The sequence below is a fragment of the Indicator indicator genome, chromosome 24 (assembly GCF_027791375.1).
Source record: "Indicator indicator isolate 239-I01 chromosome 24, UM_Iind_1.1, whole genome shotgun sequence".
NCBI classification, from domain to species: Eukaryota; Metazoa; Chordata; class Aves; order Piciformes; family Indicatoridae; genus Indicator; species Indicator indicator.
In genome coordinates this window covers 15269119-15403831 of record NC_072033.1, presented here as the reverse complement: position 1 = coordinate 15403831, position 134713 = coordinate 15269119, and the positions used below count along the sequence as shown (strand labels likewise).

Sequence of the window (134713 nt, the reverse complement as noted above, 5' to 3'; positions counted from 1 at the left end):
AGTGAAAGAGTTTGGTGGAGCTGGACCTTGAACAGTCACTGCTGTGGGACAGATTCTGGGTGGTGGTCAGCACAGGGCATCTGCTCCAGGCTTCTTCATAGCTGAATATGTGACAGCTCACAGAAGGGGTTGGGTTGGGAGGGACCTCAAAGATCATCCAGATCCAACCCCCCCTGCCATGAGCAGGGACACCTCCCACTAGAAGAAATAAAAGTTGTTCTTAGTAGTTTCCAACAAACACTGAGTAGACATCAGATCTCCTAGCTGCTGGGGGACATGGCTTGGTGGTGCCCTGGCAGTGCTGGGTTCATGGTTGGACTCCATGATCTTCATGGTCCCTTCCAGCCCAAACCCATCCTGTGATTCCATCATTCTTTTTGACATTTTTCAGATGGAGGTTCCCCAGAGCCTGCCCTGTGGAATTGGGTTGGGATTCTTCTCTCCCCACACACAAACCCAAGGAAACTGGGAATTGGTGACTGCAAGACCTCTGAAATGCTCAGCTGGAGGTATCAGAGCAGCTTAGCTGGGGAGGGAGCTGAGGAGGAAAGGCTGCAGTGGTGTCTGGAGAAGGTATATGGAGTGTGTGGGTAGAGGTCCCTGCTGAAGGTGCAAGGAAAATGGATGATCCACTCCTCCAGACTGATACAAGCAGAACATTTTGTCCATCTGATAGCCTGGGGGTGGAATTCATCCCCATCAGAGCCTTTGTGCCCACCAGGCACCTCTTTGGAGGAGAAACACCTGGGGAGGTGCAGATTTGGCAGAGAGAAGGGTGAAATGAGCACCTTAGGTATGATCCACCAACAAGACAGCTGAGATCCACCAAAAGAGAGCTGGGGTCCACCACGAGGAGAGCTGGGGTCCACCATCAGGAGAGCTGAGATCCACCAACAGGAGAGCTGGGGTCCACCAATAGGAGAGCTGAGATCCACCAACAGGAGAGCTGAGATCCACCAACAGGAGAGCTGAGGTCCATCATGGGACAGTTGAGATCCACCAAAGAGATGCACTCAAGAAAATAGGGAATGATCCCTGTTTGTCTCAAGGAGGGACAGAGAGGTGTAAGGGCTTGGTGAAGCTCCAGCTGCTGTCTGGTCCTGGTTGGCCATAGTGGGAGAATTTCACCTGAAGTTGCTGGGTTGTTGAGGAGAGAGGAGAATGTCTGCCAGGGGTGAGGCTGATACCAGCAAAGGCAGTGCTGAGAGAAGATGTGTTAGTGGGCAATCAAGAGAGAGACACCAGGGAGGACACAGACCAAACTCCAGCACCACCTTGGCACAGGAACCATGAGGAAACCCACACTTGGAATGAGTAGGACAAAAGGGACCATGTATAAATCCAGGCTTGGAATGAGGGGACACTGACCAAGCACTGGAGCCCCCAGCCTCTGCAGGAGGGATCTTGGAGAACCAAGGAGAGAACCCAGCTGCTGTGAAAGCAGAGCTTGGGCAGGTTCTGGCATGGCCACAACGTGGCTGCTCTCACAGTGGGGCACTGGGACCATCTAAGGTCCCTTTTGGGGTCTCTGTCGCACAGTCAGAAATTTGGTTTCACTCTCCTGCAGTTTTTGCTCACTCTTGAACCCAAACGATGAGCTTGTTCCAAGCAGAATGATTCCTGACTTTAATCACAACCTAATTTAGATCCAGGTCAGATTAGGAGTCAGAGCAGCCAAGGGTAGTGAGCAAGGAGCAGGGATTCCTCCCAGAGCCTGCTGGGTGTCTGTCCCTGTCACAGCACCAGGACATCACTCGGTGTGGCTCTTGCTTGGGAGAGTCCTGGGGACCAGCAGCAGCGCAGGAGCTGGAGGTACAAATTGAACAGGGATTTGGGGAAATCATGGATATTGCCCTCAGCACCTTCTTCTGCCTCCCGTGTGGCTGCAGAGGGCTGGGAATGGAACCACGTGGACATGGAATTGATGTTCTTGGGAGGGGGGGAAGAAGCACAGAAGGAGTGCAGGAGCCTGAGCGGTGTGAGGACTGAAATACCTACCAGCTGCCAGGGCTGAGTGGGAGCCTGGGCCAGGAACAGCCAGGGAGCTTCAGATCAGGGCTGAGCTCCATTTCCAGAGCTGCGTGGGGAAGGCTGATGGCACCTGCCCACATCCTCTGTGACTGCACATGATGCCACATCTCCCTCACTTTCAAGATCAGCAAATTCACCCTGCTCTGCTGGGTTGGGTGGGTTTTTGTTTGGTTGGGGTTTTTTTTGTTTGATGGGGTTTTGTTGGTTTGTTTTTTTTTTTTTTTTTTTTTTTCTGTAGAAGAAAGAAGGAAAAACCCAACTGGGAGAGCCCAGATGGGAGATCTGGGCTCTGCTGCCACAGTACGAGCTGTCACCAGGCAAGCTGGAGGAGCTGGGATGCCCTCTGCGAGCTGCAGCTCTCATTGTCTGCGTGGCAGAGGACGAGAAGGGAACTCATCTGAACCAAAAATAGCCCTCAGGCTTTGGGAAGTGAAACTGTGTTCCTGGCACCTCTCACACTGCTGCTGATGTGCAGGGCAGAGAGTCGTTTTGCTCCCAAGGGGGAGGTTCTCTCCTTCTTCCCTCCAGGTCCCTCCAGGCACATCTTCTGGGGCTGGCCTCCCACCCGGGTCCCACCACCCTGATGTGGAATCCTCCCCATGGGTGCATTCCAGGAGCACCTGCAGCTGCAAACATCTGCCTGGGGCTTTCCCATCAGCCTGTTTGTGCTGCTCTGAGGTCAGGGGATTGCTCAGGGCTCTGAGGAATCCCCACTGCCTCTGTGGGACCTCTGGGCACAGCTGGCATGGGAAGAGGGGTGGGCAGTTTGGACCTTCTCAGAAGGGAACTGCGAGGTGGGAGCCTGACATTTAGCTTAGAACCTTGAAATGCTGGTGGCTGAGGCATGGCTGGTGCTGGGGAAGGGAGGAGGCAGCAGAGGGGAGGGCTGCCTGCTCCTCAGGGCCTCTAGGAGAAGCTGGGTTTCCATTTTTGGTGTGCTGGTGGGCACGAGGGTCCTTGTGGTGATATTTCTGGGTGGGATTCAATGGCTTCAGGCTGAATCCTGGAAATGGGTGCAGCAGTGGGGTAACAAAATGCTGGCTACTCTTTGTTCTGGCTGCATCCCACCTCCAAATACTTTAAATGCCCTGACACTGCTGTTATCTTAGCTGTGGATGCTCATCCATGTGGATCATCCATCTTCTTCCCTGCCCAGATGGGTGCTCAGCATGGTCTCTGGATGCTCAGTGTGGTCTCTGGATACCCAGCATGGTCTCTGGATGCTCAGTGAGGTGTCTTGAGTACCCAGTGTAGTCTCAGGATGCTCAGCATGGTCTCTGGGTGCCCACTGTGGTCGCTGGGTGCCCACTAGGGTCTCTAGGTACTGCCCACAAGGAACATGCTGCTAGTGGCCATCCCTGAACAGGCTTCCCAGCGCCATAGGTCTCCAAAGGGTGGTTACCACCAGACTTGGGGAGCCTCATCTGCAGCATGGTCCCAGCAGAGGCTGAGGACAAGCAGAGCTCGTCGCCAAGGATGGGATGAGGAGCTCCAGGGGCCCTGGGGCGCTCAGCAGAGCCTGGCCACTATCCTGTGGGATGCTGTTGCTGCTTCCAGTCAACTTCTGTGCCAGGCAGTGGCTGCCTGAGGAGCAGGGCAGTCTCTGTTGGTGGCATTTGGGAGGTGAGTGGTTGAGGTTTTTTTCCCAGTTTCCTGGAATTCTCTCACGGGGTGCTGAAGCCTGCTCTGGTCCCAGAATAAAGCAGATTCTGCGTCATGCTGGGGCCGAAGGGGTTAATTTTTGTGCTTCTCTCCCCAGCTCTGCGGACTCTGGCTGGGACAGCACATCTGTCTGTTGCTATGGCTGCGGTACCCTGGCAGGGATGGCTGGAGAATCACCGCCAGCCTCCCCTCCTGCCCGACCTGCTCCCGGACCCCCTCCTGCCCGGGGCCGGCCCCTTCCCAGCCCAACTCCGGGCCCTGGGATCCTACCTCGGGATGCCGCCTTGGCAACACCTTTTCATTTGCATAATTAATGAGGCCGCGGCTGCGGGGCTCCTGGGAAATGCGACGCAGAGCAGCAGGAGATGGCACGGAGGGCTCCAACCTTCCCGGTGTCTGCTCCCAGCCGCTCCCAGCTCCAGGGGGTTGTTCTCCCCTCTCCGTTAATTCACCACCCACCTCTATCAGAGCAGATTGCTCTGGGCACAATCCTGCCACCTCCCTCCCCCTGCCAGGCCTGTCTGTGCCAAGCAGGATCTGGCTGGGGTGGTGCTGGTGGGGCAGAGACATGCAACGGTGCCAACCCCAGAGGCCACCTGCACCACTCAGAGCCTGGGAAGCTGGAAGGTGCTGGGTCATGGTGTGGACCACAGGCTTCTCCCTGCTGGGTGGGCTGCTGACAGCAGTGCTGCCAGGACCCCCTGCCCACGCTGCCATCGCCTGCAGCTCCATGACTTGCTGCATCAAGCTGTGTGTGCTGCCTGCCCCTGCAGTGCCCAGGCACCATCCTGTGCCTGCAGCCATGGTGCCAGGGCTGTGACTGTGCTACCAGTGCCATGACTGTGGTGACAGCACCATGACTGCAGCACCAGTGCTGTGACAAGCTGGTACATCCCCAGGGACAGACACTGCCAGGGAAGGGTGGGTGGTTGATCCACAGGATGAGCCTCCTGACTGGTCCTTGGTGCCAGCTGCTGCCTAGTGATCCAGCCAGGATCCCTGGCATGTGCTTTGCCAGCAGTGCCCTTCTCCTGGGGCATGGCACCTCCTAGCAGCTCCTTCCTCTGCTCTTAGAAGCCAGCCTGCTCCTTGGCCTGTCTGAGCCACCCATGTTTCCTTTGTTCCTGGTGTTGCTGCTGCCCTTTTGCCTACTGGCATCGAGCCCTGCCCTGAATCCAGGCCTGGGGGTGTTTGAAAATCCCAATCCAGACCAGTGTCTTGTGGGATATCCCTGTTCCAGCAGGTCCCACCTCTGAATTCAAAGATCAAAAACTAAGGCAGAATTTCTCCTTCCACCCAGACCCTGCTGGGCTCTGCTCAGTGATGACCTTCAGTGCAGCCATGGGACATTTTCTTCCGTTTGTCACAACGGTGGGGTGGGAATTCTGAGCGGACCATGATGAGCACAGACCATCAGTCAGGACCACAACCAGGACCCTCCACCAAGTGCTGCAGCTGTCAGGGCAGGCTGTGCAGGACAGGGCTGCCCCTGTTTTTTCCCTTTCTCTCTAATAAAGGCAATAAAAGAGATTTTCCTACAGCCCTCGGCTTCTGCAGAGCTCAGCTGGTGGGAGCAGCTCCAGAGTCATGATGCTCACGCTGGAGGCTGGTGGAAGGTAGAGCTGTGGGCTGGGCTGGTGGGACTCTCCTTCAGGCACTGCTGCCTCTTTAAAGAAGGAAGAAGGATTGCAGGGAGACAGAGAGAACTGTGGGCTGCTCCCAGGTCCTGTTTGATTCTTATCATCCCTGCATTTTTGTGTAGGATTCAATAAACTTTGCTTGCACAACCTGCTTGATTCTCATCGGCATGACTCAGGTGCAAACGGTCTGCTCACAGCACTGAGTGACAGGCTTGAGCCCCATGGCTACCAAACCTTCAGGACATCCTAGTTTGGGTTCCATCAGCCTGGAGGGCAGGGCCAAGAGCTTCTCTCTTCGAGACACTTGCAGGGGGAATGGGGCAAAATGGGACTGGCAAGGGGGGGGTAGGTGCCACAGTGGCTCTGCCAAGGGTCCTCTCAAGCACAGCTGAGGTTGGCATCTGTGTGAATCCTACAGCACGTCTGCTACAGTTTTGGTGGCTTTGGGACCTCCTCTTCCCCTAGGAGCTTATCACATCCAGCCCCAAGGAAACTCTGGGATCTGCTGTCCTGGGTGCCAGGTGGGATGCTCATTGCTGCCCAGAGCTGGCTGCTGGATGTTGCAGGGTGCTCAGCACCTCTGAGAGCCTGGTGTGAGGATGCCCAGCTCTGCTAGGAGGTTGCTTACTCTGGGTGCCAGTGTTTGGAGGGGGCTTGCCTGAACATGCAGGGGGCACTTGTGAGTTGCAGGGGTTTGGGAGAATCCAAGCAGAAGGTTTGCCATGGCAGGCAGGAACACGATGCCACTTTCCACTGCAGAGTCCTGTGTCCATGTGGAGAAGCTTCTTTGGCCCCAGGGTTGTGGGGCTTTAGGGGACAAGCAGCCTGCACCTTCCCCTCCTCTTCTTAATTCTGGGGAGGGGTAGCAGGACAGGCACTGCCCAGTGGAAGGGTGCAAGTTGTTATTTCCTGACAGTATCCCAGCACTGGACCAGTGGTGACTCCTGTGTCCCTAGCCCTCAGAAGAAGAAGGGTTCTTTGGGACAGCTTCGTTTTCCCTGCTCCCCAAGGCTGCAGGCAAGTGAGTCACAGCCACAGCTGAACCGTGGAGCTGTGCCCGGCAGCCTGGGCAGCAGGGCAGTAGCTGCAGGGGGGGGAAGGGGAGCGGGTGCCGTGCTCCCCCCCACAGCAGGCGTGGAGCTCGAGGTGGGGACTGGCGTGGGGATGGAGGTCTGCCATCTCCCCTACCTCCCGGGCTTGGCCCCGTTTCCAACGTGTCTTGGCACCATATGGCGCTTGCTTTATTTGTTCTGCTGCGACTTGGGAAGGAGGGCAGTGTTTCATTGTCTGGCAGAGGAGGTGGGACGCAGGCACAGGAACATGCCCGTGTCCCGCGGGATCCCCGCGGGAGCCAGGCGCTCCGCGGCTCGCCCCAGCTGCAGCAGGTCACCGTCCTCATCCCTGCAGCCCTTCCCTCCAGAAGGGCTGCGCTGGAGCGCAAGGAGCTTCACCCACCCACGATGCTCCGGAGCCCAACCGGCACCGCCTGTGCGGGAGCATCCCGGTGCCCAGCACGACCCACCCGCAACGGGACACGCTGCCGGGTAGGAGGGAAACGTGGCAGTGCTGCTCCTGACTCATCAGAGCACAGGCAGCGATTCTGCGACAGCGATGCCGGGCTTGCCCAGCACCAAAAAAGTGACAGCACGCTCCACCCACCCTGCTTGCGGGGCGCAGGAGCCTTCTCCGCATGCCCGCTGCCTGGAGCAGCCTCTGCCCCACGCACACCGCCCCGTCCTGCTCCCTGCCAGCCCAAAGCTCAGCCTGCAGCCTCCCCACGCTCCGCCCGGCCCTGCCTTCCCCTTCCCTCCACGCTCAGGGCTCAGCTCGCCCCATGGCAGCGCAGAGCTCGGGGCGGGGGGTAGGGGGGAACTGCGGTAGAGGCTCAGAGGCCCAGCCCTGCTACATTTGCATGCATTTTACTGGCCCCTACGCCAGCCATTTCCAGGGGGAGTGGATCCATCAGCTCCTGGCCCCCATGGGACTCTGCGTGCTGGGACAGCAGCCACTGCCCGTGGAGGGGTCCCGGAACCCACCCCGACCCGCTCTGCACGCTGCAGGAAAACCTTTTTCTTGGTGGTTTAAAAATTCATGAGCTTTGATGCTCTTAATCTGCGACCAGGTCCTGTCCCTCTTCTCTCGCAGGGGGTCCTGGAGGTGCTCGGGCTACTCAAACCCACAGGGTTTGATATTCTCGCTACAATTTCCCCTCGCCCTATGGTTTAAGTCGCACTGAGAAGAAGCCGTTGAGAGGAGGGGAGAGGATGGGGAAACTTGCAAAGTCAGCCATGGAGAGGGAATCTGTGTCAGAAAGCATTACAAAGGGAGCTGGGGGGATTGGCTCCAGTTGCTTCCAGTTGCTGTTTGTTTGTGCCAACCCCTCAGGAGCTTGCCCAGCGCAACGCGCGCCTCTTTCTTTCCCCGCTGCCTCTCTCCCTGCGCTGCAGGCTGGGCTGGGACAGCCTCCTCGCCGTTGCCATGGCTGCGGTGTGCGGAGAGCCTTCGGCCGGATAATCACCTCCGGGGAAGCGGCTCCCTCCTTCCTCTGCCCTGCGCTTCCCGGCCTCGCCGACCGGCCCCGGGAACGGCTGGGAGCCTTCCTCCGGCCAAAGCCGCAGAGTGGATTTTATACCCCGCGGGATTAGACAGGGCAGTGCCCGCGCTGCCAGAGCCCGGCTGCGGGAGGAGGAGGAGGAGGAGAGCAGGGCAGCTCCGGGCTGGGCGGCAGCCAGCGGCCCCGGGGAGGGCCGGGAGGGGCGGCGGGCAGGTAGGGCGGGCAGCGCCGGGGCCCGGCAGCCACGGGCGGGAGGTGCCCGGCGGGAGGGATGAATTGGGGGACGGGGGGTGGTGCCCGGCGCCACCGCCCCTCCCCGGGGAGCGACGGCGGGGTGGGGGGGACGGACCCGGAGCGGAGCGCAGCTGATCCCCGGTCTCAGCGAGCAGCTGATCCGCCCCCCGCCAGCTGCCGCAGCATGGGCAGCGCAGCCGCGGTCCCGCGTGTCCTCGCCGGCACCGGGCAACCCGGCCCAGCCGGGAGCAGAGGCACCGGGGCGGAGATAAGGATGGGGACGGGACAGACAGGGCCCCGCCGCGGAGAGGGGAGAAGGGGCAGCAGGGAAGGGGGAGGGAGGACGCGGTGGGCAGGACGGTGCCCGACGCGCCCCCGGGACGGGAGAAAGCTCTCGGTCCCTGCCCGCTGCGGGGGGCGGGAAGAGGGGAGAGAGAGCGGCGGTACCGGCTGCTGCCTCCTCCCCGCAGTCCGGGACCGGAGCACAGCGGGGAGCGGCGAGGCGGGGGCTGGCTCGGGGGATGCGGGGGAAGCTCTGCCAGCTGCCCGCTCCCTGCCAGGCTATGCCCGCCTGCACAGGGGCTGCCCTGCAGCAGGACCCAAAGGCAGCAGTCGGGCACCGCAGAAGTCCCGGGCTGCGGGGCTGGTGGTGCCGGAGGTGGGGGTGGCAGAGCACGCTAAGCCCTGTTCCACGAGGGTTCGGTCCAGTCCTTGCCCTGGGAGCCATCTCTGCCACACTCTCGTGGCTACCAAGGACTGCAGCTCGCCAGGCTGTGGCTGAGCCTCGGTGCCATGCCCTGACATGGGTGTCCTGTGCCCACCGGGTTCCTCCTCTGTGCCTGCACAGGGACATGACAGCAAGGGTCCTTCCAGGGCTGGCATCTGGGCCAGGGGCAAAGTCCAGGACAGCTCCTGCACACCCAAGGCTCAGTGAGCCCCTGTGCTATGTGGGGTTGGGATGACAGCATGACCATCACTCACGTTGGACCCCGATAGTCCTGGAGCAAGTGTCGTGGCCTCAGTAGTGCCACCAGGCCGGACCTCTGCCACCCTGCAGCACCCGCGGTGTGGGCACAGTGCCTTCCCATTACCACCGTGTTTGGAGCCAAGGCAGCTGTAATTTGATGCTATCGAAGTTGGTGTTTACAAGGGACAAGGCAGCCATCAGAGAGCTCTTCTTGTTCTCCCAGTGAAAGGATATTCCACTCTCCATGGTGTGCCTGCTCCGTGTGCCAAGCACTGCTCGGGTGACACCGAGCATCTTGCAGAAGCACCTTACGGGGTCTCCGTGTCCGGAGCCACTGTGCTGCCCGGGCTGTGGGGTCCTCAGCCCCGCAGCGGGGTGTGCGGTGGCACGGCGGGTGCGGCCTCTATGTCTGCGGGGCGCCAGCCTGCTGTCAGTGACCGTGGCTGGCAGGAGGCCGCCCAGCAGGCAGGAGATGCTGGGAGGAAGGAGGGCTGGCAGCCCCGTGGGACTCATCAGCTCCCTGTTGACAAATCCTTTCACTGGCGAGCGAGCGGAGCGAGACGGAGCCCGGCACGGCGCTTCCCAGCACCGCTCCAGCCCTGCCACTGGCGTGCCCTCGCTGGGGCACGCTGGTGTTCCCATCACCGCTGGCACCCCACCGGGCACGCACCGTCCTGACCCGCGGGTGGTGCCCCCAACCAAAGCCCCAGCGCCATCCCAGGCTGCCCCCACGGCCCCACCCCACAGGGCTCGGCTACAGAGCCGGGGAGGGCGCCCCTGGCATCTGTGCCCTCTTCTTTTCACCGGGGCAGAAAACTGCTTCGGTAACCACCCTCGAAACCCGGTTCCCGTGCGGATGCCCCAGCGGGGTCCGGGCACTTTGGCATCGCTCATGCCGCACAGCATGACACGGGGCTATGCCTGCTGAACAGATGGCACCAGCGCAGCCAGCGCTGCCGTAGCCGGTTTCGGTGACATAGGGGTGGGTACCTGCTGCCCTCCGGCCGCTCTGTCACCGCCGGGAGCGGGGAGATGCACCCCTCAGGAGGGTTGGCAGCAAGAATGGCAGCTCCAAGGGCAGACTTTGCTCCAGGCAGCTCAGTGCAGGGAGCGGCAGCAGTAGAAGCTCTGTGAGCCCTTTGTGCTGCACCGTGCTCAGGCAGCGCTGCCACAGGGCAGCAGATCCCTCATTCGGGTTGGTTTTTTTGTTTGTTTGTTTTTTTGTTTGTTTGTGCCCCCAGCTCAAGGGAAGTCCTGCTGGAAGGACAGCGAGAGAGAAAAGCCAAACCAGCTGCAGGAGGAAGAAGCCTTAATGGGGCAGCCCTTGGGTGGAGGGATTGGGGATTGCAGGCACCTGAGCCAGGGCGGGAGGCTATAAGGCAGGCTGGAAATCAGGGCACAGCATGGCAGGAAGCAGCTTTGGGAGGGGATGAAGCTGGAGGCAGAGCCAGAACATGCAGCCGGCTGGGAGGTTGCGGTGAGTGAGCCGCAGTTGGTCACGGCACCATTGCCACAGCCCCCGCCCCGTTCCTGACACCCTGGTGAGGTGGGAGCACAATGTGCTCCGGGAAAACGTGGCTGCTGGGTCCTGCCCCTTGGCCCGCTGCTCGCCCTGCGGTGCGGATGGAGCTGGCACAGCCTCTGCCTTGCTGCCTGGAGGGTGAGCGAGATGGCGGAGGGGAGGCAGGAGTCGTCCTCCTGCTGATGGGGAGAGGAGAGGCAGCTCCAGGGCTGGCTGCAGTGCCTGCCCTCCCTCTCTGCCTGTCCTGCTCCAGCCAGGATGAGCTTTTCCCCCTTTTCGGGGTGGAAGGGGTGCTGGGCTGTGCCACCTGCAAGGGATGGATGTGCCACTCTCCAGCCGCTCTGGTCAGCGGTGTTGTGCCTGGGTCCATGTTTCTCCCAACATTCCAAATCCACTGTGGGGTCTGGGGTTGGCCTTGCTCTTCCCTCCCATCTCTCTGCTCCTGGCTATAGGGTTGGTTTCTAGGCAGAGCCTTGAACCCCCCCACCCCTGTGCATGCAAATACTAAAAAAAGCATAATTGTATTGAATAACTCATTGTGTGCTCAGAATTCACTCAAATGGGAGAAGGAGCAGGGAGAAAAGCTAGAGAAAAGGCTTCTGCTCCCCCTCCCTGCACCCTGCTCCAGCTCTGCAGAGGGGCTCCAGCTCTGTGGGCTCAGCACCACGGACCCTGTGCCTCTCCTGATGCAGTGGGATCGTGAGTTGGTCTGGAAGTCAGACCCCGCTCCACTCTGAGGGTGGCTGTGAAGAGTCCAGCACCCTGCAAGCACCCAGCTGTCCCCTTGTGCCATTCTTCTGCTGCCTTTCCTGTAGCCTGGCCATGCAGCTGGGGAGCCACCAGTGCCCCCACGCCCCACAGAGGTGATGGGCTGGTGACTTCTGTAGAAGCACAGAACCACAGGCCACTTGGGGTAGGAAGGGACCTTTAAAGGTCACCTAGTCCAGCCTCCCTGCAGCCAGCAGGGACATCTGCAACCAGAGCAGGTTGCTCAGAGCCCTGAGCAACCTGACCTGGAATGATTCCAGGGATGGGGCAGCTCCTGCCTCTCTGGGCAACCCAGGCCAGGCTCTCACCACCCTCAAGGGTAAAAAAAATTCTTTCTTCTCTCCAGTCTGAATCTCTTTGAGCTCAGGCCCTGTGCATGCACACATCTGCATGTGGCAGCTAAAAATACCAGCCTGGCTGGTGACCAGGTGCTGTGGGGGTGGCCCCCAGCATGTTTCTCCCTATTTATTATTTCATTATCATAGTTTTCAGTCTGCTGTTAGCCAAATCTACCTGAGTGATTCACTGACCCACCCCAGCACCTCGTAGGGTGGGACAGGGACAGGTCAGGGTGATGGCAGGGGACAGGGACAGTTGGGCTTCAGTTTTATTGCATTTTGAATGTCTGGAGGGGGACTGGGGAGGAGATATAAGGGAGGGGCTGTGCTGCCAGGTCATGGTTCCTGGGAGTGGCAAGTGCTGGTGGGAGTCTGGGGTAGGATCATCCAGCCAGGTGGGGGCGTGGGGGTGATGCTTGGCTTTGGGAAGGGGAGGCCCGGGGTGGTTTTGGGGCTCCTGGCTGGGAGAGTGCTTGTGGGGACTGTGGGTGAAACGGTGCTGCTGGGGGCGGGATGGAGGGGTCCTGCCTGCTGGGAGGGATGGGGCAGGGGAGGGAGGGATGGGACAAGGTGGCCGATTGGGGCACGGGAGGGGTGAAGGGAGGGATGCTTGGAGAGAAGGGGGGTGGCCAATGGAAGGAGAGAGGAGGAGGAGAAGGGATAACCTAGAGATGGAGAGCTAGATCCCGAGGGATGGAGGGCGGGATGCCCCAGGAAGCGATGGAGGATGGGAAAGGTGGGTGCAGGGAGGGATGCCCGGGAGACTTGGGGACAGGGTGTCCCGGGGACTGATTGATGTGGAGAGCGATGCCCGGCGGGTGGAGGGCTTGGGATGCCTTGGGAAGGGAGAGGTGGATGCAGGGAGAGAAGGAGGGCAGGAGCGATGGATGGGCGGATGGAAGATGCCTGGGGGATAGAGGATGAAGGGCGGGAAGGCCCGGGGATGCAGGGTGCTGGAGCGGGGTGGATACAGTGGGGTGACTGGGAGGGTGTGGGGAGCTGGGGATGGGCGTGGCCGGGGCGTGGCCGCGGGGTGCGGGCTGCGCGGTGCTCTGGCGCCCCTTGCTGCTCGGATCTGCGCACTGCGCGGGGGCGGAGCCCGGGCCCGGCTCTCTGCAGTGCCCTGAGTTTGAGAGGGCTCAGCTGGGATGGGACAGGATTGGATGGATGGATCAATAGATAGAGAAAACTGGAGGGGTCCTGCCTGGGGACCTCCAGCCCATCCTTACTTGGGGATCCCCACCCCGACCCCTCCCTGGAGACCCATACTCCAAACTCTTGTCTGGGGACCCTAGCTCTTGTCTATGGACTCCTACCCCAACTCCTGCCTGGAGACTTGCACCCCAAACCTTCCCTGGGGAGCCTGACCCATGCCTGGGATTCTCAACCTTCTTCAGGGGGCTGCTGAGCTAAGAAAATGGAGCTGGTGCTCCCCAGGTAGTGCTGCCTGCACTCACCTCTCATCCCACCCAGGAACTACAGCCAACCCTGCCAGGAGCTGCAGAGTGATTCCTTGGGGACAGTCCCCATGCCAAGGACACAGTAGGTCTGGCCAGCCAGGTGGTGGAGTGAAGCAGAGTCCCAGCAAGGGAAGGGCCTTTGACCATTTTTGCATCCCCCAGATTTTGATGTAGAAGCAGAAGCAGTGCCATGGTTCCTGTGAGGAGTGATGCATCCCCCTGCTTTGGGCAGGCCATGGCTCCTGTCCCCTAGCTGGCTGTGTCCCACTCATCATTCCCCATCCCACCCACCACTGTGAAACAAAGCTGGGGGAAGAATTTGGACCCGGCTGCCGCGGGGGGGCACACAGAGTCCTTCCTGGGGCTGAATGCCCCCAAACCCTCCCTGAAGGCACCGTGCACAAGGGCTGGGGCTTTCTCGGGGCTCAGCGCTGGTGGAGGATGCTCTGAGACGGGGTGGGGGATGCTGCAGTTCCGGGGCCAGCACAGGGATGGCAGGAGGGCTCCTCGCCTGGTGTTTTGCAGCAGCAGAGCACCGCTGGGGCTTGTTAAGAGCCTGCTGTCAAACAAAGCTATTCCCCAGTGCCTGCAGCAGAAGGGTTAAGCGCTGTGTCCCTCTTCCCGTGGAGAACTGGGTGGCTGGTGGGGGATAACCTCGTTAGCAGCTACAGCAGCCATGCCCCTGGGACAGAGCAGCCCTTTAAAACGGAGCTGTGTGCTGTGGGAGTGCTGGGAAATGGGGGCTGAGCTGCTGGGTGGGCAGCTGGAGGCATGCTCCCCATACCACGCGTGAGCCTGGGGCTGCTGGGAGGCAGCACAGAGGGGAGCAGCTGGGCCTGGCTGTTGGGGACACGGTGGGTTTGCCACAGAGGGTCTGTGTGCTGGTCGTGAAGCTGTGCCTGCAAGGGAAGCTGCCCCAGGGGTGTGGGGTGCTGTGAGGAGCTAGCCCAGCCCTGACCCCACACTCAGGGGGATCCTCTCTAAACCCCAATGCTCGTGGTCTTCCTCGAGTGCTCAGGGCTGGCCAGGTGGATGCAGGCAGGGACCTGTACCACCCATGCAGACCCCAGCCCCAGCAATCCCCTCCCGTGTCCCGTCCTGGTGAGCTCCCCTCCAGCCTTCTCGGGGCTGGTCCTGGCGCTGGTGCCCGGGAATTGTTTTGCTGCCTGTGCTGTTGTGCCACAGGCCCTGTTTCTGGTGGCCACCTCCCGGTGCTGGGGGAGAAGATGTGTTCCTTATGCCTGAGCATTCATTGCCTCTGCTGATCGACAGCCTGCGGTCTGGCTGAGCAGCCCCAATTGTTCCCAGTGTGCCCGGACAAAGAAGTGCCTAGAGAGATGGCAAGGCTTAGGAGGGGAGGACATGCTAGGAATATTTCCACTGCCTTGGACACCACCGGCTTGGGGTTTTCTTGTTTGGCTTTTTTTTTGTTGTTGTTTTTTTTTTTTTTTTCCTCTCCTGCAGGAATGGGAGGCAGCAGCCCAGTCTGGCAGGCAGGGTGGATGTTCTGCTGGTTTCCCCTGTGTGGAGTTCAGCTGCTGGCTGGGGTAAACCCACCATGGATGCTTCCCTGCCTGTCCTGAGCAGGGAAGGGGTAGGAGAATCAGGTCCCAGGGCAGGCTGAGGAGTCCTTCCTGGGGAACATGTCCTCAGCAAGGGCACAGTGCTGCACCAGCACAGAGTTCACCCTTCTCCTCCCAGTAAGGGAGGCAGATGCTGAGGGCCTCTTCCCACAGGAGCCCCATGGACCCTACAGGTTCCTGTCCTCAGTGATGCATATGGGCACTGCAGAGTGGTGGCACTGCCCTGGGACCTCCTACGTGCTGGGAACTGCAGTTCCCAAGCAGACAAAGCCACTCTGGGAGCTGCAGCTCTTAGCTGCTGTTTTTGCTGGGTGACAGGCTGGGTGCTGCATCACTGGGGAGGGGAATGGCATGGGGTGAGGGAGGGGCAGGGCTGGTGCTGCAGGATTAGCTCCGTGATGGGGGCAAATCCTTTTCCTTGCCCCAGGGCTGGATATTAGCCAGGGCAGGCAGGACACTGCACCCTCACTGCAAGCTCTGGGCTTTGTCTGGCACTGGGCTGAGCTCTGGCAGCTGCTGGTTCTTCTCCCAGCTTGTCTCACCTGCCAGGGCTCTTTCCCAGCTCCTGGCCAGCACTGAGATTTTTGTTCCCCGTTTTGCAAATGGCAAAGCTTGCACAGAGACAAGGACGGAGCTTTTGAAGCCCTCAGCGTGGAGCAGCTCCTGGCAGGGTCTGTGAAAGGAAGGAGATCCCATGGGAGCTCTGTGCTGGTTCCTACACGACCTGCTCAAGGTCAGGCAGAGCCAGCACTGATCCCTGGTTCCTTCCTTCCCCCTGGCTGCAGGCGGGAGCGGAAGCAGAGCCCAGGTCTGCTCTGCTACCCCAGGGCAAGGGGAGCTGCTTTTGTTCTGGGGCTTGGAGAGTCCTGCACGTGGAAAGGGAACACCATCTCCAGAAGGGAGAAGCTGCTGCCTCCGAAACCATCCTGGGTCCCTTGGCTGTTGCTAATTAGCATGGCTGCCACTGCAGTAGCACTGAGCTGTTGTGGGAAGCACCAGACCCTGGGAGTGCAGCCCCTGACTCCCAGCTGCTCTGATGCAGCTTCGTGGGAGGCTGGCAGGGATGAGTGTGGGGTGCTGGGGAGCATGGGATCCGTGGCAGCCTGGCTCCTGGGGGCACTCTGCCATCTCCAGCTGGCAGTTGGTTGGTCCCCGAGCTGGCAAAGGGTCCCTGCCATGGTGAGCAGGGCTGCAGGAGCATCTCTGAATGCAGGGGGGCGACTGAGCTGTGGCCTTGGCTCGGCTGAGCTGCTGCTGCTTGCAGCCCCCCCGTGCTCTGGGCCAGGCTGCAGCTGCGAGGCTCCACGTGTCCCCTCACTCCCACCCCGATAGCAGGAACCGGGGGGCTGCAGCACAGCCACCCCCAGGGGAAAGGGGCCCAGGAAGGCCTGGGGGAGGCCAAACCACTGCCGAGAGCAGTTGGCTCCCCCCCCCCCCCCCCCCCGGGCCGGCGGGAGGCCTCTGTTTCCCCCGCGCTCGCAGATTAGCTCTCGGCTGGCTGCGCTGGGCGGGCAGGCGGAAGGGGCTGTGCACGCCCAGCGCCCCGGGGGAAACGGGCACCGGGGCAGCCCCTTCCCTGCCCCCATGCCCCCCGTGCTCAACCCTCCCCGTGGCTGTGCCAGGCTGCGCTCACCTCCTGCCAAGAATCCTGCCGGGGGGGGGGGGGGGGGGGCTGGGTGTTTGCCTTCTCCCGGGGGCTGGTGGCAATGTGGCAAAGCTGGGGCCGTGCCCTGCAGGCAGGATGTGCCCCTTGTGGGGCACTTCCCAGCGCTGTTGGTACCTGGTCAGCCCAGTCTGGAGGGTGACCTGGTTCCCCTGTGGTTGGCATCGCCCAGTGCCGGTGCTGCCAGAGCCAGCTCCTTCTCTGTGCCCCTTCCCTGCTGGGGCTGCCAGCTCTGCTCATGCTCAGCCAAGGGGATGAAAAGGCTCTTCCCGGGATCCTAGGGAGAGCGGGTGGCAGCATGAAGGTCATGCCACATCCTGGCTGCTCAGAAGTGCCCCTGGGGGGTGGGGAGCAGCATGGGGGTGACCCCTGCGCTTGGGGTCAGCGAGCCACAGCCTGCATCAGCCCTAAGCAGCTTCATCCAGGCAGGGGGAGGAAAGGAGGATGGATTCCTGACCCTGAGCTCAGCCTGGCATCTCTTCAGCATTGCCATGGTCCAGCTCCTGCTGTAGCCAGGTATGGCTGAGTGGTGCTGCCCTGGCAGTGAAGGGAGAGGAGGAATAACAGGAGCAAGCAGCAGAAAGCCAGGTGCTGGGTGATGAGAAGCTCAGCATGAGCTGGCAGCATGTCCTCACAGCACAGAGCCACTCATATCTGTGCCAATAGGGGCAGGGAGGGGATTCTGCCCCTCTGCTGACCTCCCCCCTGCAATGCTGGGGCCAGCTCTGGAGCTCTCAGCACAGACAGGAACTTGCTTAGGCTGGGGCCAGAGGAGCCCACAGCAATGATGGAAGGGCTGAAAGCCCTCTGCTGTGGGGCCAGGCTGAGAGAGTTGTGCTGTTCAGCCTGGAGAAGGCTCCAGGGAGACCTCAGAGCAGCCTTCCAGGATCTGAAGGAGGCTCCAGGAGAGCTGGAGAGGGACCTTGTCCAAAGGCATGGAGTGACAGGGTGAAGGGTGATGGCTATGAACTGGAAGGAGCTGGATTTAGATCAGACATTATGAGGAAACTTCCCCAGGAGGGTGGGGAGGCACTGGATCAGGTTGCCCAGAGAAGTTGTGGAGGCTCCAAGCCTGGAAGTGCTCAAAGCCAGGTTGGATGAGACCTCGAGCAAGCTGCTCTAGTGGGAGGTGTCCCTGCCCATGGCAGGAGGATGGGAACTAGGTGATTGTTGGGGTCCCTTCCAATCCAAAGCATTCTGTGATGATTCTGTGACAATGTAAAGCAAAAGAAAATTCCTTTTGTCTTGCAGAATCCCCTCAGGCTGCTCCTTCCTCCCTGAAATAGCTTCCCCTGCCACCCCAAAAGCAGATGGAACATTCTGCAGGGCATTATTTCAGGGGATTTTATTTTTACCAGTTTTATTTTTACCATAATCATCTGACAAGGCTCCAAATGCCTGTGAATGGCCTGAGAGGTAGGAAAACAAACAGGCAAATCCTGCTCCCAGGTTTGCCAGCAGGAATCCCAGAGCTGCTTCCCAAGCACAGTGCTCAGCCTCTGCTGGCTGCTGGCTCCAGCCACTGGCCCAGCACCAGGTGAAATGCAGCACAGAGCAGTGCTGGCCTTGCACCAGCTCAGGACCTGCAGGTCCAGCTGTGAGCTGAGCTGTGGGCAGCTCTGTGGGGCCCTTCTCACAGAATCCAGCTTTTATGTGCACAGCATTAACTGGGAGCAGACAAAGAAGGAGCTGCAGCACTGCTTGTCCCACAGCAGGATGCTCCAGGCTGTGAATTACTTTCAGCTCAGGTTGGAAAAGGAGAGGATCTCAGCTGGCGTCTGCCCCAGTCCTGCAGTTCCTTCCCTCCACTATGACCACTGAGTGTGTCAGGGAGGTGGAGGTGCCTCAGGAAGTCCTGGTGGTGGAAGAATCAAGCTGGAAGAGGGAGGTTTGCTCAGCTCTGTGCTGTGGGAGGAGGCCAGAGAGCTCAGGCTGCCAGGAGGCACCAGGCAATTAAACACTCCAGGCACAAGAGGAGCCTTGGTGAACAGAACCTTCCCCTGGCCCCATGCCAGGCCAGGGCACCCCATGAAGATCTCATTCTTACTGCTGGGCAGCTGAAGAGTGGAGCTGATGGTGCTCCATGAGGGTTGGATTAAAGCCCACCAAGAACCAGGCTGGATCTGACTGTGCAATGCCACAGGGAAGAGCTGCTCCCTGGAGCCCAGCACACCAACTGCATTTATCTGCTCACCCCCTGAGCTGTTCTTTGGAGTCGTTTGAGATTTAAAAACCATCCACCACGTGGATATTTCTCCACAACAAGGCCTCACTGGGAAGGCTGGAATCCATCCATTCCTCAGAGCAAGGGAAGGGGACAGGCTTGGAAGCCAGCAGTGACTCCCCAGGTCAGAGCTCTCTTTGCCTCTTTTGTCTTCTCTGTTGAATTTTGACAGGATTGAAAATGATTCTTTGCCTTCCCCCCTCTCCCCCCCCAAAAAAAATCAAATTCTGATAGAAATGGAGCAGGATGAGAATGGGTTTATTTCTTTGCTCTTTTCATACAAATATCCACACATTTCTGACCAGTTTCTCACAGCAGTATTAAAAACAAAACCCCCAAACAAACGAAAACCAAGAAAAAGAATGGACTTGGAGCTGCTTCCAACCCCTTGCTGAAGTTTCAGGTTCTGAAGGACTGCTGGGTCCTGCTGGGCCAGGGCACCACTGCTCATTGCTCAGCTTTGCCTGCTGCTCTTATCAGGAGCAGCTCTGCAGGGCCAGGGAGAAGCCAAACATCCTGGAGAGATGTGGGGTCAGGCCCAGGCAGTTTCAGCTGAAGCTTTCCAGGCTGGTTTTGACCCTTTCCATTTCATGCAGAAAACTGTAGAACTGGGGCAAAGTTAACTCTGCAGGGCAAAAGGGAGAAAGGAAAAAAAAAAAAAAAAGGGAGGCAGCAAGGTTGGAGGTTACACTTCCAGCACTGGAAAAGCTGCCACAGAGCAGCCTAAGCTGGGCAGGAGCAGGCAACTCTTGGCAACAGTTTTTCCACACTAGCTGTGCTGTGCTGTGCTGGGATTCTGCCTCCTGACAGCTCCCAGCACTTGGGAGTTGTTTCCTTTCCCTGTCCCCATGCTGCTCTGCTGCTTTTCACAGCTCCATGGCGTATCTGTGTTTACTTAGGCAAGGAGGTGAAGGCTGCCCAGCATTCCTACATCCTTCCAGAGTGACTGCAGCACAGAGAGCCCAGGGCAGGAGCAGCTCCAGCACCCACCAGCACTGCTCTGGCAGTGAGCCCCCTCCCTGGGTCTGCAGCCAGAGCTGCCCCACCTCTAGCAGAGCCTTGGTGCTGCTCCCTTGGAGGGGGCTGCAGTGCCTGCTCCTTTCCCAGCCCCAGTCACTCACCTATATAAACGTTTTCTGTTTGGTTCCCTTTCTTAATCACCAGCTTCAGCTTAGGGGAAGAAAAAGCAGAGGAGTTTTAGTTCAGAGGGACCTGAGCACCAGAAGAGAGAGGTGCAAGAGTCTGCTGGGAGTTTCAGCCAGCAGAGTGCTGCAAGCACACACAGTTCTGACAGGCTTTTGGGGAGGGTCACTGGAGGGACTGATTCCTTAGGCACTGGGAGGCTCTCTGGAAGTCCTCACAAATGATTCCCCTCCCTCCCCAGGACAGTGTGGCTTTTGCTAAGCTGAGCTTTGTGAACAGCTTTGCAGAGTGGGCTGTGGTCTGTGATGCATGATCAGAGGGGCTGGAGCACCTCTGCTGTGAGGCCAGGCTGAGAGGCTTGGGCTTGTTCAGCCTGGAGAAGAGAAGGCTCCAGGGAGACCTCAGAGCAGCCTTCCAGGATTTGAAAGAGGCTCCAGGAGAGCTGGAAAGGAACTTGATACAAAAGCATGGAGTGACAGGGTGAGGGGTGATGGCTTCAAACTGGAAGAAACTGGGTTTAGGTGAGACATGAGGAAGAAATTCATCCCCATGCAGGGCTGCAGAGCTTGCTCCTACAAGATCTCCCTTTCCTCCTGCTCCTCTCCCAGCCAGCAGCTTGTCCCTTAACTGTACTACAAGCTGAACTCTCTCCTGTAGATTTACCTGTAAGAAGATACTTCCCACTTTTTCCAGCTCACTGCTGCCAGCAGTCACTGTGAGGCAGAAAGAAGAGAAGGGAGAGAACCTCTTGGTCAAACCACCAAAGAAAGTGACTGAGCTGAGGGCTGCTGTTGGCTTTCCCAGCCTGCTGGGTTTGTGGTTTATCTCTGTTACCTCCAAACTTCCACTCCATGTCTATCAGCTGGTTAATCATCAGTGTCTGACCAACAGCCAGGCATGTCAGGGTGGGGGAATTCACCTTCCACTGCAAGAGACACAGCAGCAGTCAGTGCAGAGAGGCCTCTGTGTGTGTTACCTGCCATTTCAACACGAGTCAGCATGGAGGCAGAGTGATGATGGCAGGAGCCTGAAGCAGAGCAAACTGATGTGCTTGGGAGGGCTTTCAAAGGTAGTTGGAGCCCTGCTAAGGTTTCCATCTGCCTTGTCACTTCTGTAAATGAAACTCCTTGTTTTTGTTTCAGCACTGGCTGGGTGTAACAACATCTGCCCCAGAAGTCATGTGTCGGTGTAACTGCATGACCCCAGGGCTCCAAGCAGCCAACCAGGCAGAGGACAGCCAGCCAGAGGGGCAGGAATCACCAAACCCACGAGGCAGAGGCCATGGCAGGCCAGAGGTAGCATTCAGCTGCTCCTGGTGGGTTATCTGAGGATCTCCAGTTCAAAACCCCGAGCTGGTTTTGAAAGGAAGACCCAAAGTGCTGAGGCAGCTCAGCAGCACAGCAGGCTGTCAGCAGCTCCCACTCCTAAGTGTCCTTTTGTTAGCTTAGACACAAGGCAAAGGAAAAAAACCCAAACAAGCAATCAAAGATTGAGTACCTGTTCTGCAAAATAAGAGGCCTTCTCTTCACTGAGGCCTGTGGGAGACACCAGAGATTACTACATGTGCTAAATATTAATGAGCTTTTATTTAGTGCAAGTCAGGTGACCTACCTAGAGCAATAAAATCTGCTCTGACTTGTTCAGGAGACAAATTCCTCTTCAGGGCACCTGAATAAACAAGGAAGAGAAAAGGGGAGAAGGGGGAAAGGGAGAAGGGGAAGGAGGGAGGGAAGGGAAAGGAGAAGAGAACAGGGGGAAAAAAAAAATCCCTTTTTTTACTGTGTCAAACTGATCTTTTACAGGGTCAAATAAAAGCAGGGACAGAAAGCCTCTGTTCCTGGCCTGTGTTTTGAAACAAACCACAGCTCCTCGAGATGGGAAATGACAGTGGTGCCTGCTGCATGCTGCCCAGTGCTTTAAAAGTCAGGGCTGTGGGAGTGCTGGGAGAGAGGCAGCGATTTCCTCGCAGGTATCCATGGAAACGGCAGCCGCGGTTGTGTTTTGAAGTGGCTGCTGTCCCTCCTCTAGAAGCTTTGCTTGTTAAAGGGGAACTGTTAAGGCTGGCAGGCTCCTAATTTGCCCTACCTGCTGTGTTTTGGATTATGGGTGTGAACCTGTGCAGCTAACACTTGCCCCTGCTGGGCCTGCCTCCTTTGTTCTGGGGCACCGGCAGCTATGCAGGTTTACAAGGATTCTGTTCTCTGAAGCCAGCAGCTGGAATCTCAGAAATTCAAAGGCACTGCCAGTCCCACCACGTGGCTTCCAGTCCGGGTAGCACAGAGGCAAAAGGATCTGCTGGGATCTGCTCCATTCCCTCCCCTGGCATCCCAGGAGAAGTCACAAAGGAGTTGGAGCCAGGGAATGAGCAGGCATGAGGCAAAAGGATCTGCTGGGATCTGCTTCATTCCCTCCCTGGCATCCCAGGAGAAGTCACAAAGGGGTTGGAGCCAGGAAATGAACAGGCACAAGGCAAAGGGATCTGCTGGGATCTGCTCCATTCCCTCCCTGGCATCCCAGGAGAAGTCACACAGGGGTTGGAGCCAAGACATGAGCAGGCATAAGGGGACTAAGTGCACCCAGGGCAGAATCAGGAAGGGAGAAAATGCTGATTCCATGGCAAATACCCCCAAGACTGTTGCAGGAAATGAAATTATTGAATGCTGCTCCTGGAGAGAAGAAAAAACATTGAAGGAGAAGAATGAAAATGTGGACCAAGAGCAGCAAAGGGCCTCAGTGCTGTGAGGGCTACAGGGAGCCCAGGACTGAGGGATGATCACAAAGGATCAGTGCATGAGTGTGCACTGGAGGTGTCTGTGTATCCTCATGTCAGACAGCAGCTGAGTCATCTCATACACTGCTGGAGTCTGGGGGATTCAAGGGGAATTCCCCTGCCCCTCTTCACCAGCTATGAAGGAGGAGCTGCTGGACACTAAAGTGTTTTGCTAAACAAGACTGCAAGGACAGAGTTCTTCTGCTGTTCCTGGCCTAGAATCACAGCACTGCCAGCCCACTCCTGAGGGGTGAGGGTGTGCACAGCTTGTCCTTGCTGGAATTGCACTACCAGGTCACTGGGAGGGGAGTTCCTACACTCAGTGCCACCATAAGGCCATGCTGGTCTTGCAAAGTGGGGGTTGGACTTGATTATCTCTGGAGGTCCCTTCCAACCCCTAGCATTCTGAGTCTCACAAGTGACCCCCAGCCCTGCCACAGTGTCCTGCTTGTATTTAATGCAGAGAGACAGGGTGAGTGAAGTGAACTAAATGTGTGTGTGTGCAGGCAGGGTGTCAAGAACACCAAACCCCAGCCGCCACACAGGGGGATTTCAACTGGAGAAGTTTTGCTTCTGAAGTGCTGAAGCTATTTGTTAGCTCCCACCAGCACTCCGAGTGCCCACCGAGGGCACTGCAGCTCTGGAGAGAGGCTCCAGCAGCAGGCAGGAGGGGAGGGATGGTTTGGCCTCAGGGCAGCACATGCAAATGGATCACTCACCGCTGGGTACCAGCAGAATACTCTTGACAATGTTCTTCAGGGGGCCCAAGCTGATTTTATTCAGGGTGGCAAAGTCTGAGAGCTGAGTCAGGAACCTTTCTACCTGTGGAAGGGAAAGAGCAGTGTCAGGATCTTCCCTCTGCAGGCTTCTCTCCAGAGAAGCTGCACTCCCAGACTTCCTGCTGGTGCTCTGCACAGGTCTTACCTCCTTGGGCTCCCTGAGGAAGCGGAAGAGCACTTCAGTCAGAGCTGAGAATTGCTGTGGAGAGAGACAGGACAGCTGTGGGCTCCAGCAGCAGCAGCAGCACTCACTCTGCATTTCTCAGCACCTCACCACCACCACCCTGAGGCAGCTCCACCTGCCTGGTCCCACAGTCTGACCCCTTGTGCCCCTGTCCTCAGCACTACGAGATGCCCATGGATAGGATTTGTTCATGGATGCTTTTCAGAGACACTCAAAGGGTTTCTGCAACTGTTAGCTGGCACTGCAGAGGGCTTTTGGAGCTAATGGGAAGCTGCTGTTCTCTCCTACATGATCAAAAAACCGGGAGCGGGAAAAGATGGGAACATCCACTGCCATGTTTCACAACACCCAAGAGGTAACCAGACCCACTCAGAAAAGGCAAAGAACCAGTTAAAGGCCTACTTGCTGCCTTCAGTTTCCTGAGTGTGCAGCTGGCAGGGCTGGAGAGCCTGCAGGGCAGAGCATCACCACTCTCCCTCCTCTGCTGGTGCAGAGGAGGTACAGCTGGCAGCTCTGCTGCTGCAGTGGCTCATCCCTTCCTACCCTTGTCATCAGCTGTGTGACAGTGATGGCACTGGGCTGTCACCCACCATGGCACTGGGCTGTCACCCACGGTTCTGGCAAGCTGAGCTAAAAATGCCTCAGCTCTACCACTCCCTTCATCGTGAGGAGGACCAGGCTCTCATGTGCTGCCAAGCTGGAGGCTGGCACCTGCTGCCAAGCAGGGCAGGAGGGTGGTGGGGCGGCAGTCCCAACCCACACATCATGCAGACCCCCTGGGCAAGACCACAGCTCAGCAGAACCCTACAGCAGGCACAACATGAGCCCCTCCATCACCCCCAGTGCCTTGCAGCCTGAGAACCAGGGGTGTGGGGCTGTGCCCCTGAGCATGAGGCAACGCTCTGCCACCCTGCCCTGGGCACCACGCACCGCAGGTCCCTCCTGGGGCGGGTTGAGACCGGGCAAGGACCCTGGCACCAGGACCTGGGGGTCTGTTAGTGGAGCTGTGGGGCCTGGAGGCCAAATGGAGCCTGGTCCTAGAGCTGCTGCTGGGGTCTGGGGACTGGAAAGCCCGGTACCGGGGAGGCTCCGGGAGAGTGGGGCCCGGACACCCGAACGGATCCGGCACCGGTCATGATCCGGGAGAGTGGGGCCTGGAGGCCACACCGGACCCGGTACCAGGGCTGCTCCGAGGGCATGGGGCCTGGAGCTCCGACCGGGCGCTGTACCGGGGCTGATGCGGGGGCATGGGGCCTGGAGCTCTGACCGGGAGCAGTACCGGGGCTGCTCCGGAACTGCGATCCCAGCACGCCCCGGGTGGGCGCTGGCCGCGGCCGGCCGCGGCTGCCCTGGAGCCGTCGGTCCCGCAGGCTGCCGGTGCGGGGCTGCCCCCGCGGCCGTGCCCTGCCCTCCCCCGGGCCCACCTGGGCGCTGAGCTGGTTGAGGTTGTGCATGTCGCCGCTCACCGCCTCCGGAACCGGGTCGCGGGTGAAGTTGAGCAGCCCCATGGCGATGGCGGCGGCGGCGGCTCCGCCCGCCCGGGCCGGCCCCGGCGCCTCCGCCCTGCCTCAGCCTGAGCATTGGCCGCCGCACTTTCCGCACCGCACCGGGCTCCGGGCTCCGCACCGGCGGAGGGAACCCGGTGGGGCTCACTCCACCCTGCCTGCCCTGCTCGGTCCAGGTCCAGCCCGGCTCCCGAGGCAGCCCCTTCACCCCAGCCCTGCCGTGGTGATGCCCCAGCCCCTCCTTGGCACCGGGCGGGTGGTGGGCAGCAGGCTGGGTGGGCAGTGGGACCGGTGGCCAGCAGGGTGGCATGCCTGGTTGCCCACCCTGGGGTTCACTGTCGTGCCCCAAGCCCATGGGCTGCACCTCCACGGGCAGCAGGGGAGTGTGCCTGGTTCACCTCCCAGCAGGACTTTTTGCACCATCAGTTAATTGTATTCGAGAACAGTTGGGTTTGGTGGGAAGCTTTAGGGGCAGCCTTTTGCTTTCCTGCCCAAAGCTAGTTGGTAGACCCCCAAAATCCAAGCTACACTGCATGTGGATGTCTGTGTGTGCCAGTATGTTTGCTCTTCGTTCCACCCAGCTCTCCATCCGAGAGATTTTTAGCCATAATTAGTGTTTAATTTCAGGCACTTGATCACTTCCCTGGAAAGGCAAACATCAGATGGCTGATCCTGATCCACAGGCAAGAAGGGGCAGAGCTGTGCATCCCCTCTGTGTGGATCTCAAACATCCATCGTGGGGTGGAGGTCTGGCTAACAGCTGAATACTGTAAGTTGGGGAGTTTTGTACCAAAGCCTCAAGTAAATTGTTTAAAAAACGTGGTTATAGGGCAAATGTATGTCCCCCCTCCCTTCCCCCACTGAAAATTCCACTTGGGACCCAAAATTCGGTGCAGTTTTCTCTCTCCAGCTGCCACTCCCAGCACTGCCTCCTGAGGAGCCTGGCACAGGCTCATGGGGATGGGTGGCCTGGGGCAGAGCTTTCCACGGCAAAGCAGCCAATATCCCACGGCTGGGCTCCCAGGGGTGGAGGGATTCCCTGTAAGGAGGGTGAAGAGGCTGCTCAGCCTGGACAGAAAGTGTTTGGATGCTAGAATCAGGGTCTCTCGCAGGGACATCTCAAGCTGGTTCTTAAGCAGGAGGTCTGCTTGGTTCAGGGGTGTGTTAAGGAAGGCAGGTGAGTTGGAAAATCACTTTCTGACCCTCTGTTGTGTGTCTCGTTTCTGTTTGTGCTCGGGAGAAAAGCCTTGATGCAGGAAATATTCAAACTGGATGTATTCCCGAAGAGGACAATGGAGCTCACCCCATCCTCAGAGCCTCCCTTGCCTTAAGCTGCTATTTCACAGCTTTCAAAGAGCTTTTCAATAACTTCCCCAACAATTTGTTGCCATTTCCCACTCCCCCACCCCCCCCATCAGTGTCCTCGGGGCTGATCCATTTTATCTGGGAAGGTGCTCGCTGGCTGCCGGGGCAGCCAGGGGTATAAAAAAGCCTTTGTGGAAGGTAAAACTGCGACAGCCCACGAGGCTTGCGCTTTATTCCTGACACTTTGAGTTGCAAATGAGAGCGCAGGACATTTTCTAGCGCCTGCCATTGTGAGGGTATCCCCGCAGTGGTTTATAAACTGGGAGTTAAGCAGCAAAGTACCGCTAATGATGAGGAGTTAAGAGATATTTACTGGTGGTCTGGCTGGAAACTACATTCCAGATGCCTTCTCTGCCTCCTTCGCCTCTTAACCCTGCTGGAAGATTGTCGGTTTCACGGTCCCGGGGTGGAAGTTGTAGCTCGTCTGCACAGGATCGTCGAGGTGAAACACTGCCGACCCTAAAGATTTAGGAGACCTTAAAACAAAGGGCAGGTTTTGCACCTTGAAGGTTTCTGGGGTTCTGTGGTGGAGTGGCCACGTCGGGGTGTTTGAAACCACAAGGACATTGCTTGGCTCTACAGACCACTTAATCTTCTCTAAGACACCCTCAGGGAGATGGATAACTCCGGGGAGGGTGCCACGGTGGTGTGTGAGCACCGTGTTCCTCTCTGGCTTTCAAATGTTGTGTACAGCCTTATGTAAATGTTGCTAAGTGTAGATTGCTAATTGCAGTTAATTATTGCTCGTTTTCATACCCACCACAACTCATTCACCTGTTCTGCCGTGGCTGGAAAAGTCTGAACCGAGGCAAGAGGCAATTTTCTGCCTGGTTTGTGTGCTGGGATTAGCACTGCAGGAGCAGCCCCTGCCTGATCTTTGCTTCCCTGTGTCTTTTCTAGGGTGATGCTTTAGGAGCAGATGGAGGATGGGCTTGGGACACACACATCTGGCTTGTGTGAGCACGCAGGAGCTTCAGCAGGAGGGAGAAGCCAATGTGGTGAAACAATTTCCCAGGCAGCAAACCAAATTCTTGGAGCAAGTTGAGTGACAGGATCCAAGGAGGAGAGTTTTCAGCTGAGGTACTTGCTCCTAACATCCTGTGCAAACAACCTGCAGGGGATTCAGCAGTGCCATCGTCTCCTGGGATGCTGCTGGGGCTGCAGTGTGGCATGAAGTGCCACAAGCCCTGCTCTGGTTCTGCACTGGGCAGGCTTCTGCCAGGACCCAGCCTGGCAAAGGCTTTACTCAAATAAAGGAGCAGAGTTGCAGGGTGATGCTCTGGATTAGTTACAGGAATGCCAGGCACAAGATGGTCCCCAGCACCCTGGGCAGAGCCCCCAGGGCTGGTACGTTGTGTCCCTTCCAGCCATCATCCCCCATGGGTGCCTCTACCAAGGCCATTCTCATGCAGAACATGGCTGATGGACTCATCAGAGCTGAGGACAGCAGTTCCTGGTTGCAGCTGTGTGCACTTGCTCACCACCAATCCTGGAGGAGCAGCAGCAGCAGCAAGGCAGGGTGTGTGTGGGGTCACACAGAGGGAAAGAGGGTGTGCAAAATGGTGCACTCCAAACTGAGCCAGAGGATCCATCTGCCCTGCTTCAGGTGTGGTGGTCAGCTTCATTTCACCCATCAAACATGTAAAGCTCCCTCAGCACATGGGGAGTGTCATCTGGGGAAGGGTCCTTACTCTATCAGATCCTGGGGTGGGGTCACTGTTCTCTCTGATGCCATTTTCCACCCAGAGCTCCCAAAGCCCTTTGCATTGCTCTGAGGGCAGCCTTGCAGCACCTTCCTGAAGTGGGGGAGCTTTGCCTGCTCCTGCTGGCCTGAGAAAGGCCTGGGAAAGGTAAGAGTGGGTGAAGGAGCTGAGGACAAAGCCCAGAGGTCTCTCACCCTGGCTGGTGCTGAGCCTACTTGGGCTTGGTTGGACTCAGGAGAACATCTCTCTGCACTGAGGGATCTGCAGCTGCTCCTTGGCTTGCTGCTGGGATGAAGATTGCCCAGATGAAACTTGTGAAGGGTTCATTCTGTTCCCAAGGGTGGCTGCTAGAAATGAGACCTTTGAGACCAGGATTTCAGTGTCTCCTGCAGTTTAATGCCCCTTCCTTTCCCCCACCATGCTCTGCACCGTTTGCTCCTGGGCAAACCACCAGGGTTGTGTGCACAGGGGTGGTGGCAGAGGTGGAAGCACCACTGCTGGGCTCTGCTCCTGCTTTGTGACTGCAGACAGAGCCCTTCCTCTGCCCAGGAGCAGGGCTGATAATCCCTTCCCTGTAAGGGAAGGAGCAGCTCTGGCCCTTGGAGGGGCTCTGCTGGCAGCAGCCCCAGGGGAGCAGTGGTTCTCCTGATAAAAGTCCCTGTGCTGAGGGGGATGCTGAGGTTTGGGGGGGAGGGCTCATCACTTCAGCTTAGGCTGTAGCAGACATATCCTGTTTTCTAGGAAAAAGAGGATTTTGTGGGCAGCTTTGTTGCAGAGGCACTGAAGAGCTCTCTTTGTGTGCCTGGGTGTTTGAAGTTCACCCACGGGTGGCTGTGGAGTTTCTCCACGTTCTGGTGACACTTGTAAGGGTAACCTTGTTTTCATTAGAGGTTTGTAGCATCTGGGCCTGGCCAGCCCACAGGAAGGGCTCCAAACTCGGTGTGGGAGGGATAACACTTCCCATCACCCTGTAAAGAGCAATTCCTCCAGATGGGGAAAGCCAGCTCAGCTGCAGGGGAGGCTGGAGGCTGTGTTCCCACATGTGGCAGCAGGATGAGGCCTTCTGACGCTGGGGCCAGACCTTGCTGTCAGCAGGCAGAGGCTTGCTCCTGTGCTGCTGGGTGGCACAGCTCTGCCCTGTGCTCAGGGGAGATCCCAGGAACAGGAGAGCTTCTCCAGGGGAGCAGTGGTGAAGAGCTGCAATGGAGCTGGTGGAGAGGCAGGATCCAGGCCACAAAGCTGCTTGTGGAAGAGGAGGAGATGCCTCAATGGGATCCTGCAAGGAAGAATGCCAGGCAGTGGAAGTGGTTGTTACTGAGGGAAGGAGCTGCTGTGCTGTGTGTTCACCAACACAGGAAAACCAGAGCCTGAATGTAGCAGGAGCACTGTCACCAGCTTCAGCAAAAGGAAAAGTTCCTACTGCTTCCTGCTCCAGTGTGGCTGGAGGAGCTTGGCCAGGGTGATTTAATGGTTCTGGTGCTTCTTAACCTGCTGGGAGACTGAACAAGCACTCAGCTGCTACTGAGGTCTGGGAATCTGGGACCTGCAGATCCAGAGATGAGAAGGCTGCAGGTAATGAGACATCTTGGCTCAGTCGCTTTATCTGGCCAGGATCTCCTGCTGCTTATGGAACTCAGAGCAGGGCCTGACTCGAACACTTGGGTTGCAAAGCAAGAGGCAGGAGGTGATGGGAGCCAGGGCAGAGCTCAGGGGAGGGAACAATCCTGGTTTACCTGGCCAGGGTGGAAAAGGAGAGTTTGAGGAAGAAATCTGTAGTGGGAGAATAGGGTGGACAGGGAGCTGGACCTGGTGCCATGACCCTGGAGAGAAGGCAGCAGCTGAGCAGCTTTTGGTGAGGAGGAATCAGGGCTGGGAGTGATGGGTTGTGCATGGAAGGAGCACAGGGGAGCATTCACAGGGGAAGGTGAGGATGAGGAGTCACAGCTGATGGGAGTGGATGCCAGCAGTGCTGACTGTTGTGGTGGTGACAGAGAGTGGCTCTCTCAGCTGCTCAGTCACCATCTCCATGGGTTTGAAAGGCTGGCTGAAGGGGACCAGCCAGGGTGAAAATGGTGCTTGCTGAAAGGATTTTTGGGCAGTTCAGCTGTGCTGCTGCTGGGAGTCACCATCATGGGGAGGGACATGGCCATGGCACAGTGTGCAGAGAACATGCAGAGGTGGGGAGGGACCCCCAGCCTCTCCCCAGCCACTGCTGCCTGCTGTGGCCACACTCCTCAGCTTCTCACAGCATCTCCAGTCATGGTGCAGAGGAGCTTTGCCTCCAGGGCCACTTTCCACCACTTGTCCATGCTGGAGAAAGCCTTAGGTCTGGTGGGGAGAGGTGAGGGGTTGGCTCTGGTACCTGTCTAGAGGGAAGTGCTGAGAGCCTGGCACAGGGTGCCAGCAATGGCTAGCAGGAGCTTAAATCCCAAACCCTCTTCAGGGGCACCATTTGCCCCGAGAGATGCCACATGAACCCTGCTGCCCGTGAAGGGCCAGCCCTGCAGCATCTCTCTGGCTGTGTGCAGCAGGGATGGGTGGGGGCGGGGGGGGGGTCAGGGCTGGCTCAGGGTCTGCCCAGAGCCGCTTTGTTGGGTGCCAGGCCCCTTCCCAAGCGCGGCTAACAGGCAGGGGAGGGCCGGGCAGGGCAGGGGGCGTTGCGACGGGCGGGAGATTGATGGCAGGGTCAGCGGGGCCAGCAGAGGCAGGAAGGTTTCTGTAGAAAGAGAGAGGAGCCCACAGATGCTTGAAGCCAGGGCTTAATCCCACCCCACCAGTGCCCCGGGAACCCTCCTGAGCACAACCCGACAAAGCCTTTTTGCTTTCCCCAAACTTCAAAAGCCAAGAGGGGAGTAAAATGTGCTGGGCTGGGCTTTAATCCACAGGGGATTTGTGTGGTGTGTGTTTATCCGAGCACCAGTCTCCCTTGTTTTCCCCAAGGCTTATCCAGACCCAGCTTCTCAGCTCCTCTTGTTCACTCTCACACGTGCAGCTGCATTTTCCATGCCTGTGTTGTGCAGGGCTGGAGGGGTGGCCTTGGGGGACCTGCTGTGTACAAGCCTTAGGCTGCTCCAGGCCCTTCCCATGGTGTTGGGATGCCTTGGAGAACTCGTTAGTCCTCCTGGCCTTGAAAGTTTGTTTCTGTCAGCCCAGGATAATCCTGCTCCTTCTTCTCACTGTTACAGACTTTCCTGCTGGATCTAGAAGTCACAGCGAGGGAGCAGAGAAGATTTTACCCCCACGTGGGCCCTGGATGCTTTGTCTGGGGCAGGAGAGGTGCAGACTCTTTGCCTCCACCCTGGCGCTGTCCTCACAAGGGTCTGGCCTTTGTATGGGAATAGGTCGGGAAAAAACCCAACCAAAACTGACCATAAAACTTGGGAGGCTTTGTGTGCCCTCGCTGTTCTGGGCTGGAGGGGCACAGCACTGGTAGGGGGCAGAGGGACAGGGGATTTGCCTGGCCCCAGGGTGCCCCTTCTCCCCCAGGGGTGCCCTGTTTCCCCCATGAGGCTCTGATGCTGTGGGGGCTGAGCTGTGGAGGGGTCACTGAGGACCAAGCCCCAGAAGGAATCTGAGCCCTGGAAGGATGCTGGGCACTAGGGGTGGCACTTGGGCGCTGGCAGGTACCAGGGGCTGTGGAGCCCCAGGAGAGCCCCGGGGAAGGGATGTGGGGTACAGGGTGGGGGACGCAGGGTACCAGGGAGGGATGTGGGGTACTGGGGAAGGATGTGAGGTACCGGGGAAGGATGCGGGGTACTGGGGGTGATGCGGGACACTAGGCGATGTACAGTCCCGTGCCATGTGGAGCAGTGAAGGAATTCCGGGGATCCGGGCTCTGCGGGGAATCGGATCAGGGGGAGGATACCGGGAGTCCGGGGGAATGCAACGCCCCGTAGATGCGGGGGACCGAGCGAGTGCGGTGCAGCCTCTCGTCCCCCTCCCTCGGCGTGCGGCGAGGCGGGGGTGGCGGCGGAGGAGGAGGTGGAGGAGGAGGGGCTGCCCAGCACGGGCAGGGTTAAAGCGCCATGTAACCGGAGCGCGGGGCTGTAGGGGGCCGGCCAGGGCGCGGGAGGAGGCGGTGGAGAGCGGCGCGGCCCCGCTGGACGGCGCGTCCCGCCGCAGCGCAGGTGAGTGCGGAACGGGAGCACCGTGGGGGAGCGGCCCCGGGGGGACGGGGCAGAACCGCGGCACATCCTCGTGGGCCGCTTTGTTGTGAGCGGTGGCGGGGGGACAACGGGGCGCGCAGGGACGCGGGACCGGGCACACCGGAGCGCGGTGGGAGCGCCCCGATCGATCGGGCGGCTCCGAACTCGGTCGCCGAGAACTCGTGGTATTCGGCTGCGGAGGCTCGGGGCAGCCACTTGTTGCCGCCGGTTGGTCCCCCGGGGAAGGGTTTGAGGGCTCCGTGTGCCTGCAGCCCCGGGCCAGGCTCCCTCCGGTCCCGCCCCTCCCATTGCAACTTTCGGAGTTCCCGCGGAGGTGTCGCCTCCGCGGATCCCGGAGGGGCTGTCACGGTGGGGTCAGGCCGGCTGCTGGGGACCTCCTCGAGTGCCGGTGGTGCTGGGACGGTCAGGGGAAACGGCGTAGGGACAGAGTCCGGGGCCGCGGCGGGAGCACGGCAAACCCGCGGGTTCCCGTCGGTGAAACGGCGTGTGACGACCCTGGGACGGGGAGGGTCCGGGGAAAGTTCCGGGAGGGTTTGCGGAGGGTTTGGGGTTCCCCTGCCCCTGGCTCGGCGGGCCTCGCCAGCGCCGCCCCCAGTCAGGGGGGCCCGGGGGGGCTTCCGGGAGCCCGGGATGCAGCGGCAGCGCTGCCGGGACCGAGCACCTTTGTGTGTGGGGCTGGCGGCTCCCGGAGCTGTCAGCGCATCTTTGCTTTTTCTCCCTTCGCAGCAAACGGCTCCTGGCTGGCGCCTCGGGCGTACAGTGTCCCCGGGGCTGGGACGGCGGGGACGGGGCAGCGGTAGGTACCCACCCGGGGTGGCGGCTCCGCCGGCATCCCCCTCCTCATTCCGAGCCCAGAGAGAAGTTCCTGTGGAGCAGGGGAGGGAGAGCATCGGAGACAAGGAAATGAACTCCGGGGTGGCCCCGGTTTGGGGCACAAGTCCGCAGGGAGAGGAGCCACGGGTGGTCACCCGGGTCCACTGCTGCTGGCAGCTGCTCGGGAATGGGACAGAGGGAGCAAGGGGTGAAGCCTGCAGCCCATGCAGCAGGACTTGGATTTTCTGCCGCTGCCTCCAGTTGCCTAATTTATTAATGAAATGAGGGGGGAGCTGTGGAGTGGTTTGAGTTGGAAGGGACCGTAAAGACCTAGTTCAACCCCCCCTGTCGTGGCAGGGACACCTTCTACTGGATCAGGGTGCTCAAAGCCCTGTCCAAACCTGGCCTTGAACACCTCCAGGGATAAGGTGTCCCGGTCCCCGGCTCTGGGGAGACTTGAGCCCCACTGTATGGGGGTAGGTGGGGACAGGGAGGTGTCATTGTCATCACTTTGTGTCCTGTTGTGCAGGGGGAAGATGAAGCAGTAACGGCTCTGGACGCAGAACCTGCCACGGCTAAGCAAGACCCAGCGGTGTGACAGCGGAGCCCCTGCAGCCCCCAGTCCTGCCCGGGGTGCCCGTCCCTGGGTGGGGGGGCTCAGGAGAGCCAGGGTGGCTCATCCCAGCGGGACGTGATGGACATGAGCATGGTAAAGAGCCTAGAGCCGCTGGAGCAGCAGCTGGCTTTGATGGTGGCTGCCCAGGAGACTTCTCCGGCCCGGTCTTCCCTGGGAGAGGAGGGGCTGGGTTGTTTTTTGTTTCTTTCAAGCCAGCTTTGCTGAAAGGCAGAGGGGTGGCCACCGAGGGCTGCTGCGGGCTGGCGGGGAGCGGAGCTGGGGCAGGAGAGGAAACAGGGGGAAAATGGAGGGAAGTGCCGGAGCCCAGAGAGGGGCCAGGGACAGGAAACGGGCAGGGGAGGGGAGAGCAGAGCCTGCCCTTCTTAATGAGCATATCTGCCAAACCCGGCTCCCTTTCTTACCGAACTGCCAGCCCAGCAACTCTTTTCTTTCCGGGATTAGAGGGAAGTGTTCGGTTTGAGGAGAGTTAAAGGCCATTTGTGTGCTCATGATAGCCCAGGGCCAGCCTGGGGGGGAGGCAAGCCCCGACCATTGGGGTCCTTTATGTCTTTTTGTTATTCAAACAGGGCTTGGGTGATGGCTGCCATCCCAGCCATCCCGTAAAACTTCCCTGCAGCCTTTTGATATGCATGCCCCTGTCTGGAGGCAAAGTCCGGCTGTCTCCCCTGCGATCTCTCCACCTACTGGGGAACAGCACCTGATAAGGGCCAGCCTGTTTTCTCAAGAAGGAAAACTGAACCCAGCCTCAGCCAGGAGCTGCGGAGAGCAGCCCTGGTGCCGGGGAATGGGCAGCGGGGCTGGAGGGACCTGGCCCTGCCCGGACCCCTGGCAGGTGAGGCTCTGCCCGGCGAGCTTGGCCGCGCAGGGACTGGGAGGCTCTCTAAGCAGTTAACGTCGTGGTGTGGTCTTGGACCAGGCTGGCAAAGCTCACAGGGAGTGGTGTTGCAAACTCGGGCGGGGTCATTGTCTGTTCTCTTGGGGTGTCGCTGCCGGGCACGTCCTGGTCACCAGGCAGTGGCAGGGCTGCCACCGGTGCCAGCCTGCTGGGGAGCTTGGAGCACTGGGGCTGGAGTCGGCGCTGGTTTTGTTCTGGGAGGGGTCTGTCTGGTGGCGTGGGGCTGGGTGTTTGCAATCTGTTGGGCCAGGCAGGCAGAGCCCATGGTGATGCTTCTCCTCCTCCTCCCGTGGGACAGGATGGGTGAAGGCAGTGCTCTGCTGCTTATTCTTTTTGCAGTGCTCTGTGCAGGGGTGAGCTGCTGCCAGGGCAGGAGAAGACAGAGGGCTGAGCCTTCCTCCTGAGCAGGAGCTGGTGAAGGTGGTGAGGATGGTGACTCTTTGGGAGATCCTCAGAGGGGTCGTAGGACAGATGGATGTCCTCAGCAGGCAGGATGGACTCGGGCTTGTGGCTTCCAAAGGCAGGAGGAGGAATGGGAGTTGCCATCCTGCTGCCTCAAGGGAAGCTTTGGGGGGAGTGAGGCTTTAGCTCTGCAGTTTGGGTGCTGGGGGGATGGTCCCTGTCCCACTTGGATGTCAGAGGATGCTGATGGGATGTCCTTGAGTGATCTCAGGCTGTGTGTGCACTGCTTGCTCCTGCACGTACGTGGCAGGCCCTGCCTGCACCTGGTGGGATGGGAATGCCTATGAAATGCCCATGAAGTGGCCATGAAATGCCCATGCTCACACCAGCAGTGCCTGCTGCTGGGTCCCATGGACTGGCAGAGCTGTGGTGTGGGGGTCTCAGTTCAGCTTCTTCCCAGTGAGAACTCTTTTGTTTATGCTTTCACTGGAACGAAGATGCCCTTGGAGCTCCCTGAGTATGTGGCACAGCTGAGCTTGGCACATGGGGTGCTCAGTGCTGGCTGTGGGCACCAGGAAGACCTGGCTAATGTGTCACCCTCCCCTCCACTCCCCCCAGCATGGTCTGGCAGGGCCATGCTCACTCCTGACAGTCTCCCGCTGCCCCATCTCCCTGTCCTCAGCCTCTCCTCTGGGTCACCCTCATGCCAAGAGGGCAGTGTGTCCCCTCACACCTCGCTGGGTGGATTCCCAAGTAAGAGGCACAAGTTTTTTTTTTCTAGGGTGAGATTTGCTATTTTTTTGTGGCAGCATCTCTGCTGGTTCTGGTTGCTGCCCTTCTGCAGCATGACAGGCCAAGGATGCGGGACACACACACACACACACACAGAGCTGACCTGGCTGTGCTGCACCAGGAGCATGTTGCTGCTTCCAGGAGCACCCAGAGCTGGCCTGTGGGACCCTCCTTCTGGGCCAGGGGCAGCCAGGGGCAGCCAAGGGCAGCCTGGCGTGCCTGGGCAGCTCCCAGGAATTGTTTGCTGGGTCTGGGAGCAGATGTGCTGCAGTGGTGGGATTTCTGCACACAGCTGTAGGGCTTTATGCAGCTTCAGCCTCCCTCTAGTGCCATTCCTCCCCCATTCCTCCCATTTTCTTCCATTCCTCTCCTTTCCCCCCCATTCTTTCCCATTCTTTTCCTTTTTATTTCATATTCTTCCCCATTTTCTTCCATTTCCTCCCATCTCCTTCCATTTCCTCCCTCTTCCTCCCCATTCCCCCCTCCCATTTCTCTCCATTTTCTCACATTCCTCCCCAACCCTCCCATTCCACCCCTTTCCTGAGCAGAGGTGTCTGCATGGGAAGCCAGAACATGCACCCCGAGGGCTCTCCTTGTGGAGGTGAGCACCCAGCACCTGTTTTGCTCCATGTTTGGGTGTTACCAGGGTTTTAACACTGCCCTTGGCACCCAGAACATCAAACCCCAGCTGGCCTTTGTCTGTGGAGGTGCTGACAGATGATCCCAGAGCAGGAATCCCAATTGCTGGGGAAGCAGTTGGAGGTGATGCCGAGCGAGAGTGGCAGAGAGGAGGTGCAGGGGACGTGGGGCTGGAGCCTGGGGGCTCTTTGGGGCTGTGGGGGGTAGCATTGCTTTTGCTTCCCAGCAAGATCCTGGCTGGGGAAAGCCCTGCTGCTATTTCCTTCAGCTGAGTTAGGTGCTCCTGAAATGGCTGTGCTGGCAAGGGGCAAGTTCCAGCACAGATCCTGAGCCCAGCAGCGAGGCAGCTCCACGTCCTGGGTGCCTATGGGACAGCCCCGAGCTTCCACTTCCCAAAACAGGATCCAGGCAGGGCAGCAAACGAGGGCAGAGGCACCTGGGCACAGGCCAGGCTTGCTCCACCTCTGCTGTGGCAGGGGGGTGCTGGGTGCAGACCCCTGCCCTGCCCCTTTGCCCTAGAGCTGAGGCCGGGGAGAGGGCAGGAGGAGTTTTCCTCACTGCAGGCGCCAGGACTTTGCCCCCCCATGGTGAGCTGTCTGCTGTGTCCTGCTGCTGTCACAGCCCACCCACTGCTGGGCGTGCTGGCTTCACTGGGAGGCTGGAGCACACTGAGGCTGGTGCCTGGGGATGGGGGGGCTGGGAAGTGCAGCTCTGCTCTGGAACAGGCTCTCCAGCTGCGCCTGGCACTGCCCTGTCAGAGCCAGCCTGGGCTGGGCAGCACCCAGGATGGAGGGACCAGGCTGGCACAGCCCTGGGGAAAAGCCCCAGAGCGTCCCTCAGAACAAGCAGGTTGTGTCTGGGTCCTCTGTGTGCTGGGGCTGGTGGATCTTCAGGGCCATCAAGTTTGAGGGAGGGGGGTGGTTCAGGTGCCCATTGGTATGCCCAGCACCACATCTGACTTGGCCTCCAGTCAGACCCCTCTGGTCAGGGCATGAAAAGTTGTGGCTGGCATGCAGAGCTTGCCCTGTCCCCTCTGTCTTCCCAGGGCCTTTCTGCTGGGCTCAATCCCTTTTCCACTCTGGCTTCCACAGGCAGCTATGAAGAACAACAAGAACCGTGGTGGGGACGAGGCAGAGTGCAGGGCAGAGCTGATCCTTCTCAACGGGGACTGCACCAGTCCCACCACTGACTCACCTGCCCTGGGCTTGGAGGAGCAGAATGGGAAGCCCAGTGCTGCAGGTGGGTCTCCCCATTCTGTGCCCAGCATGTGCCATGCCTGGGATGCATGGAGCCGTGGATCTCCCTCAATGCCATCCTGTGGGCGTGCTGTGAGCTGCAGCATCGCTCACATCCCTCCATGACTCTCTGGGTTGCTGCTTTCTGATGGCATTTCCAGGCCAGGGTGACAGAGGGGGGTTGTTGAACCACACTGGGATGCTGGCTCTGCCCCTTGATGGTTTCACCCCTGAGGAGCTCAGGAGGCTGGGACTTTACACCCTCAGCTTGAGGTGCTGCATCCTAGTTCCTGGCATGCTCTGGTTGTGGTCCCCAAATCCCAGCTCTTGGCTTCTTGAGGTCCTGCTTTAACTGAGCTGGTGACAAGCCCTGACCAGCAGGTGTGTGGTTTCCTTATGCCTCTGAGCTTTCAGGAGCAGAAGGTGCTCACAGTTGCTGTTAGGTGCCAGTCTGGGGGGGCAGGTGGGTGATTGTGACTGCCAGGGTCAGCAGTGTGGCAATGGGAAGCCTTGGGGACACTGCTTGTGCCCCACTTTTGGCCACATTTCTCCCCAAGATGAGGAGGAATGGTGATTTGCTCTCACCAAATCACACTTTGCTGCTTGGAGAGCAGTTGCAGGCAGAGCTGTGTGGAGGCTTCTGGAGCCTGACTCTGCTCTGGCCTTGTCCCTGCCCAGACACTGGAGACCTGGGGCTGCCACCCCTGAAGAACAGCAAGAGGGTGAGCAAGGGAGACCTGCCCAAGGAGGACCTGTCCTGGCCACTCACTCTCACAGGGTCACAGGAGGTAAGTGCTCAGCTGGCTGCTCTCAGAGCTGACTGCTGGGGACTTGGGGCTGCCTGTGGGTGCCCCAGACCCTCACCCCTTCCCCTCCAGGGCAGCTCAGTGATGGGGGTGGGAGCAGCCTGGTGGCAGCTGCGACCTTCATCTGCTACAAGCAGCCTTTTCCATTCCTGCTTTCCATGATGCCAGGAGCAGCAGGAGGGAGGGATGCAGCCACACTGACAACATTTTGCAGCAGTCTAATCATTCTTGTGCTGGGATTTTCTTCCCAAGGGCCTGGCCATGCTGATGGACTGAAGCCTTTCATGTCTCCCACTCTCACAGGGTGGCTGCATCCCATTTTTCCCTCCCCATCCTCTTTTGTTAACTAAGTCTGACAAACCTCCAGGAGGATCTGCGAACAGATCTATTTTTTTTTTTTGCCTTCTGCCTTTTATTGTTTTGCCTTTGAAATAAACTCCCAAGGTTGGAGATCTGCCTGTGACCAGGCAGCTTCCAAAAGAAAGAGCCATAAATCCAGCTGGGCTGAACATTCAGCTTTCCCACGAGTTTGTGGGTCCAGGGAGATTTTTTTTTTTCACTTGCAAAATCTCATTTTGTTTGGAAACTGCTGGGCTGGATGCAGGGAGCAGGCCTGGTTTGGGCTGGTTGTAAACTGGGGCTGCTGAAACCACAGGGGGGGTGCTGCAGGGGCTGGGCTGGGGGAAGAGGAGCACCCATGGATGTGTTTGAACAGCCATGGGGGGTGTGTGAGCACCCAGGGCTGCAGGAGGGCACCCATGGGGGTGTTTGAACAGCCATGAGGGGTGTGTGAGCACCCAGGGCTGCAGGAGGGCACCCATGGGGGTGTTTGAACAGCCATGAGGGGTGTGTGAGCACCCAGGGCTGCAGGAGGGCACCCATGGGGGGGCGTGTGAGCACCCATGGGTGTATGTGAGCATCTACATGTATGTGAGCACCCATAGGAGGGTGTGTGAGCACCCAGGGCTGCAGGAGGGCACCCATGAGGGTGCCATGCTCATGGCTCTCCCAGTCCTCCCTGTTTCTGGCTCTTGCACTGGCTGTAGCTGTGAGGAGGAGGAGTGTTTTAGTTGGGCATAGCCCCAAGGGGTTTGTGGCAGCTGGCAGCCAAAGCTGAGGTGGGCAGCTGCTGGGGGGCTGCAGGGGGCTGCAGCGATGGTGCTGCTGAGCACGGAAGTGAAGCCTGCCAGAGAGACCTTTCCTGTGCCCCCCATGCCCAGGGCTCTGGTGCCCAGCTGAAGAAGCAGGAGCTGTCCCTGGCAGGGGCATGGTGCCCATGCCATGGTCCCACTCTTCTGGTTGCAGGGTCGGCCCCGGGGCAGTGCTGGTTGGGAGAGCAGCCTGCGGCAGAAGCCCCCTGCCCGCCACCTCTTCCAGGCAGGCCAGAGCCGGCCCGAGGTGAAGAGCAAGGACGACAGCAGCAGCCAGGAGCCTCTCAGGGACCTGCCAACTCCTCTGCGGGTGAGGGTCTGCCTGGGGCTTCCCCAGGGGCTCTGGAGACCTGCACTGCTGCTGTGCCCTGGCCGGGTTGGCTTCAGCCATGCTGCAGCTTCTCTGTGCCTCAGTTTCCCCCGTGCAGCGGAGGGGGTTTGTGTGTGCTCTTGCTTGCCCCTGCTGTGGCTGCTTTGAACGCCCTGAGGTGAACTGGGCAGAGGAGAAGGGAGGGGAGCAAGTGGGACACTGTTCTCCAGGTGTCTGAGAAGGCAAAGCAGAGCAGTTCTCCCTCCAGCACCCCAGGCCTGGGCTTTTCATGCCATTGCCAGCTGCAGCTGTGGCTTCCCCTCTCTGATCCCTGGCTGAGGGGCTGGGGGTGACGAGGGGCTGGGGGTGACGAGAGGCTGGGGGTGACGAGGGGCTGGGGGTGACGAGGGGCTGGGGGTGATGAGGGGCTGGGGGTGATCAGCCAGGGGTGATGAGCTGGGGGTGATGAGGAGCTGGAGGTGATGAGGGGCTGGGAGTGATGAGGGGCTGGGGGTGATGAGGGGCTGGGGATGATCAGCCGGGGGTGATGAGGAGCTGAAGGTGATGAGGGGCTGGGAGTGATGAGGGGCTGGGAGTGACAAGGAACTGGTGGTGATGAGCCAGGGATGATGAGGGGCTGGGGGGGGTGACGAGGGGCTGGGGGTGACGAGGGGCTGGGGGTGGCACAGGGCATGTCCCTGCTCCCCCCTGCCCCCTGCCCTGCCTTCCTGCCACGCTCAGGCTCTGCTCTCTCCACCGTGCAGGTCTCCAAGCGCCGCTCGGCCGCGCCCACGCTGGTGACCATCGACCTGACGGAGGAGGACTCTCGGGACTCCTCCCGCAGCAGCAGCACCCTGTCGGGCACCAGCTCCCAGGAGGGGCACAATGGCACCACCGAGCTGGGCACCGAGGAGCAGGAGAGCAGGGACGTGGGCACAGCACTGGAGTACCAGGTAGAGAGGGGCCAAACTCTCACCCCACAGCTGGGACCTTACCCCAAGCCCCTGGCGAGGGCACCCTCTGCAAACAGCTTCTCCTGCTGCCCCCTCTCCCCTGCCTGCCTTTCCCTGCCTGTCCAAGGTGCCAGGGTGCCCCCATCCATTGGGCAGCTGGGTTGGTGCTGCTCTGAGGTCGCCTTGCAGCGAGTGGGTGCTGTGCCAGGGACCAGCCCCACCAGCCGCAGGTGAGGCTGCAGGAGGCTCCGAGGGCTCCCCGGGAGCTGCGTGCATGGCACACGCCAGGCTAGCAGCCACCCGTGCCCTGCTGGGGCAGGCAGTGGCATGTGCAGGAAATGCTTCTGTCTGGGGCTGCTGGGGCTGCTGGAGCTGCTGGGGCTGCTGTGATTCAGTGCCTGCAGGCATCAAGGCAGGGCCTGAAACGTGCAGGAGTTGGGCAACTGGCATCTTGCTGCTTAATTGGTGCCTAGGCAGGAGGGCTGTGCAGGCAGCAGGGAGGGCTCCTGTCAGAGGGGCCTTGCTTGGCACACCTCTGTGCTGGCACAGCCCCCTCAGCCTGCCTGGTGGTCCTTGGCATGGTCATACTGACATCCCCAGCTCTTTCTGCTCTCTTGTTTTTGCTCTGCCCCCTTTCCTGCTCTCCCCTGTGGGAACAAGGCTTGGGGGTTGCCCTGGGCAAGTGCCCTCTCCCTGGGGTGCAGCCAGACAAGTTGTGAGCTCCATGAAGGTTGTGCCAAGGAGCAACCTCTGCCCAGGGACAACCTCAGTGTGAAGTTCTCCTGCAGCAGGCAGGATGTGCAGTGTCCCCTGCCCTGCTTCCTCAGCCTGGGCCATGTCTCCTGGTGGTGAGCCAAGTTTTGGGCTCCTTGCTCCAAGAAGGACATGGAGGGGTTGGAGCAGGTCCAGAGGAGGGCAACAAAGCTGGGGAAGGGTCTGGAGAACAGGGCTGGGGAGGAGCAGCTGAGGGAGCTGGAGGTGTTCAGCCTGGAGAGAAGGAGGCTGAGGGGAGACCTTCTGGCTCTGTACAGCTCCCTGAAAGGAGGCTGGAGCCAGGTGGGGGTTGGTCTTCCAAGTCTCAGGTGACAGAATGAGAGGAAGTGGCCTGGAATTGCCCCAGGGGAGGTTCAGGATGGAGATTAGGAAAAAAATCTTTCTTGCAAGAGTGGTCAGGGGTCGGAACAGGCTGCTCAGGGAGGTGGTGGAGTCCCCATCCCTGGAGGTGTTCAAGAAACCTGTGGCCATGGCACTTGGGGCCATGGTTTAGTGGCCCTGGTGGTGCTGGGCTGATGGTTGGACTGGATGCTCTCAGAGGCCTTTGCCAACCCAACAGCTCTCTGCATGAGTTCTTCCCTGGCAGATGTGGGTGAGGGCATCAGGAGTGTCCCTGAAACTGCTGCCCACCTGTGCCTTGCCCATTCCCATCACTGGGGCTGCTGCAGAGCTTCCTGGCTGTTTGTACGGGCAGGAAAAGGCTTCCCAAGTGCTTGCTGGGACCCTAGGAGGGCAGGCAGGAGTGGGCACGCACGGGGCACCGGTGCCAGGAGGGCTGTGCAGGACGGAGCACGTAGCAGGCTCAGCATGGGGCTGGCAGTGTGGAGCAGGGCTGGGAGCCAGCGCTGCTGGGGCTGTGCTCTGCTGGGTTCTGCTGGGGCTGTGCTCTGCTGGGTTCTGTGGAGGGCAGGGAGGTTGCAGCTTCTGTAGCTGACGGAGCAGAGGTCCCTGGAGGTGGCTTTGCTCCATGGCACACAGGTGGGGCAGGGTCCTGGGCGGCTGCTGGGCTGAAAGGAGAGCTTGGTGCTTCTGGCTGACCTGTGCTGTGCTCTTGCTTGCAGGATGGGAAGGAGTTTGGCATCGGGGAGCTGGTGTGGGGAAAGATCAAAGGCTTCTCCTGGTGGCCTGCGATCGTCGTGTCCCACAGAGCCACGGCCAAGCGCCAGGCGGGCACGGGCATGCGCTGGGTGCAGTGGTTTGGAGATGGCAAGTTCTCCGAGGTGAGCTGCTGCTGTGCCCCCTGCCCACCCCTGCCGCCTGCGTCCCCTGCCCACCTCTGCCGCCTGCGTCCCCTGCCCACCTCTGCCGCCTGTGCCCCCTGCCCACCTCTGCCGCCTGTGCCCCCTGCCCACCCCTGCCGCCTGCGTCCCCTGCCCACCCCTGCCGCCTGCGTCCCCTGCCCACCCCTGCCGCCTGTGCCCCCTGCCCACCTCTGCCGCCTGTGTCCCCTGCCCACCCCTGCCGCCTGTGCCCCCTGCCCACCCCTGCCGCCTGTGCCCCCTGCCCACCTCTGCCGCCTGTGCCCCCTGCCCACCCCTGCTGCCTGTGCCCCCTGCCCACCCCTGCTGCCTGTGCCCTCTGCATGTCTTGCATTTGAGGGCTGTCAAGGGCTGGCCCAGGCTGCCCAGGGCAGTGGTGGAGTCCCCACCCCTGGAGGGCTTTCAGAGCTGTGTAGCTGTGGTGCTGAGGGCCATGGGTTGGTGGTGCCCTGGCAGTGCTGGGGTAAGGGTTGGACTCCATGATCTTGAAGGTCCCTTCCAGCCTAAACCATTCTGGTTCCAGGAGTGCAGTGCTGTCACTTCTGCCCTTCTCCCTCTGCCTCTTGTCACTGCAAAGCTGTCTCTGGGCTTCCTCACCTGGCTGCATGCTCCAGACCAAGCCCTGGCAGTGTGGCACAGCCGCAGCCCAGCGCCCTGGGCAGGGATGGGGTCTGCAGCAGGGCCCGTGGTGCCATGGGGGCTGTGCCCTCTGCCCCCTGCCAAGCTTTTGCTGCTCTGCCAGGTTTCTGCAGACAAGCTGGTGGGACTGGTGGCCTTCAGGCAGCATTTCAACTCCTCCACCTTTAACAAGTTGGTCTCCTACCGCCGAGCCATCTACCATGCCCTTGAGGTACCAGGGGCAGTGCTGGGGGTGGAGGGAGGAGGTGTAGGTGCCAGGTGCCAGGCTCCAGGTGGGCAGTGGGGTGCAGAGGGGGACAGGCTGTGCTCAGAGGGGCTGACACAGCTTGAGAGAGGGAAGGAACTGTTTTGCTGGGGCAGGAAGAGATGCCCCAGCTGGGATACTGAGCCCAGGAGGCTGTGGAGCTGGGGCAGAGTGTGGGCAGGTGGTGAGGGCTCTGCCCCCCCAGCACTGAGCTGCTCTGCTCAGGGTGGTTCTGGCCAATGCCAGTGAATCACCTTCAGAGCCATCAGTGAGGGCCTCCTGCCATGGAATTAATCATTGCCCATCTGCTGGGGCAGTGTGAGCAGATGCCTGCAGGAACCCCCCCTTTGCTGGGACTGCTGCCAGCTGCAGCCATGGGGCCAGATTCTGCTGCTGCTGGACTCACTGCTGCTGCTTCAGAGCCTCCCTCCCTGCTCCAGAACCCCCTGGGCCACGCTCCCTCTGGGGACTCTGACGTGTAGCAGCACCACAGGGCAGTGCCACGCTGGCAGGAGGTGTCCTGGGAGGGGTGCTGGATGCTCTTTGCCATCTGGACTGGCACTGAGCACTCCTTGGGGCTGACCCCAGGCCGGGGATGCCTCACACTCTGGCTTAGGGAGCTGCAAACCCATGGGCACCTCCTCTGCCTTCCCTCTGCTCCCTGTTCCTTGCCTGGAAGCAGAATTTGGGGGCACACCCAGTGCAGGAATCCAGCAGCTGCTGCTGTGCTGGGGGTGTTTGGTGGGGAGGGGACATGGGGGCATGGCCCTGGCAGGCACGTGGCTCACCCAGGCTGCAGCCAGGCTGCCTCTCTGCCCAGGGACCAGCCCTGGCCACCCTGGCCCACGCTGCCCCTCCTCTCTCGGCAGGTTGCCCGCAGCCGCTCGGGGAAGACCTTTTCAGCCAGCCCTGGGGAGTCCCTGGAGGAGCAGCTCAGGCCCATGGTGGATTGGGCACTCACTGGCTTCAAACCCACAGGTGTCAAGGGGCTGAGGCCACCCAAAGCCTCAGGTGAGCTGGTGGCAAGCAGCTGGGCATGGGGTTGGCATGGGCAGTGCTGGTGCCCATCCTCTCCGGTCACTCCCAGCTGAGCCTGCTCGTCCTCTGCCATGGCTGTGCTGGCCTGGTCCTGAGGTGGCCTTGGGGGCTCCTCTGGTGTGCCCTGCCCCAGCAGAGCAAAGCACCCTCAGGGCCACTGCTCCTGTGACCTGGCTTAGCCTGCAGCCGTGTGTGGGGAGGGGGTGGTCAGGGAGGGCTCTGCTTTCGGCTGGGCTTGGCAGGAGATGTCCTCCAGTGCTTCAGGGCGCTGCTGGGGCTAGAAGCTTGCCCCCAGGGAGCCACCTGTCCCTTGCAGAGAATGGAGCCCTGAGGAATGGGACAGAGGAGGTGCAGTCCCTGGAACAGTACCCCCCCACCAAGAGGCTGAAGACCAACCTCTACAACAACAGCAAGGAGCAGCGTGTGGAGGAGGACCAGACCAGAGGTAAGTGGCAGCAGGAGCTGGGGAGCAGCATGGCCTGGGCTCTGCATCCTGAACAGCACCTGGAAATCTCCTAAGGAAGGGCTCAGCTCTTCCTGGAGGACACGAGCTTGGTTTCTGAAGGCAAACAAAAGCTTCTTGTGGCCTCGTGTTGCTCCCTTGTGCCTTACAAGGCTCCAGCAACCCCAGCTGCAAGCCCTGCCACCACAAGCTGGGCTCTGTGAATTGCTCAGCTTGGAAGTGGTCCTTGTGGTGCTGCTTTGAGCTGGAGCTCCCAACACCTCCAGCAGTGGAAGGGCAAAATGTCCAATGTGTGCCCATGGCTGCTGCTTTTGGGCAATGCCCAGCAGGGCTGCAGCAGCTTGGCTGCAGGAATTGAGATGTCTGGGAGGATCCAGCTGATGCTAAATCTCTTGTTCTTTTCTTTTCTAAAGAGCAAATGGTGTCTGAAGTTACCAACAGCAGTGGGAGTCTGGAAGGTAACCATGGTCCTGTCTTGTTTCTCTTGGGTAAAAGTGTGGGGCTGCTGCAGCTGCTTGAGCAAAAATCCTGGATCCTTCCTAACCTCATCCCCTGGGAATGGGGAAAGCAGAGGGTGCAGACCCCTGTGGCAGACTGCCCAGAGAGGTTGTGGAGTCTTCTTCTCTGGAGGGATTCCAACCCTACCTGGTCGTTGTGCTGCTGGGCAAACTGCTGTGGGTGGCCTGCTTGAGCAGGTGGTTGGACTGGATGAGCTCCAGAGGTCCCTTTCCCACTCCCACCAAGCTGGGATTTGGTGAAGGTGCTGTGGCAGCAGAGTGCTGAGCCTCCCTCTGGGCTGGGGGCTGCTGAGGGATCTGCTGGGCAGCTCCTCCCTGGGGGTCTGCAGCCACTCATGGACCTGCCCCAGTTCAGACTGGGCTCCAGGCTGTGTGGTTGGGGGAGGGGGGTGCAGGGGGTCTGCTGCCCTGGGTGGGGCTGAGCAGAGCCCTCTGTGTCACACAGACAGCTGCTTGTCCTGCGGGAGGAGGAACCCAGCCACCTTCCACCCCCTCTTCGAGGGGGGCCTCTGCCAGACCTGCAGGGTGAGTGCTGGGCTGGGCTGAGTGGGAGCTGGGGCTGGAGGACAGCAGGAGTAGGGTCCGTCCCTGCTGCAGCCACCACTGGTGGGACAGGAGGTGACCAATGCCAGTTCCTGGCTGTGCTCCATCCACATTGGTGTGTTCCCTGCACTTGGAGCACTGAGGGTGGGCACCTCTGAGCTCTCAGCCTGCATCAGACACAGCAAAGTTGTCTTTGTCCTCTCTTCACTGCATCCTGCTCTGGCAGGGGGCTTGGACTTGATGCTCTCTGGAGGTCCCTTCCGACCTCTAACATGATTCTGTGATTCACCTCTGGGCACCGACCCAGAGGCCTCTGACCCTCTGCCCCTCTCCCCACCAGGACAGATTCCTGGAGCTCTTCTTCATGTATGATGAAGATGGCTACCAGTCCTACTGCACTGTCTGCTGTGAGGGCAAGGAGCTGCTGCTCTGCAGCAATGCCAGCTGCTGCAGGTGGGTCCCAGCCTTGCTCCTCCAGCAACACTCCTGGGAAGTCAGAGGGGAGCCAGGGTCCTGTGTGAGCCCAGGCAGGCTGCTGTGCCGGCCCCCATTTGGCTGCCACAGCACTCCAGTACAGCCAATCCAAGCCCTGCTGCAGCTGGCTAAGCCCCAGGGAGGTTGGCAGGAGCTTTGCCTGCCACTGGGTCACCAGCTTGCCTTGGCAGCCTTCAAACCCAGGCACAGGAAAGTGCCCTACAGAAGGGGCTGGGAGCTGTGGTGCCTGGCAGGGGAGACTTGGTCATGAGGTCGTTGTGGTCTGGGCAGGTGCTTCTGTGTGGAGTGTTTGGAGGTGCTGGTGGGACGAGGGACATCTGCCAAGGCCAAGGAGCAGGAGCCCTGGAACTGCTACATGTGCCAGCCCCAGGGCAGCTACGGTGTGCTGCAGCGGCGGCAGGACTGGAACGAGCGCCTGCAGGACTTCTTCACCAGTGACAAGGGACAGGAATATGTAAGGGCTCTGCTGGGCAGGAGGGCCCAGGGCTCAGAAGTCCTCAGCCACCCACCCTCTGCAGGCTTTTTGGCCCCTGAAGGTGGAGGTGATGCCTCCAGAGCCAAGGGTTGGCCTCAGGCAGCATTGGCAGCGCTTGGCCAGAGCTGGAGCTTCACTGAAGTCCTCTCGTTGCAGGCTGCACCCAAAATCTACCCCATGGTTCCAGCAGCAAAGAGGAGACCTATTCGAGTGCTCTCCTTGTTTGATGGCATAGCCACAGGTGAGGCACTGGAAGGGCACTGGGAGGGCATCATGATGCTGGCTTGCAGCGCTGGGTGTTGGGGTTTCATAGTTTGATGGCTTCAAACCTGTCTCTGAAAGCTTGGTGGGGAGGAGGAGATGAGGGACAGGGGCATCACCCTTGGAAGGGGATGAGAAGCAGAGGGATGCCCATCAGAAGGGCATGAGGTCAGGATTCCCTTTCCTGCTGGTCAGGGCTGTGGAGGAGGGAGGGCTGGAGAGGAGTGGTGAGCTGAAGAGGGATGGTGAGCTGGAGAGGAGTGGTGAGCTGGAGAGGGCTGGTGAGCTGGAGAGGGACGGTGAGCTGGAGAGGGCTGGTGAGCTGGAGAGGGACGGTGAGCTGGAGAGGGACGGTGAGCTGGAGAGGGACGGTGAGCTGGAGAGGGCTGGTGAGCTGGAGAGGAGTGGTGAGCTGGAGAGGAGTGGTGAGCTGGAGAGGGCTGGTGAGCTGGAGAGGAGTGGTGAGCTGGAGAGGAGTGGTGAGCTGAAGAGGGATGGTGAGCTGGAGAGGAGTGGTGAGCTGGAGAGGGCTGGTGAGCTGGAGAGGGACGGTGAGCTGGAGAGGAGTGGTGAGCTGGAGAGGGCTGGTGAGCTGGAGAGGGCTGGTGAGCTGGAGAGGAGTGGTGAGCTGGAGAGGGCTGGTGAGCTGGAGAGGAGTGGTGAGCTGGAGAGGAGTGGTGAGCTGGAGAGGGACGGTGAGCTGGAGAGGGCTGGTGAGCTGGAGAGGAGTGGTGAGCTGGAGAGGGCTGGTGAGCTGGAGAGGGCTGGTGAGCTGGAGAGGGACGGTGAGCTGGAGAGGGCTGGTGAGCTGGAGAGGGACGGTGAGCTGGAGAGGGCTGGTGAGCTGGAGAGGAGTGGTGAGCTGGAGAGGGACGGTGAGCTGGAGAGGGCTGGTGAGCTGGAGAGGGCTGGTGAGCTGGAGAGGGACGGTGAGCTGGAGAGGGACGGTGAGCTGGAGAGGAGTGGTGAGCTGGAGAGGGATGGTGAGCTGGAGGGGGACAGTGAGCTGGAGAGGGCTGGTGAGCTGGAGAGGGCTGGTGAGCTGGAGGGGGACAGTGAGCTGGAGAGGGCTGGTGAGCTGGAGAGGAGTGGTGAGCTGGAGAGGGACGGTGAGCTGGAGAGGAGTGGTGAGCTGGAGAGGGATGGTGAGCTGGAGGGGGACAGTGAGCTGGAGAGGGCTGGTGAGCTGGAGAGGAGTGGTGAGCTGGAGAGGGACGGTGAGCTGGAGAGGGACGGTGAGCTGGAGAGGGACGGTGAGCTGGAGAGGAGTGGTGAGCTGGAGAGGGATGGTGAGCTGGAGGGGGACAGTGAGCTGGAGAGGGCTGGTGAGCTGGAGAGGGCTGGTGAGCTGGAGAGGGACGGTGGGCTGGAGAGGGCTGGTGAGCTGGAGAGGGCTGGTGGGCTGGAGAGGGCTGGTGAGCTGGAGAGGGCTGGTGGGCTGGAGAGGGCTGGTGGGCTGGAGAGGGATGGTGGGCTGGAGAGGGATGGTGAGCTGGAGAGGGATGGTGGGCTGGAGATGGGTGGTCTGGAGGGCATGTGAGCTGCTCACAGAGGTCCCTGCTGTGCTGAGTGCTGTCTCAGGTGGCTGGTCTCACCAAGAAGCAAGAGCTGTGGCAGTGCTGGTAACCTGGCCTCTGCTGAATGAAGTGCCTGAGGGCAACTGCTTTGACTCAGTTCATTCAGGTGTGGGTGAGTCCCAGCTTTCTGGGAGCAAACCTGCCTGGAGGGACAGGTCCAAGAGTTTGCTCAGCTGGAAGCTGTGTGTGACTGTCCCCACCCAGGACACGCCAGAGTGGCCACCTCGAGCGGCGCCGACGACGGAGACCAGGAGGCTAAAGAGGGCAGTGGAAGCTCAGAGCTCTGTCCCTTGGCAGGCTACCTGGTGCTGAAGGACTTGGGCATCCAAGTGGAGAAGTACATCGCCTCGGAGATCTGCGAGGAGCGCCTTGCCGGGGGCACCGTGCGGCAGGAGGACAACATCACCTTCGTGCACGATGTCAGGAACATCACCAAGAGAAACGTGAGCTCCCTGCCTGCTGCAGGGCAGCAGAGCCTGCATCTCACCTGCTGGCCCCCTGCCTGCCTGCCTCTCGCCCCACCAGGGCTGCCAGGCATCAGAGGGCCACTCGTGTGGCATCTCCTCAGTGGCTCTGTCTGTTTGCCCTAGATCGAGGAGTGGGGTCCCTTTGACCTGGTCATCGGTGGAAGTCTCTGTGATGACCTCTCCCTTGTCAACGCGGCCAGGAAGGGGATCTGTGGTAAGGCCCCTGCAGAGCTGGCTCTGGGGGAGGAGTTCCTGGGGTGTGGAGCTACCTTGAAGTCCATTGAGGTGGTTCAGCCTCACTCAGTGTTGGTGGTGGCTCCCCTCTGCGCTGGCAAAGCTCAGGCTGTCTCCGTGCCAGCCGTGGTGGGGAGGGCAGCCAGGCCCCCAGACCCAGGCCCCCAGACCCATGCCCCCTGTGCCGCTGCTGGTCCCAAGCCATGGCTCTGGTTTCTCCCTGGCAGAAGGAACTGGGAGGCTCTTCTTTGAGTTCTATCACCTGCTCAACTACGCTCGCCCCAAGGCAGGAGAGGAGCGTCCCTTCTTCTGGATGTTTGAGAACATGGTGGCCATGAGGGTCAACGACAAGAGGGACATCTCCCGCTTCCTGGAGGTAGGGATTGCCACTGGGAAAGGTGTCAGGGCAGGAGACACTTCCTCTGGGCTGTGCCAGCCGTGCCAGGGTTCTACAGCAGGAACCCCCAGGTGTAAAAGTCCCATCAGAGGCTGATGGTCCTGGTCCTGGCTCCCAAGAAATCCATGCTGAAGTGTGCAGTGATTTTCGTCAGCTCTGGCCATGCCTGTGTCCTGGAGTCCCCATGGTTGCCTGGTCCTTGCTCTGCTGTGGAACAAGGGCTTGTGAGGCTACATCCTAGGGAGGATCAAAAGCAGTGTGGCCAGCAGATGGAGAGAAGTGATTCTGCCCTTCTGCTCTGCTGAGACCATACCTGCAGTGCTGAGTCCAGCTCTGGAGCCCTCAGCACAGGAAGGACATGGACCTGATGGAGGGAGAGAGTCCATAGGAGGCCACAAAAATGATCAGAGGGCTGGAGCAGCTCTGCTACCAGGACAGGCTGAGGGAGCTGGGGGTGTTCAGCCTGGAGAAGAGAAGGCTCCAGGCAGACCTCAGAGCAGCCTCCCAGTACCTGCAGGGAGCTGCAGGAAGGCTGCAGAGGGACTGTGTGCAAAGGCCTGCAGGGACAGGAGCAGGGGCAAGGGTTTGAAATGAGAGCAGAGCAGATTGAGAGTGGATGTGAGGAACAAGTTGTGCAGCAGGAGGCTGCTGGAACACTGCAACAGGTTGCCCAGGGAGGGAGTTGAGGCCACATCCCTGGACACATTCAAGGTCAGGCTCGATGGAGCTCTGAGCAAGCTGATCTAGTTGGGGATGTCCCTGCTGACTGCAGTGGGGCTGGGCTATGATCACCTCTGGAGGTCTCTTCCAACTCATTCTAGGATTCTATGATTTGCTGAAGACTTTAGGGCCCAGGAGGAGAGGCTGAGCTCACCCTTCCTCTAACTTTGGTTTCCCCCTCTGGTGCCTCTCAGTGTAACCCCGTGATGATCGATGCCATCAAGATCTCTGCTGCCCACCGGGCACGCTACTTCTGGGGCAACCTCCCAGGGATGGACAGGTAATGAATGCTTCTCTGGGACTCTCTGGTTTGTTCATGGTGCTCCTATGGTTCTTCCTTTCCTCCTTGGCCCTAAGCCCAGCTCTTGGGAACTGCAGCTCCTGCATGGTGCTGCCTCCCTGCAGTGACCTGCAGATGGCAATGAGCAACGAGGAGGCTGAGGAAAGAGGGGGAGTAGCTGTGTCCTCTGGCATGGACCTGGGGCCTGTGGAGGGAAGAGTGATGAGGCTTGGGCAGGATGCTGCAGGCTGGGTCTGTCTTGGGCTGCAGCATGCACTGGCCTTTGTCCAAGAGCCAGGCTGATGCTGGGGTGCTGTGTGGCAGCCCTGAGGCCCTGCCAGTGCCAGGAAGGGTTTTGGCAGAGGTGAACCTGAGCCTTGGCTGGCACACTCAGCCTGGTGTGGTGGCACTGGGAAGCTCACACTGTTGCAGGTGGCTGCTGCTGCCGCGTGCCAAAGCCTGCTCTGAACTTTGGTCAACACCTCCTAGCTCCCTCAGCGCGTGGCAAAACACAGCAGAGGGACCTGGAGTAAAACCCAGTTTCTAGCAGTCCCCAAGGACCCTTGGCAGGAGTTTTGGCACAGCCTCACCCACCCCTCCTCTGCCTCTCCTCCAGGATCTTCGGCTTCCCCCTCCACTACTCTGAGGTGTCCAGCATCGGCCGCGGGACTCGCCAGAAGCTGCTGGAGAGGTCGTGGAGTGTCCCTGTGATCCGGCACCTCTTCTCCCCACTCAAGGATTACTTTGCCTGTGAATAGCCAGCTGGGTGCCCCTCAGCTCTCTGGTAACCACCCAGCTCCCACCCAGCTCCGCTGCCCCTGGGGAGAGGGACGGGCATGGCCGCCGGACTCTGCCACCAACCCTTCCCTCCCCAGGCACCTGCTGCAGGCAGGCAGCCTGGCCCCGGGGCAGGGCTGGGGAGGTGTCTGACCAAAGAACCTGGCAGGGTGACTTTGATTTCAAGGGACTGAAGGGCAGCCATAGGTAGAAAATGTTGAACAGAAAGAGCTTTGATGGCCCAGAGCAGGAGGCTCTGCATGTGTGCTGAGATGGGGCAGCTCCTCGGAGTGTTCCCTGGAGCTGCTGGAACTGGAGCCCCAGCTCTGAGCTGTGGGTGTGGAGGCAGCTGCCAGCATGCTGCAGGCAGACAAGAACCCACCACAGAGTCACTGCTTCTGCCAAACAAACAAAACGTCTTGAAGCAACTGCCCAAAAAATCCTCAGACTGTAGCAGCAGGTGTCAGGGCCCCTGGTCAGGTTCCATGCTCTGAGCAGGCAGAGCAGAGAAACCAAATCTGCTTTATTTTGTATTTTTTAAGACTTTTTTTTTTTAATTGGATAAGCTTTTAATGTTGTTGTTGTTGCTGCTTTTAAGGCATTACATAAGAATGTGGAGATTCCTAGACCTGAATGTAGCTGAAACTGAACTGTGAGGTGATAGATTTACTTTTCTAGCTAGAACTAAAGAAATTACTGGTTGATATTTCTGGCTGTAGTTTACAGATCCTCCTGACTTCCTTTTTTTTCCCTTTATTTCCTTTTTTTTTTTTACAGCATCTTAAATCTTTTCCCTTGCATTTTAAACCCCTGCTGAGTGCTTTGAAAGCTTCCACGGCGATGGGAGCAGGGGAGGGATTTGAGCTCCGTAAGGAAAAGATTCTGGGAGTGTTCATTTCCCCAGGTGCCTTGGCAGGGGGGCAGCACAGTGTGATCAGTGGTGGTGTCCTCAAAAGAGCCCCTAGACACCATGTGCCATGTCAGGAGCCCCAGCAGTGCTGGCAGCTGTTGGGCAGGGGGGGTTCCTGGCAGGGATAATCTCACCTGACCCTGGCTGTGGGGTCCAGGAGTGCATCTCTGACCTCACCTGGCACCAATCCTGCTCAGGGCTGGGGAGCTGATCCCTCCTTCCCTGCATGCCCAACTTCTGGGCACGGCTGTGCACAGGGATGGGATGCTGCTGGTGCTTGTGTGCCCAGCCCTGGCCCCACAGCAGCCTGAGGGGCTCCTGGGGGCTGTACCCCCAACCAGGAGCTCCTGTGGCCACAGCTGTGCTTGCTCACCTTTGGTTGCTCTTCTCTGCTCCCTCCCTTTGCTGCAGGGACTCTCTTGCTGTCCATGGAGTCCTGGTCCATGGCTGGTGCCCCAGGAGACGTGGGCACAGCCCAGCCCGTCCCTCTCCGCAGGTTTCCGTACCCCCGTGGCCGTTGTCCCAGGTGGCAGCTCCTGGGACCTCTTCACTCCAATGCACATTTCAATGCACTGAAGGACATGTGACCTGCCCCCCTCGGTCCCTCTGTCCTCCTCCCCTACCTCTGCTGTTCACTGCAAACCTTCTCCTGCTCTGGCAGAGTCCTCAGGTGCCTTCTCCAAAGGAGTCAGGTCAAGCCCTGTGCCAGCCCTGTGCCAGGCTGGCTCACGAGGTGTTGTACACCTCATCCCCTGGCTCCTTCTACCTCTGACACATGGGGACCCCCCCTCTGTACCCCCATCCTGGGCAGCCTCCCCAGAGGAGGGAGCTTCCCATTTTCCACTCTTAAGTGTGCAGCTTCCCACCCATGCCCCTCCCCAGACCATCTTTGGGTCTCCCCAATGCTGTGCTTGGGGAGGGGCAGGAACAGGAAGCCCACAGGAAATTTAGAGGCTTTTGTACCTTGGTGCCCTTCCCCAGAGGTCACCCTCAAAGTCTTCCCATCCTCATTTGTGCCCAGTGAGACTTGTACAAGCCACATGCCTTAGAACCCTGGAGAAAGCCAAGTGGTCTCCACATTGCTGCTGGCATCTGTGGGTGGAACCCTCTCACCACCTTTGTCACCATCCCCTGAGCAGGCAGAGGGCAGGGTGGGTTCTGTGGGTGCTGGAGGTGTAGGGGATGCCTGGCATCACCCCTGCTGGGTTTGGACCCCTCACCAAGCTCCCATCCTGGAGTCACCACACTCATTCACCACAGCCCAGCTATGGTCCCTGTAGGGAGATTGCCTTGAGGGGTGACAGCCACCCTCTGGGTGACAGAGGGGATGGGTACCTTTGGGTGGCTTTTCTTTCTCCAGTCTGGGCTAAAGTGTAACTTCCACTCCAGTGGCATCCCCACTTTCCTACTCCAGATCTCACATCCTTTCCTATCTGATCAAAAGAAAAAAATCAACAGACAAGGAAAAAAAGAAAAAAAAAAGCAAAAGGAAAAGACTGGGGGAAAGTAAACAAAGATAAAAGAGGAACGAGAATTGTCTTGGCATTAAGCTTCCTTGATAAGAATTGTAGTAGACAAGTCTTCCTTGAACTGTTGGTTTTTTCCCCCCCCTGCAAGAGCTGCCTTTATTCTGTGTCTGTGATGGAGAGAGGGAGCTTTTGGAGCTGCCTCTGGAAGCTTTGTGGAAGTCTGACTCTCCCTGGTGCTATTTTGGTTATTTTTTAAATTTTTTTTAAATTTTTTTTTTTTTTTTAGGTTAAGGATTTGTGCTGTCCAAGGTCTTGCGGGTTTTTATACAATCTTTAAAAAAAAAAAAATAAAAGGAGTGTATCACTGAAGGGCTTTTGACAGGCTTTCTATATCCCAAAGGTGAAAACTCAAGCCCTGTGCCTTGTCCTTGGGGTGTTCCTGGGTTTGGTGTGGGAAGGAAAAGGGGAGATCCACATCACCCAGTTACCATTTATTGCTAATTAAGAAAAAAACAGTGTTTCTGTGTGACCAGATAGTCCTGATTTGATCACTCTGTGTGAAATGATGGAGTTTTGCAGCATGTGCAGTTTGGTGACAGCAGAGCTGGGCCTGGCTGCCATGGCCCCAGGGAGACCAGCACAGGACCTCATGGCAGATGGGGTTGGCCTGGCTGTGGCAGGGGCTGGGGAGGGCTGGGACAGAGATGGAGCAGGGATGAGTTGGGGCTGGGACAGAGATGGAGCAGGGATGGGTTGGGGCTGGGACGGAGATGGAGCAGGGATGGGTTGGAGCTGGGACGGAGATGGAGCAGGGATGGGTTGGGGCTGGGACAGAGATGGAGCAGGGATGAGTTGGGGCTGGGACAGAGATGGAGCAGGGATGGGTTGGGGCTGGGACAGAGATGGAGCAAGGATGGGTTGGGGCTGGGACAGAGATGGAGCAGGGATGGGTTGGGGCTGGGACGGAGATGGAGCAGGGATGAGTTGGGGCTGGGACAGAGATGGAGCAGGGATGTAATGAGCCTGGGCCAGGCCTGCTGGGGCCTGCTGGACTGGGCTGGGGTAGGGACAGGGGCGGGATGGGGCCAGGCTGGGCCCAGTCAGCCTGAGGTGAGAAGACAGTGCCAGGCCTGGGCAGGCTATGACCTTGGTTTGGTCAGAGCTGAGGCAGAGCCTGGACTGGACTGGAAACGGGCAGGGGCCAGAACCAGGCTGGGAACAGGCCATGGCCAGGGCAGAACCGGGCTCGTAATGGGCCCGGGCCAGGGCCAGAACTGGGCTGGGCACGAGCCACAGGCAGGCCACGTGCGCGCGAGTCCTCGCGCCGCAGCCATGAGAGACGCGCGGGGCACGCGGGATCCCGGGGATGTGGGCGTGGCCAGCGGTTCCACCAATCGCAGACGGCCCGGCGGGCGCGATGGGCGGAGACTGTCATCATAGCAACGCGACGGATTAACCGCCCCCTGGTAACCGCCCCCTTTCGCCGACAGCCAGCGCGCGGCGCTCGCGGCAGCCGCCGTGACGTCAGCGTGACGCAAGCGCGTAGCGTGCGAGTGACGTGGTCCCGGGCAGGCGGGCGGGGCCGGTTTGAACGCGGAGCAGACGGGGCGAGAGCGGGGCAGGTAACGGGCCGGGCCGGGTCGGGTCGTGGCTCTGGGGTGGCGGCGGCGGGGCCGTGGGCGGCGGGCGGAGAGGAGGCCCTGGGCTCGGGGAGCGGGCGGGTGGGGCCGGGTGGGTCATAGCCCCGTGGGCTGTGAGGGGACCGGTGTGAGGCCTGCAGGGCTGGGCCGCGCCTGGCCCGGGCGCGGGGGGCCGCGGAACCTCGGTTGAGCGATGCAAAGTATTCTCCGTAGTGGGCAGTGGAGGGGGAAAATGCGGCGGCGGCGGCGAAGAAGGAAAGGGTGGAAGGGGGGCGCGGGCCGTGCCCCACCCGCGGCGGGGACGTGCGGCGCGGCCGGCTGTACCCGGCGGCGGCAGCTGCACCGGGGCTCTGCGGCCGGGCAGCGAGCGTGGCGGCTCCGCTTTGTGCCGGCGGAGCTGGGCGGGGACCGGCCGCTTGGTATTTCCCCCTGGAGAGATCCCGGGGTGGACCAGGAAGTATGGGTGCCGTGCGGGGCCGTGGGGCTGAGGGGGATGGCTAGCATGCCGCGGTGATTCCCTCCGTCGGAGCTTCCACGCGAGGCCCTTGCTGTTCATTTTATTTCACAGAGCGCCTGAAAGGTGCTCTTTTCAGAGGGGTGCAATAAGGGCTTCCCAGCTGTTCGCAGCGGGCAGCTCCGCCGCGTTTCCCGTGCATCACGTTGGGCTCGGCTGTTGTGTGAAGGCTGGGAGGAAGCCGCAGCCGAGCGAGTGTTTAACACTGGCGGCAGGGGCCGTGGCGCTTACAGCTCCGGTTCTGTCTTGCAGAAAATGGCAGTGAATGTGTATTCTACTTCAGTGACCAGCGATAACCTGAGCCGACATGACATGCTGGCCTGGATCAACGAGTCCCTGCAGCTGACCCTGACCAAGATCGAACAGCTCTGCTCGGGTGAGGGGGCTCAGGGCAAGGCAGCTCCCGGTTTGGGATCCAGCCCGGGTCTGTTGAGGTGCAGCTGCACCGTGTGACCTGTCTGAGCTGGCCTCTGTGGCTCTGCTGATGGCTTCACTCTTGGTGTGAGCAGACCTGTGGGCAGCGATGTAACCTGGGTATGGTTGGGGTTGTATTGAAGTGGTTGTTAGTGATGTCAGCAGAATGAACAGGCACCTCCTGACTCATGGCAGCAGAGGTGCAGCGAGAGAGAATAAGAGATAATGTGAAAAAAAGACTCTTGAGAAGGTGTTTCCAACGAGGAACGAAGTCTTTGGTCTTGGTGAATAGAATAAGTCTTACAAGTGTAGTAGCAGCATAAGCAAGTGTGGATTCCTCTGGAAGAGAAGCACTGGGAGCTGTGGGAGGTTGGGCAGGGGGTGTGGGGGAAGTATCCTGGTGACTCTTGGGCTCACCCTCAGGGTTTGCAGCATAGGGGACTGTGTCACCCCAGTTTAGTCAGGCTCCTGCTCCTGGCTGGGGTGGAGCTGGAGGCAGAAAAGGGGAAGTGATTGTGGTCCCCAGACAGAGTCAAGTGTCATCAGAGGCTGTGTGGGAGGAGGCCTGCAGAGATGAATTGCTGGTAAATAGTCTGTGAAGTGAGAGCTAAAACAAACCCAAGGCTAAAAAGGGCAGCCTAGGTTAAAGGAGGTGATTTGGATAACTGCAACAGGCAGGGGAAAGGGACTTGGTGAAGAGGGGAAGTGCAGCTCATGCAGTGAGCTTAGGGTAAGGTGTTGCTCATACGTGAGAGATGTGGAAATTGGAGGTGGAATAAAAAGAGGAAGAAGTCTGAAATGAGTTTGGGGCTGGCAGTGCAGCCTGTGGAAGAAACCTTCTCAAAGAATACTGCAAAGCAGGGGGCTTGCAGTAGACAACTGATAGGTGTTTGTGGTGGCTTTTGTCTGGTGGGGTGGTGGAGAGAAACTAAGGGTGAAGAAATTAAGGCTCTGCAAGCAGAGGAGCAAGGCTGAGCGCTGCCTGCTCTCAGAGAAATGGGTTGAGCACTCTGTCCTGGGCAGCACTGGTTTATACTGGGAAGTTGTGCTGGGAGTTGGTGTGTCTGGAATGCTGGCAGAGCTGTGTCTGGAGCTGGGAGGATAATGAGTGCTGGCTCTGCAGAATTTCAGCTCACCTGTTTGCAGAAGGCTGGGAGCTGTCACTGTGCTATGTGCTGAGTAATGTCCCTCCCCTGTGCCTGCAGAGGGGCCCCCACGCCTCTGGGTACCCAGTGGCTTCTGCTGTCACAACTGGGTGCCACCAGGAGCTTCCAAGCCTGCTCTGCCCGCTCTGGGGCTGGCAGTGGTGCCAGCAGCAGGCTGGGGCTGTGTAAATGCACAAAAGATGACCTTTGGCTTGTGCTGGGTATCTCTTTACATCAAGTTTATCACTCGGAGTGCCCCCGAGTTAGCAAACCTGATCTCTGGCAAGAGATTTGCTCCTCAGGTGGGCACAGGAGTTGTTCAGGCAGTGAACTGAAAGAGGCATGATTGATTGATTAATTGATTTTTATTTGCACCAGTGGATGAGCAGCAACTTTCTTAGCAGTGAGACTTGGGAGCCCCAAAAGACCTACAGAATTATCTTGGTAGGAAATGATCAGTGCAGGACTTTGTTGCCTTGGGTTGAAATGAATCCACTCAGCACCAGGATTTATTAGCTCCTGGCTTTCAGACAGCTGAGAAGAGCCTGTCCTGGAGCTGTGGTGTTCCAGGTTGAGGTTCCCATCTCTCTGGGTGTCTAATTAATTGCTGCAGGTGGGGGAACAATGCTCAGAGTGTTGCTCTCATGTTGGCAGTGGCATATGGTTGCCATCAGCACTGCAGAGGTTAAAAATCTCTGTTTTTAGGGTGTGTGCTTCAAAAGCTGATTTATATATTTATATCTTTTTTTTTTTTTGTTTTTGGAGGTGACTGCTTGCTCTTCATGGTTGAACTGAATCCTTCTGCTCCTTGCTAAGAGCTGACTTGAGGGACATGGAGGATTCCAAATTAATAGAAACTGTTTCATTTCAGGCCTTGACTTAAATAGAATCCAACCTCATATTGCCTCTTGCCTTTGAGGGCACCTTGAGCTGTGTGTGTAGGTTGTGTCTGTGGTGAGTAAATGTGTCACTCTTTTACTAATGATTAAGTATAACTGAGAGTGATGACTGCAGTTGAGTGGTGATAAGAGGTGATCACACTCCTCTTGGACCTCAGGTCTGGCCTCCCAGCCAGCAGAAGGGAAAATCAAATTGCTCCGTGGCTTTTTCTGTTTCTCCTGGAGTGAAGGAGTTAGGATTGCTCTTGATCATCAAAGTTCAAGTCCTGAGACCCCAAGGTTGGTTCTGCAGCTCACTTAAAGCTTCTTGCTAGCGGTGCTGCACCCAAACAGGAGTCTGAAGGTTTCCTGTTCTGCTTTCACAGCCTTGAAGGGATTGAATAGCTGAGGATGGCTCAGGTCAGCCTGCTGCCTGAGAAGGGCTTGACTGATCCTGGGATTTGTGTGCTTTTCCTTTTGGCAGGTGCTGCCTACTGCCAGTTTATGGACATGCTCTTCCCAGGCTCTGTAGCACTCAAGAAAGTGAAGTTTCAAGCCAAGCTGGAGCACGAGTACATCCAGAACTTCAAGGTTCTACAAGCAGGTTTCAAACGAATGGGTGTTGACAAAGTAAGCTTGCCTTGTGACTGCTGCTCTCTCCTCCTCCTGCTGAAGGAGCTGGAATGTGCTGGGAATGTAGCTGGAACACAGCTGGGAACAGAGCTTGCTTTTGGTTGGGGACCTCACAGCCTTTGGGTTTGGTTTGTGCTGAGGTCCTCGCTGCAGTTTGGACACCCAGCGAAGGTTCAGCTCAACAATGAGCTGAGTGTTTCCAGTTTCATTCTGTGCAGCTGGTGTAGCACAGGCTGGGACTGGAACTTCTGAGCTGGACCTGACCTGAGCTTCCTGTTTGAACCATCTTTGTCCCAGCTGCCTTCCCATTACCCACTGGTGTGATAGTCCTGAGGATCTCAATTCAGAATTGGTTAGGAAATGAATTCAGTTGTCTCTTACCATAGAATGGGTTGGGTTGGAAGGGACCTTCAAGATCAGCCAGTTCCAACCTCCCTGCCATGGGCAGGGACACCTCCCACCAGCCCAGCTTGCTCAAGGCCTCATCCAGTCTGGCCTTGAACACCTCCAGGGAGGTGACATCCACAGCCTCCCTGGGCAACCTGTGCCAGTGTCTCCCCAGCCTCACTGGAAAGAATTTCTTCCTCATCTCCAGTTTCAATCTCTCCTCTTCCAAGCACAAAGCCATTGCCCCATGTCCTGTCATTCCCAGCCCTTGTTAAAAGTCCCTCCCAGCTCTTCTGTAGCCTCCTTCAGGTACTGGAACCCTCCAAGGGTGATGTTCAGCTCTGTCCAGCTCCATGGTCTCTCTCTGGGGAGCTCTTCAGTGGCTCTGGCTTATGGGAGCTGGTGCTGGATGAGCCAGCTTCAGGTTCACAGGAAGGTTTTGTGCTGTGCTCAGTGTAGCACCAGCCTTGCTGCAGAGTTCTTTACAATTACAGTTCTGAATTCCAGTTATTAGCCAAAATCCCACAATTTTAACACAAGAGTTGTGTTCCAGAAGGATTTTGTCCAACACTGGCCAAAGATTTACACTTCTGAGATTTAAACCTTGATATCAAGCTGGGGATTTCTTTGAATTTCATTTTTTGCCTTTTTTTTTTTATAATTTTCTTTTTTTTTCCTGTTTGTTTTCCTCCTGCTCCAGATAATTCCTGTGGACAAATTAGTGAAAGGAAAATTTCAGGACAACTTTGAATTTGTTCAATGGTTCAAAAAATTCTTTGATGCAAACTATGATGGGAAGGAGTATGACCCTGTTGCTGCTAGACAAGGCCAAGAGACAGTAGCACCAAACCTGGTTACTCCAGTGATGAACAAACCCAAGAAATCTCTCAGCTCAAACACTGCAGGTAGAGAAAATCTGAGTTAAAGGAGTCTCTGGATCATGGGGGAAAAAAAAAAAAGTGGGGAAAAGCAGAGTGGGTTGTTAGTGAAGGGTGGGGTATCACAGCATGTTAGGTGTAAAGTTGGGGTAGCACAGAATGTTAGATGTTGGAAGGGACTTCCAGAGATCATTGAGTCCAACCCTCCTGCCAAAGCCTGCAGGATGAGGTTGGAGCACTTTGCATCTTGATTTGGAGAGGCCAGGCTTCAAAAGCTGAGTCATAGAATGCTGGACTGGGTTGGGTTGGAAGAGACCTCCCAAAGGCCACCCAGTGCAACCCCCCTGCAGTCAGCAGGGACATCCTCCACCAGAGCAGCTTGCTCACAGCCTTCTCCAGCCTCACCTTGAAGAGCTCCAGGCATGGAGCCTCAACTCCCTCCCTGGGCAACCTGTGGCAGTGTTCCAGCAGCCTCCTGCTGCACAACTTGTTCCTCACATCCACTCTCAATCTGCTCTGCTCTCATTTCAAACCCTTGCCCCTGCTCCTGTCCCTGCAGGCCTTTGCACACAGTCCCTCTGCAGCCTTCCTGCAGCCCCTGCAGGTACTGGGAGGCTGCTCTGAGGTGTGCCTGGAGCCTTCTCTTCTCCAGGCTGAACACCCCCAGCTCCCTCAGCCTGTCCTCCTGGCAGAGCTGCTCCAGCCCCCTGAGCATTTTCCTGGTGTCCTCTGGACCCTCTCCATCAGGTCCATGTCCATCTGTGCTGAGGGCTCCAGAGCTGGACACAGCCCTGCAGGTGAGGTCTCAGCAGAGCAGAGGGGCAGGATCCCCTCCCTCCATCTCTGGCCACACTGCTCTGGATGCACCCAGGCTGCCCTTGGCCTTCTGTGCTTCAGGCTCACACTGCTGGCTCCTGTCCAGCACCCACAAGTCCTTCTCTGCAGGGCTGTTCTCAATCTCCTCATGCCCCAGCCTGGATTGACAGCAGCCAGTTATCTGTGAGCTACAGGAAGGAAAAATCTTCCCTAAAAGAGAAAATAGCAAAGGACCACTCCAGGAACCATGGTCATGTCCTATGGAGTCAGGAAGCTTCTCAGGAGGAATTCAGCTCTGAGCTCTTCTGTGCCTAAGCCTGGTTGGAAGTGGGTAGTAACTTTCCAGGAGGGTTTTCCTGTAGGAAACGCTCCTGCAGGAGGAGTTGTGAGGTGTGGTGAGAGGAGCTAACCCTGAGCTGATCTTGCAGCCCCACAGAGGCCCATGGTGACGCAGAGGACTGCAGCCACCCCCAAGGCTGGCACTGGGATGGTCAAAAAGGCAGCAGGAGACGAGGAGTCAGCAGGGCTGATCGAGCAGGTGGGTCCCAGGCAGCCCCAGCTGCTGACCTGTGCTCCACAGGGCTGTGTGCTGAGCTGCTTCTTGACAGGAGTGGATCAGGCAGGGGGGAGGAGATAACCTGAGTGCAGCAGGCTCAGCAAGAGTCACTTCATTAGAGGCCTTGGTGAGAAGGGCCTGGCTGCTCTGCTCCCAGCCAGACCCCTCCTGCAGCACAGGAGCTGCAGACATCCAAACCCTTCTGGGCCATGTCACACATAGCTTTGCCTTGAAAAGTATTCCCACAGCTGTGTGGCAGCTCTCAGCATTCCAAGGCAGCTATGAGCAGCTGCTGCTCCACCAGACACAGAGCATAACACAACCACCACCAGCTTGGAATGTGTTAGCAGAGGGACCTGCAGGCAGCTTCTGCTTTACCTAGCCTAAGGAGTAAGCCCTCAGAATGTCCAAGTGCATGTGTGTGACAGAGGGGGTTTGGTGGAGCAGGAATGAGAAACAGATTTTCTTCCTCCTCACACAGTCCCCTTTGCCCCATCTAGGGCTCTTCTGAAGTGTTTTGTGTCTTTAACACCCTCTGAGCATGTGGGGACTCTGCTTTTAGCTACCACTGGTTGGGTAAATTGTTGGTGGTGCCCTTTGGCAGATCAATGTATTGAAACTTACTGTTGAAGATCTGGAGAAGGAGAGAGACTTCTACTTTGGCAAGCTGAGGAACATTGAACTGATCTGCCAGGAGAATGAAGGGGAGAATGACCCAGTGCTGCAGAGGATTGTGGAAATTCTTTATGCCACAGATGTAAGTGAGCTGCTGCAAGTGGGAATTGCATGGCTGCTCCCTCCCTTTGTAACTGGAAGCTTCACTGCTTTCCAGGCCTCCTGCTATTTCTGCTTGGTTTGCTTTCCCTTTGGGTTCATGGCCTTGGCTTTTTCCACAATCAGCCAATTATTAAGGTTGGAAAAGACTTTTAAGATCACCCAGTCCAACCATTATGGCCACTAAACCGTGTCCCCAGGGGCCATGGCCACAGGTTTCTTGAACACCTTCAGGGGTGGGGACTCCACCACCTCCCTGGGCAGCCTCTTCCAACCCCTCACCACTTTCTCAGTAAAGAAGTTTTTCCTAGTGTCCAACCTAAACCTCCCCTGGCACAACTTCAACTCATTTGCTCTTGTCCACTTGGGAGAAGAGACCAACACCAGCCCCCCCACAACCTCCTTTCAGGGAGTTGTAGAGGGCAATGAGGTCCCTTCAGCCTTCTCTGTTGTGGGCAGGCAGCAGGCAAGGTTCAGCCTTTCCTGAGGAGTGTACAATGAATAGATCAAAGATGAGGAAAAGAACTTTCTGGTCCTTTGAGTTGGCACTGAATGGTCACTCAAGGGGGATTTCATAGAATCCTAGAATGGCTCAGGCTGGAAGGGAGCTCAGAGCTCATCCCCTCCAACCTCCCCACCATGCCCAGGGACACCTCTCAGCTAGACTCAGCTGCTCAAGGCCTCATCCCATCTGATTTGAACATCCCCAGGCAGGAGGTATCCACAACCTCCCTGGGCAGCCTGTGCCAGAGTCTCACCTCCCTCTTACTGAAGAACTTCTTCCTCAGCTCCAGTCTAACCCTGCTCCCCCTCAGCTTCAAACCATTCCCCCTTGGCCTATCTCTGGACACCCTCAGGAGAAGTCCCTCTGCAGCCTTCCTGCAGGATCCCTTCAGAGTTTGGAAGGCAGCTCTGAGGTCCCCCTGGAGTCTCCTCCAGGCTGACCACCCCCAGCTCCCTCAGCCTGTGCTCACAGGAGAGCTGCTCCAGCCCTTGGCTCATCTTTGTCACCTCCCCTGGACTCTCTCCAGCAGCTCTGTGTCCTTATTGTGCTGGGGACCCCAGAGCTGGAGGCAGAATTGGAGGTGAGGTCAGAGCAGAGTCAAGGGGCAGAATCCCTTCTCTTGCCCTGCTGCCTTCTGGGCTGCCTGAGGGCACTGCCAGCTCCCAGTGAGGCTTCTCATCAACCAACCAACCTCCCAACCTTCAAGGGCTCCTCTCAACCCACTCTGCACCCAGCCTGAGGTCCCCCTGGATTGACCACCCCCAACTCCCTCAGCTGATCCTCACAGCAGAGCTGCTCCAACCCTAGGTCCAAAGGCAAAGCTCCAAAGCTCACAGAGAGCAGCCCAGGCTCCTGCTTTATGCCATCAGCTTTTCATTTTGGTTTTCCTTGCCCCCTTCAGGAAGGTTTTGTGATACCTGACGAAGGAGCACCACAGGAAGAACAAGAAGAGTATTAACAGACCACCTACTGTACCAGCAGAGCAGCAGCAACAACCACCACCACCATCAGAATTCTTTGCCCCAGATCATGTGCTTAACTGTAAAATACTCCACTTGATTCTTAGAGGACTCACTGGTTTCTTTTCATAAGCAAAAAAAAAAAGAAAAAAAAAAAAGAAAAAAGTAAAAAAAAAGTTTTAAAAAGAAAAAAAAAAAGAGAAAAAAAAAAAAAGTACCTCTTCTTAAAGTGCACTTTGCAGAAGTTTCACTTTTTTTTGTTGCAGTGGGTTTGAGTTAGGAGCTCCTTCTCACTCTGTAGCAGAGCAGTATTCACACCTGGGTGGGAAAGTTTTTAGGGAGCAAGCAAGAGGCTGAAGCTTTTTTTTTTTTGTTTGTTTGTTTGTTTATTTTTTTTTTTTATTTTGGACCTTGTTGCAAGAATGGTTTGCTGGTAAAACACTTGCTGGGGGGAGGGAGGGAGAGAGAGAAAGAGAGACTTGGTTTGGGTTGGTTGTACCTGAGGTGGGTGAGTGGGAGGAGAGGCTCTGGCAGGGAGGTTTTCTTTGGAGTTTCAATGTGAAAATTTGCAGCACAGAAATGATGCTCAAATGCCTTAAAATGAGTGTTTAAAATATGCTTCCATATGCCAAATCTGAAGGGATCTGAGGGGAGGTTTTGATGTGCTTCACCTTGGTTGGGGGCTTAGAGGTTGGACTCCACTTTCACTGCTGGCTCTGGAAGCCTTGCTTGGCAGCTCCACTTTGTCAGCAAGGCCTCAAAAAAGGAAGGGAAGGAGGGGAGAGAGGGAAGCAAAAAAAAAAAAAAAAAATCCCCAACCCCTCCATCCCTCTGTAAAGCTGCTTACAAAGTGATTTAGTTCTCCATGCAATGGACCTTATTGGTGCCTGTCACAGGATCAGAGGGGAGTATCAACAGCTGAGGCACAGAAATTAACCTTGAGGGGTGCTGAAAAGCCTTTTTTTTTTTTTTCTCTCTTTTTCTCTCTTTCTCTTCTCCCCCTCCCTCCCTTCTGTGGCTAAAAGACTTTGCCAAACTGTACTGTGTTTTCTGTGAGAGAAACAGCAAAAGCCAAGGGCAGGCAGTCCCACTCCTGCCCCTCCTTCAGCAGGCACTTTGCCTTCCTGCCTCTTCTTTTTCTCCTTGTCCTGCTTCTTTTTTAATGCCTTTTGGATTTTTTTTCTTTCTTTTTTTTTTTTGTGTTATTGTGGTGGTTTTTTTTTTTTTTTTTATGCTCTCACTTCTTTTTCTCTCTCCCATCCCAAGGAATGCTGGTCAGACCCAACAGTTGTAACAGGGCTTGTGCTGTGTGCAGCTGCCTGAGATTGAAAGTGAGCTGAGCACATGAGGATGAGCATTTTATTTTTTTTTCCCTTCCTCTCTTTTTTTTTTTCCTTTTTTTTCCCATCTCCTAATCCTCCTTTGCCAGTTCAGTAGACTTCTGGGGTAAAAAAAAAAACAAACAAAACAAAACCAACAAAACAACTTTCCAAGATGCTGGCTAACAGAGCTAATATTATTGCAGAAAATACAGTACTGAGACTAACTTAAATATTAATATTTAAATACTTTTCCTTAACTGTCCTTTTTAATTTTGATTTTGGGGTTTTTTTTTTTTTTTTTTGCTCTCATGCTCCCCCTCCCTTCTCTCTCCCTCCCCTTCCCCCTTTCCCTTCCCCTCCTCATTACTGTTGTGTTTGGCAAGATCCTGCAAGACTTCTGATTTCCCTTTTCCCTTCCACTACTGAGATTGGAGCAGTCCTGTTGTGCTTGTATCCATTTGTTTCTGGTGGTAGCTTTGTCCTGAACCCCCTCCCCAAGCCCTCCCCGTCCCCTGTGTGTTAGGGAGAGCATTTTATGGTGAACTGTTGTGTAGTGCATGAAATCTTTGTGAAAATTCCCAGAAAAACCCAAATCCCAGTGAATGCCAAAAAAAAAAAAAGAAAAAAAAGAAAACAATCCCCAACCACCCCAACAAAGAAAAGGTTTTTTGTTTTTTTTTTTTTTTAGCCATTGTTTCTAAACTGCAGTGGTGCTATTTTCTCTTGTGGCCTTTGGTTTTTTGTTTGTTTGTTTGTTTTGGGTTTGGTTTTAAAGAATTTTGTTGCCCTTAAAAAAAAAAAAAATCCACACAAACAAAAAACCAACAAACAGCCAAACCCCAACTCCTTCATTTTACTGAGACCCCTACCCCCATCCCCATGTTTTGACTTGGATTTTTGTTCTTTTTGTTGTTCTTGACAGGGTTTTTCTATTTTAAGCAGTTTCTAAATAAAGTTCTGGATTTCAAGTGTGTCCTGTCTGCTGCAGTCTCTTCTGCTTTCAGATCCCACCAGGCAGAGCTTGAGGAAGTCCCCCAAGAGGTTTTCCTGGTGGAGCTTGCTGCAGGACCTTGACTGATCCCAGGAGTAAATCCAAGTAAATCCAGGCTGGGTGCAGAGTGGGTTGAGAGGAGCCCTTGAAGGTTGGGAGGTTGGTTGGTTGATGAGAAGCCTCACTGGGAGCTGGCAGTGCCCTCGGGCAGCCCAGAAGGCAGCAGGGCAAGAGAAGGGATTCTGCCCCTTGACTCTGCTCTGCTCAGACCTCACCTCCAATCCTGCCTCCAGCTCTGGTGTCCCCAGCACAAGAAGGACACACAGCTGCTGGAGAGAGTCCAGGGGAGGTGACAAAGATGAGCCAAGGGCTGGAGCAGCTCTGCTGTGAGCACAGGCTGAGGGAGCTGGGGGTGGTCAGTCTGGAGGAAACTCCAGGGGGACCTCAGAGCTGCCTTCCAAACTCTGAAGGGATCCTGCAGGAAGGCTGCAGAGGGAATTTTCCTGAGGGTGTCCAGAGACAGGCCAAGGGGGAATGGTTTGAAGCTGAGGGGGAGCAGGGTTAGACTGGAGCTGAGGAAGAAGTTCTTCAGTAGGAGGGTGGTGAGACTCTGGCACAGGCTGCCCAGGGAGGCTGTGGCTGCCTCCTGCCTGGGGGTGTTCAAGACCAGGCTGGGTGAGGCCTTGAGCAGCTGAGTCTAGCTGAGAGGTGTCCCTGGGCATGGTGGGGAGGTTGGAGGGGATGAGCTCTGAGGTCTCTGAGCTCATTCTGTGATGCCATGATCTGGAATCTTCCTCCTCCAGCCCTGGTTAGCAGCAGAAATGTTGGAGCTTCCTTGGAGCATGCTGGGGGCAACTACTGCTTGAGTCCTTTCTTTGCTTTCTTTTGTTCCTCTTTATTTTCTTTTCTTTCCCACAAGTGGCTGAAATGGGAGTTCAGTGTGGTGAGAAGGGGGCTGGACTTGGCCCCACATGGCTTGGAGTGTGTTTTAAAATGACTAAAGCTGGTTATTAATGACAAACAAGATGTGAATTGCCTCCTCTGAGCAAATTGGTTGTGATCTGGGTTGGTTTCTTTCCTTTGAAGTGTTTCCTGATAGCTTAAAGCTTCCAGTACCTTCAGAGGAGTGCTTGTGTGATACCCAACCTTGTGTGTTCTCCACAGCACCCCTCTCTGCTGCTGTGACCCCCACTCCCTGCCCCATCCTGCTCTCTGGGTGCCTCCCTGGCAGGACCAGGCCAGGGGCTCAGGGTTCTGGGGCACATAAAATCTTCCTGGCTGTCACTGCCTTGCCTTGGAGGTTGGAAGCATATTTTGTCAGCTCTGAACATCCCCTCATGCCAGCAGCGTGAAGCAGGCAGCACCTGGGTGAGCTGAAAGAGAACTTGGAGCCTGCTCTTTGCAGCCCAGGTGCTCATTGGGACCTGGTTGCTTGAAGCCTCTCTCTAGGAGCATTGCACAGGTAGGGCTGGGAAGCACCCAGGTCCCTGGGGGGTTGTGCTGGGTCCATTCTGATCTAGCAGAGCCCCAGCAGATATCCTCTTGTGCTGGGGGTAACCAGTCAGGAGTGCTGCTGGGGACTCCTCCTGAGCCTGTGGGGTGTGTGGATGTGCATCAGAAAGCTGAACTGGAACTGTGGGCTTGGAATTCAGGTGCTGCTGAGGCCTCCAGCTGCTTGCATCACTCCTTTGCTACCAAGCTGAGTTAGAAACAGAGTGGGGGACAAACTCCTGCAGTCAGCTCCTGACTGCATTGTGGGCATCTTGAGATGCTCTGGTTTCTAATGTGCTTTTTTTGGGGGTTGGGGAGGGAAGAGGGGAAGAAACCCCCCAAAATCAGCCCAAGTCAAACCCACAGGCTGCAGGTGGCTACTCTCTTCTGGTTCCAGTGGATGTGGTCAAGCTCAATGCTCACAGTTCTGCCAGCACTCAACCTTCCTCAGCAGCTTGGTGCTGGCAGGCAGTGAGGAAATGCAGAGTGGAGGAGTAAGCAGCTCCCACCTCCTCCCTGTGCCACCACATCTCTTCCTTGCAGGTGGGTTGTGGGTGGGTTTAACTTTTATTGTTGAGTGGTTTTTATACAATCTCCTGGTTTGCAATGACAATTCTTAACTGCAGCTGTTCAAAGCTTTCCAATAAAGGCCAAGGACTGAGCTGCTGTTGTCTGGAATCACTGCTTGGTCACTTGGCTGCTTGGGTCAATGTCATAGAAGCCCAGAATGGGTTGGGTTGGAAGGGACCTCCAAAAGCCACCTAATCCAGCCCCCCTGCACTCAGCAGGGACATCCTCCACCAGAGCAGCTTGCTCAGAGCCCTGTCCAGCCTCACCCTGAATAGCTCCAGGCATGGGACCTCAACTCCCTCCCTGGGCAACCTGTGGCAGTGTTCCAGCAGCCTCCTGCTGCACAACTTGTTCCTCACATCCAATCTCAATCTGCTCTGCTCTCATTTCAAACCCTTGCCCCTGCTCCTGTCCCTGCAGGTCTTTTTCCATCCACAGGGCTTGGCTGTGTCCTTCAGGAGCTGATTGTGCCTCTGGCAGAACCTCCATCCAAGGTAAGGCCCTGGGACCTTCTTGCAGGAGAAAGGGATTTGGGGCCAGTCAATGTGTAAACCTGAGGAGGACTCCACTGTGGCTTCCAGGCTGGCCTGGACCATGCCTCTTGATTCTGTATTGGGGATGCTGTTGAGGGGACAGTCCCATGGGGGTGTGACCATGCAGCTCTTGTTGCAGGGGCTGCAAACAACCCTGGGGAGAAAAAGGTGCATCAGAAAAACAAACAAACAAAAAGCTTTGCCCTTGCTCCAGGCACCATCTCCTTAAATCCATGGGGTTCTGTGCAACAGGCAAAGCAGCCCCAGGGAGAGCCCCCTGAGAGGAGCCACTTGGCACCAAATCTACCCCTTCAGAGCCTCTAAGATCATGGAGTCCAACCTTCAACCCAACACCAGGGCCAGTGGCCACTGCTCTCCCTGAGGTGCCAGCAGCCAGCTCCATCAGGGTGCTCATGACAGCTGATGCCAAAGTGAGCACTGAAGCAGCACAGGAAAAGCTTTCAGGTGGAAGACCAAGCCCCAGCAGCTCTCAGCACAGGATGGTGCCCCTAAACCACCTCCCAGTCAGCTCCTTCCCCTGGGCCATTTGGGAGGGCAGCTGTGTGCTGCTTTCCAGCCTGGCCTCCTTGTTTGGGAATTTGGGTAGCAGAGAGCCCAGATCCTCCTGCTGCAAGGCAGGCAGTGATTTCATTTGCACAGCATCAAAGGCAGAGAGGAATTAATTATCTGAGGTTCTGCAGTGTTGACAGAGCAACAATCACAGGGGATGGCTCTGCAAACAACCAGGGCCCCACCACCAGCACCCAACCAGCCTCCACTGCTTGCTGCTGCTGCTTCTCTTCAGTACAGCAGGAAATTACTTTTGCAGCTGCTGCTGCCCAGCCCTCATCTTTCACTGCAGAGGGACAGAGTCATTACCCAGGCTATGAAGCATCCCAGTCAATGTCATAACATCTCATCAGGGTCTTTATTGTCACTTGGAGCTGTAATTTCTCTCATTGCCATGCAGGACTCACTCAGCCCTGTGAGCACCAGCCCTGCAAAAATGCAGCCCTGGCCTCCCCCAGGTGACTCAGGCCTGAGCAAACAGCCCCTGGAGCTGCTCTGTGCTAACAGCCCTGGACCAAAGGTGAACCCAAAAGGAACCCTGCAGCAAATCTCCCCAGCTCCCAAACCAGCAGTTGTGGTTGGTAGGAGCCTACCTGGTGCAGTTCAGAGCCATCAGCACCCAGGCAGACATGGGATGCAGCTCTGGAGCCACTGGCCTTGATTCCTGCTGCTTGCCAGTTTGCACAGGGACCTGCAGTGGCTCTGCACACAGAGCAAAGCCCTGCAGGACTCTGAGGGGTCAGACTCGTGCTGTGAGCACCACTCACCAAGCCTGACTCCCCTGCACTGATCTAAGGGCAGCCACAGGCTGCAGCTGCTGGAAAGCTCAGGTAGAAACCTCTCCAGGAAGGTTCTTCCCTTCAAACCCTGAGTGTCTGCAGGAGGGAGTGAAGTTGCAGCTTTCAGCAGGGGGAAACTCCTTCCATCAGACATCTCCAGAGCTGCTTCCCAGACAGTTTGTTGCTTGCCTCAAGTGATCAGACCTAATATCATCCACTTGTGGGCACAGGAGAGAGCCCTGGAAGGCAGCCTTGGACCTCTGTCTACACCTCCTAGGCTGAAAAGCAGCCTGACAGAGGAAGGAGCTGCTTTGGAGTGTTTGTGATCCCCAGAATCCCACCCCTGCAGGATGGGAGCAAGAGCTGCAGGACAGCAAACCCTGGGAGACCCTCCCACGGGGGCTGTTCTGCCACACCACCTCCAAGCCATGAGAAGGAGGCTTCCTTGAAGAGCTTTACCCTCCAAGGTAATCAGGCAAACATCTCTTGCCAGTGAAGGCTCCAGGCAGACCTCAGAGCAGCCTCCCAGTACCTGCAGGAGCCACAAGAAGGCTACAGAGGGACTGTGTGCAAAGGCCTGCAGGGACAGGAGCAGGGGCAAGGGTTTGAAATGAGAGCAGAGCAGATTGAGAGTGGATGTGAGGAACAAGTTGTGCAGCAGGAGGCTGCTGGAACACTGCCACAGGTTGCCCAGGGAGGGAGCTGAGGCCACATCCATGAAGATATTCAGGGTGAGGCTGGAGAAGGCTGTGAGCAAGCTGCTCTGGTGGGGGATGTCCTTGCTGAGTGCAGGGGGGCTGCACTGGGTGGCCTTTGGGAGGTCCCTTCCAACCCAAACCCATTCCAGGATTCTATGAAGGTTGAGCAGCTGGCTCCTGTTTTCTGCTTCCCCTCAGACCCATGTTTTGCCATCTCTGTTCCCCTGGGCTCTTTGCTTTCTGAAGCAGCAGAATGAGTGGAGTGCAGTCAATGGTCCCTCCCCATCCCACCTGCTGCCCTCAGAGCCAGCTGCCTGCAGTGCTGAGGCTCAAACCACCTCAGAACTTTTCCTCTTCCCCAAGTGCTCCCTGGGAACTGGTGCCACCAGATAAAGCTCATTCCTGAGCTCCAGCTTGTTGCTTCCAGCTGAGCAGCTGATAAGAGGCAGGATTTATCCCACTTCCATTAGAACAGCCCAGGCAGGCTCTGCTCAGACTGGGCTCTGCCTCCCCTCTCTGATCCATCCCTTGCACAATGACCCTGGGCAATGCTGCTGCTGTTGGAACCTTCTCCTCCCTCCAGGTTGAGCCTTCTGGTGCCTTGTGGTGTTGGGAAGCATCAGCTGGGCAAGAAGATATCTTCCCCCCAGGGCTCACTTTTGAAATGCTGCATGATTATTTTTCTTTAACCCACAAGCAAATGAAGCTCTGAAAAGTTGTTTTAGGCTAGCTGAGGACAGCTCCTGCAGAGCAGGTGGGGGAGACAGGGTCAGGTTCTGGTGGAAGGCTGGAGGGAGTGCTGCTCTTTGGGAGCATCTTCTTGGCTTGGAAGAGGACCTGAAGGCTTTTCTCCATCTAGGCTTAAGAATCTGAGTGAAATGGATTGGCTCAGGTCTTCATGGCCCAGAGGAGGACAGTCCTTGGCAGGGCTGGCAGGGAGGAGCAGAGGACTCAGAGGACTGGTGAGAGGCTGCAGTGGTGACCTGGGCAGTGCCTTGTGGCAGGGAGGCTCAGGATGACTTTAGGGGTGCCCCAACCACCCTCTTACTGAAGAACTTCCTCAGCTCCACTCTAACCCTGCTCTGCCTCAGCTTCAAACCATTCCCCCTTGGCCTGTCTCTAGACACCCTCAGGAGCAGTCCCTCTGCAGCCTTCCTGTAGCCCTTTCAGGTACTGACAGGCAGCTCTGAGGTCCCCTTGGACCTCCAAGACTCCAAGAAGACCTCCAGTCTTCTCCAGGCTGCACACCCCCAGCTCCCTCAGCCTGGCCTCACAGCAGAGCAGAGCTGCTCCAGCCCTTGGCTCATCTTTGTCACCTCCTCAGGACTCTCTCCAGCAGCTCTGTGTCCTTCTTGTGCTGGGGACCCCAGAACTGGAGGCAGGATTGGAGGTGAGGCCTCAGCAGAGCAGAGCCCAGGGGCAGAATCCCCTCTCTTGCCCTGCTGCCCACACTCCTCTGGCTGCAGCCCAGCTCACAGCTGCCTGCTGGGCACGGGATGCACTGAGTTGGAAGGGGCCCTGGAAGGTCATCCAGTCCAACCCCCCTGGAGTGAGCAGAGACACAGAACCATAGAACCCCAGAATGGTTTGGGTTGGAAGGGACCTCCAAAGGTCATCCAGTCCAACCCTCTCTGCAGTCAGCAGGAGCATCCTCCACCAGCTCAGGCTGCCTATCTTTAGGGTTGCTCAGGACCCTATCAAGCTCTGCCCTTGAATGTCTCCAGGGACAGGGTCTCCACCACCTCCCTGGGCAGCTCTGTGCTGCAAACTTGTGGTTCCCACACCAGTGGCTTCTGTGTGGTCGATCTGGGAGTGCAGGAGTGAAAAGTGAGGAGGATGCAAAGATCTGACCCCCTTCAATCCGGCTTCCTGCAGGGTGCTGAGCGATTTAAATGAGTTTCCTGCTGGAATTTGATTTTTTTTTTTTTCCCCTCCCCATCCCTGCTTCTGGCTGCAGCAGGAGGGGTGACCGCCGGGTGGTACTGTTGGGCTTTGGGATGAGCTGGGAGCAGCCCGGCTGCTGCGCAGGGAGTCGGGAGAAGGATGGAGAGGGTGGGCTTAACCTGGGGCATCTCTGCGGATCTCTTTGGGCTTCGTTTTCTTCTTTGCACGGCAGCTTTGGAGCTGGAGGAGCTGCAGCCGGTGAGCAGCTCGCAACGCCTCAGCTGCTGCCTGAACCTTCCCGGATCGGGGCGTTTCGAGGCGTTTGCTGGCGGCTGTTGGAATCGTTTCGCTGCGCTCCGTCCTGCCGCCGAGCTGCAGCCCTCCACCCTTCCACCCTTGGTGCTGTCAGCCCCCGAGCAACGCTGCCAGGGTGGTGCTGCAGGGGCACAGCTGCTCCTCAGGCTCAGCCCTGCGTGGCAGGAGGGTGGGGAAGGCACAGCCCCAGAGAGGCTCTTTTCAGAGATGCCTTTTCGTGTCTGCAAAGCATTTCCTCTGCACCCAGCAGATGCCAGTTGCCAGGTGTTGTGGTGCATCACCTCAGTGGGAGCTGCTTCTCTTTGGGCCTCCTTTTGAAAGGCAAAATGGGATCTTGGTTTGTAATTAGATGGCTCTGTGCCTCCTCCTTCACTGCTCTCACTGTTCCCTTCCTTTCCTGCCACTGTTCTCCTCTGCAGCAGGAGCTCTTCCATCCCTTACAGCACCAGGTGCTGCTCATCTGGAAGGTGCCTGCTGGGTGCCCAAGCCTCTTCCTGCTCATGGGAGAGCCCAAAGGAGAAGAAGCTGCTCAAGGAAAGGACCTCAGCAAGAGTGGTTCTGAGCCCTAGGTAAGAGCTGGGCAAAGCCAGGCTTGGAACATAAGAGCTGGGCAAAGCCAGGCTGGGAACATAAGAGCTGAGCAAAGCCAGGCTTGGAACATAAGAGCTGGGCAAAACCAGGCTGGGAACATAAGAGCTGGGCAAAGCCAGGCTGGGAGCCTAAGAGCTGAGCAAAGCCAGGCTGGGAGCCTAAGAGCTGGGCAAAGCCAGGCTGGGAACATAAGAGCTGGGCAAAGCCAGGCTGGGAACATAAGAGCTGGGGCAAAGCCAGACTGGGAGCCTAAGAGCTGGGGCAAAGCCAGGCTGGGAACATAAGAGCTGGGCAAAGCCAGGCTGGGAGCCTAAGAGCTGGGCAAAGCCAGGCTGGGAAGCTAAGAGCTGGGCAAAGCCAGACTGGGAAGCTAAGAGCTGGGGCAAAGCCAGGCTGGGAAGCTAAGAGCTGGGGCAAAGCCAGGCTGGGAAGCTAAGAGCTGGGGCAAAGCCAGGCTGGGAAGCTAAGAGCTGGGGCAAAGCCAGGCTGGGAACCCTACTCCAAGGGACAGACCCTTCTAGAACCAAGGCAGCCCTCACCTCCTTGCTTCACCTTCCTGCTTCTCCCTGCCTTGTCTCACCCAGCAGGGCAGCTTTGCAGGTCTGGCTGCTTCCTAGCCCAGCCAAGCTGCTGCAGAATCTGTTTTGGTTTGGGTTTTGTTTGTTTTTTTTTTTTTTTTCCCATGCCATTCTCTCCTGCTTAGCCTTGCAAGGACAGAATGGCCCTCAAGAAGTGCTGTCAGAGCCTTCCAAGGTGTGCAATGTGCTGCAGAGGTAAAAGCAGAACTCTGGTGGTCCCTGGGGGTGTGGTGTGCAGGGTGAGAGCTTTTGGCATGTGAGGATGCTTCTGAGATTTGCAGCCAGCCCCCAGCCAGCAGGAGGTGCAAAGGTCAAGGTCTGTGTGGACTCTCTGCAGCCTCAGAGAGAGCTGCTGCCAAGGCTGAAGTCTGAGCAAAGAGAGAATGAGGAAAAGTGGGAGGGAGGTGTGAGGGGGGAAGCAGCAGCTCTGGCTGGACAGAGGGCTGGAAGTGCTGGTCCTGCTCTGCAGCTCAGCCAGTGCTGATGGAGGCAGGGGAGCAGGCAGTGCCTGAGGCATTCTGTGTCCCCCCTCCGAGGGGATTTGACAGCAAAGCCCTGACTCAAGTGTCCTGGGCACCACTTCTGGGGGTGGCTGCACTGAGGCTCCATCCTAGGAGGAGGGATGGAGGAGCAGAGCACTCTGAGGGTGCCCAGAGCACCTCTGAGGAGGATGCTGGTTGGATCTTCTTACTCTGGGCATCAGAGGATCTTCAGGAGGAGACTGAACTGGAAGACCTGTGCTGGATGCAGCAGTCTGGTCCAGCAGGGTCCTGAATTCCCATCAGGCAGGTCTCTGGTCCATGCTGGGTGTGTGAGGCCCAGATTTTGGTCTCAGCTTGTCTGTGATCCACTGTGATCCGCTTGGTTCTGGTATCGCTGTCCCCATCCCTACAGAGGTGAAGGTTCTCCTTTTTCTTTATCTTTGTTTTTTTTGGCTAATAACTTTTTAGCAGGGTGGAGTTGGGCTCAGATGATTTTCAGAGGTCCCTTCCAACCCCTCCCATCAGTGGTTCTTCAAAGGCACAGTGGCAATTGCTGCAGAAATCAGTTAGGTGGTGGAGAAGCTCTGAAGGTGACTCAGAGAGGAACCTCCATAAATTGTGGAGCTTGTCCTCAGGGAGACTCTTCATGGATTAATTTTGTTCTGGCTGTTCAGCAGATGGAGGATGGTTGGGATTTCATCCCTGAGGGCTGTTCAGGTGCCAGTGCCAGCAGAAGGGGGCAAGACACCAGCCCTGGTCCTGGCTTTGATCTGCCATAGTGTGGTCAGCAGGACCAGGACAGAGGTGGTCCCTCTGCTAAGCACTGGTGAGGTCACACCTCAAATCCTGGGCACAGTTTTGGGCTCCTCACTCCAAGAAGGACATGGAGGGGTTGGAGCAGGTCCAGAGAAGGGCAACCAAGCTGGGGAGGGGTCTGGAGAACAGGGCTGGGGAGGAGCAGCTGAGGGAGCTGGGGGTGTTCAGCCTGGAGAGAAGGAGGCTGAGGGGAGACCTTCTGGCTCTGTACAGCTCGCTGAAAGGAGGCTGGAGCCAGGTGGGGATTGGTCTCTTCTCCCAGGGGACAAGAGGAAATATCAAGTTTCCCAAGGGTAGGTTTAGGTTGGACTTGAGGAACAATTTCTTCTTTTTGAGGGTTACCCACCCCTGGCCCAGGGCAGTGGTGCAGTCCCCATCTCTGGAGGGTTTTCAAAGCTGTGGAGCTGCGGTGCTGAGGGCTGAGGGTTGGTGGTGCCCTGGCAGTGCTGGGTTGCTGGTTGGACTCCATGACCTTTGAAGGTGTTTTCTAAACCCAAACCATTCCATGGTCCTATCCCTGGAGCAAGGGAGGAGGTGGCAGGAGCACAAATGCAGGCAGCTCTTTGCCACCAGCATCTGATGGCTCTGAGTGGGTTTCCATCTGGCCATGGCTGAATGTTGACCTCCCTCAACTTGTGTCTAGGTAAGAAACCTTCCTCAGAGGTGATCTGCCCCTCAGGCTTGTCCAAGCTCACCGGAGCTGACCCCACTTTTTTTTGTTTTTTTTTTTTTTTGACCTCAAAAATCTCTCTCCTTGTGTCCCTCAGCCTCCTTTGGGCACCTGCTGAGGTGGTTTAATGGAGTTCAGCAGCAGCTCCAAAGCTTTGGCTTCCATCTGCCCTGAGCTATTGATCTCCTGCTGGTTTGTCCATAAATCTTTTTGTGTTTCTGGGCAGCTCTGATTTTGCTGGGGGAGAGGAAAAATCAGCAGGGCTGGGGCCACCCAGGGTGCCTGATTGCTCCACTGCAACACCTCCAGAGCTGAGTGCCAGGTGAGGGGCACCTGAGGCTGAGGCTTGGTGACACTTTGCTGTCTCCAGGCAGCTGGTGGAGTGGTGGAGAGCAGCCCTGCAGGGGCAGGAGCAGGGGGGCAGCCTTGTGGCAATGCCACAAGCAGCTCCCCCAGCAGCTTCTGCCAACGTGGCCATGATGGGCAAAGCCTTTCCAGCAGGGATTCCACCTCCTGCTGGGGTGTTGTGGGGTGGGAATTCAGCAGGGCTGCTTCTGGCTCTCTGGGGTGAGGCCATCTTGGTGTTCAGATCAAGCTTCTTCAGGAACCCTTCTTCTGGAAGCCATCTCTAGGGCCTCAGGGAAGGTTCTTCCCTGATTCCTTCTTAGTCAAAACCCAGAGGATAGAGAAGCCAAGAGGGGAAGTTGGCTGCTTGGCTGCTTGGCTCCTTGTGCTGCCAGCAGGATCTGGGACAGGCTGCCCCTGTCCTTGGGAACGTGTCCTGGGCTGTGGCCTCTCCCTGCTGCCACCTGCACTGATCCCTTCCCTCACTCTGTTTGCTTCACCTTGAATCCTGCCACGTGTGCAAGGATGGACTGAGCAGAGCTGTGCCCTGCAGGAGTGGAAGGGAAGTTCTGGCAGGGCTGCTGTCCTCTGGGCTTTACCTCCTGCCTTGGGGGGCTGGAGCTGCTGTGCCTGAGGTGTCCTGCTCTGCAGCACCAGGGTGGCTACACCTGCAGAAGGCAGGTCCAGGTTGCACCCTGTGCCTGGGAGAGCCCAGGGCCAGCTGGACTCACAAGTGGCTACCTGCATTCATTTGGGTCTCCAAAAGCCTCTGAAATTGTCTGAAGCTGATGCCACAGCAAATGGATTGTTTTATTCCTGCCCACCTAAGCAGTCTGCAGTGAGTCATGCAGCAAAGCCCAAACCAGCAGCAACAAATTGTGGTTCCTGAGGCTCTGTGGATTCCAGCTCCATGAAAAATGCCTCCTTCAGAACAGAAATGTTGGAGGTTTTTTGCTTCCTCCTGGTCCTCTCTCAGCAAATGTCTTCTCTGTGTCTCCACAGCTGCATTTGGATGCTGATGGGGTTCAGAGCTTCATAATTCTTTGTCTCTGTCTCTCCTTGCACTGGTAGAAGGCAGAAGAGAGGAGCCACTCCTTGGGTGTGAAATTAGCTCAGCTGCTGGGTTTGTTCATCTTCTTGGGCTCCTGGAGGTGTTCTCTGTGCCAGAGCTGCTGTCCCACTGCAGGCCAGGGACAGGTGGAGTCCCTCAGAGCTCAGTCCTGGGACCAGGCTTGTTCTACATCTGTGTTGGTGCCATGGACAGAGGCATTGAGAGCACCCTCAGCAGGTTTGCTGGAGGATAGGGATCCATCCAGAGGGACCTGGACAGGCTGGAGGGAAGGAATCCATCCAGAGGGACCTGGAGAGGATGGAGAGCTGGGCACAAGCCAACCTCAGGAGGTTCAGCAAGACCAAGGGCAGGGTCCTGCAGCTGGGTCAAGGCAATCCCAAGCACAAATCCAGGCTGGGCAGGGACTGGCTGGAGAGCAGCCCTGAGGAGAGGGACTTGGGGGTGCTGGGGGATGGGAAGCTCAACAGGAGCTGTCAGTGAGCACTTGCAGCCCAGAGAGCCAAGCAGAGCCTGGGCTGCAGCAAGAGAAGTGTGGCCAGCAGGGCCAGGGAGGGGATTCTCCCCCTCTGCTCCACTCTGCTGAGACCCCACCTGGAGTGCTGCATCCAGGTCTGGAGCCTCTGTTACAAGAGGGATCTGGAGATGCTGGAAGGTGTCCAGAGAAGGGCCACCAGGATGAGCACAGGGCTGGAGCACCTCTCCTATGAGGACAGACTGAAAGAGTTGGGGATGTTCAGTTTGGGGAAAAGAAGGCTCTGAGGTGACCTTCTTGTGGCCTTCCAAGATCTGAAGGAGGCTCCAAGAAAGCTGGGGAGGGACTTTTGAGGCTCTCAGGTAGTGATAGGACTGGGGGGAATGGAATGAAGCTGGAAGTGGGGAGATTCAGGCTGGATGTGAGGAAGAAGTTCTTCCCCATGAGAGTGGTGAGAGCCTGGAATGGGTTGTGCAGGGAGGTGGTTGAGGCTCCATCCCTGGAGGTGTTTGCAGCCAGGCTGGATGAGGCTCTGGCCAGCCTGATCCAGTGTGAGGTGTCCCTGGGCATGGCAGAGGGGTTGGAACTGGCTGATCCTTGTGGTCCCTTCCAGCCCTGACTGATTCTGTGATTCTAAAAGAAAGGAAATCCTGAGGTCTCCAGGAGGAGCTGCTTGGAGGTGGCTGGCACTGAACCAAGAGGGAGACCATCAGCAGCTGAAGGTCTTCAACCCCTCTGCTGCTTTATTCTAACACCTGGGAGGGTTTTAATGGTGGGGAAAAGCTTTTGGGTTACAGCTAAAGCAGCCCAGAGGATCCAACCTCCCCCAATCTCCTTGGCAAAGGTAAGTTCTGCTGGGAGTGCTGCTTCCCAGACCAGTGCCCTGCTGGGCTGGCTGCTCCAAGGGGCAGTCTGAGACAGGGACTCTTGGCTCCTGCTTCCTTGTGGTGGCTCTCCATGAAGGGCTGTGCCTGGGCACTGCCTTGCCTGTGACCTCCTGCCCCACCACAGGAATTTGTCACTCTCCAGGGAGGGAGCAAGAGGCTGCACTTTGTGCACAGAGCAGAGGCAGGTGTGAGGAGCAGCAGCTGCTCTGGGGTTGGGGGGAGCAGAAGGGCTTCCCCCCCACCCCTATTCCTGCAGCAGAGCTGCACAGATGCCTCCATGAGCTGATTGTGTTCAACCTTTACTTGGCAGGAGATCAAACCCAACAAATGCCTGTCAGAAGGTGGTGGCAGGCCCTGGGGAGGGCTGCCTGGGCAGCAGGAGGTGTGGCAGGGCTGGTGGTGGCCTCCACACCTCTCTTCCTTCTCCATGGACAGGGAATGGCTGCAGAACCTCCCTTCCCATCCCTCAGGAAGTAAAAGAGTTTGACCTGGACCAAACACAGGGAGCTCCTCCTGAGAGGCTGGGCTGGAACTCTCTGGAACTGGGCTGGAACTGAACCCCAGCATGATGAGGGCTGGAAGGGAGCTCTGGAGCTCACCCAGTCCAACCCCTGCTCCAGCAGGGCACCCACAGCAGCTTGCCCAGGAGCACAATGGCCAGGGGGGGTTGGAAGCTCTCCAGAGAAGGAGACTCCACAACCTCTCTGGGCAGCCTGCTCCAGGCCTCTGCACCCTCACACCAAACAAGTTTCTCCTCATGGATCCTCCTGGCTTCCACTTTGTGCCTATTGCCCCTTGGCCTGTCCCTGGGCACCACTGAGCAGAGCCTGGCCCCAGCCTCTTGCCCCCCACAGCTCCTTTAGCTCTTGCTGAGCACTGCTCAGATCCCCTCTGGGGCTGCTCTTCTCCAGGCTCTCAGCCCCAGGGCTCTCAGCCTTTGCTCCTCACAGAGCTGCTCCAGGCCCCTCAGCAGCTTTGGAGCCTCTGCTGGGCTCTCTCCAGCAGTTCCCTGTCCCTCTTGACCTGGGGAGCCCAGAACTGGACCCAGTACTCCAGCTGTAGCCTTGCTGGGGCAGAGTAGAGGAGGAGGAGGAGGAGAACCTCTTGCCCACACACCTTTTAGTTTTTGGGAGCTTATCCTTTGCCCACTGGGCTGGCTGGAAAGCTGTGGGTTCCTTGGCAGGAGGGATTTGAGAGGGGCTGAGCTGCTGCCTGCATCTCTGCTGCTCAGCTACCCAGGCACAGCACGAGGCAGGATGCTCCTCCTGCTCCTGAAGCTCTCCACAAGCTGCAGCCAGGGATTCTATGCCTTGGATCCTGCACTATTTATGATGTGTGTTCAGGCACCTAAATCACACTGGCAGTGTTTGAGCTGTGCCTGGATAATTGATTCAGATGTAAATTGGATGAATAAATCCTCTGCAGCTCCAGTGGGCTCCTCCTTTTAGCTGGATTACTTTTTTTTTTTTTTTTTTGTTCGTTCCCCCTCCCCTCTGTGTGGAATGGCACAAAAAAAGGAGTGCTCAGAACCTCCTAAACAAATATTTGACTCCCATTTGTGAAAGGTCTTGGTGTGGGCAAGCTGCTCTGGGTGACAGCCTGGGGGGAGAGTCTGGGCTCCCCCAGGTCTAAGGGAGACAGGGAACTGCTGGAGAGAGTCCAGCAGTGGCTCCAAAGATGCTGAGGGATGCTGGAGCAGCTCTGCTGAGAGCCCTGGGGCTGAGAGCCTGGGGAAGAGCAGCCCCAGAGGGGATCTGAGCAATGCTCAGCAAGAGCTAAAGGAGCTGTGGGGGCAAGAGGCTGGGGCCAGGCTCTGCTCAGTGGTGCCCAGGGCCAGGCCAAGGGGCAATGGGCACAAACTGGAAGCCAGGAGGATCCATGAGGAGAAACTTGTTTGGTGTGAGGGTGCAGAGGCCTGGAGCAGGCTGCCCAGAGAGGTTGTGGAGTCTCCTTCTCTGGAGAGCTTCCAACCCCCCCTGGGCATTGTGCTCCTGGGCAAGCTGCTGTGGGTGCCCTGCTGGGGCAGGGGTTGGACTGGATGATCCCCAGGGGTCCCTTCCAACTCCCCCCCAGGCTGGATTCAGGGATTCTGTAAGGAAGGACAGACCTTATGCATCCTGAGGAGCAGTCCAGGCAGCACCAAGTCAGAGTGGGCTCTGATTCCATCACCTCCCAGCATTCTGCACCCCTGCCCCAGCACAGCCAGCCCCAGAGCTCCCTTCCAGCCCCACAGGCTGGGGTTCTGTGGAACACTTCACTCTTTTGTTCCTGGAGTAGCCAGGTCAGAGCTTGGCTCCTGTCCCTTCTGTTCAACCCCCTGCCCAGGGAGGTGTTTGTGGCAGGCCCAGGGTGGGGTTTACTGCTTGCAGGCACAGCAGTCAAGGGCAAAGCCTCACAGCAATCCTTTGTTTGCAATAGCCATGGAGTGAGGTGTGAGGGTGAACCTGGGTCCTGCAGCCACCACAGCTGCTCTGCTTTGGGGAGATCTGCCAGGAGGGTCCCAGGCTGGCAGCAGGAGGAGCTCTGCTGAGCATTTTGTCAATGTTTTAAGCTGGTTTTGGGTTTTTTTTTTTTTTTTTTTCCTTCAGCTCCTGCCTCACCAGAGGGAGGGGGAGGTGCTACCCAGAGCCAGAGCTTTCCTGCCAGCCTGGGGAAGTTTAATCAGCACCTCCACAGATGGTGCTCCCTGGAGCTGGAGTCTCTTCAGCACAGCCCAGCAGGTCCCTTGCTGCCTTATCCCTGCAGTCCAGGCACAGTCTCCACTCCCAGAGCAAACATCCAGCCAGTGCCTGGAGCCAGGCTCTTGGCATTCCTTGGGCTAGAAATGTTGGAGCACTTCTCCTGGCTGGGGGTGGGAATCCCAGCACTGTGCTGGCCACCTGCTGCTCTGCCAGGGCTTCCCTCAGCATCTTCTCCCTTTGCTTGGCCATGAAGATGATTAAAACACCCCAAAGAGGTCACCTCTGTCCTTTGGGGCTGTCGCCTCCTGCCCTCATGCCTCTCAGAGGGAGGTTCCAGCACTTCGCAGACATCTCTGTCTGCCTCCTGCCCTGGTTTGGGTCTCAGGGTCTCTGAGCTGGAGCCCCTGAGGTGTAACACCCTTGAGATGTGCTCCTGGTGACTGTGACACTTCCCTGTGTCCTCTGTGCCTGTGTGAATGTCCAGACCTCTGGTGAATTTAATTAACTTCTTGGCTTTGGAGCTGTCCCCTGGCAGCTGTCCTGCGTTTGGCCACTGTGAAAATCCATTTCCTCCTGCCAGGGCTCCAAAAGCCTCAGATCCCAGCCTGGGCTGCTTACTGCACAGAGCTCTTGGCTGGAGCTCTTGGTATGCTGAGGGCTTCCTTTGTCTTTGTGTTGCTCCTCTCTCTGCAGTGCCAGGGGCTGGCTGTGCTGGGGCAGGGGTGCAGAGTGCTGGGAGGTGATGGAATCAGAGCCCACTCTGACTGGTGCTGCCTGGACTGCTCCTCAGGATGCATAAGGTCTGTCCTTCCTTACAGAATCCCTGAATCCAGCCTGGGGGGGTTGGAAGGGACCCCTGGAGCTCATCCAGTCCAACCCCTGCTCCAGCAGGGCACCCACAGCAGCTTGCCCAGGAGCACAATGCCCAGGGGGGGTTGGAAGCTCTGCAGAGAAGGAGACTCCACAACCTCTCTGGGCAGCCTGCTCCAGGGCTCTGCACCCTCACACCAAACAAGTTTCTCCTCATGGATCCTCCTGGCTTCCAGTTTGTGCCCATTGCTCCTTGGCCTGTCCCTGGGCACCACTGAGCAGAGCCTGGCCCCAGCCTCTTGCCCCCCACAGCTCCTTTAGCTCTTGCTGAGCATTGCTCAGATCCCCTCTGGGGCTGCTCTTCTGCAGGCTCTCAGCCCCAGGGCTCTCAGCAGAGCTGCTCCAGGACCCCTCAACATCTTTGCAGCCTCTTCCTGGACTCTCTCCATCAGTTTTCTGCCTCTCTTGACCTGGGGAGCCCAGACCTGGCCACAGGCTCTTGGAGGCCCTCTCTGTGCTTTCAACCCCTCAATGTTCTCTTGGTTTCTTGCTGGGCAGAAGAGCCCTGACCTGCTCCTGCCTCCCTGTACCCAGGGCTGTTTGTTGCCCACACTGCTGCTGCCAGCTGCTCAGCATCAATATTTATGGCTGCTGCTGCTGCTGCTGCACAGCTCCTTGCATGCAGGGGGTGGGGTAAAGAATAAAAGAATGCCACATAAAAGGCTTCCTGCTCAAATCTGCCACTCTCCAGGATCTGAACTCCTCTCTCTCTCCCTGTGAGGTGGAGGAGGAGGAGGTTTTGTGGCTGGTTTCTGAGGCTGGCTCTTGGCTCTCCAGTCAATCAGAAGGTGGGGGAGCAGCTGCTGCTCTCCACCCAGCCCAGGCAGGGCAGATAAAATATTGCTCATTTCTGTGCCTGGCTGGAAATAAAGTTGCTGTAGTGGAACATCATTACAGGCTGTTCTTAATTCACCTCAGGGCCTCTTCCTAACAGCAGCACACAACTCTGCAGCTGACAGCTGGAGTGAATGAGATGGGTGTTCTGATGTCAAGCTGAATGTAAGGAAGGTTTTAGGAATCAAAGCTTTGCCAGAGCAAATCACTCCTGGTTGTGCTGTGATGCTGGGAGAGGTCCCTGGTTTATTATGAGCACCACAGCTATTGAGAGCCCTGACACTTGTTCCTGGGGGGATTTGAGGCAATTCAAGCTGTGAAATACTGTCTCAGCTCAGCCTTTTACAAGTCACTGTGTGGTGGTGGAGCTGAAGGTGGCCTTGAGAGCTGGCAGAGGCACCTGGGGCTGGCACTGGCTTCCTAACACTGCTTGGGTTTCTGCCAGTTGTTTGGCAACTGGAAAAGCTGCTGCTGGCCAGCTCTTGGCTGGCAGCAGAGCTGCTCTTGCCCTGGCAGAGGGGTTGTGAAAAGGTGTCCAAAGCATTTGGGTTTAGTCCCAGGGCCAGTGGTGTAAGGTCCAGCAGTGGGGCTGTGGCATCTGGGGGGTGATGCCTGCAGCCCCATGAAGGTGCCAGGGGCTGAAAGAGAAAAGAAAATAAAACCATCAAGGTGAAGAGAGAGGCAGACAGAGTGGTGCAGTGGAAGGCTAGACTGGGAGCTTGTTTTCTCTGCCAGGGAAGAGGCATCTCATCAGGAGCTTGCTTTTCTCCTCAGATAATTAAGTCTCCAAAGTCTTATCTCCTTGTGTCACAGCGTGGTGGAAACAAGGGAGAGAATTGTCTGGATCTGAAGCTGTTGCCATATCAGAGGCTGCCCAGACAGGGAGCTACTGGAGAGAGCCCAGGGGAGCATCCAAAGGGGCCTGGAGCAGCTCTGAGAGCCCTGGGGCTGAGAGCCTGGGGAAGAGCAGCCCCAGAGGGGATCTGAGCAATGCTCAGCAAGAGCTAAAGGAGCTGTGGGGGGCAAGAGGCTGGGGCCAGGCTCTGCTCAGTGGTGCCCAGGGACAGACAACCACCAGGGTCCTGTGTGCTGTGTTTTGGTGCCCAGGGGCTGCCTGGGCACTTGGGGTCTGCAGTGCTGCAGAGGGCAGCCCTGTGTGCTGCTCTCTGTAAACCAGAGGTGAGTGGTGGGGAAAGCTGTGGTGCTTCCAGAAAGCAGCAGCTGCTGCTGAGAGCCTGGGGTGCCTCTAGGCCAGAAAATTTGTCACAGCTTGAGTGGAAAGTGGTGGAAGGTAAATAAATCACCACTGGATGCCAAAGGGAAAAGAAGGCTGAGGTCTAAACCATCCCTTGGCTCTGATGAACTCACAGCAAGTCAGCTGTGCAGACCAAGTCCTTCCCTTTCCTGCTGCTTTGCCCTTGGCAGAGGCTAGCTGGGTGCTTCTGACCCCAGCTGCTGGTCAAAGCTGTGCAGGGGGAGGTTTAGGCTTGACCTCAGCAAGAAGTCCTTCCCAGAAAGAGAGATTGTCCCTTGGGATGGGCTGCCCAGGGAGGTGGAGGGGTCAAGGTCCCTGGAGGTGTTTAAGCAGAGCCTGGATGAGGCACTCAGTGCCATGGTCTGATTGATTAGTTAGGGCTGGGTGATCACTTGGACTTGATGATCCTGGAGGTCTTTCCCAGCCTGGTTGATTCTGTGATTCATTTGCTTCCATCTGAGCTAGTCTGGCAATTGTATTTTGGGGGTAATTTCAACCCACCACAGAGGGACAAAGCAGAGCAGGAGCAGCAGCAGTGACTGCCTTGCTGGGTGCTGTGCTGAGCTGTGCTGTGGGTGACCAAGCAGCTGCTGGGTGCTGATCTGAGGGGCTGGGGCTGCATGCTGCAGGCATGCAGAGTGCCAGGGTGCTGCAGGTTCTGGAGCAGGAGAAAACGATTTCCAAATCTGTGGTCGGGTCAGAGCCTCAGCCCGAGCAGCAGGGGCTGCTCCACACTGCTGCTGCCCACCAGCCCCCTCTGGCAGCCCTGCTTGGCAACAGCTTCTGCTGAAAGGAAGGGGAAAAAACCCAAACCAAACCCACGAGAAACAAATAACCCAATGGTGTGCTGAGGTAGCAGCGAGCAGGGAGTGGAGCTCGTTTGCTGAGTGCTGGAGATGGCCTTGGTTGGGTGTGTGAGGGCTGCAGAGCTCAGCAGAAAGCCAGCTGTGAGCTGTGTGTGTGGCACCAGCCCCCAGGACCTCAGGGCTGTGTTTTCATCTGGGCCATCTGCAGTGGCAGATCATAGAATCAGGCAGGGTTGGAAGGGACCACAAGGCTCATCCAGTTCCAACCCCCCTGCCATGGGCAGGGACACCTCACACTGGATCAGGCTGGCCAGAGCCTCATCCAGCCTGGCTGCAAACACCTCCAGGGATGGAGCCTCAACCACCTCCCTGCACAACCCATTCCAGGCTCTCACCACTCTCCTGGGGAAGAACTTCTTCCTCACCTCCACTCTGAATCTCCCCACTTCCAGCTTCATTCCATTCCCCCCAGTCCTATCACTACCTGAGAGCCTCAAAAGTCCCTCCCCAGCTTTCTTGGAGCCCCCTTCAGATCCTGGAAGGCCACAAGAAGGTCTCCTCAGAGCCTTCTCTTCTCCAGACTGAACAGCCCCAACTCTTTCAGTCTGTCCTCATAGTGGAGGAGCTCCAGCCCTCTGCTCATCCCTATGGTCCTTCTCTGGACACCTTCCAGCATCTTCAGATCCCTCTTGTAACAGAGGCTCCAGACCTGGATGCAGTACTCCAGGTGGGGTCTCAGCAGAGCTGAGCAGAGGGGGAGATTCCCCTCCCTGGCCCTGCTGGCCACACTTCTCTTGATGCAGCCCAGGCTCTGCTTGGCTCTCTGGGCTGCAAGTGCTCACTGACAGCTCCTGCTGAGCTTCTCATCCCCCAGCACCCCCAAGTCCCTCTCCTCAGGGCTGCTCTCCAGCCAGTCCCTGCCCAGCCTGGATTTGTGCTTGGGATTGCCTTGACCCAGCTGCAGGACCTTGCCCTTGGTCTTGTTGAATAGGCAAGTCAGGCTTGTTTGGGTTATTTAATTCAGGCTTTCTGCTCCAAGGAAGCCTCCATAGTGCTGGGCTCCTGTACATAAAAAGTTTCTCCAAAGATCAGTGATGGAGCTGTTTAGTTCAGCTCTTATTTCCCTGCCATCAGTGACTCTGTTGAGCAGCAGCTCCCTGCAGACAGCTCTCCCTTTGATGCTGGTGGCTGCATGGCACATTAAAAGTCCTTAACTTGGTTTCTAAAGTCTCACTAAAAACCCTTCTGGGGCTTTGATGTTGAGAAGATTCTACTCCAAGTGCCCCAATGTCTCTGAAGCTGGCCCTGCCTTGTCTGGGAGGCAGCCCAGCGAGTAGCTGCCTCAGGCAATAAAATATCATCAGGGGCAGTGTGTCGGTGTGAGCTGAAATTCCCCCCCCACCGACAATAACCAGGCTAGCTCAGTCTGGAAGCAAATGAAGGCTGTATTTACAAGCAGAGAAATGCAATGAATATGTACAAATATACAAAATTCACAACATTCACAAATATATACAATCAACAGAAAAGCACAACCAATCTCCCTTTGCTTCCCCCCAAGGGGACCCTCCCAAAGGGGCCTCTCTCTCTCCCAGGAGCTTCCCCCCCAGACCCCCCTGGACAGAGAAGCAGAGTTAGTTAAGCAGAAAGTTGTTAACTTAGCTGCCAAGGTCAGTGTGTGTTATCTTCAGCCAGAAGAGAAGAAGAAACAGCAGCCAGACAGCCCAGCAACTGCCCCCACTGCAGAACGCAGAATGTGCAGAATGCCTACTTTGTTTTGGGTAATAGTTCTTAAACATTTCTATCTATCCAATGGAAGTGTTTAGAACAATCCTTATTTTGCTTTCTTACACCCAATAGTGACTTATTTACATTCTTTCACTTTCTCTGTTCTGAACTTTGCAAGGAAAAATTAAAAAGACAGTTTCAAACCATCACAGTCCACCCCTTCTAAACAATTCCATTGGCTGCTACTATCATTTATCTAATCTAAAATAATATCTACAACAATAGGTGAATAAAGACCATAGTCCATTCCGGCTATCTCAGATGTAGATGATTCAAAAGAGTCAAATCACAGGAAAAACAGCAAACAGCTTGTTTCCTCGCAGATGGAGCGAAGGAAGGAACAGGGACTCTCAGGTGACTCAGGGCTCTCAGGGTTCGTGCACCGTAGATCTCATGGACTCTCCCCTTGGGCGCGAGGCTGTGTCTGCGCATGTGCTGGTTTGGGGCCAGACAGATCGTCTCTTGCCCCGAAAGGGACAAAAGAATGAGACTCACACAAACGGATTGGAGAGTGATGGAAAGTTTAAATGGAAAAGCAATTGGTGAAGCTACAGAGAACTACAAACCACAAAGCATAGTGACAAAGAGTATCCCAAAGCGTACAGAACCCCTCACAGAATTCCCAAAGCTTCCCAATCCTTCCCTTCTTCCCACCTGAGGGTAAACCCAAACCCCCCAGGGCTCTTTCTTCCCCCTCCCGCTGCTAGGCAAGTCTCAGGCTGGCCAGGTCTGAGACTGCCCCCCCTCCATTCTCCTCCTGGCATTAGGCCTAGACAGGCCTAAGAGGCCTTGAGGATACTCCCCCGGCATTACCCGATAAGAGAGGACATCTCCCATGGGAGCAGAGAGGGAAGAAAGAGGAAGAGAATGACTCTGCAGATGGCTTTATAGGGTGCAGGATTTATGGGTAGAAATACGCCGTTTCCTGTGTCCACCCCTGTGGGTGGGCACCCAGGACACCAGAGGTGTATCTCATGCGGCAGTGGCAGGGGGCACCCAGCCTAAACTGCCACAGGCAGCAAAAAAAAAAAAAAAAAAAAGTGTGGTGATTATTTATGGTCTGAGCATCTGCAGTCAGGAGAGGCTGCTGGAAGCTGCCAGAGCCTGGCCATGCCTTGAAGACTCCAGTTCTGCATCCCAGAAACAGCATGGAGGGGCTGTGCCGTGGTACAGCTCCAATGTCTCTGTGGAGCACTCAGTGATTCCACACACAGACCCCAGTGGGGAGCTTCTGTGCCCCCCAAAATGGTTACAAAAGGGCTCTCTGGCTGAACCCTTGGAGGCTGAGGGCAACCCTGGAGCCTGATGGAGGTTTTTCCTGGGGTGGCAGGAAGTTTTTAACCATGACATCTCTTCCTACAGCTGGCTTGTGGCTGGGGGGCATCCCTGGGGGTGTGCCCAGGGAGGTGAGTGTCACCAAAGTGCAGGTCACACAACTGTAGGCTTGGCAGAGTTAGATAATGGTCAAAGTTGGTGATCTTTAAAGGTTGTTGTTTTTGGTTTGTTTTTTTTTTTTTTTTTTTCCCCAACCAAAACCATTCTCTGGTTCTATGTGAGGAGCTCTGCCTGTGGAGCTCCTTAGTGGCTGTTGTTAATGGATCAGTCTGTGCTCTTCCAACACTAACCAAGCCTTGTTTTAACTCTGTGAGTGAGTGAAATTAGCCCTGAACCAATTTTTCCTCTCTCCACTCCACTCTGCAGCTCCTGGTACCTGACTCCTGTTTGTTTCTGGGTTGATGCTTCCCTGCAGCCTGCCATAGATGCATCCAATTGGTGTTGTGAGTTAAAGGGGGCCGAAATGATCTCTCCTTCCTGTGCCTGTATCGCGTTTCTCTTTTGTTGTGCACAGGAATCAATCTTTCCCTGCTGGGAGCTGCTTCGGGAGGTGTTATGCCTGCGTGTCCTTGGAATCGTTTTCCACTCGACGCTGCCCAAGCGCTGCCAGCTCTAATGGGGTGAGCAGAGCGCCGCAGCCAGGCGTTAAATAAATGGCAGCGAGCCGCAGCAGAGCCCTTCTGCCGTGCCTGGCATCGAGCCCCGGCAGCCCCTCCGAGCTGCACTGCTCGCAGGCTGGGGATGGAGCTGGGGTGCGGCTCCCCGCCCCCAAGGTAGGGAGGTCCCGGTGGTGGTGGTGGTGTCCCTTCCCCAGGCTGTTGCTGCTCCGCGGAGCCGTCAGCAGGGGGCGGCACAGCACAAGCCGCGCCGCGCCCCGCAGCGCCCTGCCCCGGAGCCGCCCGGAGCCTGAAGATCTCCGGTTCGAGCCTCGCCGCCGCCGGCACCGCCCGCGTCAGCCCCTCCCCGGCGTCTCCACCGGGCGTTTGCCTGCCCCGTGCCCCCGGAGGCTTGTCCCCTGTGCTCCTGCTCGCTGCAAGGGGGGTGGGCTTGTTTCCTACCTGACAGGAGGGGGTAGTGAGGTGGGGGTTGGTCTCTTCTCTCCAGGAGCAGGTGGTAGAAGGAGAGCAAACAGCCTCAAGCTGCAGCAGGGAGGTTTAGGCTGGATATTGGGGGAAATTTCTTTCCTGCAAGAGTGGTGAGGCATTGGAACAGGCTGCCCAGGGAGGTGGTGGAGTCCCCATCCCTGGAAGCATTCCAGACCCGTGTGGCCATGGTGGTGCTGGGTTGAAGGTTGGACTGGATGCTCTCAGAGAGCTTTTCCAATCTTAATGCTTCTGTGATTCTGTCCTGTGACTCTGTGTATTCCATCAGCCTCTGGGTGACCTCTGTGGGGTGAGGGTGGCTCATTGCCATGTGGGTACAAGGTCTGGGCCATGGTGCTGGGTGAGCTCCAGGCTCCCAGCACTTCCCCAGCATCACAAGATGGGGAAATGTGGCTGTTTTCCTCCCCTGATCCCTTGTTTCCCTCTCTGAGAGGGTCCTCACTGATTTTTTTTTTTGCATCAAAAATGCAGTTTGGGGGCAAGGGAACGGAGGGAAGATGTGAGTGAGACCTGTAACACCTCCTTGGTGCACAGGAGCTGGGCAGGGCATGGACCTCCCAAATTATCCAGGCAGTTGTAGGCATGAATTGGGATACTGGAGCCATGCAGTGTCACAGCCACCTGCCCTCTCAGCATCACCATGGTCTTCACCCTCTCCAGCCTGCTCCAGGTTTTATCTCCTCTCATCCCTCTTTGTCTCCTCCTTTCCATGCCACTCTGGTGCTTTGGCATTCGTGCCCTCAGACAGGTGGTGGAAGCCTCATCCCTGGAGGTGTTCAAGGCCAGGCTGGATGTGGCTCTGAGCAACCTGCTCTAGGGTGAGGTGTCCCTGTAGGGGGGTTGGAACTGGCTGATCCTTGTGGTCCCTTCCAACCCTGACTGATTCTATGATCTGCTAAAACTGGGGGAAAACAACACCTGCCTGGAGCAGGGAAGGGCTTCCAGGGCTTCTCAGGTGTTCCTGCCTGGTGTGGCTTGGTCCTGCTGTGAGGGCCAGGGCTGCTTTCAGCAGGGCTTGGGGGAGGCTGTGATGCCTTGGGGGAGGCTGTGATGCCTTGGGGGAGGCTGTGATGCCTTGAGGCTGATGCCTTGGGGGAGGCTGTGATCCTTGGGGAGGCTGTGATGCCTTGGGGGAGCTCTGATGCCTTGGGGGAGGCTGTGATGCCTTGGGGGAGGCTCTGATGCCTTGGGGGAGGCTCTGATGCCTTGATGGAGCTCTGATGCCTTGGTGGAGGCTGTGATGCCTTGGGGGAGGCTGTGATGCCTTGGGGGAGCTCTGATGCCTTGGGGGAGGCTCTGATGCCTTGGGGGAGGCTCTGATGCCTTGATGGAGCTCTGATGCCTTGGGGGAGGCTGTGATGCCTTGGGGGAGGCTGTGATGCCTTGGGGGAGGCTCTGATGCCTTGGGGGAGCTCTGATGCCTTGGGGGAGGCTCTGATGCCTTGGGGGAGGCTCTGATGCCTTGGGGGAGCTCTGATGCCTTGGGGGAGGCTCTGATGCCTTGATGGAGCTCTGATGCCTTGGGGGAGGCTCTGATGCCTTGGGGGAGGCTGTGATGCCTTGGGGGAGCTCTGATGCCTTGGGGGAGGCTCTGAGGCCTTGGGGCAGCTCTGATGCCTTGGTGGAGGCTGTGATGCCTTGGGGGAGGCTCTGATGCCTTGGGGGAGGCTCTGATGCCTTGGGGGAGCTCTGATGCCTTGGGGGAGCTCTGATGCCTTGGTGGAGGCTGAAGAAGCATCTCCAAAACCACCTCTGGGCTCACCCTGCAGCTCATCACTTTCTGTCTGGCAGATGAAGTCTGTCCCTCTGCTGTGGCTGCTGATGCTGGGCTCATTCTGCTCCAGCTCACAGCTCAGAAGCAGAAAGTTTGCTGCCTGTAAAACTCCTGCAGGCATTGATTTGTTGTTATCTCATGGCAGAGATTTTGCTCTGCCCTTGCTCTTTGTGCTCAGCACTGCAGATGCCTCCAGAAATCAATGCTGCTCCTCTCCCTCCTTCTGACAGGAGCCTCCAGGTTTTCTCCTTGTTTTTCCCTGCCTGTGCATGGCTCTTCCCAGCAATGATGTTTCTGTTCCTTCAGTATGAGGGTGGAGGGACTCTGGAATAGGGAGGCTGTGGCTGCCTCCTCCCTGGGGTGTTCAAGGCCAGGCTGGATGAGGCCTTGAGCAGCTGAGTCCAGCTGAGAGGTGCCCCTGGGCATGGCAGGAGGTGGGGGGGGAATGATCTTCTGAGGTCCCTTCCAGGCTGAGCCACTCTGTGATGCCTCAGGCTGCTGGTGCAGGGAGGTGCAGTGCTGACAATCAGCCCCCAGCAGCCCTGGCAGGGACACCTCTGACGTCTGCCCCAGGCAGGAGGTGCTGTGAGCCCCTGCTGCTTGTGCTGAGCAGGAGTCCTGGGTCAGTGTGAGCTGGGGTGGCTTTGGCCAGGCTGGCTGCTCCTGGAGCCTGACTGCTTCAATTGAGCTGCTCTGCCCCTGTGGGCTGCTGACAAGAGGAGCTGCTAAACCAAGTGTGAATCTGGCTGGGGGTTTGTGACTAGCCTGGGCTAAAGCCCAGAGCCAGGACCTGAGGAGGGTTTGATGCTTGCAGTTCTGACTGAAACCCTCCAGCTCCTTTCTAGGAGGGTTTTTTTTCAGTTCAGGTTGTGACAAACCCTGTGGCTGGAGGTTAGTTCTGCCTTCCTGAGCTCAGGCTGCCAGAGGCTGCTGCAGGTTGGGCTGTTGGTCTTTCCACCATCCCCTTCCACTTCTCAGCATTTGGAAGGATCTCTGGCAGCATTTCTTGCAGCGTTTCATCTTAATGGACATCCTCCTGTCACTGCAGGGCTGAAATCAGCCTCCTGCCAAGCCACCCCTAAATCACTGCTGCAAGGAGCACCTGAAATATTGCTGGGAGGGGAGGCAGAGGGTGGGAGCCAGCACAGACAACTCGCACAGCAAGAAGGGTTGCAGATGACACCACCTGGGCTGGGAGTGCTGATCTGCTCCAAGGCAAAAAGGCTCTGCAGAGGCATCTGGCCAGGCTGGATTGATGGGCTGAGGTTCAGCAAAGCCAGGGCTGCTTTCCAGGCAGGGCAGGGACTGGCTGGAGAGCAGCCCTGAGGAGAGGGACTTGGGGGTGCTGGGGGAGGAGAAGCTCAACAGGAGCTGTCAATGTGCACTTGCAGCCCAGAGAGCCAAGCAGAGCCTGGGCTGCAGCAGGAGAAGTGTGGCCAGCAGGGCAAGGGAGTGGATTCTCCCCCTCTGCTCAGCTCTGCTGAGACCCCACCTGGAGTACTGCATCCAGTTCTGGAGCCTGGAAGGTGTCCAGAGAAGGGCCATGAGGATGAGCAGAGGGCTGGAGCTGCTCTGCTATGAGGACAGATGAAAGAGTTGGGGATGCTCAGTCTGGAGAAGAGAAGGCTCCCAGGAGACCTTCTTGTGGCCTTCCAGTATCTGAAGAGGGCTCCAAGAAAGCTGGGGAGGGACTTTTTAGGCTCTCAGGTAGTGACAGGACTGGGGGGAATGGAATGAAGCTGGAAGTGGGGAGATTCAGGCTGGATGTGAGGAAGAAGTTCTTCCCCATGAGAGTGGTGAGAGCCTGGAATGGGTTGTCCAGGGAGGTGGTTGGGGCTCCATCCCTGGAGGTGTTTGCAGCCAGGCTGGATGAGGCTCTGGCCAGCCTGATCCAGTGTGAGGTGTCCCTGGGCATGGCAGGGGGGTTGGAACTGGCTGAGCCTTGTGGTCCCCTCCAGCCCTGACTGATTCTGTGATTCTATGAAAGCCAAGGGGCCTGCACTTGGGACACAACAGCCCCATGGAGGCTCCAGGCTGTGGGGGGAAAAAAGTGACAGGAAACTGCCTCGTGGAAAAGGACCCAGGGGTGTTGGTGAGAGCCTGCTGGAGAGGAGCCAGGCTGTGCCCAGGTGCCCAAGAAGGTCCTGTCTTGGGTCAGCAGTGGTGTGGCCACAGGGCCAGAGCAGGGACTGTCTCCCAATCCTGGGTTCAGTTTTGGACTCCTCACTCCAAGAAGGACATTGAGAGGTTGGAGCAGATCCAGAGAAGGGCAATGAAGGTGGGGAAGGGTCTGGAGAGCAGGGCTGGGGAGGAGCAGCTGAGGGAGCTGGGGGTGTTCAGCCTGGAGAGAAGGAGGCTGAGGGGAGACCTTCTGGCTCTGTACAGCTCCCTGAAAGGAGGCTGGAGCCAGGGGGGATTTGGGATCTTCTCCCAAGGAACAAGGGACAGGATGAGAGGAAATGGCTTCAAGTTGCCCCAGGGGAGGGTTAGGTTGGACATGAACAGAAAGCTCTTTGCTGTGAGGGTGGTCAGGCACTGGAAGAGGCTGCCCAGGGAGGAGGTGGAGTTCCCATCCCTGCACTATTTTCCCTTGGCTTCAGTATTCCCATGGGACAGCTGCCCCAGGATTCAGCATGGCAGTAGCAGCTCTCTCCTACCTTCAACCTGCTGCTTTCTCTCTGTTCCTCTGCCAACACTGTCCTGAGCCCAAGCAGCTCTGCTCTGCTCTGCTCCCCTCCCCAGCCTCTCCCCCTCTCCATGTTTGTGGAGAATGATCCTATCTCTGCTGGGCTTTGTTCACAGTCCAAGCCACACCAGGCCTCCTCCAGCAGCCCTTTGCTGCCCAGCTTCCCTCCAAGTCCATCCCTGCTCCACATGGCTGACCAGAGCTGAACAAAGTCCCAGATAAGATCTTCCCAGAGCCCTGCACAATGGAAACTTCCATGAAGCTCAGCAAAGGCAGCTGCTGAGGGCTGACATTTCCATCCCTGGGGGATGAGATTTCTTTTTCCTTTCAGATCCTCCCTCCTGCTGCCCTTGGCTGGTTCCAGCCTGGCTTCTGCAGGGTGATGTTGGCTTGGAAGAGCATCACCTTCATGCCACACAGCAGACAGCTGAAGCCCTTCTGAAGCTGCTTCTTAGCAAAGCCAACAACCCTCAGGGGTCTGCAACCTCTCCGCATTGCTTTGTGTCAAGAAAATATTTTTTTTTCCTCTTCCCCCCCCCCCCCCCCCCCGAGCTGCATTCAACCCAGGAATGAACACTGGGAGCCCCACAGCTCCTCAGGGACTGGGGAGAGGAAATGATTGGATGATGATTTCCCACTCCAAGCCTCCTTGAATCCATGCCCCTGTGCTCCATGTGCCACCTTCCCACCCAGGCAGCTCCAGCAGCCCCTGTCTCGTTGAGATGCTTCTCCTCATTCCCTCACCCCTGCTTGCCCCAAGCCTTGGGGATCACTCTTCCAGGGCACCCTTTGAGAGGTGGACTTGAAAGGGGAAGGGGGAAAAAAAAAGGCAGCATCTGAGTGATCCACCAAGGGAAGGGCCAACCAGTCAGGCCTCCTATAAATCAAGAGAGGTGGCAGTGGGAGTTGCTTGGAGCAGAGAGGGTCAGCTCAGGGGCTGGGGAGGTTGGGAGGAGAAGGTGTGACTGCTTGGGGCAGCTGGATATAAGGACAGCTCCTTCCACCCCAGCTGCAGGGTGCAGGGAGGGAAAAGAGGGCGAGAGAGAGAGAGAGGACAGCTGCCAGAGGAGCCTGAGTGGAGCTGAGAGCCCTTCCCAACATGCTGCAGGTAGTGCCATCAGCTCTGCTTCAGAGCTTGTGGAAGGCTGGGGTGGTGGCAGGGGGACATGGGTGATGACAGGGGGACATGGGTGATGACAGGGGGACATGGGTGATGACAGGAGGACATGGGTGGTGGCAGGGGGACATGGGTGGTGGCAGGAGGACATGGGTGATGGCAGGGGGACATGGGTGATGACAGGGGGACATGGGTGATGACAGGAGGACATGGGTGATGACAGGGGGACATGGGTGGTGGCAGGAGGACATGGGTGATGACAGGGGGACATGGGTGGTGACAGGGGGACATGGGTGATGACAGGGGGACATGGGTGATGACAGGGGGACATGGGTGATGGCAGGGGGACATGGGTTATGACAGGGGGACATGGGTGATGGCAGGGGGACATGGGTGATGGCAGGGGGACATGGGTGATGACAGGAGGACATGGGTGATGACAGGAGGACATGGGTGATGACAGGGGGACATGGGTGGTGGCAGGGGGACATGGGTGATGACAGGGGGACATGGGTGATGACAGGAGGACATGGGTGATGACAGGAGGACATGGGTGATGACAGGGGGACATGGGTGGTGGCAGGAGGACATGGGTGATGACAGGGGGACATGGGTGATGACAGGAGGACATGGGTGATGGCAGGGGGACATGGGTGATGACAGGGGGACATGGGTGATGACAGGGGGACATGGGTGATGACAGGGGGACATGGGTGGTGGCAGGGGGACATGGGTGGTGGCAGGGGGACATGGGTGGTGGCAGGGGGACATGGGTGATGGCAGGAGGACATGGGAGGAGCAACAGAAGGCTGTGGGTAAGGAGCCTCTTGCTGAGCTGAGGTTCTGCTGTGCCCCCAGCTCCCAACCCTCAGCACTTTCTATTATTTAGGACTTTCTCCTCGGCTCCTTCCTGTGCCCTGAGCTCATTCTGCCCCTCGAGTTCCTCACTGCCTTGGGGGCAGGATCACCCTCAGCTCAGACCCCCTCCTCACTGGGGGGAAGGGGCAGGATCACCCTCAGCTCAGCCCCCCTCCTCACTGGGGGGAAGGGGCAGGATCACCCTCAGCTCAGACCCCCTCCTCACTGGGGGGAAGGGGCAGGATCACCCTCAGCTCAGACCCCCTCCTCACTGGGGGGAAGGGGCAGGATCACCCTCAGCTCAGACCCCCAGGCAGAGCCCCAGCCCCAGTGGGGCTCACTCCACCCCAGGGCTGCAGGAGCTGGAGGCTCAGGGCAGGGGAGGGCCAGGGCTGCTTTCCTCTGTGGGAACACCTGGGGGCTTTGGGGCAAGGCAGAAAGGACAAGGACAGGGCTTTTGTTGCCCCCCACGTGCAGTCTGTCCAGGTGTGGACATGAACGAGGTCCTGCTGGCCAGGCTCCAGCAGAGTCTCACTCAAGCTGGACAAAAGCCAGAGGAAGCCTCTCTTGCTCCATCTCTTCCCTTGTACAGACACTGGGGGCCCTTCTTAGAAGCTTTCCTCCACTTTTCCCCTCTCTCCAGGGCAGTCTGCTGGAGATGACAACGCTGAAGCTCTTTGGAGTCATCTTTTTCTGTGGCCTCCTCTCCCCCTCTCAAGAGGTCTTGTCTGGTCTGTCCTGTGCTGTCAGCCCCAAGGCCATGCAGAATGGTAACTGGAAGGCAAGGGCCTGATGGCTCTGAAAGCTCTTGGGGTGCAGGGAAACCTCCTGAGGGGGCTTCATCTTCATCTCATAGCTCCTCAGGGCTGCAGGCTTTGCTCAAAGCTTCCTAGAGCCATGGTTGGGTTGGTGGACCAGGGAACTCTCTCTGCTCCAGGACCTGGGACACATCCCAGAGCACTGCCCTGTGAGGAGAGGCTGAGCCCTGGGGCAGTTCAGGCTGGAGAGGAGAAGGCTGAGAGGGGATTTAATCAATGTTTATAAATACCTGAGGGCTGGGGGTCAGGAGGCAGGGGCCAGGCTCTGCTCAGCTGCACCCTGGGGTAGGACAAAGGGCAGTGGATAGAAACTCCAGCACAGGAGGTTCCACCTCAACATGAGGAGGAACTTCTGCACTGTGAGGGTCCCAGAGCACTGGAACAGGCTGCCCAGAGAGGTTGTGGAGTCTCCTTCCCTGGAGACTTTCAAGACCCACCTGGGAATGTTCCTGTGTGACCTGTGCTGGATTCTATGGTCCTGCTCTGGCAGGGGGTTGGACTCAAAGATCTCCACAGGTCCCTTCCAAACCTAACATCCTCTGTGATCCTCTGTGATCCTCTGTGACCCTGTGATCTCCACACCAAGCAGCCCCACAGAATTTTGGAGTCAGATCTGGATGGTTTCCTCTTTTGTTTTGGTCTTCATTTCTCATTTCCACCTTGGAGCAGCAGATGTTTGGCCACCAGCTGCTGTCAAGCTGAGCAGCCATGTCCATACCTGCAATGCTCCAGCAGGAAAAAACCAACCAAGCAAGCAGCCAACCCACCCAGAACCAACCACACACAAACCAGAGAGGCTCATTTCCAGCTGCTTCTGTTGGAAACCCAACAAAGCAACCAAGCCAAACCTTTTGCAAGTGGGAAGTGAGCTGTGAGTTGAAGCACAACCACCCTGGAAGCTTGTGGTGGGAGCTGTGGGGTGCTCTCCACTCCAATCCCTCCTAGCCTGTTCCCTGAGGACAGCTTTGCCTTAGTGCAGCTGGGGAGTATCAGCCCCTGTGGGATGTGACTGCCAGGAGGCAGTCACAGCTGCTGGCTTCAGGAGGAGTTTTGGGCAGTGGTGGAATTTGGTGTAGTGCCTCTGCCAGGACAGAGCTGAGCAAGGAGAGGGAGGTCACTGCTGCAGGTGCTGGTCCTCACCCAGAGATCTTTTGCAGTCCTCTCAGAAGCCATCCTGCAGAATGGGCTCCTCCAGCAGCACCTGCAGGGCCTGGTGCTCCCCAACATCATGAGTGAAGGGGGTCTGCTGAACTCCCCTACCAGCATCACTGGGTGAGTAAGTGGGCAGCAAGGGATGCTGAGCACACCTGCAGCAGCAGGAGCTGGCCATGGTTGGCTCTGGTGCTGAAACTCTGAGCCAATGCAACCTCTCTGTGTGGTGGCATCGTGGGTGGTGAGCTGCTCTGCAGGTTCTGGGTGCAGAATGGTGGCTCTGGTGCTGCTGTGGGGATCTGAGATGCTTGACAGATTTGGGGTGTGTGAAGAAGAGTGTGGCCAGCAGTTCAGGCAGTTCTCCTCCTTCTCTGCTCTGTCCAGCTGGAGTATTTGGGCCAGTGCTGGGCTCCCCAGGTCAAGAGGGACAGGGAGCTGCTGGAGAGAGTCTGAGCAAGGCTCCAAAGATTCTGAGGGGCCTGGAGCAGCTCTGGGAGGAGCAAAGGCTGAGAGCCCTGGGGCTGAGAGCCTGGAGAAGAGCAGCCCCAGAGGGGATCTGAGCAATGCTCAGCAAGAGCTAAAGGAACTGTGGGGGCAAGAGGCTGGGGCCAGGCTCTGCTCAGTGGTGCCCAGGGACAGGCCAAGGGGCAATGGGCACAAAGTGGAAGCCAGGAGGCTCCATGAGGAGAAACTTGTTTGGTGTGAGGGTGCAGAGCCCTGGAGCAGGCTGCCCAGAGAGGTTGTGGAGTCTCCTTCTCTGCAGAGCTTCCAACCCCCCCTGGGCATTGTGCTCCTGGGCAAGCTGCTGTGGGTGCCCTGCTTTGGGAGGGGGATGGGACTGGGTGAGGTTCAGAGGTCTCTTCCAACCCCCAGCATGCTGGGGTTCTGTGACAGCACTGAGAGGGGAAAGAAGAGGCCAGAGAGGAAACATTGCCTGCTCTCTGGAGCTGGCTTCCACCCCAGGCTGATTCCAGGTTCCTTCCTTGGGCTCTCAGCTTCAGACTCTGCCTCCCACCCCGCAGCTGCTTTCCCTTGCTTGTAACCCTGGTGCCACCAGCTGGAGGTGGCTGCTGTAGGTTCCTCCCTGGGCATGGCTGCTCAGCTCTCAGGGGATGCTCCTGAGCTGGTGCCAGCCTTGCTGTTGCTTGCAGCCTGCACCTGGTCAAGGTCCGGAGGCCCAAGCTGTCGGTGGTGCTGCTGTCGGGGGTCGGGGTCCAGCTGACCATCGCTGCCAAGCTGGAGCTCACTGGTGACTGGTGAGTCTGGGTGGGTCATGGGGGCTCTCCTGGGAAACCCCTGCCCCCCAGGAGCCCTGTCCTGCAGAGGCTGGTGGATTTCAGGTGCTTCTTGCTTGCACTGAGGTCCTGGAGCAGCCCAGAAGATGCCTCATGGCGTTTCGTGCCACCAGCTGCAGGAGGTGGAGGGGTTGGTTGGCTGAGCCTCTTGGGGTTGGTTGGCTGAGCCTCTTGGGGTTGCTTGGCTGAGCCTCTTGGGGTTGGTTGGCTGAGCCTCTTGGGGTTGCTTGGCTGAGCCTCTTGGGGTTGGTTGGCTGAGCCTCTTGGGGTTGGTTGGCTGAGCCTCTTGGGGTTGCTTGGCTGAGCCTCTTGGGGTTGTTTGGCTGAACCTCTTGGGGTTGGTTGGCTGAGCCTCTTGGGGTTTCTTGGCTGAGCCTCTTGGGGTTGCTTGGCTGAGCCTCTTGGGGTTGCTTGGCTGAGCCTCTTGGGGTTGTTTGGCTGAACCTCTTGGGGTTGGTTGGCTGAGCCTCTTGGGGTTGGTTGGCTGAGCCTCTTGGGGTTGCTTGGCTGAACCTCTTGGGGTTGGTTGGCTGAGCCTCTTGGGGTTGGTTGGCTGAGCCTCTTGGGGTTTCTTGGCTGAGCCTCTTGGGGTTGCTTGGCTGAGCCTCTTGGGGTTTCTTGGCTGAACCTCTTGGGGTTGGTTGGCTGAGCCTCTTGGGGTTTCTTGGCTGAGCCTCTTGGGGTTGCTTGGCTGAGCCTCTTGGGGTTGCTTGGCTGAGTCTCTTGGGGTTGCTTGGATGAACCTCTTGGGGTTGGTTGGCTGAACCTCTTGGGGTTTGCTGAGGCTCCCTGGGTAGAGGCTGAGGGGTGGAATCTGTTGCTTTTTTCCCAGCCTGGTTGGCCTCCTCTCTGAGCTCATTGACATCCTGGTGGACGTGAGGATCACTGCCAACATCAAATGTACCAACTACGAGGCTGGCACGGTCCAGGTGGTCTTTGAAGACTGCCTCTGCATTCTGGGGGCTGTGAAGATCAAGCTCCTGTCTGGGTGAGTGCCTGTGGATTGATGTTTGCCCCCCCTGTGCCATCCCCCTCTCCTCACCCAGGGATGCAGGCAGGCTGTGCCAGGACATGGATGCTGCAGGTGCTGAGCTGGTGCAGAGCCAGGCCTGAGGGAAGTGAGTCCTGCCTGGTGCCAAAGTGGCTCCTGTGGAGTTGGCAAAGGATGTGGGAGCTGGGAGAGGAAGGCTCCTCTGCCCTGGCTGATCTGAAGTGGGAGCTCTGGGAATTTTGCCAGAGTGCTCTCTGAAAGCCTTGGCTGCTGAACAGGCATCCAAAGGGTGGGAATGACAGGGAGGGAGAGCTCTGGGAAAGCAGCACCTCTGCTGGCCCTGGGTTGGGGCTCTGCTGGCCCTGGGTTGGGGCTCTGCTGGCCCTGGATTTGGGGCTCTGCTGGCCCTGGATTTGGGGCTCTGCTGGCCCTGGGGTTGGGGCTCTGCTGGCCCTGGGGTTGGGGCTCTGCTGACCCTGGGTTGGGGCTCTGCTGGCACTGGATTTGGGGCTCTGCTGGCCCTGGGTTGGGGCTCTGCTGGCACTGGATTTGGGGCTCTGCTGACCCTGGGTTGGGGCTCTGCTGGCCCTGGATTTGGGGCTCTGCTGACCCTGGGTTGGGGCTCTGCTGGCCCTGGGTTGGGGCTCTGCTGGCACTGGATTTGGGGCTCTGCTGACCCTGGGTTGGGGCTCTGCTGACCCTGGATTTGGGGCTCTGCTGGCCCTGGGTTGGGGCTCTGCTGGCCCTGGGTTGGGGCTCTGCTGACCCTGGATTTGGGGCTCTGCTGGCCCTGGGTTGGGGCTCTGCTGGCCCTGGATTTGGGGCTCTGCTGGCACTGGATTTGGGGTTCTGCTGGCCCTGGGTTGGGGTTCTGCTGGCCCTGGGTTGGGGCTCTGCTGGCCCTGGATTTGGGGTTCTGCTGGCCCTGGGTTGGGGTTCTGCTGGCCCTGGGTTGGGGCTCTGCTGGCCCTGGGTTGGGGCTCTGCTGGCCCTGGGTTGGGGTTCTGCTGGCCCTGGGTTGGGGCTCTGCTGACCCTGGGTTGGGGCTCTGCTGGCACTGGATTTGGGGCTCTGCTGACCCTGGATTTGGGGTTCTGCTGGCCCTGGGTTGGGGTTCTGCTGGCCCTGTGTTGGGGCTCTGCTGGCCCTGGGTTGGGGCTCTGCTGGCCCTGGATTTGGGGCTCTGCTGGCCCTGGGTTGGGGCTCTGCTGGCCCTGGATTTGGGGCTCTGCTGGCACTGGATTTGGGGCTCTGCTGGCCCTGGGGTTGGGGCTCTGCTGACCCTGGATTTGGGGCTCTGCTGACCCTGGGGTTGGGGCTCTGCTGGCCCTGGATTTTGGGCTCTGCTGGCCCTGGGTTGGGGCTCTGCTGGCACTGGATTTGGGGCTCTGCTGGCACTGGGTTGGGGCTCTGCTGGCACTGGGTTTGCTTTCCCAGTGAGACATTCTCCAGGTTCATTGCATTTCTCCTAATTAATTCTTGCATTACTCATCCTGCCTGGCCCAGGGCAGCAGCTGCTCCACAAGAGAGCCTGCCAGGGGGCAGAGGGGCCCAGCTCACCCCCCTGGATGCCATGGCTTAGGTTTTAGGACTGAGGGGGGACGTGGCAGGACTGAGGGGGGACGTGGCAGGACTGAGGGGGGACGTGGCAGGACTGAGGGGGGACGTGGCAGGACTGAGGGGGGACGTGGCAGGACTGAGGGGGGGACGTGGCAGGACTGAGGGGGGGATGTGGCAGGACTGAGGGGGGATGTGGCAGGACTGAGGGGGGGACGTGGCAGGACTGAGGGGGGATGTGGCAGGACTGAGGGGGGATGTGGCAGGACTGAGGGGGGACGTGGCAGGAGTGAGGGGGGACGTGGCAGGAGTGAGGGGGGACGTGGCAGGACTGAGGGGGGACGTGGCAGGACTGAGGGGGGACGTGGCAGGAGTGAGGGGGGACGTGGCAGGAGTGAGGGGGGACGTGGCAGGACTGAGGGGGGATGTGGCAGGACTGAGGGGGGACGTGGCAGGAGTGAGGGGGGACGTGGCAGGACTGAGGGGGAACGTTGCAGGACTGAGGGGGGACGTGGCAGGACTGAGGGGGAACGTTGCAGGACTGAGGGGGGGATGTGGCAGGACTGAGGGGGGGATGTGGCAGGACTGAGAGGGGATGTGGCAGGACTGAGGGGGGGATGTGGCAGGACTGAGGGGGGATGTGGCAGGACATGGTTTCATGGCCATGGTGGTGTTGGGCCCATGGTTGGACTGGATGATCCTAGAGGGCTTTTCCAACCAAGTCTATGACTCCATGATTCTGCCCACCCCAAGCCTTCCTTGCCCAGAACCCAGCCCCATTCTCCCCTCGGTGAGCACTGCAGCTCCTTGGTCCTCCTGTCTTCAGCAGAGCCCCTGCTCTGCTCTTGGCTGCAGCATTGTCCCTGAAGGGATGACCAAGGATTGTCAGTGTGTCAGATGAAGGCTGGACACCCTTTGGCCTCCTCTCCTGGAGCTGTGACTGGAGTTTTCTTCTCTGCTTCCCAGCTTGACGACCCTGCCAGTCAGCGAGGTGATGCTGCGCCAGCTGACAGCAGCTCTGCCTGCTCTGGTGAGCCTGCAGCTCTCCCTCTTCTCCTAGCAGGAATACCAGGAGCAGCACCATGCCCTCTGCTGCTTCCCCATGGCACTGCTGCCCTCTGCTCACGGGGGTGCCCTACTGGCCAGCCTGGCACAGAGCAGTGCCCTTGGTGTGGCACCAACAGCTCCAGGGCTGCTCTGCTGCTCCCCAAGCCCTTCACAGCCTGTGCCCTGCAGTGCTTTCCCCTGGGGTTGAGGTGGGGCAGGGCTGTTCCCTGCAGGGGCTGCAGGGAGGGCTGGGTGCTGCCCTCTGTGCTTTGTGTTGCAGCTGTGCCCAGTTCTGGAGATCGTGGTGAACCTGGTGAACATCCAGCTCCTGGGCACCCTCAACGGTGTGTTTCTTGCTTCCCCACATCCCCTGCAGCCTCACAGCAGGGAGGATCCTTGCCCAAGGTTCCAAGTGTCCTGCTCACACCTCACTCCACTTCCCTCCATCCTCCCTGGCTCTGGCTGGCTCCCCTGGACGCTCTCTTTGGGCAGATCCCAGAGAGCAGCTGAATTTTGGGGGTGGTTTGGACACTGTGCAGCAGCAGCAGGAGGAAAGGATGCTGGGGCCCTGGGGGCGGGTGTGAGGCCTGGCTGGGGAGCTGCAGGGCCAGGGGGAGCCTCGGTGCTGCTGTGCCTGCTGATGGTTTGTGGCTCTCCTCCCCCGGAGCAGCGGTGATCCCGGTCGGCACGGCAGGAACCATCCACTACCAGCTGGCCAGCCTGCCCTTCACCTCTGGCTTGTTCCTGGGCATGGACTTGGATGTAAGTTGGCACTAGGTGCCAGGAGCCTGACAGTGTGACCACCCTGCTAGAACCTAAAAGGGACCTAGAGGCAAGATGGGGACTGGAGTCTTCCTCAGGGAGTGTAGCGATGGAAGGAGGAGAGGTGATGGTTCCAGGCTGAAAGGGGAGAGTTTTAGGTTAGGTAGAAGGAAGAAATTCTTTACAGTGAGGGTGGGGAGGCACTGGAGCAGATAGCAGATGCTCCATCCCTGGAAACATTCCATCCTGGTCACCACATCCCATGGGAGCAGTTCTCTTCTTCCAGGACAGCCACGTGGAGGAGCCAGGCTGGTGACTTCTGGAGATGCTGGCTGGTGGTGTAGGTCCTCAGCCCAGCCACCACTGTGGGCATTGCTCCTCCAACCCTCTGCTGCTCTGATTGCAAACCTCCCCTGGCACTGCCCAGGGCTGCCCACCTGTGTTTGTAGCCGCTGGAAGCAGTGGTTGGCACCCTGCCCTTGCCCTGCCTCCAGACTGGGTGTTCCTGCTTCTTGCCTTCCCTCTCCACACTGGGTGGATGCTAGACCCAGCTAAGGGAGGAAATTTCTACCCCTCTGCTGTGAGACCAGGCTGAGAGAGTTGGGGTTGGTCAGCCTGGAGAAGAGAAGGATCCAAGGACACCTTCTGGTGGCCTTGCAGTGCTTAGAGGGACCAAAAAGAAAGCTCTGGACAGACTTTTTGAGCAGGGCCTATTGTGGCAGGACAAGAGGTGAAGGTTTGGACTCAGAGGGGGATTCAGAGTGGAGAGAAGGAAGAAATGTTTGGCATTGAGGGTGGGGAGAGTCTGGCCCAGGTTGCCCAGAGAGGTAGGAGCTGCCCCATCCCTGGCACCATTGCAGGTCAGGTTGGTTGGGGCTGGGAGGAATCTGCTCTTATGTCCCTGGGGACTGCAGGGGAGTTGGACTGCATGAGCTTTGGGGGTTCCTTCCCACCCAAACCAGCCTGGGATTCTATGAACTGGAGCAGTGAGTTGGCCCAAGGGTGCTTTCAGCTGAGCAGGGCTCACCTACCCCCGGCCTGAGGTCCCTTCCAGCTCTGCTCTAAGCCCAGCACGATCCCTTGGCTGCTCTGCCAGCTGGCCCTGGCCCTGTACCCTCCATCTCCAGGCTCTGGGCAGTGCCTGTCACCTCTCTTTGCAGGGTGTAGTGACGCAGGTGGGAGGCAGCATCATCCCCCACGACTCCTCCCCCTCTGCCCTGCCTCCGCTGCTGGACAAGCTGCTGGTGCTGGCGCTGCGGCAGAGCTTCCTCAACGCCGTCCTGGCCCTCCTCATCCAGACACCTCCCCAGACCTTCCCCTGCACCCCAGAAGTGGTGAGTGCAGCAGCAGCACCTCCTCTGAAGCCAGCACACACATCAGCTGCACCACAGCTCAGCCTGGGGAGCTGCATGGCCCTGCTGCCTTCCTCCTGTCCCGCCTCTGCTGCCTTCCCTCCTGTCCCGCCCCTGCTGCCTTCCTCCTGTCCCGTCCCTGCTGCCTTCCCTCCTCTCCCGCCCCTGCTGCCTTCCTCCTCTCCCGCCCCTGCTGCCTTTCTCCTGTCCCGTCCCTGCTGCCTTTCTCCTGTCCCGTCCCTGCTGCCTTCCTCCTGTCCCGTCCCTGCTGCCTTCCCTCCTGTCCCGTCCCTGCTGCCTTTCTCCTGTCCCGCCCCTGCTGCCTTCCTCCTGTCCCGCCCCTGCTGCCTTCCTCCTGTCCCGTCCCTGCTGCCTTCCCTCCTGTCCCGCCCCTGCTGCCTTCCTCCTGTCCCGCCCCTGCTGCCTTCCTCCTGTCCCGCCCCTGCTGCCTTCCTCCTGTCCCGCCCCTGCTGCCTTCCCTCCTCTCCCGTCCCTGCTGCCTTTCTCCTGTCCCGCCCCTGCTGCCTTCCTCCTCTCCTGCCCCTGCTTCTGGGCTCCAGCTCCTGCTGGTTGCTCTCACCCTAATGACTCCCTGGGGATCTCCCGGGCAGCTGGGGAGCACTGGGGGAGGTGGAGGGCTGAGGGTGCTGCTGCATCCCAGCTCTGTGTGTGACTGAGCTGCCTGGAGCTTCAGTGGGGGGCAGTGAGTGGCCAGGGGCTCAGGGCTGGCCCCAGCAGTGTCACCAAGCTGGCTGGCCACAGTGTCACCAGTGGGAGGGGGTGGTCCCAGCAGGGAGGGTGCTGCTGGGGAGCTCACTGGGGCTGGTTGTGCTTTTGTCCCAACAGTTCTCCAGTGCCACCCCCCTGCGAGAAGCCCTCCTGAGCCTCATTCCTGCAGGGGTGAGTAGCTCCTCCTGGCAGGAGGCTTTGTGCCAGCCTCCCCAGGCCCAAGGACATGTCAGTGTGCTGCTGCCAAAGGGCTTCTGCTCCCCCTCTCTTGGCCTTTCTGAGTGTGCACCGTGGCCAGCCCATGCCAGCAGGGCTGGAGGCTGCTCTGCTGCTGTGGGAGTGCTGGAGGGACCCAAGGTTTGTGCCCAGCCCTGGGCAGCCTCTGCATGGTGCCCACTCTTCTGTGTTCCATTGGCTGTAGCCAACCTTCTGCTCCCTCAAGCAGAGACTCACAGAACCACTAAGGTTGGGAAAGGGCCTTCAAGATCCTCAGCCCAAGCTTCTGCCCCACACCTCCACCACCACCCCTCCCACAGTGCCTCCTCTCCTTGCTTCTTGGCCACCCCCAGGCTTGGTGCCTCCACCACCTCCCTGGGCAGCCCACTCCAGTGTCCCACCACCACCTTCCCTCCCAGCCCCTGACAGGAAGAGAGTTTGCCATCTCCTGGGACCACAGCCCCCTTCACATCCACCTTGGCCTCCCACAGCAAAGAGAGCTGAGCTGAGCTGAGCTGTGCTGCCAGACCCCTTGGCTCTGTCAGTGTGGCTTGTCCAAGGTCTGGGTGACCTTGGGGGGTGTGGGGAGGAACTTACAGAGCTATTGGGGTGTGAGTGTCCCACCAGAGGACTCCTGATCCCCTGTCTGGCCAGCATGTGGGGTGCAGCCAGCCCCCCCTCCCTGTGTCCCCCACTGCCACAGTGCCCTGCCTGCCGTGGGAGCAGTCCTCTGAGCATCAAGCTGGCACTGGGGGGGAGCCCTCTGCTCCTCTTGGAAGACAACAGAGCCACTGTGGAGCTCCTGGTCCTGCTTCAGGTGTTTGTGAAGCGTTCAGATGGAGCCATCCTCAACCTCCTGCTGCTGAAGGCTGTAAGTGTGGCTGCACAGACCCCAGCCTGGGGCAGCCAAGAGGGCTGGCAGCTGAGCTGGGGACACCTCCATGGGCTGAGCCTCTCCTTGTTCTCTTGGCAGGACCTCAGTCTGAATGTCCACTTGTCCATTGTGGGGGGCAGACTGGTGCTGGGCTTGTCCCTGGGCAGGTAGGTTGTGCCCAAGTTGGTGGTGGTGCTGGGGGGGGGGGGGTTTGGGGGGGGGGGGTGGTTGAAGCAAAGTCTTCTGCAACCAGGGCTTGAAGTTCAACCATTCTGGGAAGCTTCAGCTTCCCTGCTGGAGTTTGGGGTGCTGCAGGCTCAGTTTTCTGGGAAGCAGCAGCCAGAAGAGAGCAGGACAGCATGGAGGGCAACTCCTCAGGGATGCTCCCAGGGCTAGGACAGCACATCCCTGGGTGGCAGAGTGCTGCTGGAGATGCTTGGACCATGGTGGGAGGGACAGGAGGGTGGCACAGGAGGGTGGCACAGCCTGGCAGTGCTGCTCTCTGACAGCCTGGTGGCACCACGCTGGGAGCTCTGGGCTTGGTCACTTGGAAAGGTTCTCTTTGGTGCCTGGCTGGTGGCCCCAGGGCTTGCAGGGACTGTGAGAGCAGAGGGGCAGCTGGAGGAGCTGGGAGCAGGAGTTTGTGTCAGTTTTGTTATGAGGAGAACCCAGGGGACCTGGGCAGTGGTGAGTGTCCCTGCTGGGCAGCAGGGACTGGGCACCAGTGACAGAGGAGGGCTGGGCTCAAAGCTGGGGAGGGTCCTGCCAGGGGGAAGTGAGGATTTTAAACACTTCAGTGGTCCCAGAGCAGGACTCAGAGGCAGCATCAGCCCTGCACAGACACCTGCAGAACACAGCCAAGGGCTTTGACTGCACAGAGAGGAGCAGCTGGGTGTGGAGCTGCTCAGGTGGGGGCAGTGCCAGGGCAGGAGCTGGAGTTCTCCAGAGCCTGTGATCTCTAAATCCAGCTGGATGTGGTTCCTAGAAGCTCAACTCTTAGCTAACCAGGCCTTGGCTCCTTCCATCTGAAGAGGAAGAATGCCCTGGGCCTGGGAGGGGGAGCCAGGAGCTGGGGGGTGCCCTGTGACAGGGCTGCTTCCCTGGCAAGCAAATGGAAATGAGAAGCAGCTCCTGTGCTCCTCTTTCCTCCCTGAGAAGCTGGCAGTGCCAGCTCTTCCTGATGAGCCCTTGGTGATGCCCCACGGGGGTCTCTTGTCCCTGGGCTGAGTGATGCTGCCCTGGGAGCTGGTGGGAGCTGATGCTGGGCACCTTGGGAGCTCCTGGCACCTTGGGAGCTCCTGGCACCTTGGGAGCTCCTGGCACCTGATGCCTTTGCTTTGCTTTCCTTTCCTGCAGCACTGCCCTCTCCTTGGAGTCTTCTGATGTTGGCATCAGTAATGTGAGTGTCTGGTGCCAGTCCAGGCTTCACTGGGCAGACAGAGCAGCTGAGGGGGGAGGCAGATGTGGTTGGTGAAGGTGTCCTGGCTGTGGTGGATGACAGCTGCTGGGGGGTTTAGCTCTTGGCTGCTCTACTTTCAGGCCATTATTTGCTCCTTTGCTGCTCTTTGTTTCCCTTCTGCTTTTTCTGGTCCTGGGGATGTAAAGCTTGGGGTCTGTGTCCACCTCTGCTTGGGACAAAGCTTTCCCAGAGCTCCAGCAGAGCTTGACCTGGCTGAAGATTTCCCAAAGGGAGCAGCAAGTCCAAGACTGGGGAGAAAGCAGATTTGCTTTGAAGAAAAGAGGGACCTGGCTGGGCTGGTCCTGGGCTGGGCTGGGCTGGTCCTGGGCTGGTCCTGGGCTGGGCTGGGCTGGTCCTGGGCTGTGCTGTGCAGGTCCTGGGCTGTGCTGGGCTGGTCCTGGGCTGTGCTGTGCTGCTCCTGGGCTGTGCTGTGCAGGTCCTGGGCTGGTCCTGGGCTGTGCTGGGCTGGTCCTGGGCTGGGCTGGGCTGGTCCTGGGCTGGGCTGTGCTGCTCCTGGGCTGGGCTGTGCTGCTCCTGGGCTGTGCTGTGCAGGTCCTGGGCTGTGCTGGGCTGGTCCTGGGCTGTGCTGGGCTGGTCCTGGGCTGTGCTGGGCTGCTCCTGGGCTGTGCTGTGCTGCTCCTGGGCTGTGCTGCTCCTGGCTGTGTCACTGGGAGGTGATGTCCAGCCCTGAGGGCTGTTCTGTCCTCTCCCCCAGCCCCAGCCCTGGGCCATGCTGGCTGCTCACACTCTGCCTCTTCTCTGCTTCAGATCTCAAACTTGAAGCCACACTGCAACAGTTTGGTGACAGAGACCTTCCTGCCCCTCATCAATGGTAAGGGACAGCTGGGACAGAGGGGGTGAGGGGTGCCTGTGTGTGGTGGAGAGCTGGAGCAGGGCTTTAGGGGCTGACCTGCTTGGAAAGCAGCTCTGAGGGGAAGGGTCTGGGAGAGCTGGTGGGTGGGCAATGCCCTGGTGGCCAAGAAGGCCAAGGGGCTCCTGTAGTGTGTGAGGAAGAGTCCTGGGGCAGGCTGCCCAGAGAGGTTGTGGAGTCTCCTTCTCTAGAGAGCTTCCAACCCCCCCTGGCCATTGTGCTCCTGGGCAAGCTGCTGTGGGTGCCCTGCTGGAGCAGGGGGTTGGACTTGGGTGAGCTCCAGAGGTCCCTCCCACCCCCACCCTGCTGGGATTCTGCATGAGTTGGAGAGATTCCAGCACTGCAGTCCCCATCTGAGGCTGTAGGCAGAAATCCCAACCTCATCTTCACCTCACCCACCCCAGCTTCTGCCCTGAGGGTCCTGGCAGCAGTGGCAGAGGATGGAAGGAGGTCAATGGTGCTGGGCTCCATCACCTTAAAGCTCTCTTCCCAACCCAAACCCTTCTGTGACTCCATGGGTGCTGAGTGAGTGGTGGAGCTGAGTCTGTGCCTGCTGAGCCAGTCCCACTCCCCTCCCCCTGCCCAGCACCAGCTCTGGGCTGGGGTGGGAGTGGGGCTGAGCCCCTGCAGCGCTGGGTGAGGACCCCCTGTGTGCCCACAGGTGCCCTGCGTGTGGGGATCCCACTGCCCAACGTGCTGGGCATCCCCTTCAGCAAGGTGGAAATCCAGATACAAGTGGTGAGTGGGCAGGCAGGGGGCAGGGGGCAGGGCACTGGGAGGGGTCACTGGGAGGGGTCACTGGGAGAGGTCCCTGGGGCAGGCAGGCCACTGGGAGAGGTCCCTGGGAGAGCTCCCTGGGAGAGCTCCCTGGGGCAGGCAGGTCCCTGGGAGAGGTCCCTGGGAGAGCTCCCTGGGGCAGGCAGGTCACTGGGAGAGGTCCCTGGGAGAGCTCCCTGGGAGAGCTCCCTGGGGCAGGCAGGTCACTGGGAGAGGTCCCTGGGAGAGCTCCCTGGGGCAGGCAGGTCACTGGGAGAGGTCCCTGGGAGAGCTCCCTGGGGCAGGCAGGTCCCTGGGGCTGCTGCTGGCAGCTGGTCCCTGTGACTGCTCCCCACCAGCGCTGCTTCAGGGGGCAGGAGCTGTAGAACTTCCTCCTTGCCCAGGCCACAAAGAGTTGTCCTGCCTGACCTCCTCCAGGTCAGAAGATGCTTCCCCCAGTACCCTGTGCCCATGAGCATCCCCAAACCACAAGGAGCAAGGTTCAGGGTCCCTCTGGGCAGCTCCTGGCTCCCTGTCCCATGACCTTTCCTTCCTGGGGAGCTCTCTGTGAGTCCAGGGAGGGTTCAGCCTTTCTGAGTGGCACCACTCAAAGTGTCTTGGATTGCACCAGATTCCAGCCCTGCAGATGTCCCAGAGGGGCTGGGATGGCTCTCCAAGGCTTCCCAGAGGGAGCTGTGCTCCTCTCCTGACAAACTGGGCCCTGGGGATTTCAGCAAGAGGGTTTTGTGCTGGCTGTGGGGAGCAGCAGCAGCAGCCCTGGCTCTGAGGGGTGACCTGGCTGTGACCTCCCCAGGGGCTGCTGCTGATTTTCGTGTGAGCTGAGGAGGAGGCAGCAGGAGGAGGAAGGAGGAGCGAGGATGGAGCACCCACACCAGCCTGATCTCCTCTTTCCTAACCCTGGCTCACATCCCTGATGACCTTGCAGACACTTCAAAGCTAACTGGCTCCTGGGAGTGCTGAGGCTCGCATCAGCCAGAACCCAGCTCTGGCTGCCAGCGTTTTTGGGGAGAAATCCTCTTGGTTTGGGGCACAGAGCAGCTGGGGGTGGCCCTGCCACATTTGCTCTGAGAGAAAATTGTTGCTGATGGAATGAAGACGCTGCCCATGGCTCTCCACTCTCCCCAGCCATGCTGGGAGGGGTAGGAAGTGCTGGGGAAGGTAGGAAGTGCTGGGTAGGAGCTCAGGATCCATTTGTCTGTAACTCTTAATAAACATTCCCAGTGCTTGGAATGAGGCTCTGGCTTCTGCTGCTTCTCAGGGAGGTCTCTGCCCTGCCTTGGATCTGCCTCCTTTGGGACAAAGGAGGTTCTGGAGGTCGATTTGAAAGCTGCTGGCCAGGGGGAGCCTGCTGCCCAAACACTGACCCACAAGCAGAGCTCAGAGGGAAATGGATCTTGTTCCAAAGGTCAGGAAGCTTTTCCCACTGGGATCTGAAGGCAAAGCTTCACTCCCAGGTGACTGAGAGGCAGGGTGACAGCAGGGCAAGAGCCCACAGGCAGCTGCTCTCTGCCCATCACAGGGAAAAATTTCAGACACCTTTGATGGCAGAAACCCAAACAGACCTGAGGTCTTCAGTGGCCTCTCAAGCACCTCCTCCCCCCAGCACCAGATGCTGTCACCAGTGGGGGGTTTGCTTCTGGTGTCCCCAGAGCCTGCTGGTGGTGTCCTGGAATGGGCTGGGTTGGAAGGGACCTCCAAAGGCCACCCAGAGCACTCAGCAGGGACATCCTGCACTGGAGCAGCTTGCTCAGAGCCTTCTGCAGCCTCCCCTTCAGCAGCTCCAGGGATGGGGCCTCAACCACCTCCCTGGGCAACCTGTTGCAGTGTTCCAGCAGCCTGGTGGTGCAGAGGGATGATGGTGATGTGCAGAAGGTCCCACACTGATCAGGGGATGGCCAGGGGCAACCTCCTGCCCTGCCACTTGTGCCAGCCCAGAGCCTTTGCTTGGTGCCTCGATTCCCAGCGAGGTGTTGCAGGGCACCTGCCCAGAGCTCTCCTGTGCTGTGCCAAATGGCAAACCCAGTGCCCACACACTGGCACCACGTGGGCTGGCACGGTCTGTGTCAGCCAGAGTGGTCTGGGAGGGCTGCAGTGCAGGGTGATGCTGCAGACTGGAGCTTTGGTGCCAGCCCAGTGCAGACCTGGTGCTGCAGGGTGGGACCATGCCCTCAGCTGCTGGTGCCACAGACCCTGCCCTGACCCTGGGCTGGGACTCCCTGCTCCAGCAGGGTGCTGTGGGTGACCTCACCACCAGCTAAAGCACAGGGGTGAGGAGCTGCTGCTGGCTGAGCTGTGCCAGTTTAGGGCACACCATGGCCCCTTGGGCTGTGCTTAGGCCCTTCAGACCTTGCTGCTTGGGCTCTCTGCCTCTGATGTGCCCACAGTGCTGGCAGGGTGGGGTTTGGGGTGACCTTGGCACCCCGTGGGCAGGGTGAGCAGCACTGGCAGCTGCTGTGTGCCATGGGGGTGGTGGGGGTGATTTGGTCACTGGGCTGCTCAGGGCTTGGCTTCTCCATCCACCCTCCCTGCCCCCAGCTTGGCACAAGGGGCTGTTTGTGCAAGGGTTTGCTCTGCTCCCTGAGCAAACATCTCCTGTGCCCTCAGCAAAGTTTAGCAGTGGTTCACACACCCCTCTGGGCAGCACCTGTGCTTTCTGCATTGCTGGAGGGGATTCATTCTGCTGCCACCACCCTGAACCATCTGGGACCTGTCGCTGTCCAGGGGCTGCCAGGCCAGGGGAAGGAGAAGGCAGTGGGAGGTGTGGGACTGGGGGAGTCTCACAGGGCAGGGGCTGTGTGAGCCTGGGACCACAGGAAAGTGGGAAAAGCCTCTTGTGCACCTGGAAAAGGTTTTTCCTCCCCAGGTCTGGCTTCTGTCATGGAGCTGAGCAAGGAGGAACAGAGGGACATGCTCCAAGGGCTGGGCATCATCTTCCCCCTGGAGCTTGTTCCTTCTGCAGCTCCTCAGCCTGGAGCTCTGGGCTGCTGGTGGCTTCAGGAGGAAATCCAGAGGTAAATTGCAGGGAAATTCAAGCTGGCATTCATAGGAACTGGGACAATCCTGTCCACAGTGAGGAAAAACAAAACACTGGGCAGTCTTTTTCCAGCACCCCAACACCCTGGGAGATCTTCCTGTGGGAGCAGGGGGGGCTGGGCTGGCTGCTTGGGGCTTTGGGCTCTCCAGCCCTGGCTCCAGGAGTGTCCTGGTAAAGCTCCAGGCCTCTGCTGCTCCAGCATCTGAGCCATCAACTATCCCAACGTGCTCCATGTGTCTCCAGCGAGGGAAGCCCTGTGCAGCAGCTCTCCCAGGAAAAGGAGGGATTTCTTTCCATGCCAAAGAAAGCTTTTTTTTCTCTCCATTCCCCTCCCCCCCCCCCCCCCCCCCCATCCCAGCATTCCTTTTCCCTTTTTTTTCAGCATTTCTTTTCCCAGGTGAACCCAAAGTGGCTGCTGGGTACAGTCCTGGGGAGGGAGCCCCTGGAGGGGCTCAGTACATGGAGTGAGGGAAGGGAGCAGCAGCAAACTCCCCATTCTCCACTTAAAGCAGCTCTGTCCTGAGCCTGTGGCTGCTTCCAGGTAGGACATGGTGGGACTGGGGTTTGGGGTGGGCAGCTGCCATCACTCCAGCTCCTGTGGTGGGGCTGCAGAGCTGTGCACTGAAGGCAGAAGATCCCCTGGCAAAATAAGCAGAGATTTTTTTTTTTATACTGCTGCAACTTATTCCTGCTGGGAAGCTGCTTTCAGCTGTATTAGCCCAAGAGTGATGGTTGCAGCTCTTCCAGGAAACTTTTATGAGGAGCAGTTCCTGCTCTTGCCAACTTCAGGCACTAAAGCCATTAGTCAGGTCCCCGAGCTGGGCACAGACACCTCGGGGGTGCTCCCTCCTCACGATAAATCAGCTGGGCTCCGTCTGTTTGCTCTCCTCTTGCGAGGTTCTGAAATAGGAGGGTTTGAAGGGCTCTGCAGCAGCTCCCGGAGGCTGGGAGCAACCTCTGCAGCTGCTGCAAGTGAAGGCAGAGCTGTCAGGAGCTGCTCTGCTTTCCTGGGCATCCCCAGGGCACAGTCAGCACTGAGGCTGCTCCTGGCCATCGATCATCCCGTGCAGAGCCATGGAACAGCTCAGGTGGGTTTTGGGGCTCTGTTACCAGCTCACCCTTCCCTTCCCTTTTGGGCACTCAAATCAGTTGTGGGGTTCCCCCCTCCTCCCCCCCCCCACTTCCACCTTTAGTTTCCTGAACGACCTCTGGAGCACAGAGGTGAGTTTGGTCTGTAGGGAACCCAGCCCAAGGTGGGCAGCCCTGGCTGCTGGCAAAGTGGCACCACCACAGCCCAGGTTCCTTCAGCACTTGGGCTGTGCTGAGCTCTACCAGCAGCACACTTTGGGCAAGACTCCTGCCTTGGAGTCTGAAATTAGAAACCATTTTGCAACTTGATTGTCTCCTTTGGGTGGTTTCTGGGGTTTTTTTGGTTTTTTTTTTTCCTCCCCTTATCCTTGATCCAGGGAAATCCTCCAGCTGGAACGTTCCCATAGTAACCCAAAGATGGAGGAGAAGCAGAGGGAAGCTCTGGTGCTGGCAGGAACTGCCTCGTTCTGCAGCCAAGCAGCACAGGGCTGCTTTGCACCCCTGGGGACTGCTGGCATTGTCATGCTCTGGACAGCTGGACTGGTACCAGCCCTGAGCAAGAGAAAACTCAACTGAGGTCAGGCACAAACCCGGCTGAGGTCAGGCACAACCTCGGCTGAGGTCAGGCACAGCCTCGGCTGAGTTCAGGCACAGCCTCGGCTCGGTTCAGGCACAACCTCGGCTGAGTTCAGGCACAAACCCGGCTGAGGTCAGGCACAGCCTCGGCTCGGTTCAGGCACAACCTCGGCTGAGTTCAGGCACAGCCTCGGCTGAGTTCAGGCACAGCCTCGGCTGAGTTCAGGCACACCCTCGGCTCGGTTCAGGCACAACCTCGGCTGAGGTCAGGCACAACCTCGGCTGAGTTCAGGCACAGCCTCGGCTGAGTTCAGGCACAGCCTCGGCTGAGTTCAGGCACAGCCTCGGCTCGGTTCAGGCACAACCTCGGCTGAGTTCAGGCACAACCTCGGCTGAGTTCAGGCACAACCTCGGCTCGGTTCAGGCACAACCTCGGCTGAGTTCAGGCACAGCCTCGGCTGAGTTCAGGCACAACCTCGGCTCGGTTCAGGCACAACCTCGGCTGAGTTCAGGCACAGCCTCGGCTGAGTTCAGGCACAACCTCGGCTGAGGTCAGGCACAACCTCGGCTCGGTTCAGGCACAACCTCGGCTGAGGTCAGGCACAACCTCGGCTGAGTTCAGGCACAACCTCGGCTCGGTTCAGGCACAACCTCGGCTGAGGTCAGGCACAACCTCGGCTGAGTTCAGGCACAACCTCGGCTGAGTTCAGGCACAACCTCGGCTCGGTTCAGGCACAGCCTCGGCTCGGTTCAGGCACAACCTCGGCTCGGTTCAGGCACAGCCTCGGCTGAGTTCAGGCACAACCTCGGCTCGGTTCAGGCACAGCCTCGGCTGAGTTCAGGCACAACCTCGGCTGAGTTCAGGCACAACCTCGGCTCTGTTCAGGCACAACCTCGGCTGAGTTCAGGCACAGCCTCGGCTGAGTTCAGGCACAACCTCGGCTCGGTTCAGGCACAACCTCGGCTGAGTTCAGGCACAACCTCGGCTCGGTTCAGGCACAACCTCGGCTGAGTTCAGGCACAACCTCGGCTGAGTTCAGGCACAGCCTCGGCTGAGTTCAGGCACAACCTCGGCTGAGTTCAGGCACAGCCTCGGCTGAGTTCAGGCACAACCTCGGCTCGGTTCAGGCACAGCCTCGGCTGAGTTCAGGCACAGCCTCGGCTGAGTTCAGGCACAGCCTCGGCTGAGTTCAGGCACAACCTCGGCTGAGTTCAGGCACAGCCTCGGCTGAGTTCAGGCACAGCCTCGGCTGAGTTCAGGCACAACCTCGGCTGAATTCAGGCACAGCCTCGGCTGAGTTCAGGCACAACCTCGGCTGAGTTCAGGCACAGCCTCGGCTCGGTTCAGGCACAACCTCGGCTGAGTTCAGGCACAACCTCGGCTGAGTTCAGGCACAGCCTCGGCTCGGTTCAGGCACAGCCTCGGCTGAGTTCAGGCACAACCTCGGCTGAGTTCAGGCACAACCTCGGCTCGGTTCAGGCACAACCTCGGCTCGGTTCAGGCACAGCCTCGGCTGAGTTCAGGCACAGCCTCGGCTGAGTTCAGGCACAGCCTCGGCTCGGTTCAGGCACAACCTCGGCTGAGTTCAGGCACAACCTCGGCTCGGTTCAGGCACAACCTCGGCTCGGTTCAGGCACAGCCTCGGCTGAGTTCAGGCACAGCCTCGGCTCGGTTCAGGCACAGCCTCGGCTGAGTTCAGGCACAACCTCGGCTCGGTTCAGGCACAACCTCGGCTGAGTTCAGGCACAACCTCGGCTGAGTTCAGGCACAGCCTCGGCTCGGTTCAGGCACAACCTCGGCTCGGTTCAGGCACAGCCTCGGCTGAGTTCAGGCACAGCCTCGGCTGAGTTCAGGCACAACCTCGGCTGAGTTCAGGCACAGCCTCGGCTGAGTTCAGGCACAGCCTCGGCTGAGTTCAGGCACAACCTCGGCTGAGTTCAGGCACAGCCTCGGCTGAGTTCAGGCACAACCTCGGCTGAGTTCAGGCACAACCTCGGCTGAATTCAGGCACAGCCTCGGCTGAGTTCAGCACAAACTCTTGAGCAGGGGAAACCCCCAAAAGTCAGCAGGCAGGAAATGGAGTTTGAGAGAGAAATGTTTAATGAAAGCACAGAATGTTGTCAGGTTCCATTCTCTTTGTGCAACCACAGTCCCAGGAGCCAGGACTGGGGCAGGAGTCTGCTGGTGTCCTAAACCTGAGGAACCTTTCAGTGGGGCAGGGAAGAAGCTTTTTTTCACCACCTCAAAGCACGATTTCAGAGGCAGCACAGCAGCTTTGCTGCTGTTTCACGCAGGACTCCAGACTTCAGCTCTGTCCTCCGATCCTCTCCTGCAGCTGCAGGTTGCAGGGGACCAGGACGTAGTCCTAAGCACGGGGAGGAACATGTGGGTTAACAGGCTTGAGGAGCAGGCTCCGCTTGCTTCTGGAGCCAGGAGGTGGCCACCACTCCCAGGTGCCCCCGGCCAGGGAGGAGCTGGAGTGTCTGATTCCTTACCCTGTGGATCAGCACGCTGACGTCAGTGTAGGTGAAGCCAGAGACGTGGGGCAGGGAGATGCCTTCGCTCAGCACCACTGGGATCGAAAAGGAGGAGAAGTTGCCAGGTGGGCACTGCCTGGGTCCTGGCCAGGGCGCAGCACCCTGTGAAACTCACCGTTCAGCTGAGCTGGCACCTCCCGGTGGATGGTGGGCAGGAACACCTCCTCCAGCACAGCATCCTGCCAGAGGCAAAGCCATGGCCTGAGCAAAGCAGGAGGAGAGGGGCAGGGTCCAGCCAGGGTGGGGAGGGGTCCTGGTGCTCACTGCAGCCCTCCCCAGCCCGCTCGACCCTGCCTCTCCCTTCTGCAGGGTGCAGCACCCAAGGGACCCTTTTCTCTACTGCCCAGGCTGGCTTGGGGCAGTCAGGGCTGGCTGGGGCTGCTGAGGGTGCCCAGACTCTCAGAGGGTGGCACTTGGCCAGTCCCAGCAGCACAGGGCAAGGAGGGGACAGGGCTGTGGTTGGTCACTTGGGAGGGGCATCCTGGGGGGCACCTACCGGCACAGAACCCACGTCAGAGGCAGCCAGGCTGAGCTCAACACCCCTGCAAAAGAGCAGAAGAGGAACTGCTGCTGATCAGCAGCCACTTGGGTGTTCCCCCACACCCCACAGGCAGGCCAGGGCTGTGCCAGCAGTCACCTTGGTGTCTGGGCACCTCAGAGTGGGCAGCTGGAGCCCGACCTTGCCCCAGAGCATGGCAGAAAGGGCTTGAGGGGGTCCTGATCCTGGGCACCTCAGAGTGGGCAGCTGGAGGCTGACCTTGCCCCAGGGCATGGCAGCAAGGGCTTGAGGGGGTCCTGATCCTGGGCACCTCAGAGTGGGCAGCTGGAGGCTGACCTTGCCTCAGGGCATGGCAGAAAGGGCTTGAGGGTGGTGTGATTCTGGGCACCCAGACTGCAGAGCTGAGGTGGGAGCTTGCTGAAGCAGGCAAGGCTGTGCTGGGTGTGGGGTGCTGGCTGTGGGGTGCTGTGGGGTGTGGGGTGCTGGCTGTGGGGTGCTGTGGGGTGGAGGGTGCTGGGTGTGGGGTGCTGTGGGCTGTGGGGTACTGGCTGTGGGGTGCTGGCTGTGGGGTGCTGGGTGTGGGGTGCTGTGGGGTGGAGGGTGCTGGGTGTGGGGTGCTATGGGGCCAGGCTCTGGAGCAATGGATGGCTGCAGGGACCACCATGGCCAGGCCACAGGAGCCCCCCACAGCTGCAGGTGGTGCTGGGGGCAGCTGGGTGGTGGGAGGCTGAGGTGCTCAGTGTCCTCCCTCAGCTGGTGCCTGGATTGTCACTGCTGCCCTGGGGACAGAGCCACCTTGGCAGTGCCCAAGCTGGGAAAGGTGAGAAATTCCCCAGCCCCCTCCCCTGCTCTGGCTGGAGCCTGCAGCAGTCCTTACTCGATTGTTGCTGCTGAGATCTTCATCCTGGTGTCAGCCACGCCGAGGAGGAGCCCTGCAGACATGTCCTGAGGGGGGCAGAGGAGAGGCCAGGCTCAGCCCCAGCCATGGTCCTGCCCCAGCTGGCAGCACTGGGAGGTGCTGAGCCCATCCCTGTGCTGCCAGCTGCTGCCTGCAGGCAAAGCTGCTCAGCCCCGAGGGGAAGGTGTGGGAGAATCCAGCCCCTGCAGGGGCTGCAGCCAGGCTGGCACTTGGAGCAGAGGGCAGTGCCCTTGTGCCAGCCTTGGGCATGCTCCTCATGCTTGCAGAACGTGCTTGGCACTCTTATAGTGCTCCTCATGCTCCCAGGGCACACCTGGCACACTCCCAGGGCACGCCTGGCACACTCCCAGGGCACACTCACCACACTCCCAGGGCATGCCTGGCACACTCCCAGGGCACGCCTGGCACACTCCCAGGGCACACTCACCACACTCCCAGGGCACGCCTGGCACACTCCCAGGGCACACTCACCGCACTCCCAGGGCACACCTGGCACACTCCCAGGGCACACTCACCACGCTCATGCTCAGAAAGCTCTGGAAACCTGCAGCTCCTGCCCCAACGTGAACGGTGAGGAAGAGCCTCAGGGCTGCTTTGCCTTCCTCCAGCTCCACCCGAGGTGAGCTCCTGAACACAGCTTGCAGGACCACTGGCACATCCTCCTGGAAGAGGGAGCCCATCTGCCAAGCACGGGGGAGGGGGGTGTTGGTTATTTCTGGGCACAGCAACCCCCAGAGTAGAGGGCAGCTGGCTGGAGGGCACTGCCCAAGCTGGAGTTGTGCCTCCTGGAGTGACAGCAACAAACCTGAGGGATTTTCTGAGCCATGGTGTTGGTGGTCAGGGGGCTCTGAAAGGCAAGGCAGAGGCTGTGATCCGACTGAGGGGCTGCTGGGGCTGCCCTGGGGCAGGGCTCTGTCCCCCCTCCCTCCAATGTCTCCTTTCTACTCCTTCCTTGCTCTGCTCACCAGCAAGGTCATGTTGAAGGCTCCAGCAATTTCCAGGGCAAAGAAGAGGCTGGTGTAGAAGTGCTCAGAGAAAGCCAGGGTGAGGTGGGAAGAGCTGGAGCTGGCTGGCTCGGGCATGCTGAAGGGCACAGGGCTGACTGGCAGGGGGATCGGAATTCCTGCCACCTGGAAAGTTGTCTGCAGGGACAGGGTCAAGGAGAAAAGGAGCTTGAAGTGTCTCAGGGCGCAGAGAACTGGGGGAAGTGGCTCTGCCAAGGGCTGGAGCTGGGCTGTGAGTGGTGGGGAGCTGGGACTTACTTGCAAGGATATGATGATCCCCTGCTCGGAGAACATGGGCACTGCCAGGGGCACGTACTGCAGCTGGCAGCTGGCTGTGACGGGGAACTGGGCTGCAAGGGAGCAGAGGCTGCCTCAGGAGGGCTGCTGAAGGCTGGGAAGGGTCTGGGGTTCCCCAGCAGCAAGGCAGGGAAGGAGCTGGGAGGAGGGAGCAGGTCCCCAGGGAGAGGATGGCAGCAGAGCTGCAGGGAAGGAGCTGGGAGGAGGGAGCAGGTCCCCAGGGAGGGGATGGCAGAAGAGCTGCAGGGAAGGAGCTGGGAGGAGGGAGCAGGTCCCCAGGGAGAGGATGGCAGAAGAGCTGCAGGGAAGGAGCTGGGAGGAGGGAGCAGGTCCCCAGGGAGGGGATGGCAGCAGAGCTGCAGGGCTGGGAGCCTGTCCCATCTGGTGACCTTTCCCAGAGTGAACCCTGGAGCCCTCAGCCTGCATGAGGACAGCCAGAGGCAGGTGCTCACTTGTCAGGGAAATAAGCCTCTCGTTGGGGGAGAGCAGCAGCTTGGAGACTTCCAGGCAAAGCTGTGGACAAAGAGAAGGGGCAGGTGGGCCTGAGGGGCCTCCCCTCAACACCTCTGGTGGGCTGTGCCCAGCCTCTGGCCATGTGGCAGCCAGGAGAAGGAGCAGGGCAGGGGTTGGTGTGCAGAGGGCTGTGGGGCAGGCCTGGCACAGCAGCAGCTTGGCTGGAGGTGCTCTGATTGTCACAGAGCTGGGCCAGCCTCGTCCCCTCCTGCCCCACACCTGCACAGCCTGTGCCTTACCTTGTCCACATCGATCTCCTTGTCCTGCTCTGAACTAGAGGACTTGCTGGATGAAAACAAGAGGGTGGAAGACATTAGGCAAGACCCAGCTCAGCCAAGAGGAGGTGAGGGACTTTCATCTACCCAAAGGTAGAGACCCAATCTCTGCTGTTTCCTGTCCCCTGGTGAGCTGTGATCACCCTCAGAACCCAGACTACTGCTGGCCTGGCATGGGGAACCTTCCTGCCCTGGGCTTGAGAAGGTCTGCTGGCTTTGGAGGGAATGAAACACGTGGAGGAAACCACCCTGCAGAGGAGCAAATGTCCTCCCCTGAAGGTGCAGTTGTCCTGTCAACCTTTGTGAGCTTTTCATAGCCATGTCCCCTTCCTGCCTCAAAACCCTCCTGCCTGCCTTGGGCTCTTTTTTTTTTTTTTTTCCCCATTCCCCAGATCCTACAAGAAAGAAAAACTTCAGGCTGCACCTTTCCACCTCCTCAGTGCTGCTCTGTGTGTCCTCCACAGTGGGTTTGCAGGAAGAGGTCACCAGCTCCATGTTGCCTTCGAGGTTCATCTCCACGTGGAGGTCAGCCAGGATGGACAATCTCCTCACCCTGCTGGCTGAGCTGTGCCAGGGGAGCAGAGGGTGAGGCTGGGGCATGGGGGCTGCTCCTGGTCCCCCAGGCAGGTTCTGGATGTGGCCCCAGGGCTCCAGCTGGGAGCTCAGGCTGTGCCCAGCTCCCTGGCCCCAGCACTCACGGGGCAGAGGAGGTGCCCAGGTCTGCATTGATGCTCAGCCGCAGCCCAGTGTGGGGCACGAGGGACAGGGACAGCTCGGAGACGTTGACTGAGGTGACTTGGTTCCTGCTGGAGCAGAGGTGAGGATGTCAGGAGAGCAGCCCAGGCTGAGGTGCAGCCCCTGGCTGCTCTCCCAATGGGCAAACCCAGCAGTGCATGGCACCTGCCCCGAGGGTGGCACCGGGGCTGCTGCCCTTGGCCCTCAAAGGAGGAGCCAGGAGCCTCTTCCCAAACCTCTCTGCTGCTCTCCAGGAGGATTTGTGTCCTGGCTGCCAAAATGCCTTCTGTGCCAAGGGTCAAAGTGCTGCAGCATGGACCAGTGGCATGGTGGCAAAGCCTGGGCAAGGCAGAGCTGTGGCCTCACCTGCTGGGCTTGGAGGAGCTTTGGAAGAGGTCGGAGTCTGTCACCAGCTGCTGCCTGAGCACTGCCTCTGTGTGTGGCTTGGAAACCTCAGCAACTGTGGGAGAGGGCAGAGGCTTTGTGAGACCCTCTGGAGCCCCTGCTGTGATGCACAGAGATGCCCTTTGCCCAGGTGCCACCCTTCCACCCCTCACCAAGCCCTGTTGCTAGCTGAGGGGAGCTCCTGGTGCCAGGGCTCGGTGGTGGATCCCCAGGCTGGGAGGTGCTGGTGCCTGCCCTGACTCCCTGCTGATGCTGGGGGAGATGTGGGGTCCACACTTACAGTAGCTCAGTCCTGAGGGGGTGAGGATGCCCCCACAGTCGGGTGACCTGTTGGGCTGGGCAGGGACCAGCAGGCTCAGGAGGATGCTGAGGGTGCAGAGCTTCACCATGGTGGCTCCTGGAAGAGGAGGAAAGCAGCGGAGCAGGATGGTCCTGGTCTGGCCATCATGCAGCCAGAGACCTGCTCCTGGGCTGGGATTGTGGTCCTGAGCTGGTCAGAGTTGTGCAGCACCAGCACACGGCTCCTGTGGGCTGCTGGGGGCACCAGCAGAGGGCTCAGCACCAGCAGGAGGGCTCAGCACCAGCAGGAGGGCTCAGCATCAGCAGAGGGCTCAGCACCGGCAGGAGGCTCAACCCTGCAACCTGCTGTGGGTCAGAGCTGGGGTGGTGCTGGCAGCCCTGGGGTGCTGCTGGCAGCTCTGGGGTGGTGCTGGCAGCCCTGGGGTGCTGCTGGCAGCTCTGGAGTGGTGCTGAGGAAGGTCAGGAGCAAGAACCACCTGCAGCTGGTGTGGAGCTGGGAAATACCAGGAGCTGAGGAGCCAGAGGAAGTCATGGAGGAGGCTCCAAGCAGGGGAGGAGGTGGAAGTGCTCTCTGCTTCCCTGAGCAGCCTGTGGGACTGCTCTGATGCCCACAGTGCTCTCCCAAGAGCATGAGGCAGGGCACTCAGCAGTTGCTGCCAGGCTCTGCAGAAGGTGGGCTCCTGGTGGGAGCCAGCCTGGCAGAGACCCCCAGCAGCAATGGCAGCTCAAGCTCTCCAGCTTGCAGATGCATCCTTACCTGTCCTGCTCAGTCTGTCCATCCTCCAGCTCAGCCCTCTGGCTTGCCCTGGCCACCCCGAGGCCCTCAGCTGCTTTTTATACCCTCAGCAGCAGGGCTGGTGGGGCAGAAGCTGGCAGAGGGCTGGCAAGAGGGGCACGGGGTGGGCCCTTTGTTTCAGTCCCCAGTTTTCATTGTTCCCCAGGCAGCTGCTTACATTGGCCACTGACCCAGGCAGTGACAGATGGAGCCCAGGTGCTGGGGCAGCTTGCCTCCCTCCTGGTGTGACTGGAGGAGAACCAAAAACCCTCTTGGGCTGGAAGGTGCCAAGAAACCAAGCTGGGAGAAGGTGAAGCTTGGTGTCTGTGCTCTGCAGCCCTGCTCCCTTCAGGGGCACAGCCACAGCCACACCAGGCTGGGCTCTGTGTCACTCTCCCAGCTGGGCAGCTTGGAGCAGAGGGGCTCAGACCTGCTCAGCTCATGCTGAGGGAGGTCCTGGCAGCTCAGCACCGGAGGCCTCTGTTTCCATCAGGCCTGGGTCTGGCTGTTGAAGGCACCAGAAGTGTTTCTGCTGGGTGCAGAGAGCTTGAGGCCAGGCAGAAGGTCAATTTTTTTTTTTTTTTTTTGGAAGCATCTCCTCTAACCTCTGGAATGATCCAAGTGCAAGAATTCCTTCCTCTCTTTAACCCATCCCCACCCAAAAGGCACTGCCAGTGCTCCTCCCAGCTGGCATCAAACCCAGTGGCCGCTGCCCCCTCTCTTTGCTGATGTCCCTACAAGCAGGGAAAGCCTCAGGGAAGGGAGTCACAGCTCCCTCCCCCCTGTGCTTGGGTCCCATCACGTCCTCCTGCCTTCATTTTGCTCTGGAGGACAGAGCTGGGACCACCTGCCCATGGCAGTGCCCCTCCATGGGCTCCTCCAGCTCTCCTCCATGCTCCACCTTCTCCCTCCCTCCCTCCCTCCCCAGCTGTGCTCTCCCCTGGAGCTGTGACCTGTCCTGCAGAGGGGTTGAGTTGCCCATGTTGGTCTGGAGCCCTTGGCAGTGGCAGGAGGTGCTCAAGGGCTTGTTGAAACACCTGCAGCCTGGGGTGGCAACCATTGTCCTTTGTGCAGGGGTGAGGTGAGTTATGGGGCCAGGGCTGGGGCCAGGACCATCCTGACACGCTCCAAGCTTGCCCAGCACCCTGGTCCTGGTCCTTCTCAGCAGGGCAGAGCTCCAGCCACGTTGTGTGCTCCCATTGGAGGCAGGCAGGGAGCAGAGGCAGGAGCAAAGAGGGAGATCTGTGGCCAGCAGCAGCCTGCTGGGGGTGAGCAGCTGCTGTGGGCAGCCCAGGCAGAGCAGGTCAGGAAGGCAGCCTGGAGCCTGCAAATGAGGTCCCCTGGGCTCACAGGAAGGGTTTTGTGTCCCCTGCCCTTGGCAGGGACGTGGGCACCACCTAGAAAAGTCCCTGAAAAGTCTTTGCTCTGCTTCAGGGGCAGCAGCTGGGAAGCTGCCCCTGCTGTGCCTTGCTCCAGCAAGCAGCTCTGGGGATGATCTGTGGAGGGTTCTGGTGGCTCCAGCAGCTCTGGAGGTGATCTGTGAAGCTCTCCTGGGGGGACACAGGGCTCTCCTTGGGGGGACAGGGATGGGGCTGGGCTTCAGAGGTCTGATCTCTGGGCAAGTGAGGGCTCCTCTCAGCCTAGAGAGGGTTCTCAGCCTAGGCAGAGCTCTTCTCAGCCTGAGCAGGGTTCCTCTCAGCCTAGGGAGGGGTCTTAGCCTAGAGATGGTTCCTCTCAGCCCGGGGAGGGTTCCTCTCAGCCCGGGGAGGGCTCCTCTCAGCCCGGGGAGGGTTCCTCTCAGCCCGGGGAGGGTTCCTCTCAGCCCGGGGAGGGCTCCTCTCAGCCCGGGGAGGGTTCCTCTCAGCCCGGGGAAGGCTCCTCTCAGCCCGGGGAGGGCTCCTCTCAGCCCGGGGAAGGCTCCTCTCAGCCCGGGGAAAGCTCCTCTCAGCCCGAGGAAGGCTCCTCTCAGCCCGGGGAAGGCTCCTCTCAGCCCGGGGAAGGCTCCTCTCAGCCCGGGGAGGGCTCCTCTCAGCCCGGGGAAAGCTCCTCTCAGCCCGGGGAGGGTTCCTCTCAGCCCGGGGAGGGTTCCTCTCAGCCCGGGGAAGGCTCCTCTCAGCCCGGGGAGGGTTCCTCTCAGCCCGGGGAGGGTTCCTCTCAGCCCGGGGAAGGCTCCTCTCAGCCCGGGGAGGGCTCCTCTCAGCCCGGGGAGGGCTCCTCTCAGCCCGGGGAAGGCTCCTCTCAGCCCGGGGAGGGTTCCTCTCAGCCCGGGGAAGGCTCCTCTCAGCCCGGGGAGGGCTCCTCTCAGCCCGGGGAGGGCTCCTCTCAGCCCGGGGAGGGTTCCTCTCAGCCCGGGGAGGGCTCCTCTCAGCCCGGGGAGGGTTCCTCTCAGCCGGGGGAAGGCTCCTCTCAGCCCGGGGAGGGCTCCTCTCAGCCCGGGGAAGGCTCCTCTCAGCCCGGGGAGGGCTCCTCTCAGCCCGGGGAAGGCTCCTCTCAGCCCGGGGAGGGCTCCTCTCAGCCCGGGGAGGGCTCCTCTCAGCCCGAGGAAGGCTCCTCTCAGCCCGGGGAGGGCTCCTCTCAGCCCGGGGAAGGCTCCTCTCAGCCCGGGGAGGGCTCCTCTCAGCCCGGGGAGGGTTCCTCTCAGCCCGGGGAGGGCTCCTCTCAGCCCGGGGAGGGTTCCTCTCAGCCCGGGGAAGGCTCCTCTCAGCCCGGGGAGGGTTCCTCTCAGCCCGGGGAAGGCTCCTCTCAGCCCGGGGAGGGCTCCTCTCAGCCCGGGGAAGGCTCCTCTCAGCCCGGGGAGGGTTCCTCTCAGCCCGGGGAGGGCTCCTCTCAGCCCGGGGAGGGTTCCTCTCAGCCCGAGGAAGGCTCCTCTCAGCCCGGGGAGGGTTCCTCTCAGCCCGGGGAAGGCTCCTCTCAGCCCGGGGAGGGCTCCTCTCAGCCCGGGGAGGGTTCCTCTCAGCCCGGGGAGGGTTCCTCTCAGCCCGGGGAGGGCTCCTCTCAGCCTGGGGAGGGTTCCTCTCAGCCCGGGGAGGGTTCCTCTCAGCCCGGGGAGGGCTCCTCTCAGCCCGGGGAAGGCTCCTCTCAGCCCGGGGAAAGGCTCCTCTCAGCCCGAGGAAGGCTCCTCTCAGCCGGGGGAAGGCTCCTCTCAGCCCGGGGAAAGCTCCTCTCAGCCCGGGGAGGGCTCCTCTCAGCCCGGGGAAGGCTCCTCTCAGCCCGGGGAGGGTTCCTCTCAGCCCGGGGAGGGTTCCTCTCAGCCCGGGGAGGGCTCCTCTCAGCCCGGGGAGGGTTCCTCTCAGCCCGAGGAAGGCTCCTCTCAGCCCGGGGAGGGTTCCTCTCAGCCCGGGGAAGGCTCCTCTCAGCCCGGGGAGGGCTCCTCTCTGCCGGGGGAAGGCTCCTCTCTGCCGGGGGAAGGCTCCTCTCAGCCCGGGGAGGGCTCCTCTCAGCCCGGGGAGGGTTCCTCTCAGCCCGGGGAGGGATCCTTTCAGCCCGGGGAGGGTTCCTCTCAGCCTGGGGAGGGTTCCTCTCAGCCCGGGGAGGGCTCCTCTCAGGCTCACCCCCGCCCTCCTCTCAGCAGGGCTGTCACTGAGCCCATCCTGGTTCCAGCAGCAGCTCCCATGTCCTCCCTTGGTGCCCCCTGGCCGATCCACTCCTGCCAGGGGTCACAGCTCCCTTGGGTGTCTCCCAAGAGCAGGATTTGCCACCACAGCTCTCAGGTTTCTCCTGGCCCCCACTCGTGCCTGCACCATGTCATTAAGCAGATCAGGGTTGAATTTCAGCCCAGCCCCCTCAGTCTCTCCTGGTGTTGAGCAAGAGGCTTGGAGCTGCTGGGAGCCCCTGCCCAGGCTTGCCTGGACCTCCAGGTTCAGCAGTGAAATTCTTTGTGCTGGCCACTGGCAGGAGGTGAGAGCCCAGCAGCCACCCAGCCCTCTGCTGCCTCTGCTTTGCCTCTTCCTGGCCCAGGTTTGTAGCCAGGCTGCTGCTTGCCTCTCTCCACAAGATCAGCACAAAGCTTGGACAACCTCTGGGGTCTCTCCAGGTGAGGCAGTGGCTGGAAATGTAGCTCTGGCTGGAGGGAAGGGGTTTGGATGGAATGTTGAAAGAAGAAGGAAGCCCCAGAATGGTCCAAGGGCTTGGAAGCTCTCTGCTGGGAGGCCAGGCTGAGAGCCTGGAGAGGAGAAGGCTCCAGGGGAGACCTGCTGGTGGCCTTGCAGTGCTGAAAGGGGCTGGGCAGAAAGCTGGGGGCAGACTCCCAGCCCTGGAGCCTCCTCTGCTCCCCTCCTGAGGAGAAGCTCTCCACAGCAGAAGGTTTCCTCCACACCAAGACTCAGCCCCAGGATTTCTCACCCCATTTGTTGTCCTCCTGAGCATCTCCTCTGCAGCCCTGCAGCTGCTGTGGGCAGCAGGGAAGCACCAGAGACCCCCTCAGTGCCCACCATGGCTGAGGCACCTCTGACAGTGTCTGCCTCATCCCAGGGGTGCTGCAGGGAGGGCTCCCTCTGCCCAGCCTCCTGGGCATCACCTCCCAGCAGCGGGCTCCAGGTAGGCACCGAGGGGCTCCTGGCTTGGTGCTTCTGTGTGGCACCCCCCTGGAGCTGGTGCTTGTCCCTCTGCCACTTCTGGGCACAGCAGCAGCTGCTGAGCCCTGACCATCTGCTTGGCCCTTCTGAACCTGCAGGCTGCTCTGGTGCTGGAGGTTCCCCTCACGAGGACCTGAGCCACAGCTGCAGGAGCCCAGCAGGAGCAGGAGGGAGAGGAGCTCCTGGGGGGGGATTCTTCCTCTTCCCATCACCTTTCAGTGGTTTGACTCCAGAAGGTGGAATAAAAGGCTCCTCCCTCAAGGCATGGTGAGGACTGTGTGGGTCCTGTCTCCAGTGCAGCCAGCTGGGGGCAGAGCTGGTGGCTGGGGAAGGTCCTCAGGTGAATCCCATCTGCAGCAGGAGCACTGGAGAGACACTGAAGGAGCTGCCCAGAGGAGCTGTGGGCATGGGGGGCAATGGCTGTGAGCTGGCAGAGGGGAGAGGGAGGCTGGAGAGTAGGAAGAATTCCTTGGCAGTGAGGGTGGGCAGGCACTGGCACTGGCTGCCCAGGGAGGCTGTGGCTGCCCCCTCCCTGGAGGTGTTCAAGGCCAGGCTGGGTGAGGCTTGGAGCACTCTGGGCTGGTGGGAGGTGTCCCTGGGGACAGGACTGGATTGGAACTGGCTGAGCTTTAAGGTCCCTTCCAGCTCAAGCCATGGTTAGGGAGCTGCAGGCAGCAGCTGGGGTTGCCCTTGGGTGCAGCACCCACATCTCAGGGGGGTGCCAGGAGGGAGCCCTTCTCTGGGGTGTGGCTGCAGCCTGTGTGGGACTGGAATGGCTCAAAATGAGGCAGGGATGAGGCCCTGAGGCATCTCCCTGGGCTCTGAATCTTTCAGAGGTGGTGGTGAGCCCAGTGCAGGGTCACTGATCCCTGCCTGACCACCTGGCAGTTGTAGGTCATGGAACAGCTTGGTCCTGAGCTCAGCTGCCCAAGGTGAGCTGAAAGGGCTCTGCTGGCAGCTGGGGCAGGCTCAGGGCTGGCTGCCAAGCATTGGCACAGGCTGCCCAGGGAGCTGGTGGAGTCCCCATCCCTGGAGGGGTTCAAGAAGCCTCTGGCTGTGGCACCTGGGGCCATGGTGGGGTTGGGTTGAAGGTTGGGCTCCATGGCCCCAGAAGGATCTTCCAGCCCAAGCCATTGCACAGGAAAGGTCCCAGAGGAAGGCCAAAAAGCACCCAGGCTGCCCTGGCTCAGGGCTCACCCCTTGGGCAGGAGGGGTGATGCCACTGAGAGGAGGGCAAAGCAGAGCAGAACCAGCCTGGTTCCCAGCCAGGGCTCACAGCTGCCACCTCTCCTGTGCTGCCCACAGCTCAGGCCTCTTGCTGCACCTCCAGAGCTGCTCAGGGCCATCTCCCTCTGCCTCTGTGTCTTGGTGGCATCCAAGCACCTGCTGACATCAGTCCTATTCTCCTCCCTTCAACCAAGCTCCTTCTGGTTTCCTCTGGTTCTGCCTTCATGCAGTGATTTGGTTTCGTGTCCTTGGGGCTTTGCAAGCTGCCTTGGCAAGCCCTGGGCACCACCAGGGCCTCATCCTCAGGGCATCCTGCTCTGCTTTGCCCCAGAGATTGAACTGTTGGAGACCTCTGGGTGCTGAGAGGCCAAGCTGCTGTCACTGCTGAAAGGTCACTGCCCAGGAGCTATTCTCTGGGCTGCCAAGGTGCCCCTTGGCTGTGGGCTGCCCATTATCAGGCCTGGCTTGGTCCAGTGATTGCCCAAAGTATCAAATGATTCCGGGGGGGAGGGGTGGGGGATGATAAGGTGACAGCATCCTGCTAATGCTCCCCCTGCTTATCAAAGGTCAGGATCTGGTGGTGACAGCCAGGGCTTTGTGCTCCTGAGCTCTCTGCCTGCTCAGGTTGCAAGGAGAGTGACAGCTTTGGCACCTCTGCTGTCCCTTCCTTGGCCTGTAGCTAAGGTATTTTTGAAGCTGGCATGGAGGTGTGACCAAAGCTGGCTCCTGGGCTGGCAAAGCTCAGCTCCCAAGTTTGCAGAAGGTATTAATCTGAGCAAGAACTTCCCTGGGCTATTATCTTTCAGAGGTGGGGGGCAGCCCATCCCCCCCCTGTCCTGCTGGACACATCAGGGGGAGTGAAGAGTTCACCCTTGGCCAGCACAAGGTCCCCTCCGGCGTGGACAGCCTTTGCTGTGCACCTTGGGATGTGATCCACACACACAGGGACCAGGGCTGGGCTGGGGCTGGCAGAGGAGCCTGGCCCAAAGAGCTGGAGGCAGCAGCTCCAAGCTCCTGTGTGGTGCCAGTGATGGGGACCAGGACAAGGCCAGGAGCAGTGCCCCAGGAGCAGGGAACAGTGCCCCAGGATCAGGGAGCAGTGCCCCAGGAGCAGGGAGCAGTGCCCCAGGGTCAGGAGCAGTGCCCCAGGAGCAGGAGCAGTGCCCCAGGATCAGGGAGCAGTGCCCCAGGAGCAGGGAGCAGTGCCCCAGGGTCAGGGAGCAGTGCCCCAGGATCAGGGAGCAGTGCCCCAGGATCAGGAGCAGTGCCCCAGGATCAGGGAGCAGTGCCCCAGGAGCAGGGAGCAGTGTCCCAGGAGCAGGGAGCAGTGCCCCAGGAGCAGGGAGCAGTGCCCCAGGAGCAGGGAGCAGTGCCCCAGGAGCAGGGAGCAGTGCCCCAGGAGCAGGAGCAGTGCCCCAGGAGCAGGGAGCAGTGCCCCAGGAGCAGGGAGCAGTGTCCCAGGATCAGGAGCAGTGCCCCAGGATCAGGAGCAGTGTCCCAGGATCAGGGAGCAGTGCCCCAGGATCAGGAGCAGTGCCCCAGGATCAGGAGCAGTGTCCCAGGATCAGGGAGCAGTGTCCCAGGAGCAGGGAGCAGTGCCCCAGGAGCAGGGAGCAGTGTCCCAGGATCAGGGAGCAGTGCCCCAGGAGCAGGGAGCAGTGCCCCAGGATCAGGAGCAGTGTCCCAGGATCAGGGAGCAGTGCCCCAGGAGCAGGGAGCAGTGCCCCAGGAGCAGGGAGCAGTGCCCCAGGAGCAGGGAGCAGTGCCCCAGGATCAGGGAGCAGTGCCCCAGGGTCAGGAGCAGTGCCCCAGGAGCAGGGAGCAGTGCCCCAGGAGCAGGGAGCAGTGCCCCAGGATCAGGAGCAGTGCCCCAGGATCAGGAGCAGTGCCCCAGGAGCAGGGAGCAGTGCCCCAGGATCAGGGAGCAGTGCCCCAGGAGCAGGGAGCAGTGTCCCAGGAGCAGGGAGCAGTGCCCCAGGAGCAGGGAGCAGTGCCCCAGGAGCAGGGAGCAGTGCCCCAGGATCAGGGAGCAGTGCCCCAGGATCAGGAGCAGTGTCCCAGGATCAGGAGCAGTGCCCCAGGATCAGGAGCAGTGCCCCAGGAGCAGGGAGCAGTGTCCCAGGAGCATGGAGCAGTGCCCCAGGAGCAGGGAGCAGTGCCCCAGGATCAGGGAGCAGTGTCCCAGGATCAGGGAGCAGTGCCCCAGGAGCAGGGAGCAGTGCCCCAGGATCAGGAGCAGTGCCCCAGGAGCAGGGAGCAGTGCCCCAGGATCAGGAGCAGTGCCCCAGGATCAGGAGCAGTGCCCCAGGATCAGGAGCAGTGCCCCAGGAGCAGGGAGCAGTGCCCCAGGATCAGGAGCAGTGCCCCAGGAGCAGGGAGCAGTGCCCCAGGAGCAGGAGCAGTGCCCCAGGAGCAGGAGCAGTGTCCCAGGAGCAGGGAGCAGTGCCCCAGGGTCAGGGAGCAGTGCCCCAGGAGCAGGAGCAGTGCCCCAGGAGCAGGGAGCAGTGCCCCAGGAGCAGGGAGCAGTGCCCCAGGAGCAGGGAGCAGTGCCCCAGGATCAGGGAGCAGTGCCCCAGGGTCAGGGAGCAGTGCCCCAGGAGCAGGGAGCAGTGCCCCAGGGTCAGGGAGCAGTGCCCCAGGAGCAGGAGCAGTGCCCCAGGAGCAGGGAGCAGTGCCCCAGGATCAGGGAGCAGTGTCCCAGGGCAGGAGCAGTGCCCCAGGAGCAGGGAGCAGTGCCCCAGGAGCAGGGAGCAGTGCCCCAGGGTCAGGGAGCAGTGCCCCAGGAGCAGGAGCAGTGCCCCAGGAGCAGGGAGCAGTGCCCCAGGAGCAGGGAGCAGTGCCCCAGGGTCAGGAGCAGTGTCCCAGGAGCAGGGAGCAGTGCCCCAGGATCAGGGAGCAGTGCCCCAGGATCAGGAGCAGTGTCCCAGGAGCAGGGAGCAGTGCCCCAGGATCAGGGAGCAGTGCCCCAGGGTCAGGAGCAGTGTCCCAGGAGCAGGGAGCAGTGCCCCAGGAGCAGGGAGCAGTGCCCCAGGAGCAGGGAGCAGTGTCCCAGGATCAGGGAGCAGTGTCCCAGGGTCAGGAGCAGTGCCCCAGGAGCAGGGAGCAGTGCCCCAGGAGCAGGGAGCAGTGCCCCAGGGTCAGGGAGCAGTGCCCCAGGAGCAGGGAGCAGTGCCCCAGGAGCAGGGAGCAGTGCCCCAGGAGCAGGGAGCAGTGTCCCAGGGTCAGGGAGCAGTGTCCCAGGAGCAGGGAGCAGTGTCCCAGGGTCAGGGAGCAGTGCCCCAGGATCAGGGAGCAGTGCCCCAGGATCAGGGAGCAGTGCCCCAGGATCAGGGAGCAGTGCCCCAGGGTCAGGAGCAGTGTCCCAGGAGCAGGGAGCAGTGCCCCAGGATCAGGGAGCAGTGCCCCAGGAGCAGGGAGCAGTGCCCCAGGAGCAGGGAGCAGTGCCCCAGGGTCAGGGAGCAGTGTCCCAGGAGCAGGGAGCAGTGCCCCAGGAGCAGGAGCAGTGCCCCAGGAGCAGGGAGCAGTGCCCCAGGGTCAGGGAGCAGTGCCCCAGGAGCAGGGAGCAGTGTCCCAGGATCCAGGAGCAGTGTCCCAGGAGCAGGGAGCAGTGCCCCAGGAGCAGGGAGCAGTGCCCCAGGAGCAGGAGCAGTGTCCCAGGAGCAGGGAGCAGTGCCCCAGGAGCAGGGAGCAGTGCCCCAGGGTCAGGGAGCAGTGCCCACACTGCCCTCCACAGCCCCTCCAAGGCTTCAAAGGGACCCAGAGCTGACAAGCTGCAGGCTGGCAGCTCCCTGGCATCACCCTCCCAGCAGTGTCTCCCCACGACAGCACCTCCCAGCCCCAGCCCTCCTGGGGTGCTCCAAGGCATGGGGGCTGGACCTGAGAGCACATGGGGCAGGGAAGGCAGAGAAGCAGTTCTGAAGCAGAGGCTGGCTCTGAAGAGTCTCTCAGCTCAGGCAGCCCTGGAGCTGGGACTCTCCAGCATCACAGCTTCTCGTGGTGCCTCTGCCCTTCCCAGCTCCACACCTGCTTCCCACATGGAGTGTGAGCCCCTCCTGCCACCGGACAGGTGCTGGTGGCTTTGCTGAGGTCCCAGCCTGGGGACAGGTCAGGATGGGGATGCTGGGCATGTGCTGCTGGCCTGGCTGCTGAACACCCAACTCTGTTACTACCTCCAAGGCCTTCACATGGAGGTGCTCCCACGTCCTGGGGCAGCTGCACCTTCTCACCATGGGGAAAGGAGCTCAGAGCCAGCAGCTGGAGAAGGCTCTGGCAGAGAGGGCTGGTCAGCATCCTGACATCTTTCACTCCACACCTCTCTTGTGTTGGCAGAGAAAGCCTCCAGAGGACCTTACCAGGCTGTGACCATCCAGCCAGGTCCGCTTTGACAGCAGCCCCAGCCCCTGGGGACAAGCTGGCATCCTGGGCAGTTGGCAGCCAGAGCTGGCCCAGCCCAGGGGGTGTTGCTCAATCGTTTACCCAAGCTCCTGCATCTCCAGGGAAATATTTGCAGTGGAAGTCACCAGAGACCTGCAGCATTTGTTTGTTTTGCTCCCCCCAGGTTGCTCTGGATGCCCTCACTGACATCACTTTCCTGCTGCCAAGCTCTATATATGAGGATGCTCAGTGCAGGGCATCTTCAGAAGACATCAGCTGGGCACAGCCTCTCCCTCCAGAGCTTGGGCAGGTAAGAGCAAACAGCTTGCTTCTAGCTGCTGCTGCTGCTGCTGCTCACCTGGAGGTGAGGAGAAGCCTTTGGTGGCCAGCTGGGACTCTTGGATTCTCAACCCAAATCCCTCTTCCTGCCTGCCTCCTGCTGGGACAGGCACCCTGCTGGCTGTCAGGATGAGCTTCTCAGGAGCAGCCACTCATGGTCAGGGGGTCTGCAGTCCCTCAAGAAGAAAGAAGCCTTCCAGGGGCTTCTCCCCCTCTGCTCCACTCTGCTGAGACCCCCACCTGGAGCACTGTGTCCAGTTCTGGAGCCCCTAGTCCAGGAAAGATCTGGAGGTGCTGGAAGGTGTCCAGAGAAGGGCCATGAGGATGAGCAGAGGGCTGGAGCTGCTCTGCTATGGAGATGGTCTGAGAGAGTTGGGGCTGTTCAGTGTGGAGAAGAGAAGGCTCTGAGGACACCTTCTTGTCTCTGAAGGGGGCTCCAAGAAAGCTGGGGAGGGACTTTGAGGGTGTCAGGACTGGGGGAATGGAGCAAAACTAGAAGTGGGGAGATGCAGATTGGATGTTAGGAAGAAATTCTTCTCCAGGAGGGTGATGAGAGCCTGGCACAGGTTGCCCAGGGAGGTGGTGGAAGCCTCATCCCTGGAGGTGTTTAAGGCCAGGCTGGATGTGGTGTGAG

At 58.9% G+C, this 134713-nt stretch overlaps 5 protein-coding genes across 5 annotated transcripts; 3 read left to right on the top strand and 2 right to left on the bottom strand.

Moving 5' to 3' along the window:
• Window positions 1-18921: 18921 nt before the first annotated feature.
• Window positions 18922-25030, bottom strand: COMMD7 (COMM domain containing 7). The gene is made up of 9 exons (XM_054391981.1): window positions 24947-25030; window positions 23484-23537; window positions 23279-23381; window positions 21401-21457; window positions 21287-21324; window positions 20624-20714; window positions 20453-20502; window positions 19768-19816; window positions 18922-19271 (listed from the first exon to the last, which is right to left on the bottom strand). Exons 1-9 carry the CDS (start codon window positions 25028-25030, stop codon window positions 19195-19197), a joined length of 603 nt encoding a protein of 200 aa, XP_054247956.1. The 3' UTR covers window positions 18922-19194.
• An 8744-nt stretch (window positions 25031-33774) lies between these two features.
• Window positions 33775-52036, top strand: DNMT3B (DNA methyltransferase 3 beta). The gene is made up of 19 exons (XM_054391835.1): window positions 33775-33883; window positions 37535-37678; window positions 38353-38462; window positions 39858-39941; window positions 40706-40894; window positions 42730-42888; window positions 43670-43777; window positions 44680-44821; window positions 45165-45293; window positions 45725-45769; window positions 46275-46354; window positions 46713-46825; window positions 47138-47321; window positions 47499-47583; window positions 49385-49623; window positions 49771-49861; window positions 50109-50257; window positions 51193-51278; window positions 51895-52036. The coding sequence occupies exons 1-19, from the start codon at window positions 33775-33777 to the stop codon at window positions 52034-52036; spliced, it is 2388 nt and encodes a 795-aa protein (XP_054247810.1).
• Window positions 52037-56843: 4807 nt separating this feature from the next.
• Window positions 56844-64554, top strand: MAPRE1 (microtubule associated protein RP/EB family member 1). Its single transcript, XM_054391855.1, has 6 exons — window positions 56844-56964; window positions 59510-59655; window positions 60746-60950; window positions 62168-62277; window positions 62900-63052; window positions 64476-64554. Exons 1-6 carry the CDS (start codon window positions 56844-56846, stop codon window positions 64530-64532), a joined length of 792 nt encoding a protein of 263 aa, XP_054247830.1. The 3' UTR covers window positions 64533-64554.
• A 32810-nt stretch (window positions 64555-97364) lies between these two features.
• Window positions 97365-116845, top strand: LOC128975096 (BPI fold-containing family B member 4-like). Its single transcript, XM_054391891.1, has 15 exons — window positions 97365-97476; window positions 98682-98796; window positions 99828-99932; window positions 100804-100959; window positions 103486-103549; window positions 103847-103910; window positions 104237-104328; window positions 105489-105662; window positions 106527-106580; window positions 107329-107496; window positions 107599-107666; window positions 108856-108898; window positions 109727-109790; window positions 110491-110567; window positions 116588-116845. Exons 1-15 carry the CDS (start codon window positions 97365-97367, stop codon window positions 116843-116845), a joined length of 1614 nt encoding a protein of 537 aa, XP_054247866.1.
• A 766-nt stretch (window positions 116846-117611) lies between these two features.
• BPIFB2 (BPI fold containing family B member 2) lies at window positions 117612-122879 on the bottom strand. Its single transcript, XM_054391890.1, has 15 exons — window positions 122771-122879; window positions 122452-122545; window positions 122049-122153; window positions 121775-121915; window positions 121315-121360; window positions 121015-121075; window positions 120524-120615; window positions 120227-120403; window positions 120067-120108; window positions 119777-119941; window positions 119220-119287; window positions 118340-118385; window positions 117959-118022; window positions 117802-117878; window positions 117612-117671 (listed from the first exon to the last, which is right to left on the bottom strand). Exons 1-15 carry the CDS (start codon window positions 122877-122879, stop codon window positions 117612-117614), a joined length of 1347 nt encoding a protein of 448 aa, XP_054247865.1.
• Window positions 122880-134713: the final 11834 nt, after the last annotated feature.

Bases quoted from the DNA above. Each gene is read 5' to 3' on its own strand.
- COMMD7 (XM_054391981.1), bottom strand. From the start codon at position 25,030: ATGGGGCTGCTCAACTTCACCCGCGACCCGGTTCCGGAGGCGGTGAGC. The intron at 23,382-23,483 runs GTAAGACCTGTG...TCCCTTCCACAG, and splicing joins TCCTCAGGGAGCCCAAGGAG to GTAGAAAGGTTCCTGACTCA. The intron at 21,325-21,400 runs GTAGGTCACCTG...TGTCTCCCACAG, and splicing joins AGCAGATTTTATTGCTCTAG to GCCTCAGTGAAGAGAAGGCC.
- DNMT3B (XM_054391835.1), top strand. From the start codon at position 33,775: ATGAGCATGGTAAAGAGCCTAGAGCCGCTGGAGCAGCAGCTGGCTTTG. The intron at 44,822-45,164 runs GTGAGCTGGTGG...TGTCCCTTGCAG, and splicing joins GAGGCCACCCAAAGCCTCAG to AGAATGGAGCCCTGAGGAAT. The intron at 51,279-51,894 runs GTAATGAATGCT...CCTCTCCTCCAG, and splicing joins AACCTCCCAGGGATGGACAG to GATCTTCGGCTTCCCCCTCC.
- BPIFB2 (XM_054391890.1), bottom strand. From the start codon at position 122,879: ATGGTGAAGCTCTGCACCCTCAGCATCCTCCTGAGCCTGCTGGTCCCT. The intron at 121,361-121,774 runs GTGCAGCCTGAA...GTTTTCATCCAG, and splicing joins AGCACTGAGGAGGTGGAAAG to CAAGTCCTCTAGTTCAGAGC. The intron at 120,616-121,014 runs GTGAGCACCTGC...GCTCCCTTGCAG, and splicing joins GAGGCTTATTTCCCTGACAA to CCCAGTTCCCCGTCACAGCC.
- LOC128975096 (XM_054391891.1), top strand. From the start codon at position 97,365: ATGACAACGCTGAAGCTCTTTGGAGTCATCTTTTTCTGTGGCCTCCTC. The intron at 104,329-105,488 runs GTAAGTTGGCAC...CTCTCTTTGCAG, and splicing joins TCCTGGGCATGGACTTGGAT to GGTGTAGTGACGCAGGTGGG. The intron at 106,581-107,328 runs GTGAGTAGCTCC...CCACTGCCACAG, and splicing joins TGAGCCTCATTCCTGCAGGG to TGCCCTGCCTGCCGTGGGAG.
- MAPRE1 (XM_054391855.1), top strand. From the start codon at position 56,844: ATGGCAGTGAATGTGTATTCTACTTCAGTGACCAGCGATAACCTGAGC. The intron at 56,965-59,509 runs GTGAGGGGGCTC...TCCTTTTGGCAG, and splicing joins GATCGAACAGCTCTGCTCGG to GTGCTGCCTACTGCCAGTTT. The intron at 62,278-62,899 runs GTGGGTCCCAGG...GCCCTTTGGCAG, and splicing joins CAGCAGGGCTGATCGAGCAG to ATCAATGTATTGAAACTTAC.